Source organism: Dama dama, chromosome 32 (assembly GCF_033118175.1).
Source record: "Dama dama isolate Ldn47 chromosome 32, ASM3311817v1, whole genome shotgun sequence".
NCBI classification, from domain to species: domain Eukaryota; kingdom Metazoa; phylum Chordata; class Mammalia; order Artiodactyla; family Cervidae; genus Dama; species Dama dama.
This window is the reverse complement of record NC_083712.1, coordinates 11,767,556-11,911,734: the sequence shown is the minus strand read 5'-3', so window position 1 is coordinate 11,911,734 and position 144,179 is coordinate 11,767,556. Positions and strand designations below refer to the sequence as shown.

The 144,179-nt window shown below is 40.6% G+C and overlaps 1 protein-coding gene across 1 annotated transcript; it reads right to left on the bottom strand.

Annotated features, from left to right (window-relative positions):
• Positions 1-37,168: 37,168 nt before the first annotated feature.
• On the bottom strand, positions 37,169-101,971 carry LOC133050384 (basic proline-rich protein-like). The gene is made up of 2 exons (XM_061134534.1): positions 101,904-101,971; positions 37,169-37,952 (listed from the first exon to the last, which is right to left on the bottom strand). The coding sequence occupies exons 1-2, from the start codon at positions 101,969-101,971 to the stop codon at positions 37,169-37,171; spliced, it is 852 nt and encodes a 283-aa protein (XP_060990517.1).
• Between the last annotated feature and the right edge of the window lie 42,208 nt (positions 101,972-144,179).

Sequence of the window (144,179 nt, the reverse complement as noted above, 5' to 3'; positions counted from 1 at the left end):
TCAGTCCTGGGTGTTTTTTGGAAGGACTGATGTTGAAGCTGAAGCTCCAATAGTTTGGCCACCTGATGTGAAGAGCCAACTCACTGAAAAAGACCCTGATGCTGGGGAAGATTGAGGGCAGGAGGAGAAGGGGACGACAGAGAATGAGATGGTTAGATGGCATCACCAACTCGATGGACATGAGTTTGAGTAAACTCTGGGAGTTGGTGATGGACAGGGAGGCCTGGCTTGCTGTGATTCATGGGGTCGCAGAGAGGGACACGACTGAGCGACTGAACACTTGATTTACAATGTTGTGTTAATTACTGCTGTTCAGCAAACTGATTTGGTTACACAAACACACACACACACATTGTTTTCACTGTGGTTTATTTATCACAGGATATTGAATATATTAACAGTTCCCTGTACTATACAGTCGGACCTTGTTGTTTATCCATCCTATATGTTGTAGTTTGCCTCTGCTAATTCCAAACTCCAGTCCATCCCACCCAATCTCCCCTCCACTTTGGCAACTGTTAAGTCTTTTACCTATGTCTCTGAGTCTGTTTCTGTTTCCTTCATAAGGTCATTTGTGTCATATTTTAGATTCCAGATGTCAGGGATGTCACAGACTTGTCCTTCTCCTTCTCACTTACCTCACTTAGTATGATACGTGCCGCATATGCAGCATGCTGCTCAAATCGCACTTTAATTATATTTTTATGACTGAATATTTTTTCAATATTCCACTGCATATATATATATACCCAATCTTATCTATCCATTCATCTGTCAAAGGATACAGGTTGTTTCCATGTCTTGGTTATTGTAAGTAGTATTACTATGAACATAGGGGTACATGTATCTTTTCAATTATAATTTTGCAAGGACCAACATTTTAAAGGTGATCTTTGGTTAAAAGTCATCTTTATGACGTGGATGGACCATGAAAGGAGCTTGTGTTGCTCCTCTGGAGTCGCAATGTGGTATTATAGAAGGGCTTTGGCGGCAGAGAAAGGAAAGAAGGTACTCTTAAATATCTCTTCTTAGTGTTTGCACCACAGCCTTCAAGCCTAAGAAATGGCTTGTAGGCCCAGCAGCGTAATGGGGGAAGATTTGCAGAAACTTGAAGATCTCACTGCCTTATTCAAGGGGTTTTGCTCCATGCCTTGCCAATTTCTTCAATACCAAATACTGAGGGAGTAACTTCTCCATGACAATGACAGTTAGATGTTCCACAAGGAATTCTTTGTAAAAAGCCCCAATCAACGCTGTGGCCCGTGCACTGACGGCCTTCCCTGCACCTTTGCAGAGTGGCCACCAACACTTCGTTCAGGTCATGTGAAGATAAGAAGCAAGCACCCAGGAAACCCATGAGACCTAGCAGTGCATACCACAAAACAACAGAGAACGTGAATAAGAGAAATCAGACTAAACACGGAACCACAGAATGTTTCCCTTCTCTCCACACAGTATCCCATCAGTAAAGCTCCCCAATAAAATGGGTTTGCAGCTGAAATGAATAGCAAGGCTCAGACTGTGCTTACAAAGGCATCTCTAAGTAAAGGACCACAAGGGAGACTTCTAAAAAGAGACACTAGTAGAAACCCTCGCCTCTGACAACTGCGGCTCTAGTAAACAGTAAATGCTGCTCACGGGCACCCAGACACAGGTAACACTTAGTGCTGAAGGGCTGTTCACTTCAGTTCCTTCCCTTTAATACATTATGTGTAAGTTATGTCAAAGAATTGCAAAACACATTAAAAGACAAAAAAAAAAGAGAGAGAGAGAAAATATACAGTCTGATGAGACAAAGCAAGTAGTAATATCAGACCAAGAAAGAACAGAAATTTTGGAATCTTCAGAGGAGGAATTTAATCAACTCTGATTAGTATGCAGAAGGCTCTAGGGGGGAAAGTTGACAAGGTGAGGGGAGCAGGTGGGGCGTGTCAGTGACGAGGTGGAAACTCCAGCCTCCGTGACCTCCTTCAGGGCATCCCAGCCTCATCCCCAGCTGGGGTCCCCTCGGCGACTGGAGAGGCCTGGATGGACGCCCCCCGCCCGCACTCCCTGGCTGCACCGGCGCTGCTGGAACTCAGGTGCATTCAGCGTTTCCTGTGCCCTGGGGCCATGGTTGATAACACCTGGCTTTTGCACAGCCCCCCTCCACTGCTGGGTGAAAGTGAAAGTGAAGTGTCTCAGTCGTGTCCAACTCTTTGAGACCCCGTGGACTGTAGCCTACCAGGCTCCTCCGTCCATGGGATTCTCCAGGCAAGAGTGCTGGAGTGGGTTGCCATTTCCTTCTCTGGGTACATGGAGGCTTTTCTCGCATATTCACCTTGAGAACACAATGGGGTTCCTGGTGGCAGAACTCGTGCAAAAGTGGGCCCAAGGTTTCCACCCCTCCAAGGAGTCCAGCCCCCAGCAGCTGTCTTGCCCCCCTCTAATCATTCCAGGCTGCAGCTGTGACTTCCCTGTGGTTGCCTGCACCCACGGGTCTGCACCTCCAGTTTGCACGGCGGTCGTGCACTCTGTGACCCTATGTCTTTGCTGCATTGTAAAAAGGTTGTTGATGGTCAGTTCCTTCAGCCATTTTTCTTATTGTGAGAATTGAGGTGATGCCTGGCAAGCTCCTTACATTTCAGACCAGAAGCTAGATGAGCAAGACGCAGCTTTTCAAGGTAAGTCTGACATATTTAATTCCCTGTCTTCCTCCTGCTTCCAAACTGGAAAAGATGCGTGATATTCTAAAAATAAAAGTTAAAGGGCAGATTCTTAGCATAGGGGTGTTTAGGCCATTAGCGTCGGGGTTTGTGTCGAGACTTTCTCCGGGGCTTTCCTCTTTCTTCTTCCTGAGATTGGCAGCTGAGCCAAGTATCTGGGGCACAAAGGACCCCTGGGCTTCCTCCTGGAAAAGGGGGCTGACCTCTGAGTGGCTGCCACCCCCATGAGGATCTGCCGTGGGCCTTCTCTGGAACATAGAAGTTCCTGGAGCTATTACACAAATTCTGAGGCCCAAATGACATGCCACTGAATTAAATCAGTAGTTAAACCGATTCTCTGAGGGTGAGGCCAAGGTAACAGTGTACTGTAAAGCCCCTGGGTACAGTTGATACTCAGTCAAACATGACAGCCACCTTTCCTTCCCAGGTATCCCAGGAACAAGCTGAAAACGTGGTGAGTGTCCACTGCGTTTTAGACTTGATTTCTTACCTGGGAGCAGAATGGACATTTACCCTATTCCCAGAAAGAGATTTGTGCTGGAGTGCAAACACAACGCACAGACCCTCCTCTTTGGCACTGACTCAACTATTTTGGGGGTGAAGGATTTGAGTTTTGTTCTCAGCCCCGGGCAGAGCATCCATCCTGCGGACAGTCTGCTGAAGGTGACCCCAAATGAGTAAGTCCATCAGCAGAATTCTCTCCTGAGATGATATACAGTGCAGTGGATCTGTCAAGACATGGATAAATGTAACACAAGTATGCAAAGACCCCTGCATTTGAAGGTAAACTATGAGGTACACAGTTTGATAAAAGGAAAGCCATATTATTCTCACACACCCAATGGAAGTTGAGCTAATATGTGAAGAATAGGAACGTGAGAGGGCATGGGATTATTTGGGGAAATTTCTGCAGATCTGGGACAGGCAGAAGGAAAAAGAAACACACACATAAGATTGATGTCAACTGCTTGAAATTTGAGGGAACACATGGTGGTTTGGGAACTGAGCCTGAGCAGGTTTTAGAAAGAGCCAGGAGACTGAATTGTCCTCCGTGCAAACCACAGTCGACCCCTCCTTCAGGCAGTGCCTGGCAGTGGAAATGTTCAGCGTGGACTGTGTCCGGTAGGGAGGTAAGTGCCCCTTAGGTGCTTGTGAGGGCAGAGACTAAGGAGCGAATGGTCTCAGGACACAAAGGTCGTGTCATCTAGCGATTGTGCTCCACCAGACAGCATGCCTCTGTGAACAGAACCACAGCTGTGAGCTCTATTTCCCTTTATTTCTTTATAATATTTTATCAACTACTATTTCAAGAGTAGATGCTAGTTCTTCTGACTTCTGAAAATAAGTCATAGTGGACACTAGGACTCCCAGAGTTCTCATGATGTCAGATCTGACCTAAATATCCTTGCTGTTCTGTCTGTATTATATGAAAGGGGAGACAAGTGTTATTCAGTCGTGTCTGACTCTGTGACCCCCTGGACTGTAGGCCACCAGGCTCCTCTGTCAATGGAATTCTCCAGGCAAGAATACTTGGAGTGGGTTGCCATTCCCTTCTCCAAGGGATTTTCTCGACCCAGGGATCAAACCCACATCTCCTGCATTGCAGACAGGGATTCTTTTACTGTCTGTGCCATTAGGGAAGTGCTTATTATACTAAAGGCTAATGAAAATGAAATAGTAGATTTTCAAAATGCTTTGACAGCTGTGTTTCACTTTTTATCCACTTTCCATTCAGGTTTGTCTTTGTCAAAACATCTATACTTTGGCAGTGAACACCATTTTTGTCTTATTCTCTGCTCAGTACAATAAAAAGCATGTCTCTAATCTCCCTGTGATATTGGGCACAACATATCAATAAGTATTAATTCAGAAAAGGGGTGTCTGGTTAGTGAATTTGTCCAAGGCTGGGTTAAACAAAGGTATCTTTACTGACCAGACTCCTAAAGCATCCAGGACACTACTATGCATTGTGCATCGCTGAGAGGATTGCATGGTATTAACTATCCCTCAGGGGCATTTAGCCCTGGGATCTGAGGACTGTTTTATAAAATTGACAAAAACTTGAACGCATTTTAAAAATTCAACCTTCACCTTATTTGGAGCCATGAACATTTCCTTTATGAAATATTCAAAGATGAATGAGCTGTCCTGCATTTGCACTGGGAGGAAACCTAAATACACAAGAGTCACCTTGTGTGTGTGTGTGTGTGTCTTTTGAAGATTAGTGGCCATTTATTTGCCATAGTCTTTGGTTGTCCCCACTAGTTTTCCAAACCACTTGTTCTGCAGGTCTGTCTAGCAGAGAATCTCAAGGTAGTGTTTTGTTTGTTTGCTGTCAACACTTTATTTTTTTCCGTTTTTTTTTTTTTTTTCATTTATTTTTATTAGTTGGAGGCTAATTACTTTACAATATTGTAGTGGGTTTTGTCATACATTGACATGAATCAGCCATGGATTTACACGTATTCCCCATCCCGATCCCCCCTCCCACCTCCCTCTCTACCCAATCCCTCTGAGTCTTCCCAGTGCACCAGGCCCGAGCACTTGTCTCATGCATCCAACCTGGGCTGGTGATCTGTTTCACTATAGATAATATACACTGTCAACACTTTATTTTCAGTGAAAGCAACTGAAAATCATGGAGATTCAAAGTGGAGTTAGCAGGACCAGGGAGATTAGACTAAAAGAATTTTAGGGGAGAATGGAGGATGTTCAGAGTGTCATGATTAAGCAGAAATATTACTGGAGGAAGATACTTTTAGGAAGTGGCTAAACACAAGCATTTCTCTGCTTCCTGCTCGTATTCCCAACCAGATTTATGAAGTGGATGGAAACACACAGCAGGTCAAATGAGAAGGTTGGACATTTAACTGTTCTCTATAAATCCTGAAGTTGCACAGAGAAAGGAGAGCTGAGAGGCAGTAACCCAGGGACCAATGATGCTAGGAGAGCGATTCTAGGAGCAGAACGTGTGCCTTCAGAGATCCCCAAGCCCCCTCACACACTGACCACTGCACACACCCAGTACTTAATCAATTGACTCTCCCTTCCTACGAGTGCAGTTTGCTTTCAGCAGTCAACTTACTCAGGACACTGATTAAATGAGTGTAAAACTCTTCTATATCACATATGACTGAGTCATATTCAGAAAGGATTTAATATATTCCAATATCAATCTGAAATCCATTACTAATAGCATCACTTTTGATCACTTATTATCTGTTCACAATTTTTTTTACATTTTACTGCATAAAAACATTGGTACAGCTGAATATATGTATGTGTATTGGACAAATTTCCTAGCATTTATGGACTAAGCTCAAAGCAAATTCCTCAGTAGGTGTTTGGGAAGTTCAGCCACATGCTTAATGAGTCAGGGCGGAATAAGTTCATTTAAAATCACAAAAAGTTATAAGTACCTGTGTAAGTATGTGTAACAAAATGCTGTGGTAATGCATCTTATTTACATATGAAAATTTAAATGGTAAACTGTGCATTTTATCATCAACAGATTAAACCCAGGACATTATTTGATGTGATTAGACTCTCTATAATTTAGTAAGATGAAAATCAGCTAAAAGCAGGTGTACTTTCTGGTGGTAGTTTCTGGAGCGTCTGGAAATTTTGCTGGCTGAATGGGAAAGGACCTTTTCCTCTTTGATTTTAGTCGAGTGTACACATAAGAAATGGGGTAGAGAATGACGTCTGCCACATGGTCAGGACATTTCTTTTCCAGTTGTGTGTGTTGTCTGTTATTCCACAGGCCAGCATGGGCTTTACTTCATTCTGCTTTCTGTCTCTATGAATTTGCCTAGTCTAGGTAATTCACCTATGTGGAATCATACAATATTTGTCTTTTTGTGCCCAGTTTATTTCACTTGGTGTAATGTTTCAAAGATTCATCCATGTGGTAGCATTTTTCAGACCTTGGTCTTTTTATGGCTGAATAACACCCCATTCTCTGTGTAGAGCACACTTTGCTTGCCTATTCATCCGTCTATGGACACTTGGCTCACTTCCACCTCTTGGCTGTTGTGAATAATGGTGCCATGAACGCGGCTGTGCAAACATCTCTTCAGGCCCCTGCTTTCAATTATTTTTTCTGCTTTTTTTGCATGTGAGTAGAAAGAATTATAAACCTAAGAATTGGTTGATAATTAGGGAATGATCATCTCAAATGAACCATGAGATAAGGGAAGCAATTTGTTGTCACTGATGCTTTGTTAGTTTTAAGGGCATATATCTTGTTTATTGTATATTTTCTTTGGCAAGGACAGACTGGTGGATGTTTATGACCCAGTAAATAGTTGGCAATGCTGTTACAAGAAAAATTAATCTCCATTCATCTAAAATCAGATTGACTTGTCTTGTCAGTTATCTGTCATTACTAATGAAATGTATCCCTTATATAATCTTGCCTACTTTTATATAATCAGGATTTCTGGAATATAGTCTTTTCTGTGTTGTGTGTGTGTGCGCGCGTGTGTGTGTGTGTGTGTGTGTGTGTATGAATCCACTGTCTTCTAACAAAGATACCTGTTTCTAATTAATTTTCTTCATCTGAAAAAAATCAGTCCTGCTTTTGATTCGAGGATATATCTAGTAGTAAAATTTCATTCATTTCATTGTTGTTCAGTTGCTCAGTCATATCCAACTCTTTGCGACCCCAGGGATTGCAGCATGTTGGCTCCTCTGTCCTGCAGGATCTCCGGGAGTTTGCTCAGGCTCCTCCACTGAGTTGATGATGCCATCAAAACATCTCATCCTCTGTCGTCCGTTCTCCTCTTGTCTGCTTAAGTTTTTGAGGAACAACCGAACTGTCCCAACTGCTACAGCACATTTTATAGCCCCACCAGCAGTGTACAAGATTCCAGTGTCTCTAGAGCCTCATAAACAGCTAGTCACTTGTCAGTGTTTTTGGCTCTTGCCACCTTAATAAGTATCAAGAGGTATCTTATCCTCCCTTTGATTTACAAAGTTATTTCCCTGGGGAGGAATAATGCTGACTGTCTTTCATGTGTTTATTGACTATTTACATATCTGAGCACTATTTACACTGAATCACAAAGTTTGTATTTTTTGCTTTTTTCACCTCAAGATATTTTCTAATTTTCCTTGTATTTTCTGATTTCACTTTCTTATTTTTTTCTTGTTTGACCCATTGGTTGTTTGTGTATGAATTTCCAAATATTTATGGATCTCCCAGTCTTCCTTCTACCTGCCTAATATAGGAGACATAAGAGATGCAGTTTCCATCCCTGGGTCAGAAAGATCCTCTGGGGGAGAAAATGGCAACCCACTCCAGTATTCTTGCCTGGGAAATCCCATGGACAGAGGAGCCTGGTGGGCTACAGTCCATGGGGTTGCAAAGAGTCAGACACAACTGCAGTGACTTAGCGTGTACTGACTTCTAGTTTCACTCCAAAGTGATTGGAAAAGGTACTTTGTATGATCTCAATCTTGTTTTGTTTTTTTTTAAATCAGGAAGACATGTTTTGTGGTCTAACCCATGGCCTCTTCTGGCAAATGCTGAGCTAAGAAGGATGAGGCTTCTCCTGTAATTAGTTGAATAGCTCTGATTATCTGTGAAGTCTGATTGGTTCGCAGTATGCATGGGTCCAGTCCTGTTTCCCCACTGATTTTCTGTTTGAAGTTTCCGTCGACACTGAAATTGGAGCACTGATATATCTGACTGTTATTGTAGAACTGTCTTTTTCTCTCTTCAGTTCTGTCAGACTTTTGCTTCATGTATGTTGGGATTCTTGTTAGACACATGATTTTATAATTGTTGCATCTTCATGATGTAACAAACTTTTATATAATGTACTTCTTTATCTCTTGAAACTGTTTGCTTGTGTTTTTAGGCAACCTATTTTTTCTGATAATATGATCATTCTAGCTCTCTCTGGGTTATTATTTGAAATATCTTTTACTATCCTTTAATTTTTAACCTTGTTATGTCCTTGTATCTAAAGGCAGTCTCTTGTAGATAGCATATAGATAAATGGTGTTTTTGGTTTTTGTTTTTTTAATTCTGCCAATCTCTCCCTTAGTTGGGGCTTCCCTGTTAGCTCAGTTCATAAAGAATTCACCTGCAATGCAGGAGACCCTGGTTCCATTCCTGGGTCAGGAACATCCCTGGAGAAGGGACAGGCTACCCACTCCAGTATTCTTGGGCTTCCTTTGTGGCTCAGCTGGTAAAGAATCTGCTTGCAATGCAGGAGATCTGGGTTTGATCCCTGGGTTGGGAAGCTCCCCTGTAGAAGGGAAAGGCTACACACTCCAGTATTCTGGCCTGGAGAATTCCATGGACTGTTTAGTCCATGGGGTGGCAAAGAGTCGGACACTACTGAGCAACTTTGACTCCCTTAGTTGGGGAGTCTATTTACATTTAAAGTAATAATTGATAGGGAAGGTTTATTTCTATGATTTAACAACATTTTTTCTGTATATCTTATATATCTATATATATATAGATGTATTCTGTTGTCATCATTATTCTTCAATCTTCCATTATTGCATTTCTTTGTCCATAGTTGGTGTGTGTGTGTGTGATACCATTTTGACTCTCTTTTTCTTTCCTTTTCTGTCTTTTGCTGTTGCTATTTTACTAGTGGTTGGGGATTGCAGTTGATGTTGTCACATTTTGGCATTCTAGTGTGAGTAATGCCAGATGTCGAAATTATATAGACATTGTTTCTATACGTCTCTACCCCTCACCTTTTATATTGGTATTTTCACGGATTACATCTGTCTGCATTGTGGACCCATTAACATAGATATGAACAATATAAATACTGTTTTACACATTTGCCTTTTAAATCATATGGAAAATAAGAATTATAAACCAAGAGTTCTGTAATATTAACTTTTACATTTAACTTTGTAATTACCTTTAATGATGCTGTTTGCTCATATTGTTTGTGCTCACCCTCTGGAGTTCTTTCATTTCCACTTGAGAGACTCCCGTCACACTTGCTGGAGGGTTGCTCTAAACCCCCTCAAGCTTTTGCTTGTGTGTGAATGTCATAGTTTCCTCTCAGTATATATATATATATCTCAGTTCCTTGATCAGGGATTGAACCCCTGCTCCGTATAGTGGAAGCACAGATTCCTAACCACTGGACCATGGGGGAATTCTCTCTCCCATTTTGGAAAGGTAGATTTTTATTTGAAATTCTTGGTTAACAGGTTTGTTTGTTTTTTCTAGCACGTTAATTACATCACTCGCTGCCTTCTTGCCTCATGGTTTATTATGAGAAATAATCTGTTTATATAATTGAAGGTCATTGTCCTGCCGGGGCTCAGATATGCTGGTCCACTTGACAGCCACCCACAGGCCCCTTAGGCTTTGCTCACCTTTCTTCATTCTTTCTTCCTTCTGCTCTTCACACGTGATAATCTCAGTTGCCTTATCTTCACGGTCACTGATCCTCTTCGGCCCAATCAAATCTGCTGTTGAAACTTTCTTATGAATTTTCCACTAACTTTGCAGTTGTAGAATTTCACCTGGTTTTCTTTTTTATAGCTTTTACCTCTTTATTGACATTCCATTTTTTTCACCCATCTTTTTTCTCTTGTTTCCTATACTTCTTTGCTTATGGTTTTATTTAGCTTTTTGAAAGCATTTAAAAGAGTATATTTAAAGTCTTCATCTCACACAGGAAGTCCTCGATACGTGAAACTTCAAGTTGCAAACTTTCAAAGATGCAGACATGCATTCCATCAGTGTCAGGCGCTCCGTCTCCTATTGCTGACAATCCTTCACTCTGTCATCTCCCACCACCGCTCCCTGCCCAGGCAGTAATTGTTCTTGCCTGTTCGCTGGATGCCAGCCCCTGTATACCAGCTGTTTCACTGTGTGCCCTACTGTACTTTTCCAGGTACTGTACTATAAGATGAGGAAACAATGGAAACAGTGACAGACTGTATTTTCTTGGGCTCCAAAATCACTGCAGATGCTGACTGCAGCCATTCAATTAAAAGATGCTTGCTCCTTGGAAGAAAAGCTATGATCAACCTAGACAGCATATTAAAAAGCAGAGACATTACTTTGCCAACAATGGTCCGTCTAGTCAAAGCTATGGTTTTTCCTGTAGTCATGTGTGGATGTGAGAGTTGGATCATAAAGAAAGCTGAGCACCTAACAATTGATGCTTTTGAACTGTGGTGTTGGAGAAGACTCTTGAGAGTCCCTTGGACTGCAAGGAGATCCAACCAGTCCATCCTAAAGATCAGTCCTGAATATACATTTGATGTTGAAGCTGAAACTTCAACACTTTGAAACGTCAATATTTTGGCTACCTGATGTGAAGAACTGACTCATTGGAAAAGATCCTGATGCTGGGAAAGATTGAAGGCGGGAGGAGAAGGGGACGACAGAAGATGAGATGGTTGGATGGTATCACTGACTTGATGAACATGAGTTTGAGCAAGCTCCGGGAGTTGGTGATGGACAGGGAGGCCTGGCGTGCTGCAGTCCATGGGGTTGCAAAGAGTCGGAAGTTACTGAGTGACTGAACTGAACTGTACTATAGGATTTAAAATGTTTATTTTTGCTTTTTTTTTTTTTTTTTTCTGTGTTGCTTGTGTGAAAAGCATTATAAACCTATTACAGAACAATACTATATAGCCCATTGGTTGGTTGGGTAGCTCAGCTAACTCTGTTGGACTCACTAACAAATTGGACTTACAAACAAGCTTTCGGAAAGGAACTCATTCATATGTAGGGGACTTAGTGTATTCTAATGTCTGGGCTTCCTCAAGGGATATTTCATTTCAGTCAATTTATTTATTTATTTTTTCTTTGTACTTATCATATCTTCTTGTTTCATTTTATGCTTTGTGGTTTTGTGTTGTTGTTGAAAATTGGACATTAGAATATTATCCTGTGGTATCTCTGTCAATCAAATTCTCTCCCTGCCTTAGGTTTTACTCTCCTTGATGGCTGAAAGCTGACCTTTTGTTCAACTGGTTAAGACAAAAACTTCCTTCAATACCAAGAGCAGAAAACAAAGCAAAACAAAGCACATGAACAGAAATACTGCCCCACCCACTCTGTATGGATTGACTGTCCTGGGGATTGGTGGCTCAGATGGTAAAGAATCTGCCTGCAATGCAGGAGACACAAGAGACTTGGGTTCAATCCCTGGGTAGGGAAGATCCCCTGGAGGAGGGCATGGCAACCCACTCCAGTATTCTAGCCTGGAGAATTTCAAGGACAGAAGAGCCTGGTGGGCTACAGTCCATGGGGTCGCAAAGAATCGGACATGACTGAGCCACTAACACTTTGACACTTAGCCTGGCCATTTACAACCTTATCTTTCCTCTTGTGTTGAACCTGGAGAGCAGCTTGGGGTCTCCTCAGGCCTTTTCTGAGCAGGCATCCTGTCCTGGGAGTTCTGTGGCTTTCTAAATTACCCCAGGATACTTAGATGCCAGTGAATGCCCTCATTTCTGAAGGGAACTCTCTGCTGACTTTTCCCCCAGGCATCTGTGGTCTATCAGTTGTCTCAGCTGTTCTTTTATTCTTGATGGCTGTGAGTTCTCCTCTTCCATACAATAATTTTAAGTGATGTCATCAAGCCTCTGCCCCGGGTGGGCTCTGAGTTAGGGGAAACAAGTGGAAGGCTTGTGTCAGTCCTGAGGTAGCCTCCAGACAGATCAGGACAGGCAAACGCAGTCATCTGTGGAGGCACTCTGCTCTGCTTCCTCCAAAACCAGAGCCCAGGGCTGCAGACCAGGGATACAGACGTGTGGAGCCTCTCTGCGAGCTAGGGAGGTGGTGGGCAGGGCAAGGAAAAATGGCACAAGACTTTCCTTCTGTTTCCAAATTGCCTTCTTGATTCAGCATTCGCATGGTTGCTGTAAAACTTTGTTTTCTGGAATCATGACAGTTGATTCTTACAGTTTCTGCTTGTTTTTTTTTTTTTTTTCCTGGAGGCGGGGAGAGTTTGGAGCTGTCCTCTCCACCATTTTTAATCAAGTCACTTCCTTTGCTTTTACTATCAACCCCCAAACATCACAGGGTTTCTACTGAATGCAGTGAATTTTGTCTCCTGTCCCACGTACATAATTACATATTGTCAGATTGATCTAATACTCTCACTAACAAAAATGAACATGGTGGACATTGTTTCAAAATGACAGAATAGTCATTGAATTGTTGTACCTAAGCATCATTCATCTTCAAATTTGGTGGAAGACTTCAGGTATTATTGAAATATCAATCAGCTGCTGCTGCTGCTAAGTCGATTCAGTTGTGTCCGACTCTGTGCAACCCCATAGATGGCAGCCCACCAGGCTCCCCCATCCCTGGGATTCTCCAGGCAAGAATACTGGAGTGGGTTGCCATTTCCTTCTCCAATGCATGAAAGTGCAAAGTGAAAGTGAAGTCGCTCAGTCGTGTCCGACTCTTCGCAACGCCATGGACTGCAGCCCACCAGGCTCCTCCATCCATGGGATTTTCCAGGCAAGAGTACTGGAGTGGGGTGCCATTGCCTTCTCCAATCAATCAGCTATTTAGTTGTAAATAAATATTTGGGTGTGTCTTTACAAATTTAACATGGTTTCCAGGGTAGAAAAATCTGAATTTTTTTTTCATTCCTGTGTGCTTGCTTTTTTTATTAAGGTATAATTTCTTATGATATTGGCCATGTGCACAACATAATGGTTTGCTATTTGTCTGAGCTAAGTAGCTTCAGGCGTGTTCAACTCTGTGCTGCCTGGTGGACTGTAACCTGCCAGACTCCTCTGTCCTTGGGGTTCTCCAGGCAAGAGTACTGGAGTGAGTCGCTGTGCCCTCCTCCAGGGGAATCTTCGACACTGGAGGATCAAACCCGCCCGCATCTCTTATGTCTACCTGCATTGGCAAGTGGGTTCTTTACCACTATTGCCACCTGGTAAGCACCCAATATTTGTATATATTATGAAATAACTACCACAGTAAGTCTAGTCAACATTTATATTAACTCGCTTCACTTCAGCACGGAAAGAAAATAAATGGTCTCACTGTGTCTTCCTGCCCAAGCTTTCCACAAGAGAGTGTGTTATCATTACGTTCATAAATAAATCTGCAGATACACATGGAGGACACATGCTCCTACATACATATAACCCAAATGTTTATTGAATTATTTCTGTAACCTATGGGAGTGACTTTTGTGTCATGAAGGATGCTTGTCTTTATAACTTTTCCTCATATGCAGCATTTTAATATTGATGTACAAGTATGGTACCATTTAAAGATAATAGGAAGAGTAAGAAAGAATATACTTTGACAAGTAACTAAGCTTCAACATAATCTGATATCTGAGCTTCCATCTGTCAGATGCAATCACAAGTAAAAGGTAGAAAGAAGCAAGGGATTGCTTTTTAAGGAAATGAAATTACTGTCTTGAGAATATTTCAAAAATGTGACTTGAAAGGGCAGATACATGACATAAGTGTTCTTCAGCTTTCTGTTGATTCCTGAGTGATCCTGGGTGAGATAAATCGTGGTGATGTGCTTGTCTTGTGTCTAAACTCTCATCCAGCTAGCGTCAGGAAATAAACTCCTTTTGAGCGAAGATCCTTGCTCCAAGTCCCAGAGCAGCAGAGGCAGGCTGTGACTCAAAGCTTTTTAAGGTGATTCAGTCCTTCTCTGTACCACCCAGGGGTCTCAGGAGCTGGGTATAATGTTCCCTTTTGTATCTCACGGTTAGTCTGTGTGATAATTAAGACAGCGACGAGTACAACATTTTTAGGCATCTGCCCATACAAATAGCTCCTGATGCGATGACTGTGGATGTCTTGAGGTTTTGTACATTTTCTCAGTGGGCCAAATGTCAAGATGCAGACTATCAAAGTTCAGAATTCATTGGAACAAAGGGAAGAAAAACCTGCCACATTTGCAACTGAGAAATGGAAATTTGATGTACAGGGGGTGTGCTGACAGACACAAGATGTGGAACTGCTGCATTTGTGGAACTGGTTTATAGACATTTTTACCATACCCAAATAGTTAATAAATTTGCATAGACTTCTTACAAAGTCTCTGAATTTAGGTAATTAGACATTAAGATTCTTATCAAGTGGCATTTTGCATTTTGTTTTGTTCCACGCTGTTTATGCAGAAGCCAGAGGATCTTTAACCTTTGGGAAACCTGCATTAAGTCAATATTACATTAGTGTTTTAGTGCCATTAGCTCAATAGCCATATGCCCAGATATTTCCTCCATTCAGAAAGTCAGGACTTGGTAAATAAAAATGAGATAATTAACAATGAATACCTGCCACTCAGATTTTATGTATACAGTGTTACCTCTTTCCCTCCAAAGCTTGACATTATTACCTATAATTCAAGAAGTGTAAGCCCACACCCCATACACTGCATAGCAATGGGGCTCTCCTGGTGACCTCACACGTTTCCATGGCAGCAGATTCATCTGGAAATAGCACAGCACTTTGATTTGTAGGTGGTCAAAGATGGACTCCTGAATTACATATGTTAAAAAAGGCTAATTTCAAACGAAATCCTTAGGTTGAAATTTTTGCAAGGGGCAAGATTATAAATTAAAGTGGTATTCATATTTTTAATGATCATGCATCTCTAGTTCTGAATTTCAAAGAGGGCATTTGTCATTCAAATGCCTCATGGTTAGAATATTTACAAGGAAGTTAGTAGCAATAGAATATGGAAATCTAGTTCTGGCAGCTAGCCACCACCTGCTGGTCATGTTGCTACCTGTCTCCAGGGGCATTGGTCTGCTCGGGCCGCCAGAATAAAATAGCATAGACCAAGAGGCTTCCTTGGTGGCTCAGTCAGTAAAGAATCCGTCTGCAATGCGGGAGACCTGGCTTTGGTTCCTGGGTTGGGAAGATCTCCTGGAGGAGGGAGTGGCAACTCACTCGGTATTCTTGCCTGGAGAATTCCATGGACAGAGGAGCCTGGCGGGCTACAGTCCATGGAGTCGCAAAGAGTCAGACACGACTGAGCTACTAAGACATAGTGAGAGGTTTAAGCAACAACTGATGTTTGCTTTCTCACATTTCTGAAGGCTGCGGGTCCAGGTCAAGATCCGGTTTCAGTTGTGGGCGAGGACTCTCTTCTCGGCTTGCAGACTCAGCGTTTCAGCACTTGCAGAGAAAGAGTGAGCACAAAATCTCTGGTCCTTTTGATAAGGACACTAACCCTATGAGATCAGGGACCCACTCTTGGAAACTCGTTTAAACTTAAGTCACCTTGATCGTTTACTTAGAGGCCTTATGTCCAAGTACAGGCACACTGGGCGTTACACTCCAGCGAATGAGTTCAGGGTTGGGCAAAGGCATTCGGTCCACAGCCCCAGGCCTCGTGTTCATCTCCCCTGGGCCCTGGCACTTCAACTCTAACAGAGGAGAGAATTCATCTCACTGAGATCAGGTGGGATGTCTGGATCGCTGGGCAGTTGGACTCAAGAGAGATCATTTAGTTGGATCACGATCCCTTTTAACTCCAGCAAAGTAATAATGAACTGAAGGTGAATGTTGATTAAAAAAAATAACTCGTAATTTAAACATCATCAACAACAACAACAAAAGCCATCCTCTGTAACATCGGGAGCAAAGCTAAGAAAGAGGCTGTTTTATATGTTGCACGTGTCAAGCTGTCCCATGCCCGGGACCTGGCCGTCTGCAGACTCTGAGAACTCCAGCCTCACTGTGACTGCCGCCCCCCCACTGCCCCCCACCCCCAAACAACTGTCTCCTTACCTGCTTCATTAGTCTGCGAGATCAGGTGAACTGGCTCCAGGCCTGACTGTGTTTTAGGGGCAAAAAAAAAGTGAGCAAACAGACACTCGTAACATAATCTCACAGCATCCCAGAGGGGTCAACGCTTAACTCAGAACTTAGATTGCTAAAACTATTTAAACGTATTTTTATAAACAGAGACAATTGAGAGTTGGGAAAGTGTCTATCTGCAATAACATAAAATAATGCAAACTCTTCCCACTGTAACATCACACAGGCATTCCGAGAAATGTCCTATTCTGCGGAACCACAGACTGAGACTCACCGGGCTTCTGAGGAAGTTAAGGTCAGCAGCAGACTCTTCGTAAGCCCGGGCGGCTCGGTAATGACAACACCGATGGTCACATGGACCCTTGCCCTCTCCACAGGCTCTGCCACCTACAGCCCCCACCTCTGGATCTGCAGCCCCTCAGTCACACAGCTTTGAAGACCTTTGCTTCTGATAGAGACCCTTCCATCAAAAGGAGAAACACAAGTCACAGATAACCTTCTCCATCAGTTAGTGTTTTCACACAGGAAGAAAATTTTTGTGGTTTCTCTGGTTACCCTTGCGGCTTTCCCAGATAGCTTAACACACTGGAAGACAACCACCAAGTCACCAATCTCTTGTCCTGAAGGAAGACATGGCTGTAAGATGTGTGGTGTTTTTCCCCCAGTTTCTCATATATTGCTGATGCTTTTATCTTGAATCCTGATGGACTCTTCAAGTGATTAACATGCTAGTGGAAACTGTCGATGAACCGTTAGGATCTCTACAAATCTGTGCATGCCTGCTGAGCTGTTTCAGTTGTGTCGAGCTCTTTGTGACCCCATGGGCTGTAGCCCGCCAGGCTCCTCTGTCCGTGGAGATTCTCCAGGCAAGAATACTGGAATGGGTTGCCATGGCCTCCTCCAGGGGTTCTTCCCGACCCAGGGAGCAGACCCTGGTCTCCTGCTGCTCCTGCATTGCAGGTGGGTTCTTTACCTCTGAGCCACCAGTAAGTAACTTATTTCCCTGTATGTATGAGCTAACTTGAGTCAAAGAGAAGAACATTGTGTATCAGAATAGACTGTGTTCGGAGGTGTTATAAGAAAGAAAAAAAGGGTTAAAAAAGGCCAAAGGCACCATCTAATAGAAAGACCAGGCATCGCTGTGTTCCTGCTCCATGCCAGCTTCCCCCAAGGAATGAACTTTAGACCCCCGGACAGAGCTTCTCCTTCTGGGGAGGAAATGAGGGTCAGTCTGTGATTGGACCAAGGAGCTTATGGGATTGGAAGGTGGATGTGCAAGTCTGAAGGAAGGCAGCGGGTTCTTGATTAAGGGGTTCTTATACAGTTGGGGCTTCCCTGGTGGCTCAGTCGGTAAAGAATCTGCCTGCAGGGCTGGAGACCCCGGTTTGATCCCTGGGTTGAGAAGATCCACTGGAGAAGGGAAAGGCTACCTGCTTTAGTATTCTGGCCTGGAGAAGTCCATGGATTGTGTTGGCCATGGGGTCACAAAGAGTCTGACACAACTGATCGATTTTCACTTTCATACAGTTGAAGTGGCAAGAAATACTTAAACCTTTTGAATTGCTTAGGGAAGAATTTCCAGAAATAAGAACAATTCCTTTTAATTCAGGCTGCAAGCAAACATGTGAAAGGGTCCGTGAGGGTCTCTGTCAATAGAAGGAGGGTAAGAAAAAACTGCAAGGCTTCCCTGATGGCTCAGTGGTAAAAAAAAAAAAAATCTGCCTGCAATGCAGGAGACACAAGGTACTTGGGTTCAATCCCTGGGTAGGGAAGATCCCCTGGAGAAGGGCATGGCAACCCATTCCACAGACAGAAGAGGGTGGACATCACGAGGGGAGACTGAGGGGAGCCTACTGTGGTCTGAAGGTCTGTGTCTCCCGGGAGGGGCTTAGGTCATAAGGATGGAGTGCCCACGGGTGGGATTAGTGCCCTATAGCAGAGACCCCAGGGCCCCTGCATTTCAGACCAGCTTTTCAATACCTTTCCTGTGGTGATATTCCCCACAAACATAACTCCCTAGCCCTCCAGTTTACCTTATGTTAGCATAAGTCTCTTCAACTTTAGTTCCTTATTCTTCCTCTTCCCTCATGTGTAGGATTTACTGCTTTCCTTTGTAAATAAGAATCATAGGGTCCTCATTTTAGATGACAGACCCACTTTCAAGGTGAGGTTTTAAGACCCTGATCACTGCCTGTAAGCCCCATTTCTTGCTATTGTTTTCTTGTTATTATTGTTCACAGTGGGCCATCACCTGTAAGTCCTCAACCTGAACACACTTAATTCTTTTCTTTATTCTTCATTTTGCCTGCACCCACTCTTAACATCACTGCCACTTCAGTCCACTTGAGGACTTCCACCCCCACAGGAGCAGAAGAGAGATGAAATTCCACATTATCTTCCTTCCTTCCTTTCTTCCTTCCTTATTTTCACAGTACAGGGCATGTTCCATCCCTCCTTCCTCACCACCACCCTTCCTAACTGTGGGCTCTCGTGGACTCCAGAGAGATCATGTGTGGTGTCTAAGTCTTCCATTTTAAAATATTTATTTCACAAAATACTTAGTCCAATGGATGTACATAGTAAATAACCCATAAATAAAAGATTAGCAAATGAATAGTTGAAGCACACAATATAAATAAATAATCTCTTGTGGAATTATTAGCATTAAATATTGACTCATTACTGGAAAAACCCAGAAACTAAATCCCTTTGTGTAGATAACCCTGCTTTTATATAAGCAACACTCTGCATAAGGACAGTTGAAAATAAAATATGGTTTAACGTAAGTAGTAGGGTAGGAAGGGACAGGAGATTTGGGGCCATTTAGATCAATCTTCTAACAACTTTTGAACCTTAAATGTGATGTTATGATATTAATGCCTGGAAACAACCCTGAAGCTATTGGGGATTTGAGTTCACGTAGTGGATACTGGACATTGGGATTTTCTTGCCCAAACCTGTAGGAAGATTAATGGAACTGTTGATGTTTCCTCAAAGGGTACCATGCATCCTATCATTTTGTGAGAGACAGGACAACTCCTGAGATAACAAACAATGACAACTTCTCCTTTGAAACGAACCTCAATTTCAGTTGCAAATTGATGGGACCCTTGTAAAGAACAAAATAGTTGTATCATTTAGTTTTTTTTTTTTTTTTTGCTACACTGTGGAAATTTTCATTTTATAATTTCAAATCTTTAAAGACCTCAGTTATGTTTTTTCTGGATGTATTTCTTCCCACTCATTCTTCTGAATTAAAAGAGACTTCATGTGTTTCCATTAGAAAAAGAGCTAAGTGAGAGTTTAAGGTTTGGAATTAAAATGATGGAATTCAAAGCCCATCTTCACCATACACTGATTGTAAGACCTTTGTCTGCTTAATCTTTAGTTTTCTCAGATTTATATATGTAAGATTAAGGATAAGGCAAGCATATTTCCATGCAATAAAAATACTTACTTCATAGGATTATGATGAGGATTAAAAGACACAAGCAGTGTAGACAGCTCCTGGCACTCAATAAGCACTTGAGAAATGATTGGCATTGCTACTACCTAAAATAAAGCCCTAAGTAGCATCAGGAAAGCAATTACTCATCCTCCGAAACCTAAGGACCAGCTTGACTTGAACAACTGTAGCTAAGTCTATTGTGGGTCAAAGAAAGAACTCCAGCTTCTATTTGGGAAGTGTGAACTGGGGCAAATAAATGTTCACTCTGCCAGGAAAAATCAGGAGACAGATAGGGGAAGCCGTACCCACGTGAATGTATAGAGATGATGCTGGAGGTGGCTGCCCAACCCTCTGCCACAGGCTGGGAGAGCAAATGACCCAAGTCAAAGAAGCAGAAACCCGTTCCCAAGTCTCACATGCATTGAGTAGTATTAAAAATAACTCGATGCTTAAAAAAAAAAAAATACAACTTGTGACACTCACCATGTCTTTTGATTTTCATTGCAAACCTGTGGACAGGGTATTATTCAGTCATCAAGAGGGGAAACTCAGGGTCCAGGGTTGCTGAGCACGTCATTGCTGGGATAGGACCACGTCTCCATGATGACCTGTACTGTCTGCCACTTCTGAGCTGTCTGTGGAGGACAGCTCCAGCACCACGTCTCAGGAGGGGCTGATGCTCAACCTTGTCGGTTTCTAGGAAACGTGATTTATTATATAAGAAATTTGTGGAAACATGTGAGAAGGAGACATTGGTGTTTCCACTGAGGCTGTTGATCTGTGGTCACTGCTTTCTCTGCATCCATCTCCTCATCTTTACTGGATTCTACTTTTCTCTGGCAGTTCCCCTCACTTAATTGTGTCTTTATCACTACTTTTCTTTTGCTGCTGCTTCTTTCAGAGACTCTGCAAGCTCTGGATTAATTCCTGTTCTTGCTAACTTACCTTCAATTTTCAACTCTTGAAATGAATGGGAAAAAAAAAAGAAAATATCAGCAAAAACATAGGATTTAGTTTTTAAAAATCAAATAAAAATACAAACATGAAAAACACAATAGTATTAAATATATATGTATATATACATCTAAGAGATGGATCCAGTAGTAGAGAAGGACGGACAGAGAATGAAATCCATAAATGTGAAATCAGTAGAAATTGCCCAACCTGAACAACAAAGAATTAGACCGGGAAAAAAGTAAGCAGAGTTTTGGGGGCTTTTGGGACAAAACATTCAACATTCGTCTTCTTGAAGTCTCGGAAGGAGATAAAGCAAGTAGGGCTATAAGTTATTGGAAGAAATAATGGGTGAAACTTCCCAAATTTGGCAAAAGATATGAACCTACAGTACAGTCAAGAAGCTGAATGAACTTCAGAGAGCATTCACGCCCCCACAAAAATGCAGAAAGATACATCACGATAAAACTTTTGAAAGCAAATATTTAGAAAAATTCCTGAAGACGGTGTGAGAAAAGACAAAAGATTTCTTATTTGGAACCGTGGAACCCAGAGGCAAGTAGCACATGTTTTTCAAGTGCTGAAAGAAAAAACTGTCTATTGCAAGTTGAGTATCTAGTGAAACTATCCCACAGAAAGGAAAGGGGAGTGGAATTATACTCATATAAGGGAAAACTAAAAGAAATTGTCATTGGCAGACACCATTACAGAGTTTGGCTAAAGGAAGTCCTACAGACAGAAATAAACTGACAAGAGTAGGCACCCTGGAACATTAGGAAGGGAGAAGAAAGAGCAGAAATACAGGTGTGTGCAAAAGAACATGCTTCTGATGGCTTTTATAAAACATATTTGTTCATTCAAACAATGATTGCTCCATCTGATCCTCAAGACCAACCTTTGCTGAGATTTTGATGAGAATTTTATTAAACCTATAGATAAATCTCAGAATTCACCTGGGATATATGAACCAGACAAATGAGAGCTATGTTCACACAAAGACCTGTGCATGAATATCCACAGCAACTTTCTTTGTCATAAGCAAAACCTGGAGTCAGCCCAGATGTCCTGTAACAGGTGAATGGTTCAGCAAACTGAGAAATAGCTACTTAGCAATAGAGATAAATGCACTGTTGATGCACATGACGACTTGGATGAATCTACAGAGAAATGCTGAGTGAGAAGAGCCAGTCCCAAAGAGGACGCACTGTGGGGTTCCATTTATGTAACATTTTTCAAAGACAACATTTTAGAAAAGCATGATAGCTTAGTGGGTGCAAGCATTGGAGATAGAGGAAAGGAGGTGTTTCAACTATGCCTGTTGTATTTTCTCTACTTTCTGATGTTTTGCTCTCTGGGGGCCTTACTGATCTTGGGGAGATTGCCCGTCCCAGGAATTGCTAATTCCTAGAGGTTGCAAACCCCTTGGTGCACACCCTTCATGTGAAGAACAGTCAACCCAGATTCTACACCCCTGCTACTTAGTCGCTCAGTCGAGTCCTACTCTTTGCGACCCCATGGAGTGTAGCCCTGCAGGCTCCTCTGTCTATGGGATTCTCCAGGCATGAATACTGGAGTGGGTCACCCTGCCCTTCTCCGTGAGGTCTTCCCGACCCAGGGATCAGATTCACCTCTCCTGTGGTTCCTACGTTGTAGGCAGATTCTTTACCACTGAGCCACCAGGGAAGCCCATAAAAGTGTATTCCTTTGTTTAAATTATTTTGTCTAAATGTAGTTTCATGACTTGAAAATTCCCTGAAACAATCATAAAAACATTGAGAGATGGCAGTTAAGTCTAGCAGTATTTTGTTTAGGTAGCTATCTGGAAGTTGTATCATTTGCTGACTGTCTCATCATGAGTTGTCTGTGAAGGAGCAGCCTATTGGGGAACATCTGGCACAATACTTAATATCCAGGCAAAAGGTGGACAAGCCCAGAGGCAAGCACACATTCCTGCAAGTGTAGAAGGGCACAGCCCACCTCTCTATTAACAGGGAAGAGGGAATCTAAACAGGAATTAGAGGAGCCCCCTGCAGAGAACAGGTGATGGAAGCTCACGTTTCCAAAAATAAAGTAAATCTGGGGAAAGAGCAGTGGTTCTCCAAAGAGAGACTGTTCAGTATCTTCCTCAGATGGAATCTGATATCACAACGCTTGTGAGCAAGGACTCAACCCCAGGGGAGTCCTGCCACACACAGGCAAATCCAGGCTTAGTGTAGAGACGCCTCATTGAAGAAGTGTTTGCGGCAGGGAGAACTCTCAGACCACGCGATCTGCCAGGGTTGCGAGGATCAGGTAGAGATGGCTGCCCTTTTGTAGGGAGGAGTGAACAGGCCAGACATTATGGGAGTAGGCGGGCGGCAGGGCTTGTGGAATATGAGATGGTTTGTCCACACGTGGTGTTCTCCCCTGAGGACGGCAGTTCTGGGGAGGTGCTTTTGGTGCAGTGTTGGGGGCACTGCTCCATCTTCTGATGCTTGGGGTGAGCCCAAGTTGTTCAGTCACTCAGTCACGTCCAATTCTTTGCAATCCCCTGGGCTGCAGCACGCCAGGCTTCCCTGTCCTTCACTGTCTCCCGGAGTGTGTTCAAACTCATGTCCACTGAGCCAGTGATGCCATCCAACCATCTCATTCTTGGTCACCCCTTCTCCTTCTGCCCTGAATCTTTTCCAGAATCAGGGTCTTTTCCAATGAGTCAGCTCTTCACATGAGGTGGCCCAAGTGCTAGAGCCCACGTCCAAGGGTAAATAGAAGACTCCTGGCTACAGGTTACCGATTCAAGTTAGCAGGCATTTTGTTCATGTTGTTCAGGGGACAAGCAGTTCCCCTAATCGTTTATGAGACCAACAGTGGGAGTTTGGAAGGTCCCTGCCTGGCCTTGTCATGAAAGAAAGAAAGTGAAAGTGAAGTTGCTCAGTCATGTCTGACTCTTTGCGACCCCATAGACTGTAACCTACCAGGCTCCTCCATCCATGGGATCCTCCAGGCCAGAATATTGGAGTGGGTTGCCATTTCCTTCTCCAGGGGATTTTCCTGACCCAGGGATCGAACCTGGGTCTTCTTCATTGCAGGCAGATTCTTTAGCGTCTGATCCACCAGACCTTGTCATAGGCCGTGTCTATCTGCATCGCCCGGGGAAGGCAGTTATCTGCAGTGAGTCATGTCCAGAAAGGCCAAAGGGCCGGGGCTTCTTCACGGGGGCACAGGGCTCAGGGAAGGTCAGCCTCATGTCTCCTCAGCTGGTCCGCAGTTTCTGCTCGGGGTCTGCCTCCAAACACAGCATCCTGCATTCAGCGATGGGCTTTGTCTCACAGAGGAAGTGGAGACAGCAAGGCCTGATGGCTGAGAGATGGAGCTGGGGACAGACATCAAAGCCTGCTACACCTTGCAGGGAGCGGAGAAAGGATTACACCGAAAGAGCAAAAGAATATGACTTGTTTTAAGTGGGCTTTGGGACCAAAGATGCTGCTGTTGATTGTTTTGCTGCTTTGCTTTCTCCGTGACGGGCCTCTTGTTCTTCCCTGGGCGTGATGATTTTTACAGTGGTTTCTATAGACCGGATGTTTGAGCACCCCCTCCTCAAATTCTGATGTTGAAGCACATTCCCCTAATGTGAGGGGATGAGGAGATGTGGTCTCTGGGAGGTGATTGTGTCATGAGGGTGGGGCCTTGCCTCCTCCACCAGAGAAGGACACAAGCCAGTGGGGGGGGGGGGTGGGCTCAGCAGCCCCCAAATCTGCCAACACCTTGAGCCTGGACTTCCAGCCTCCACAGCTGTGAGGAGTACCTTCTGTTGTTTCCAAGCCAGCCAGATTATGGTATTTTTGTTATCACAGCCCAAGCAGACTGAGACAGTGGTGCTATTTCTGTGTATCAGCCATGGGGTACCCCCCAACACACACACACGCGTGTGCGCACACACACACCTCTGTCCCAGTGGTGCAGACATCCAACACAGATCAAGGCCAGAAGGCCAGAGCAGCACCCGTGACAGTTTACCCAGGGCGTCTCCGTGCCCCTGGTAAAACCCAGGAAAGCAGACCTCAGACGACGTGGTCTGTGCTTCGACCATGTGATATTCCAGGCGGGAAAACCATTTCCTAATAAAAGTGATGGAAACTCAGTCACTCTGACACTTAAAGCTAGACTGTACCAAGCTCTAGAACTGTGATAAAGAAAATTCTTGTCCTGGCAGGCAAGAGGGATTAAATCAACACACTCTAACGGTCCAAGAGAGAAGCAGTAATTCTCCTTGATGTTTTCTGACGCTGTTCCCTTACCAACAGAGCCTATGTTATTTGTGAAAGTTCTGGTTGTTTCATTTTTTCAGCACAAGTTGAGCATTTTTTAGGATGATGTAATATACTTCATTACAGCTTTATTTCTAAACTAAGGAATTATTTATATCAGGGTTGGATATTTTGGGGAGAATGGACTGTCTCTTCAGAAAAATGAACACACACACACATAACACAAACTTGCATGCCCTTCGAATAATCATTCAGTCACCTGAAAGCAGAGTGCCTGGACTCAGGTTGACATCCTTTTCTGTGTAACATTTAAAATCTAGAGTTTACTTGCGCATCTGGAAGATTCCCTTAAATTATTAAGATTTTTAGATTTGGAAGAAAGATACTTGATGATGGTATTTACCAGTCTTTGCTTTCAGTGAGGCATTTTTGCAGAGCCATTTGAAATCTGTGAAAGTTCAAAGTTTAAGAAAAGTCGCCAACAGCCTGACCCAGACTGTGGCTTTGGGCAGGATGATTCCACCCCAAACCCCACTTCCTTATGTGGAAGCTGCCGTATCTGTAAGCGGGGCCACTGTGGGGGCGGTGAGGTGACCGTGAAAATGCAAACTCAGGGGCAGGGCTGGGCCCTGTAATCTGCTGCGGGGCAAAATGCGTGCTGTGTCCTAAGACCTCAGGAGAGGTTTACTGAGTAAACTTGGGAGTATCTCTCATATTTTTCTCGTCTGTAGAATGAAGGGGATTATACTATCTGATGTCTAGTGATCCCTTCTAATTGGGCTTTTTCTCATTTAAGATAGTGACAGCTTGTAGCATTCTACTGTTTATAGACAGTTTTAGACCCTCTACCTCCTGGGGCCCTCAGGATCCTGGTCCCACCCATCATGTTCACTCACACCTCAGTGTTTCCAGGGACAGAGGGACATGAGCAACTGCCAAGTCTCTTTGTCAACACACCTGGGTCTAATTCATAATAACAGCACGTGTGTATAAAGATCTTTTAAGTTTCAACAGTGTTTTCCCGTATAATGTTTATGGCAGCCTCAAAATTACATGGGTCAGACAAGTGTGAGTGGCGTAGTTATTTTCAGATGAAAAGAATTCAGACCGAATGAGGCCAAGCGTCCTGGATCCTCACAGCCAGCCGGTGTGGACCCGGGACCCGGCCCCAGGCCTCCTCACTCCAGTCCATCCGTTCTCACTCTCCCCGCCTCCAACACCAGCTCTTCCCAACCAGGCTGAGCCCCATTTCTTCCCCCAGGGCCTCTGCTCAGAGCGAGGCGGGCCAGGCTCCCACTCAGCCACTGCAGTGTCTCCTCAGCCAGAACCTACCCTCCCTTCCCACGTCAATCTCCAAACCTCAAAACTCAAAAGAGCGTTCACCTAATAGATGCAGTCTGCAAAGGACTTTCTCCCCCACTAACCGAAGGAGCAGTTGGGGATTTGTAACTCAGCGTCCTGGGGGACTGAATAGGGATGTGTGTGTGTGTGTGTCTGTGTGTGTGTCTGAATGTGTGTGTGTGACTGTATCTGTGTCCCTGTGTGGGTGTTTGTGGGTCCACTTATATTTTCTCCCTGAATCTACCCCATAAGAATTAGGCTCTGTTATCTAGATAGTTGGACTTTGCAGGTGGTTCTAGTGGTAAAGAAACTGCCTGCCAGTGAAGGAGATGTAAGAGATGTTTGATTCCAGGGTCAGGAAGATTCCCTTGAGGAGGGCATGGCCACGCACTCCAGTATTCTTGCCTGGAGGGCTGCAGTAATAGGTTCACACAGATTGGACACGTCTGAAGTGACTGAGCACCCACGTGGCACAGAGCATCCACTCAGAGATGGGAGATGTTAATACCTGCAGCCAGTACAGTGGCCCTCTGCTGCCTTGGATGGGTGAGGTGTGATCAGTTCCCTTCACAAACCAGGGCCTTCTTTTCTGTAGAGACAGAAAACCACAGTCCTCACTGGTCATCTTTCCACTGAGTGTTCAAGGGCTTAACATTCGTCACAGGAGCACACTGACTGAATAGGTTTTTGTTACCTTAACCTTGAAAAATTTTGTACAGTTTTAAAGATTACTTTCCATTTATAGTTATTTCAAAATATTGACTATATTTCTCATGCTGTACATTACATTCTTTTCTTTTCCATTTATTTTTATTAGTTGGAGGCTAATTACTTTACAATATTGTAGTGGTTTTTGTCATACATTAACATGAATCAGCCATAGATTTACATGTATTCCCCATCCCGATCCCCCCTCCCACTTCCCTCCCCACCCCGTCCCTCTGGGTCTTCCCAGTGCACCAGCCCCGAGCACTTGTCTCATGCATCCAACCTGGGCTGGTGATCTGTTTCATCCTTGATAATATACATGTTTCGATGCTGTTCTCTCGAAACATCCCACCCTCGCCTTCTCCCACAGAGTCCCAAAGTCTGTTCTTGTACCCTACATTCTTGAGCCCATCTTATATCTAACAATTTAGACTCCCCATGTTACCCTTATATATACCCCCTTCCTTTCCTCACTAGTCACCACTAGTTGGTTCTCTGAATCTGTGAGTCTTCTGCATTTATGTTATATTCACTAGCTTGTTGTATTTTTTAGATTCCACATTTAAGTGGTAACGTACAGTATTTATCTTTCTCTGTCTGACTTATATATAGCAGTATAATGCCTTCCATGTTGCTGGAAATGGCAAATTTTTGTTCTTTCTTATGACTGTGTGACATTACTTTGTCTGTTGATGTACGTTGTCTTAGGTTGCTCCCATGTCTTAGGTACGGTAAATAATGCAGCTATGAACATTGCACTGTGTCTATTTTTTCGAGTTAGTAATTTTGGTTTTGTTTTTGGATATACACCCAAGTAAAGTTGCTGGATCATGAGGTAGTTCTATTTGTAGGTTTTTGAGAACCCTCCACGCTGTTTTCTGCAGTGACTGCACCAATTCACCCCCCACCTCCCCAGTGTAGGAACATTCTGTCTTCACTGAGTATATTATGGACAAGGTCTGGGATCTAGGGAGGTGGGTCACTGTGGCATCAGGGGAGGGGTGCTGGTGGAGATATCACGGGCAGGCCCCTTTCATCCCCGTGCCATTGACCATATCTCATGTCACATTTTGGGCTTCCCAAGTGGTCCAGTGGTGAGGAACCCATCTGCCAATGCAGGAGACTTGGGTTCAATCTCTGGGTCGGGAAGATCTCCTAGAGAAGAAAATGGCAACCCACTCCAGTATTCTTGCCTGGGGAATCCATGGGCTGCAGTCCATGGGGTTGCAAAGAGTCGGACACAACTGAGCGACTGAGCATGCACAGACACCTCCCCATCTGACCCAGCACGAACTAGGTGACCCTCCTGATAATCAAATGGTGCATATTCAGCAAACACAAACTCATGTTAGGATAAGCAAACCTGGGTCCATGATAAAAAATAAAAAGTCTTCCAACAAAACATAAATGTGTTTGAGAATTCTTTATGTATATATCCCTCCAAACATGTTCATGTATTTTTTATTCTCACCTACAATGGTTTTCATCCTTTAAGCCTATATGTGATTCTCATCTGTCCTTCGGAATCAACTGAGGATCTTGACATAGCAGAGAATCTTCAATAGCAGCTGCAGAGACAGGATGTCATGAGAAAAGCTGACACCTTTTACTTGAGTTCCACCCTATTTCTTATAATTACTTATGTGGCCCAGGACACGTTAATTCATCTTTCAGAACCTGTGTTTGCGTGTGATCACATACTTTGCACTTAATAGCTCTGTTAGTAGGGTATTTCTCTCTTCTAACGGTGCAGAAAGGAGCCATGTCTCAAGCCTCTGTATCGTGGCACTAACTGCAAAGTCCTACACATGTCAGAAGCTCCATGTAAGTTATGTTGCTGCTATTTCTTTTCTTTGCTTTTTCTGGTTACTGCTATTTCTGTTAATAACGTGCACAGTCACTTCCTCTTTGGAATCTGACTGCAGCATGGATCAGGTTTAAAAGCAATAACCCAAGAATTGACTATTTTGCAGTCATTCCAAGGATGATGATGATTGGTTTTTAAACAAACTTTCCCAATAGGAAAGATTTTTGTATATACAGTTTCAGCAAGTATTTTCCAGGATCTTTTTTCAATCAATAAGAAAGAAAGGACAGTCCTTCAGGGAAAGGGCTATCAAAGTGTATTTAAACTTAGAGGCAAAGCTAAAAGCAATGAGAGCCTGGACTCTGTAACAGGATGAAAAATGCAATGATTTGTATCTAAAGCTGCTGTCGAGATGGTGTGTGTCTCTGCGTGTGAGGGGGTGAGGGCCACGTATATGGCGGGTGTGTCTATTGTGTCCATTTTTTTGCAGGTCATTCTGGTCAACATTTTTTTTAATATTATGATTTTGAATGCTTTTCCCAGAAACTACTCACTGAACCTAAACAGAAACATAAAAACACATGTCATCTTACAGTAAACTGAACAGGAAAATACTGAGCATAAGGAATACCAAGAAAGAACCAAAGAACTTTAGAAACAGCACACACATCAGCCCCCACTCTGTGTTTCATAGATAAGAAAGTGGTCTCAGAAGTGATGTGGCTTTTCCAAAAGCATAAAGCTCAAGACACATTTGATCTGAATTGGTCCTTCTGAAATTTAGTTTCATTGGAGAATGGTTATCAGCAGAAGTCCTGGGGAAAGCTGTCCGTCAGTCTTGTGTTCTTGCGGTCACTGAAGCTAGATAAGCATTTATTTGTCTTTTCATGATAATATTTAGCCTGGGAGGCACCTTTGAGTCTGTCCTCAAGGATTTAGTGGCCTCAGTGTTAGACGGAGCTGATGGTGATTGAAAGTTCCTCTGCCCTAAGTTTGCCTCAGTGCAGGAGGGAAGCATTCGTTGTTCATGACCTTTAAGAATGTCCCTTCTCCCGCTGCTGGACCCAGCATCTCCAGCCCACTGGTGTTGTACAAGCCAGGAGTGAGGCAGCCTTTCCTTTAAGTGAGGAGTGGGTCTTAAACGTCAGAGTCAATACAACCTGCGGTCTCCCCGACATGGGTTCCTGCTGGGTTCACCTTGCGACAACCTGGGGGAGTTTGACGAATGTATTTCTTTTCTCCCAACCGAATCCAGTTTGCCACTCCTAAAATACGGATCCGAACAGATGGAGAGCCTTTCTCCATCTGGGTGCCTTCTCTCCTCCTTCAGGGACTGAAGGGAGAGAAAAGGAAACGATAATTTTAAGAATTTTGTATACATCAGCCACTGTGCTTATACTGTTGCTTTTTCCAAGTCTATTGGGTAAATAGCACTTTACATATTTTCTGAGAAGCAAACAAATGCAAATTAATTTTTTTTTTAACGATCCCTTGCTCAGAAAGTCAGATACAGGATACAAAGCCAGTATTTTAACCCAAAGTCCGCCCTGTTCCCCGTATCAGTGGTTTTCAGAAAACAGTCCTGGCATGCATGCATCACCTAGAGACTGGGTAGAAAGGTAATTCTTGGGCCCCATCCTAGACAGGCTGAATCAGAAACTCTGGGGCTGGGGGTCTGCACCCCAACAGGTCTTCCACTTCATTCCCAATCATGACGAAACCCACAGTCTGCACCCTTTTAGTCAGCTTCCCGCTTGTGAAAGGAGACAGTGTCTAATTCTCTCCTTTCCCAATGGATCATTTATAGCATGGTTCATCTCTAGACTCAGACTTACTTGACACTTCTTAATTTCCTACATCTTAATGCTGCTGTTCTAAGCCATTAACAAAAGGGGAAGTACTCCCCATGTGTGTGTGTGTATGTGTGTATATGTATGTTGGCGTACACACACATATATACACACAGTTAAAGGTATTACTCTTTTAGAAAAACAGGGGAAAGTGCTCATCTTATTTAAGCCAGTCAATGAGAATAGTTTTAAAAATTAAAATTTACATGAATAAATAGTCACACAGGGTCATGGAATCTTTTTTTAGTGCAAATGATCTGTCCTGGAGGATGCTCCCATCACGACTGTTCCGCTGTTTCTGGGAGCAGTGCTCTGTCCATGCCTGGCTCAGTTTCTTTATAAACCGCCGCAAAGTTTCTTTATAAGCCAAGGCAGAGGTGTCAGGAGTGTGGAGACCAGTGTAGGGAAGTGTAAGCTCCTTCGTGGGGGAGGGCAGTGAGGAGGGTTTTAAATGTTGATACGGCAAAGCAAGACAGCAACAGCCTCAATGGTGCCTTCTGGTCCTTAGTGAGATGTGACCTCCTACAAATTACTTCATTTCTTAGAGCTTTGTTTCCTCCTCATTGTATGGGGAAGGGGGGCAGTGATAATCTTATGACAAAAATAAGATTCAGTGTAAAGAGTTGTGCAAACAGTAAGTGAAGTTCTTACCCTTCGCCCTTCTCCCTCCCTCCCTTCTTGGACTGGCATTGCCTTTAGGAAACCTGAATCATGTGATGCCATCCCCACCCCTCTATGAAGGAGAGAATTTCCCCAGCGCCCTGGTCATCATCAGGTTTTGGAACAATCCATTAACAAAGTCAAAAGATGTCCCATTTAGCAATCACAGCAACACTGCATTCTCAGAGAGAGACATCCATCCACGCAACACAGGCATTTCTGGCTAATAAGCATTCTCATGTGAGCAAAGATTTTCATTTATAATTTTGTCTCAAGTACCCTACTCATATATTCTGTCCCCTTCTCAGGCATGGTTCACCTGGAGAAAAAAAGGAAAAGAAAACCCTCTCCCTCTTCTGTTACAGCACCTTTCAGATGTCTGTGTTGTCCACTCGTCACCTGACTCATTACACAAGGTTAGGGGTGTCTTTATCGATCCCAGTATGTCAGACCCTCTTTGCCTTTATTGATTCCACTACTCAGCTCTCATCCTTGGTGCCACTGATGTTTCTCGTGCTGCTCAGCCTGAATCCCAAGGCCATGGAAAGCAGGATGCCTAGGATGGAAAATGGAGGAAAAAAAATCAGCAAATTGTAAAACCTCAGTGCCCAAGGGCTCCTGGCCCCACAGGCCAACACAGACATGTGGCCACAAAACTGCCTGGTGTGAGTTCCCTAGGGTAACTCACTCCCTCTAATCCCATTTGGTTAATACTGCTCTAAATATCTGGCATTTGAGTTAGATATAAATCAAGGCTTTCACAGTCATTTAAAAATCACAAGGGGAAAAAGCCTCTAGGAACCTAAGAATAGGCTTCATCTATAGCCTGATTACTTGATGGATGCGAGAATGTTCTGGAGGGGCTTTCAGAACCCAGGCAGGGAACCTCAGATGAGATAAGAGACCTGGGGACTGTGGCTTTCTCTGCAAAAACCCAACAAGAAAACCTTGACACCAGGTGGCAGCAATGCCCCATGATTGCGTTCCAGACCAACCCAGCCTGGAGATCCTGGGGGGAAAATATCACATTAACACAGGGACAACCGTATTGAAAAATCAGCCTGTCTTATTGGACAGCCACCCCATACCCTCTGCACACTTAGGACCGGAAACTCAGCAGAGACCATTGCAACTCTCTTATGTGTGATCCGGCCAAATACCATGGGTAAATTACAGCAGAAGTGGGTAAAGTTACTGGTTATGGGGATCACTGTTTTCTCAAAGAATGGGAATTGGATAGATGTTTCCCACTCCAGAGAAAGGGGATGGCATTACAGACTTCAAGCAGAACCCAAGGGAGGTGGTGCTCAGCCTGCGTTCGGTCACAGTAAGTGTGAGGGTGTTCAGTTACACAAGTGACGTTGAACATTACTAATAAAGTCAGAATCATCCTGAGTCCTAGACCAGGATGGTTAGAATTCGGAAACGGTTTTTAATGGCAGAAATCCTTCTTGGGGACACAAGTCATTAGGAAGAGCAGCACAAAGACCAGATACTGTTTCTCAAGAAGTCAGCTCTTTAGTTCCCCAGAGATCTTTTTTTTGTTTTTTTTTTTTTCCTGATGAGGAGCTTGAAATGAACTATTTGGAGCACCTGATGGGTCTTAAAAAAGTGTTTTTGTTCACTTGCTGAGTTATAGGTAGCACCTGCGATCTGATTTAAGATCTCAGAAGGGGTGACATGCCTGTTTCAGCCTGAAGAATTTGAATTCCACTGAATTCCCCAAAGACTGAGCCATTCAGTCTTCTGTTCCCCCACCCCCACCTAGGGGTGACCTGCAGAACAGGACCCAGGAAGTAGGAAACCCAAGTCATATCTGGGACTGCAGCTTTCAGAGAAGCAAACGTGCTCATCCTCTTGAGATGCTCATCTCTGTACCAGAGGGGAGCTCTGATGCAGGTCCAGGCGCTCCTGGTGCTGTGGGGAGACGGAGCCAACCACGCTTTGAGGCTGAAACGTCAAGATTTAGCCCTTCGTTTCCTGGATCACCATGGTGTTCGTATGTAGCCCAGTGACCGCTGGGTCAAGGGGCCACTAAGAACAGCAGACAGGGGTCTAAAGCATTATGAACTTGTCAACCTATTTAATCTTGAAGACGAACCGATAGAATACAGGTGGACTGAAGCTCATGACCCATTGCCAACAGTGGGCTCTTCACCAAATCGCCCAGGAATGTGGGCGATACAGCATTTAGCACTGCTGGTGTTCAGACCCTTCTGGGCACAGGATATAATCCTCTCTTACCAAGGTGTGGGGTTTCCATGTTCTGGTTCCTCCAATCCCGTAAAGGAATTATTTAACCCATTTTGGTGGCGAATGGGGAATCCTTGAAATGCCCCTTTGAAGGAGGACTAGCATTCACCCATGGCTTCTATTTTTCTATGAACTTTCCCCTAAAATGCCTTGTCTTGTCCCTCCAGATTGTATGGACACACCTCCTCGCTGGGGAATTGGATGAAAACGGGTTCATTCTGTCAACCACCGGGTTCCAGACTCTGCTGTCTGTCCGCTGGGTTCATCCCTTTGCAGATTCAGAAAAGAAGCTCTCCTTTCTCCGCAAGTCCTTCCCCAACCCATTCCATTTCATATAGGGTTTCACCTGTAGGTGTGAACACGGCGCCACCTCTCATCATCAGACCCACTATCAGTCCTCGACAAACACCCTTCCTCATTTTGACTTTATGCCCAACCTCGGTTTGTGCGTGGTTGACCTAAGTCAGGACATCAGAATATCTCCTTGCCGTTTCGTCATCTTGCCATACACGATCTCGAAATCAAATAAACCAAGGCTGATCTCTTCCCTTGGAGCTAGAGCCTCGGCGGTTCTCTTTGCCACTGCGTTTCTTTCCCAAGTTACGCCGGGGGGCTTCTCCCCGGCCAGGCACCAAGAGAGACCGGCGGATGGCAGCCAGCCTCTGCCCTCGCAGGACCCCTCCAGGTCGCCGAGCTGCCCGCCGGCTTGGCCTCGCCCGGGTGGGGGGCGCGGGCGGCCCCCGCCCGACGCCCAACAAGTCTCCCTCCCCAGGCTGCGCGCGGCGGCGCGCGGGAGAGCGCGGGAGAGCGCGGCGCGGCGCGGCGCGGGGAGCCGGGCGCCCGAGGCCGGGCCGGGTCTGGGATGGCGCCGTCCCAGCTCCATCCCCTCTCGGTGGGAAGGGATGGTTGAGTCCAGCCGCCACGGCAGCGGCTCCTTGTGCCGCGAGCAGCCTGTCTTCCGCGCTCCCCGCCTTCCCTCTCGAGCCTGCCTCTCCTCCCTCCCCCCGCGCCCCCTCCCTGCCTCCTGCCCCCCCTCCCGCGGCTCCCACTCGCTGGCTGCCTTTCCAGCTGCCTCCGCTCCGGGTCTCTCCGGCGGCGCGCGCTCCTCTCTCCGCCTCGCCCCCTCCCGCAGCCTCGCAGCCTCGGTGCCTTCCTTCCCGGCTGGGCGGGCGCTCGTCCCCGGCCCCGGCCCGGCAGCCCGGTGTCGGCGCTCGGAGCAGCTCAGCCCTGCCTGCAGTGGGTTCGGGACCCGATGCTATGAGAGCGAAGCGAGTCGGGCGCCCAGACCTGCGGGAGGCGTCGGATGCGCGGCCGGTCCGGGGACCGGGATCTCTCCCCAGCTCGCCTCGCCCTCGGGTGATTCTCTGGCTCCGTCCGTAGCCCTGCTGTGCCTCGGAGGAGCCGGGCGCGTCCGAGAAGAGCCATCGCTGTGGTGCGCGTGTGGAATATCTGCAGACATGACTGCGTGGGGGAAATTCGAGTCGCTGCTTCTGGCGCTGCTGGTGCTGTGCGCGGGGCTCCTCACTGCAGCCCAAGGTAAGGCGGGCTCGCCGGCTGCCCGGGCGATGCGCGAGCCCTCCGAGGCCCGGCTTGCGAGCCCGGGGTCGGTTCGGAGGCGGGCAGCGTGCCGAGGGGCCGGCCTCCGCCGGTGGCTCTCCACCGCGGACGCCCCGCGATCGCGATGCCGGCAGGCAGCTTGCATCGCCCTCTGCCCACCCTCATCTCCCGCGCCCCACCCCCGCCCTCCTTCCCCCTCACTCGGGCTGAAACGAAATGCCTCTCTTCTCGGCGCCGGCCGGGGACTGTTGGGGGAGAAAGGAGCCACCCCGAGTTGGTGAAGCTGCCTGGTGCCGGGCGGCGATGCCTCCTCCGAGATGCCGGAGCAGCGGGTCTTGGTGGCCCGGGTGGTTGCGGGACTTTCTCCCCGGACCCAGAACGCCTGGGAAAGTGGGCCGGGCCAAGTTCTAGCTCTCTAGGGGTTTGGGTGCCACGGGCGAATCTGCCTGCTGCTGGGCCGCGCATAACACCCCCACCCCACGACCTCGGGGAGTGATGGGGAGCTCCTTGGCCAGGCCGCCCCCACCTGCCTCTCCCCGGACTTTGTTCCCTGCAAGTTGGAAGGAGCTGGAGAGGTGCGTGGAGAGACCAGGGAGCCCGGGACCGGATTCAGCCTCAGAGATGGTCGCCAGGTCACAGCGCTCTCTCGCCCTGCCACCCCCTGGTCAGGGGAAGGAGTGTCCCCGGGTCGCTCCTCGGCTTGGAGCTCGAGAACTTGGTGTTCGCCTTGAAGCGACTTAGGGGATGTTTTCCCGGAACTAGCCTACAGGCTGAAACCCCGGGGCTGGCACCAGCTCCTACACTTGTCTATTCTCTGGGAAAGAAAACAAGGTCCCTCTTGATTCAGAGGTGGGGGGGGGGGGGGGGTGTTGATTGTCACATTGCAAACTATCTGCCCCCAATTCCTTATTTTAGCCTCCTGGTATACCCTCCGCATCAATCAACACGCGTCGTCCCACTCCCGAAAACGTCCTTCTATATTTTTCTTTCTTTTCCTTTGAAAAGGATGAAGTCAAATTATGTGGGTATTTTTTTGTTGTTGTTGTTGTTGTTGGCTGTTTGCTCTTTCCACATATAAAAGTCCCCTTTCCTCTAGATGCTTCCATCTTCTTTTCCGCCCATTTTCTATTCCTTCAGCGTTCCAGATTCAGGGCTGATTGACAAGGCGAAGGAGGACCCTCTCTGGTTCCGCAGGGAACTCCAGATGGGCCCGGCCTGGGGAGAGACGGCAGATTGGCGTCCCCGCGCCGTGCCTCCCTTCCGCCCGCGCCCGGGGCTTCTTAAGAGCCCACCGCTCGGCACCAGCTCCGCCGCCCTAGCACCGGGATGTTTCAGAAGGGTGTCCGTGGGAATGAGCCCCGGGGTCCCAGGGAGCGCAAACGCTCGCTTAATTGCTGGAGTCAGGCTTGTTGGGGATTGGGGAGCTTCCTAAAGACACCGACCTGCCCCCCTGCCCGGCTGGGTCCAGCCGACCCACCTAGGGAGCCTCAGGTGGGGCCTCCAGGGAGGACAGGCTGGCCGAGGTGGGCGAGCTGCGGCCATCGGGCGCGCTGGGCTGGCTGGGGACCGAGCGCGAAGCCAGAACAGACGAGGGCAAACCGGACTGGCCCCGGAAGGTGTGCACCTATGGGTCCAGGGTCCGGGCAGGACCCGGCTTTGCCCACTAAGCCCCTGCGCGAAGAGGAAACACCTGCTACGCAACTCTGCACAACTTCCCGCCCCTCACCCCCGCGCTCCGAGCGCAGCGGGGCCTCCCCAGGCAGCTCAGCCTCCGAGCGCACTCTCGCTTCCCCGCGGTTCCGCGCGCTCCGCGCGCCCTTCCCCCGCAATTAGCAGGGGTTGCTGCGCCGAGACGCCGGCCGCCCTGCCCCGGCTGCTTAATAATCCGCACACGTGTGCGCCGGGCGGATGCCGCCCCCGCGCGGGTGGGCCGAGCTGCTGGGCGCGGGCGGGGGCCGGGGCTGCTCCGGCGGATCCTGGTCCGCCCGGCTCGGGGCGCGAAGTCCTGGGCGCCCTGGAGGGGCCGCCGCAGGGAGCACAGCGCCTCTTGTGTCCTGGGGGTCCCAAGTCCCGCCTGTAGAAGCCAAGAAGTGGAATACAGGGTCCCAGGCCCCTGGCGTGCGCGGTGCGAGTGTGTGTGCGTGTGTGTGTGTGTGTGATTGCGCGTGGAGGGGCCGGGCGGCCGGTCTCACTGCGCTTCCGCCTGATGGAGGCAGCAGACGGTGCGCGCGGCTCCCCGTCGTCCCCGCGGGGGCCGGGGCCGCGTCCCCTCTGCGCCGCCGGGTCGAGTGGAAGCGCGATGCGGGCGGGAGGTTGTGACGCCAGCGCTGGCGCGGCCCTGTGTGCCCGGGTGGCTGGGGCGGGGGCGCAGTCCCCTCGGAGAGGGCGCCCGGGGGGCCCAGGTCGGACCTCTGCCGGGGGCGCCCGGGCCCCGGAGCGCAGGCGGGCTTCCCCGAGGAGTCGCCAGGGATGCGGGGGCAGCGCCGCGCGCGCCCAGGGGGCTGCTCCCGCGGCGGCGAAGGCGGGCGGGCAGTTCTGATTTGTGGGGCGGGATTCGTGACCTGTTTGCGAGTCGTGAGAGGCTGGAGGCGGCCGCGGTTGCGGTCTTTAGGACGCGGTACCTTCTGTACCGCGGTCAACGGCTGGAGTTGATTGTGGAGGCTGAAGGGACCGGGAATCCCCTGTGATACTCTTTTTTTCCTTTGGATTATTAACGCGATTGTGAAGGTTGGGTCTCATGTGTGCATACCTCCTTAAAAGCCCCGCAATTGCAGGGACCCCAGGAAAGGGAAGAAAGCTTGAAAGCCTCTCCCATCTTCATCTAATAAGTAGGTGGAATAATTCATTCCGTGAACACAGATTGCGCTCTTTATCCGGGGCTGATCTACGGGGCTGTTTGGAGAAAGTTTGCTTCTCCGTTGCGTCTTGCCAGTTTGTGCAGCAAGGAGAATGCAGCTATTTGCAGGCATTATTCAGAAAGGTCCTAAAAAGAGTTACATACTTAGCTCTCTGGGTCTCACCATGGGAAGCCTGGGAGAGAAAGGTGATGTTTCTCAGAATCTGTGATTCTGAAATTCACGGACACTTGCAGCAAAGATTTAAGCGATCCTTGCCAAATTTCCACAAAAACCTCTACAAGAAGAGGAAGGGAGGGAGAGAGGGAGGGAAAGAGAGAGAGACAGACGGACAAGGTTTCCCAGACCTTCATACTTCTATGAGTTGCCTCTATCATCACCAGGATAGATGCGAAGACCTTTCATTTGTTGGCTGGGATCCTCATGGCTAGGCAACTGCAGGGATGTGTCTGTATGCACTGTCTCCTGGGGAACACAGGAAATTCTGTGAATAAGAGGCTTCCAGGGACAAACCCTGATCCAGCATACACTAAAAAGGCAGGCCATCTAAGAGGAAGTTAGTATTTCTACATCCGTGATTTGCTTAGCAAATCACATTTATTTTTTATTGAGTTGTCAAGGGGATTTTTTTTTTCCTCCAATTGATAACTCTTCAGCCCATAGCTCTAGTGCTTCTGGAGCACCTATATAATTCTTCTCTGGGGATTTTTAAGTCCTTAAGAAGGTAAGCAGAGGGGGCGCCTTCTTCCTAAATGACACATTTTATAAACTTGAACTCGTAGGACAGTGAGGTCTCATTAAACAAGTTCCAAGGAGCAGTAGCAGGTAGTAACTGATGGTAGAATTCCCTCAGGTGTCAGAATCTGCACGAACACAGGCCTGGAGACGACAGGGGTCACTGTTTTGATTCTGGCTTTCAGCTGGCCAGTCTTGCTTGATGGGCAGAGAGCCAGGAATGCAGTGGAAGTTCCTCCAGGCACAAACAGCTCCTCCTGGGGGCAAGGCTTCCTCAGTCTCCAGTTGACTGTCTGAAGCAAATACCGATAGGGCTTTGAAAATGTCAAGAAAATGGTTCTGCTTCCTTTAAGAAATAGATAAACAAAGGCTCTGGTGTCCAGTTAGCACTCATTGCAGACGAAACAGCAAATCCAGTGTAGACATTTCTAAGCTGTCAAAATGCAAATGGCATATTAAGTACTCTGTGCTCTACTGAATTCTAAATGGGCCTCTGGTAAGTTTTCTGCTGAGCTCATAGTGAAAATAAGCCACCAGAACTTGCATATATGTAACTTAAACTGCACATTCCCTTTAGCCTTTTATATGTCTCTGGCGAGGTTCATCTCTCTCTAGAATTAAGAACTTGCTTCAGGACTTCTTGCAGAGTAGATGACAAAGCTATATTGTCTTTTAGTTGTATTTGTTTAGCTAACACATCAGAAGAAGACATCTGAGTTAAAGGGATAGGTACTCCGCAGCCTATAGCATTTGCATCCGTGGGTTGCCTGGGCGCCGGTGCTACTGGAATAGGAAGCTGGGTTTCTGGACCAGTGGTGGTAACTGATAGAATCAAACCAGCCCATTGTGCAGTCAGGCCACTATGGAAACCAGAAAAAGCTAATGTTTGTAATAAGAGAATTGGCTTGGATTTGCCATCTGGGGCACAGAAAAAAAATTCGTGGTCCTGAAATAATTGGTCCTGAAAGAAAGCAACCCCTTGATCTTGCCTTCAGCTTGCACAGCCACTGGGCTTAGAGAACAACCTCTGAGTATGAAAATCAGATAATCGTATTTAGGTATTTGCCTAAGTGCAAGGAAATAAGTCTCTTCTACGGTGATGTTAAGATGATCTTAAATGTTCTTTGACAAAATTAATCTGTCTATATGTAGGGTGGAATTTAGACCCAAGTGGATAAATACCAGAATTAAAATCCCCATTGTAGAAAAAAAGAATAGGAGAAAATTGTTTCACTGAACTGGTTAAAACTGACCGATTGTAACAGCTTTATGGAAATAATGTTCAGTGTATACTCTCCCCTCCCCCCACATCAACCTCTTTGAAACACATTTTTTCTTTTCCTTTTTTTTTTTTTAACATTTTTGAATTTAGCTGCAATTTCCTTAAACCACTTCTACCATGCCCTAGTTTGGGGGAAAGAAAGGGCCCTCGGCACTGTAGGGAGGCTGTAGGCTTTTCTTGGACACCTTTGTTCCAGATGGAGGAGATGTCACCCATCCCATTGAACAAAACCTCCTGCATATGTGGGAAGCGTTCTACTTAGGAATAATACTTCAACAAATTAACTTGATTTAGAATCACTGTGATTTTGACCCACTATGTATCTCTTACCACATGTGTCTCTTGCTAAAACTTCTTTGATGAATGAAAAAAAAACATGCAGGCATGGACAAGTATTAAAAATAACTACTTTATCTTTAATGCTTCTGGTGCATTTTGCAGTTTACTGGTTGAAATCCTCCTGCTTTATCCTGCACTAGTTTTAGCTTTGGGAAAGCTATAAAAGGGATATTTCACTGTTGTCATTCTCTCCAAATATAAGTAGAATAAAAGAGATGCTTCCATCTTAATACATATAATCTTAATGTGATTTTGCCCCCATTGTCTGTAAAGCCAGATGTGATGAATAATGCTTTGTAATTTAAAAATTATCCTTGTTACTACCATGAGATAAGGGAAACAGAGGCATGAAAGAATCAAGCTGGTATTACTTTCCAGGTTTTCACCAGTGAATCACTTTTAGGATATTGTTGCAACCTGAGACTTAAAAGGCATAAAACATTAGCGTGATTCTAAGCACCTTTATTCAGTTATTTTGGGGGTTGTATTTATTTTTGGAGGCCCTGCACCTTGGTAAGATTCAAGAAACCTCATATAACATGTTGATATTGTAAATGCAAATCCAAGGTAATGGATTTATTATCTGGGATTTATCATCATAATGGATAATTATGGAATTATCCAGATAACTTTAAGCCATGTGAATCTCAAAGAAAGCAGAGCAGCTTTTGAGGACATCAAGCATTTCTCCAGTGTATGTTTTGGGTACTAAACAGGTTCCTTTTGTTGTTGAAGATGTTGGCATTGTGGTCTTGATGTTGAGTTTTTGAGTAATCTTTTGCAAAATGTGTATGCATAATGATCACTTGAGGTCTTCTTTAAATGCAACTTTCAAGGCTTCTCCCCACAAGTGATTCTCAATAGTAGTTCTGAGTGGTGTCAGAGATCTATCTGTCTGTGTATCTATCTATCTACATATCTATCTCAACTACCCTTTCAGTTAGAGGCCTCAAAACCTAATAACCTCTTCACAGAGTGTTCACAGGCTAATTAGCCCACCCTGATTTCATTTTGAAACTACATAATATGCTATGTAATGAAACTGTGCAATTATTTCAGAAGATTTCTTCTTTATCTTTAGTGTCTTCATTATCAGAGTTCATCATTCTATGCTGTTTAATCCTTTTTTTAAATGATTTTACAAGTAAGCTGAGATTCAAGTTCCTTGTCTGTAGTGTTTATATTATGGAATGACTTCAAGGGATTATTGTAGTCTTTCATATAAAAATATTGTAAGATAAATTATTTTACATTTTTTCTTTTTACTCTTTAGTATACTCTGATAAGGTTAGTGTTGTAGAAGAAGGAGCTAAGTGTTAGATTAAAATTGGAATTATTCAGGAAGTGTTCTCTAATGAATTAAAAACCTTTGAAATTAATTGTGAATTCTAAGCAGTTCTTTTCCAGATGCCTGGTGAATCTCTATGCCTTTCTTCACAGAAACTTCCTTATGTTTCCTCTTGTTGTTAATAGAAAATGCCTTTATTAGTCTTTTAAAAGTGAATAATTGTCAACATGAAGTTTATAGCATGCAAAATATGGGGTGGTCTCTCACTATTCCTGTTCGTATAAAATTCTGCACCCTTGACCTGCTTCTGGTTCTTAAAACCCCAGAACTCTCTGAGTGAATTTTCACCTCCTTTTTCTATCGGTAAATAGAAAATCAACATTAGAGACCTTTGACTTTTACGCAGATGGATAATCTTCAGAGATACAGAAAGTTAAACACAGCTCCTTCTGAGGAATATGGGTTCTCCTGGGCTTAAGAATATTCACTTTTCTTTCAAAGAATGAACCACAGACTGTGTTCAAAGGCTGTCAATAGCTTCTGTCTTCTATTTCAGACTTTTTTGTGTGTGGTTAGGAAAGTGATGTACTTTGATGTGAATACAGCTGTGGATAGTTAAGACTTGAGGGTGTGATTGACACTTCATACATAATAGAGGAGGAACCCTGACAACATAAGAAGGGTCACATTTTTACAAGAAATTAACAAAATGGAGCAGATACTTCCCTTCCTGCACTGGAAATGTAAATTTATCCAGCATCAATCTTGCCTTCCTTGTTCTATCTCATTCTTGTTCTCCTTTCTTTACAAAATATGATTATTGTGAACAACTTAAATCCAGCCATTAGAGTTTTCCTTTGTTTATGGCTCTAGAAATGAGGTTGCAGGGCATCTGTGGACTACCTGCTCGACATGCATGCACTGTTTTAAATGGAAACAATATGACATTTTCACAATGTAAATCCTTATACTTAAAAAAAATTGTAGATAATATCAAGGGAAATTCAAGTGAGAAAAATCATCTCAGTATTAGGTAGAATTATGTTTATTATGTTTATTAAATCATGTTTATACATTTAAGCATCTGGGAGGAGTTGCTGTCATTGGAGGGAAATGTATGCATGTGTGCTCAGTCACTTCAGTCATGTCTAACTCTTTGCAGCCCCATGAACTCCTTCCCAGGAGCCTGCCAGACTCCTCTGTCCTTGGGATGCTGCAGGCAAGAATGCTGAAGTGGGTTGCCATGTCCTTCTCCAGGGGATCTTCCCAACACAGTGATGGAACCCACATCTCTTACATCTCCTGCATTGGCAAGTGGGTTCTTTACCACTAGCGGCCCCTGGGAAGCCCAGGTGAATGTGTGTTTCTAGTCAGTTACCATACTTAGCAATGAAGCCCCTGGGGCCAGAGAAGAGACTTGGGATGTCTAGACTGTCAGTAGGATTATGGTTATCCTTCTGCTCAGTTGAAGAGTTAGGGCAGGCGCCCACCCAAATCACTCCGTTCAGTGTCCCTGGAGTTGACAAGCACCCGGTGTTTACCTACACTCTTTAACAAAGGAGACTCTGAATGACGGGTGCCCCTCACGAAACTTGCACTCTTCAAAACAAAATGAAAACTGAAGCAACTTGACTTTGATGAGTGATTATACAAACTGTCAGAGACATTGAGGGTCATGCAGATGTGGGAGGGGGGTTCCTATAAGAGCTGGGGTCTTGATACAGCCTTGCAAAGAACGGAGGAGAAGGAACAGGGACAGAACTGGCCCAACGACAGGCAGCAGGGTGCCGAGGACAAGGTGAAGATACACCCATACGTACTGATGCTTAGAGGACTCCTCAGAAATTCTTCTGTGCGTCTTGAAGGCTAAACGAGGCAAGCACACTACTGCTCTGAGACTCTTTCCTGAAATATGAAGATGCATGTCTTTTTCAGGCTTCCCTCTTCTTTTCTTCACATGCCCAGTGGGTCAGACTGTACCCCACTTGGGCTGGGAATCTTACAGCTGTCAAACTATCCTCCTGCTTCCTTGCACATGCAATTTCATCTGTGAATAATCATTGTTCTCCAGGACCTGATTCTGTTTTTTGTGTGTGTGAGTCAAACTCATGTGTCAAAACTGTTTTGTGAAAAGACTCATAGGGGAGAGATGACCTGTGGAAGGTATCAGTCATGGTTTTTTCTGGTGAGTCTGGGTAAACTCCGGGAGTTGGTGATGGACAGAGAGGCCTGGCGTGCTGCAGTCCATGGGGTCGCAAAGAGTCAGACACGACTGAGCCACTGAACTCAACTGATGCATGATTTATTTTTTCACATATCTGAGCTAGAACATGTCAGAATAATTAGCTTTGAAATCCTATACCCAGGTTATTACTTTGCCAAGCTTATTTGATTCATCTGTGCTTCTTCCTCATAACTGTTACTCTTTGTATACAAAGTAAGGTATCTGGGGTGTTTGTAATTTTTTCCTCTTCTAGTGATAATAATTTAATGATATTAGAGCGTGTTTAGATATGTCAACCTACAGTTGTCATTTTGATCTTCATGGCTATTTTCTCACTGCTTTTTAATTTGAAAGAATTTTATAAGAGGATTACAGAACAAAAAGGAAGTAATCAGTCTCTTTCTTTAACCACTGCAATTACACAATTACCTTCCCATTGTTCTCTAGTGGCAACAAAACATGTAGACGTGACAAGGCATCGGGGGTTTAGAAAATAAGAGGTCTTCTGACCCAAAATTACGAAAACTGTAGCCATGCCAAGCTGGGGGGTATGATTTATAGCTCCTAGCAAATATGTTTTTCTTTCAGTTTTATGATGGATGGACAATAAGAGACCTTTTTTAAAAAAAAAATATTTATTTTAATTAGAGGCTAATTACTTTACAATATTGTAGTGGTTTTTGCCATACATTGACATGAATAAGCGACCTTTTTAAAAAAGAGTGTGTATAAAACTGTGAAGTGTTATGACAGTGTGAAGTGATGGTGGGTTTTCTTACTTTTGTATGTAAAACCAAAAATCTGTGAGAAGGGAAAAAGTTTCATAAATGGGAGATCTTATGTCATTTATTGAAGCCTTAAAATCAGAGAAAATATATTTGGGCCACATTTTTATGCCTCTTAGCGAGAGTTTATTCTTTGTCCCAATTTAGGAAAGATTGAAGTCAAAATTGAAGACGTTCATAGTAAGATCATGTCACGTAGTCCTCAGGTCCATGTGTTTATCCACCCTGCAGTTCTACACACCACAGGGAGCAGATGAGAGCCAGAAAACTGTGTCGTGGACAGCTGGAGGGGCGTCTTCCTTCTCAACCCTGTCAGCCAGCTATCGCTGTCCCAAGTTACTGCCACAAACTCAGCGCTTTGACAGCACACAGGATTTCGATTCCTGTGGGTCGGGGTCTGTGCACAGTTTAGCTGGGTCACATGCCCTCTGCACGTGGTCTGACAAGACTGAATCAAGGCAATGCCTGGGGCTGTAGTCTCATCTGAAGTTCAGCTGGGGAAGGACCCAGTCCTGAGACAACTCAGGCGGCTGGCAGAATGCTGCTCCTTGGGATTGTAGGACCAAGAGCTTAATTTTGCCACTAGCCATTGGTCAGACCACACTCTTAGTTCCTTGAGAGGCCATCTGTGGCTCCTTGCCACCTGGGGCTTCCCAACGTGGCTCAAAGCCAGGAAAGGAGAGAGATCCCAGCAGGTAGGGTGCCATGGTGTTATACATTATTGGATGATCATGGGCACACAGACATACGCAGCACATCACTGTTACATTATTCCATGGGTTAGAAGTGACACCCGGGTCCTGCCCACCTCAAGGGGCAGAGAACTGTACAACATAAACACCAGGAGGCAGGGGTTGTGGAGACACCCTGAGAGTCAGCCCACCGTGGTGTCCTAGAAATATGCCAGCGTAGAAAGAGCAACATGCAGTCAATAAGTAAGTGGCCCAGGACTCGATTAAACATGGGCAACAGATACAAATATTTTACAGGAAGAACAAGCATAAATAATAAATGTAGGAAGAAGATCCCTACACTTACTATTGATTAATTCTTTTCCCCAATGCATTTGTAACACTACAACTGATATGTCACATGTTAGCACATGCTTAGAGAAATCATTTCCTTACATTTTGGTTGAATATCTAGAAAAATTCACGGAGGAGATGCCTTGGCTCTACCAATCACAATTCTGAATTATCAGATATTTCAGCCCAGAAATGTGATACACCCTGAAGCAATAGATGCTTATTCATTTTAGCCTTCTCATAGTGAAAAATTAGAACTTAAATGTCCATCATCTTAAAATACCTAAATAAATTGTTGTATAGCACACTGTTGTCTTTATGAAAGTGTGTCCATGATAAAAGATTCAGTTGAAAATTCAAAATAATATGCATTCTTTCCCCGTTTTCATGTAAAGGAAAAGTCAAGTTACTTCTATACATATGTAAACATATTTGAAAAGATGCACACATAGCTTTGACATTTAAGTGTCCTTTGATTTTTTTTTTGGTAACTATGTCAAACTTCTCTAAATAAGAGTTTTTGAATTGAAAAAAAAAAAACCTGGAAAAAAAAAAAGTAGCTTTTATCAGATCATGCTGATGAGCAAAGATAGATTATATGACTTTTTGAACTTGAAGTGACTTTCAGGTTCATAAGTCCACTCTCTTTTCCTTGTGGTCAGAGGCCTGTGTCTTGCAAAATTCACAGTGAAACGGAGTTAGAACTCAGCCTAAGCACACGTTCTTCCCGTGGAGCCCGCATGCCTCTTGCTGACCCCACTTTCCCTCTCAGCCCAGAGGAGGTCTAACTGGCCATCTGCACCCACTTACCTCCCTGTCCCCTGGGGTGAGAACATTGACAACACTGAGTGTAATCTCCTGACATGATCTTCTGGGAACACAGTATGGCTTAGAATATTCTAGGCTTAAATTAAAAACCTGCTATTATCCTGGCAGCTGGAGAAGCACATTCAAGTTTCATACTAGTGAGATGGTTCAGAATCACTGGAGGTTGGGGTTAGCACTGTAGAACCCTCAGTAGGATGGAAATGTGTTAAAGGATTTTGCCACTTGTTAAATGCTTAACTGCTGCTAATTTTTTAGGTCAATAAAATCACTGCTGCAATGTTACCTAGCTTGTGCCTCCTTTGTGTTAATAGCTAATACATTTTCTATCAATGGCCATTTGAAGGACATCTTTGTCATTGCAGGATATTTAATTCTGAAGAACTCAACACTTGAAATTCTGCCCTGTGAAATGTTTTACTTGTTGGGACTGCTCCAATTAGTATAGTGAGCCAGTTGCCTTTTTTGCATTTCTTAGTGATCAAAAGCACTTGAATTATGAAATCACTCCATGAAAGTGAAAACCAGCTTATTTTTTCGATTGACCATGAATGTCAGAGAATGGAGATACTTTCCTTAAGTTTTTGTGTGCTCAGGGGTACTACTTTGGAGAGGATACATGGAAATGCTGTGTTTTATGTGTCTGACAGCATCCTCCAGGCTGCAAAACAGTCAAGTTCGGTTTCCGTATCTGTCTTCAGTAGTGTGTGCCTTAAAGGACATAAAACTCTATCATACACTGTTTCCTCATTTTTCCAAAAGAATATTGAAGTGAAAGTTACTCAGTCATGTCTGACTCTTTGTGACCCCTTACAGTCCATGGAATTCTCCAGGCCAGAATACTGGAGTGGGTAGCCTTTCCCTTCTCCAGGGAATCTTCCCAACCCAGGGATTGAACCCTGGTCTCCCACATCGCAGGCAGATTCTTTACCAGCTGAGCCACAAGGGAAGCCCAAGAATACTGGAGTGGGTAGCCTATCCCTTCTCCAGGGGATCTTCCTGACCCAGGAATTGAACCGAGGTCTCCTGCATTGCAGGCAGATTCTTTACCAACTGAGCTATCAGGGAAGCCCAAAAGAATATTAACTGGACTCAATATTCCATGAGTTTCATAAATGAGCACAGGTAAAAAGGCTTAGAAAGGTGTCTGGCAGTTACTTAAGTAAATGTTCACAACTGCTTTATTATGACAACTAAAATATTAGACTGTCAATTCTAGTTATGGCTACAGAAGTAACATTGGGGAAAGACTTGTTTTTCTGGAGAGAAATTATTTATAAGTGGAGATTAATAATTTAATAATAGTATTCTGATGCAAATGAGTGTCTTGTATTTTATAAGAATCATTCTGCTACTAGTTTCTTTAGTTCTTTGGGATGTTCAAAATACTTTTACATTCCCTACTTCATTGACGGATTTAAGAAAAAATATATATAAATTTCTAAGTGAGGTCAGGTGATAACTGGATCCCTGTCATGATTTGGCCTCATGCATTATGTTTGTGTTAAATAGCATTAAATGCTCAGTACAGTCACTCTGATGAGACATGTTTTATGGTCATTTATGATCAGGAAGCCTTGAGCATATGAAGTGACCATTAGAGACACAATTAAAGAGAAGACAAGAAAACTTTCCAAAACAGGATTGTCTGAAGGGTCATGGGCTGTGAGTATTCTTGACACCGTGCCATTCCTTTGTGTTCTGCAAGAGTTTATGCATTTTTCTAACTGCTTAGCTTTGTTCCCCCCGAGTAAACTATCTGGGGCTTGTTTTACAGAGAACATTTGAAATGGTATGCCTTGCCAAGTGAGCCTTGTGCAGAGCAAGGCAGAAGAGGTCTTTGCCAGGCGGTGTCATGAACCTTACCTTTCTGGACATGAAAAACTGTCAGTGAAATTGGACACTCTGGGTGATTAGAGTCTGTAAGAGTGTTAGGGCCCTATTTGCTGACTTAGATTTGAAACCCCTCTCTGGAGATGGAGCCATGCCATCAATAGTGCCAGGAGGTTCAGGATGCCCTGGCCATTTCTTGTGGTCCAGACTTCTCAGTTTAGAGTCTCATCACTCAAGTACAATTGACCATCAGATTGAAAAGCTGCTCAGACCTCCTAGTCCAGCTCTAGATCTGAATACTTGTGTTGGATATTCAAAGGCAGAGTCTGTCGACAAAAATAATCAATAAGCAATCAATAATAAGAGTGAAAGTGAAAGTCACTCAGTCGTGTCCAACTCTTTGTGACCTCATGGACTATATGTAGCCCGCCAGGCTCCTCTGTCCATGGGATTCTCCAGGCGAGAATATTGGAGTGGGTTGCCATGCCCTCCTCCAGGGGATCTTCTCAAGCCAGGGTTTGAACCCAGGTCTCCTACATTGCTGGCAGATTCTTTACTGTCTGAGCCATCAGGGAAGCAAGAATAGAAAAGTGTTTTATTGGAGCCAAACTGAGAACTATAGCTTAGAAGTCAACTTCCCAGAGAACTTTGAGAAACTGCCCTGGGTATTCAGCACAATTTCATGTCTTGTCGGAACAAAGACCATGAAACTAGTCAAGGATACATTCTTTCAAGGTTTCAAAAATAAAAGACAAGGATGAATACAGCAAGTCAGTGTGGCCTTGGCACCTGGAAGGAAGGAGTCTCAGCATTGGTATCCCAGGAAGGGAGGCATTTAATCTTTACTTTTAACATGGACATTCTTTGCTTTTGGTCAGTGTGACCATTTCTTTAATAATTAAAGCAGGTGTACAATGTATAGTCAGTAGGCCACAAACAGGCTGTCCTAGTTAGCATGAAATTCAGAGTAGTTCATCTGTAAGCCAGAATGACTTCCCCAGGCCCCGATATCTGAGCACTTCTCTTGTGAAGCCGCACGTGTGGAAGCCACAGTTAGTGTGACATAGACGCGTCCCGCACGGCGGTCTGTCCAGGGTCATGCGATCAGACTTTCAGAGCCGGCCGCCCAGGACCCTTGTGGCCTTCAGCCAAACACAAACCCTTCGAAGTCGGGTGAGCCTGCTCGGTCTTCCAAGGGAAAGTATCTCTCTCCAGCGCGGCCACGCTTAGCAGAGTGAGCTTAGTGAGATCCACCGGACGTGGCCTTGAGTGAGGTGCGTGCTGTTTGCGGGGGGCTCTTCTCGGGAGTTCTGGGAATTCCATCTTTCCTGTCACTTTAATGGCCCAGAAAAGGGAAGTCACTGCTCCCCAGTGTGTACGAGACCAAGGTTACGTCCTCATTGCTCACACACACCAGTCTCCCCTTGCTGGAAATGCTTCGGCCTTGGCCACAGGAATAGCTGCTGAGTGAGCTTATGCTGTGTGATGCTGTGGTGAAGCTTCTTGCCTTGTTTCAGAGTGGAAGTCTAAGTACCCATTTGACTTTCACAGAATAACTCATATTCCATTTGGCTATTCCTGAAGGAGCTTCCCAGGTGGCTCCATGGGTAAAGAATCCGCCAGCAATGCAGGAGATGTGGGTTCGATTCCTGGGTCAGGAAGATCCCCTGGAGGGGAGGGCATGGACCAGGAATACCTGCTGCAGTATTCTTGCCTGGAATATCCTTGGCGGGCTCCAGTCTGTAAGGTCCCAAAAAGTCGGACGCGATTGAAGTGACTAAGCACACACGCACGAAGGAGCTATGTCATCAATGAGCTTATTTAGAGACAGAGGCAGTTAACAAAAGTATAAAACTAGTGATCAACATTATATAGAAAGATTAAGAACCAGTGGTGATGAACCCATGGTCCATCTAGAGAAGAGCACCAACATGAGTGTTGGTGGTAAAGTTCGTATAAAAACGAGCACTTCGCAGGCACTCACCATGGCCAGATCTCATGCATTTGAGACACATCTGACAGGTTTCAATCCCTGAAGCAAAGACAACAGCAAAAGCCCCGATTCCACCGCTTCAGAAAACACTTGATTCCCCTCTGGGTTTTCTTTGCTAATCACGGACGAGTGATGCATCTCGGCATTTCTTTCATATTTTTGCACTAAAGTGGCACTTGACTTTAATAAATATTTGATAAAGAAGGAGGCCCGTGGAAGGAGTAGATGTGCAATATACCTACCGTGTTCAGTTTGTTTCTGAAATGACACATTTCCAACAAGTCTGTGCTGGGCTGGGCATGGGGGTGGGGTTGGTCAACAGATAGTTCTGAGGCAAAATACCATCTTAGCTTGTGTAGGTTGGAGGCAGCCAGTCATAGATCAATGTCAGCACATGAGGCATTTATTTTAAAGCTATTTTTGTTTGAAGTACAGTTGACTTACAATGTTGTGTTAATTTCTGCTGTGAAATTTACAAGGCAAACTGAGTCAGTTTTATAAATGTGTATGTATGTATATATATATATATATATATATATATATGTATATATACTTTTAAAAATAGTCCTTTCCATTATGACTTATCATAGGATAATGAATATAGTTTTCTGTGCAAAGCTATTTTTAGATTATTGGATTCTTTTGTACATGGTAAAAATATCAGTTCAAAGAAATTTATACATATTGAACTTTATATAGGCAAGGCTGAAAACAATATGCCACGCTAGAGGGGCAACATAAAATCAGTCTGTATATTTTTAATAAAATTATATTCAAGAACAAATTGCTTTTTTCATTTTAAGATGCCTTCACTAATTTAGTGCAGTAGGTAAGTAGAATACTTATTTTAAGACACTTGAAAGTATCAATAAGACAAAGAATAACCGACTTTTGAAGTTGTTACCCCATATACTTGTATATAGTATAGATTTGCAATAGCCCCATAATAATTATAAACCAATTATTGACCTTTATTTCTAGAGTGCCATTACCTGCAGATGAACAGAAGCTCAATTCCAATCCAGAAAAGGCTACCTGTCCACTGTACAAGGCTTCTTTGTTCAATCAGATTTTCTCATAGTAAATAAAATTGGTTTATTTGGAGGTAACAATCTAGGAAACAGTATTGATCCTTCCCGATCAGCTTATCACATGCCCTTCTGGGCTATAGTAGCAGTGTCCATTGTCTTTCTTCCCTTACTGTTACTGCCAATAGAATATACACGGTGGTAACTGTCCCTCGCTGTTGGGGCCTTTGCTGTCCCAACACTCGGGTGAGGTCTGTGCTCACGGGACTTCATGGAGGCCCCGAGGAGCTCATTGGTGGACAGATGACAAGTGATCCCCTCAGACCAACGCCTGTTTCCTTCAGAGGCTGTGTCTGTGCCTGGTACCTGCAGGATGGGGTCTCTGGTCCACGACCTCTTAGCTTGGGGACCTCCTAGGCTTCAGTTTCTCCATCCGAAAAACACGTAGGCTAGTCCTTTCCCTTCTGCCCTGACATGCTTGACTTCTATTCCAAGTGTAGTAATAATCAGCTAATCAATACATAATTAGAGGGCAAGAGCAGAGCCTTCTACATTCAATAAGACCACTTGCTGCCCGGAGGTAGAAGGAATTCATGGTGTGTGTATGTGTATGTGTGTGTGTTTAATTTTTCCTGTTCCTTTCTTATGTCTAATGCACTGACCTGGGTCATCTGTGGTTTCCTCAAATGACATAGAGCAGACATTTCCTTTAATTAGTATAAGATGAAATTAATTACTCTCTGAGCCTATTTCTCCTGGTATTTTCAGAACCCCTTTGAAAAATAGGAGTCACCTTGGTGTATTAAAAGCACCAGATTCTTGGTATCATTTTAATGCACTGGGAGCGGGATGGCCACTGCTTATCTTTATCACTTGGACCTCACCCTTCTGGAAAGAAACTGTTTGTTGCAGCTTTGGGATAGAAGCTTCCTTTCCCAGATTTATCACCAAATGTGAATGCCTTCCGGTAGAGCTGAAGGAAAATATCCATTTTCCCAAAGTGTTTGCCCTTTGTCAGTTTCGGAGTGAAATCTATTAATACTGTCTAATAACTTTCTCTTTTTCTAACCCAGGTATCAGCATTAATGATCAGCTATTTATGTGGGTGCTTCTGTAGTTGCAAACTTCTTATAATACTTATTAGCTTACAGTATCTTTGGGAGAGAACTCAGTACTGTCCTTGATCACCTCCTGTTTTCCTGACAAGGCATCTGAGGCTTAAAATGTCGCCTGCTCCCAGCCACACAAGAAAGACTGCAGACATTTTCCTTCCAACCTTTGTCCTAATCAGAGGTCTCTCAGTCTAATCATTGTTTCCCCTTACCTTCCAACAGCCCCATCCTGCTACCATATAAAGAGTGAAAGAAAATCTATGTTGCAGTTTGTGATACTGTGAAGGTCTACAGTATTGACTAGGGTGTTTTCCTGAAGAATCATACATAGCAGATTGCCTTTCTAGTGATTTTTCTTGAAATCATTTTCATGAGGTGAGCATTCTCCTTCAGCACCTAATCGTGAAGACCCTGTATTTGTAAGATTCTTCTGAAGTTCTGTCAGACATTTTAAATGTGTCCAGAATCCAAATATGCAGCTTGGCAATAATCAAGGGACCCCTTTTTGTACTCAGCCACATGTTAATTGCTGATCACTGAGGCTCCGCTCTGGGAAATAAAACCCTGCCCATAGAGGACAAGCTGAAATTTCTCCTGGTAGCATATTACTTTATTTTAAATCACTTTCCTTTTGAAAAGCTACTTTCTCTTCTACTTTTGGAAACAGGCAGACTTTGGAGGAAAGGATTTTCAGCTGGGTTGATTGTGTTGGATTTCTTATATGGAAGGAGCAATTACGGGGCAGGTACAGAAGTGATGTTCTTCTTGGGTAGGGTGGACTTAATAGAATTTGAAGATCTGTGGAGATACAAAATTAGACTTTGTCAACCTTAAGTTTTTTCCTTATTGAAGTGTAGTTGATTTACAATGCCATATTAGTTTCAGGTATACAGCATAGGTTCAAAATTTTTATAGATGATAGTCCATTTAAAGTTATTATAAAATATTGGCTATACTTCATGTATGGTATATCCCAGAGCTTACTGATTTTATGCTTGGTAGTTTGTGCGCCTCCGTGTTCTGCCCCTGCCCTCTCTCTCCTCACCGCCCACTCCCCACTGGTGCGCTGCTTTCTTCTCCATGCCTGTGTCTGTTTCTACTTGGTTATAGTCATTCTTATATTCATTCATCTCGTAGATTCCACATAGACATGAAAGTATACAGTATTTGTCTTTGTCTGACTTACTTCATTAACCATAATATCCTCTAGGTCCATCCACGTTGTTCAGTTCAGTTCAGTCGCTCAGTCGTGTCCGACTCTCTGCAACCCCATGAATCGCAGCACGCCAGGACTCCCTGTCCATCACCAACTCCCGGAGTTCACTCAAACTCATGTCCATCGAGTCGGTGATGCCATCCAGCCATCTCATCCTCTGTTGTCCCCTTCTCCTCCTGCCCCTAATTCCTCCCAGCATCAGGGTCTTTTCCAGTGAGTCAACTCTTCGCATGAGGTGGCCAAAGTACTGGAGTTTCAGCTTCAGCATCAGTCCTTCCAATGAACACCCAGGACTGATCTCCTTTAAGATGGACTGGTTGGATCTCCTTGCAGTCCAAGGGACTCTCAAGAGTTTTCTCCAACACCACAGTTCATAATCATCAATTCTTCGGTGCTCAGCTTTCTTCACAGTCCAACTCTCACATGCATACATGACCACTGGAAAAACCATAGCCTTGACCAGATGGACCTTTGATGGCAAAGTAATGTCTCTGCTTTTTAATACACAGGTACAGTAAGCGTCTTTTAATTTCATGGCTGCAGTCGCCATCTGCAGTGATTTTGGAGCCCAGAAAAATAAAGTCTGACGTTGTTTCCACTGTTTGTTGCAAATGGAAAATTTTCATTCTTTGTAGAGCTGAGTAATATTCCATTGTATATATCTACCAAACTGTCTTTATTCATTCATTGGTTGATGGACATATGTATTGCTTCCATATCTTGGCTCTTGTAAATAAGGAAGCATTATTTTGTAAATAATGCTTCATTATTTATAAGTGAACATTGGGATCCATATATCTTTTTAAAATTAGTGTTTTAGATTTATTCCTATATATGTAGGAGTGGAATTGCTGGATTTTATGGTATGGAATTCTATTTTCAGTTCTTTTGAGGAACCCTCATACTCTTTTCCATAGTGCTTGCATTAATTCCTCTAAGGAAAAAGAAACAGAAGCACAAATAAACAAATGGGACATAATTAAATTTAAAAGCTTGTGCATAGTATAGGGAACATCTGCAAAATAAAAAGATAATCTACTGAATGGGAGAAAATATTTGCAAATGGTATGCTAGGTGAGTGATTAATATTTAAAATATATAAACAGCTCATAAAACTCAATAGTAAAAAAAAAACAAAACAAATGACCCGATTGAAAAATGAGCAGAAGACATAAATATGTGTTTTTCCAAAGAAAACGTAGAGATGGGCAGTAGGCATAGAATATGTGCTCAACATCGCTACTCATCAAAAATCAGAATTTCAATGAGGTATCCCCTCGTATCTGTCAGGACAGATATTATCAAAAAGAAAACTCGTCGTCAGTATCAGTCATGTTTGATCACAGAGACTGTTTGTTTTCTCCCTACACTGGGTAGGAGTGAACTCTGCAGGCTTCAGTGGAAGTCAACAAGGCTTCTATGTCTTTATGTTGGTTTGTGAAGTTACATATATCATTTAAGTGCTAAAGGAGTCCTGGAGACCACACTGGGAAAAGTAGTGCTTCAGTACAAGCAGATCTTATTTTCAGTGCAAGTAACTTTCACTTATACTATTGACATTGATGCAAATATTTATTCAATTACCTTTATTGAACACCCCCTGAAAGACAAGTCCTGTGCTAGTTGCCATGGATCCAAGGTAAATGAAATGAAGTCCTTGCTCTAAATTATTGTACATTCCAATAAAGATGATTTTCCTCAATAATGTGATCAGATTACTCAAAAGAAAAAAGACACTACAAAATTATGAAACATGCCGCAAGATATTGGATCTTCATAACAGGATCCATGCTTCTCAATATACTATTACATTTAATAAACATAATATAGTCTGAGTGTCTATTGATTGCCCAAGAATTTTGAATCATTTAGATTTTATGTGCTGTTTTTCCTACTCTGTAATATCCTTAAAAGGATGAAACTTATGAAATAATAGAATCAAATTCCACAGAAAGTCTAATGATTTTTTAAAAATTGGTATAGTACTAGTTTACAATGCTATGTTAGTTTCAAGTATGTAGCAGTGTGATTCAGTTATACACATATATCTATTCTTTAGCAGATTCTTTTTCCTTAAAAGTTATTAGAAAATGCTACACAAAAGGTCCTTGTTAATTGTCTGTTTTATATATACACTACTGTGTATATGTTAATGCCAAATTAACATAGCAAATTATTTTCAATTCATAAAAAATGACAGCTGAACCACACAATATTTATAAAGCTATTCTCCAAAAATAATGTCGGTACTTTCACTCATCCAATGCAAACATTCATGTGAGTTCATTTTGTTTCAGACATTAGGAAGAAAAATTCAGGAGGTAAAGTAATTAAGAAGACAACATAAAACTCCTGACTTCCTGGTGCCTATAATTTAGACTTTATAAATCTTAAGTTTTTTTTTTTAATTGAGATATAGTTGGTTTAAATATTATATAAGTTTCAGGTATACAGCGTATACCTGTGATATACCTGTGATATACATATATCACAGCGTGGTGATACTTTATAGATTATAGCCCATTTGAAGTTCTTATAAATATTGACTATATTCCCTTCCCTGGGCAGTACATCCTTGTAGCTTTCAACTTATTTATCATCGCCAGAAAATGTGTTTATACTTATGCAGTCTCAAGGATGAATTCCCTAACTAACACAGAACTTCTTTCTTTGAGATCCTTGAAAGAAAGACAATGATTTCTCTTTGAAGATCATTTAGCATCCTATTCCAGAGCTCTGTGATTCCCATAGTAGGAAAAATTTATACCTCTATATACTGAACCCAAGTCTCCATTCCTATAACTTCTCCATGTGTGGTCTTATTTCTGCCTACCGGAGCAGCATGTAATAATATCACTCTTTCTTTCACCAGACAGATCCGAAAATACAGGGAAACAGATTTTTATGGTTCTTACCTTCCTCTCCTCAGTATTTTTTTTTTCTCCCTTACATTCCTCCCACCCCCTGCAAGTTCCTTGAAACTTCTGTTTTTGGCTGTTGCTTTTGAGATAAATATGAATCCATAATAACTATTTATTACACCTAAAATGTATGATGTCTGTTCCCAGTGAATAGGTTTTATGGAAAATATCTTATAAATAATCAAGTACTATTAAATAGTATGCCTGAGATAACAGAGATTGAAAGGCTTTTTTCCCCTTTTAGAAATTATTTGGTCAAATCAATTTATCTTTGAATTCTGTTTTTCAAATATAATAGTGGGAGTTTTATTCATTTTCAAAGAAATGTAACTTGCAAAAGTTGATAACATTTGTACAAGGAAGGTGAGAATGGAAGATAATTTATTTCAAAATACCTTTCTTCTGTTTATGTGCAAAGAAATAAGAAAAAGCTATACATATTTGTGCGTGCCTTTGCAATTAGAAATTACAGTTTGAATGTGTAATAAACATAGCCTACTGTTAAACACATTTCTGACTTAAAACTCTAGAAATTACGTCAGATAAATATAACTCTTCCTCATTTTCCTTCTTTAATTTCACAGTAATTATAACAAATAGCACCTGTGTTCCAGCTTTCACCCCCCCCCCCCAAAAAAAAAAAAGACTAGAATTAAAGAAATTTGAGTTACTATAATGTTAGAAGAATGTCTTCTAAGTATCCCTTTACGAAATGGTATCTATTTTACCATAGTGACTGTTATGTAGTATCAGAGTTAATTCATGTTTCAAGAATAGATGTGGAGGAAATTCTACTGAAATCATGTTGAAGAGCTTTTATGCAAAAATTGGTTTTAAGCACTTTATCAACTTTTAATATAGGTATTTGATAGCATTAAATCTCATTTTTCAAAGATGCCATCTTTATGGCACTTGGGTTTTGTGCTTAAAAACTACAGATTGTAAGAATTGGAAGAGACCTTAGATTTCATTTTTTTCAGTCTTAATTTGGTGTGTGAAAGAAATACAATTCGGGTGGGAAAATATAGAAAGTGAAGAGCAAGTGAAGACTGAAGCCTAGAGCTGTCACTTCTTACTGAGCACAACCTGATGTTCCCCTCCTTGAAACTACGAAGTTCATGAAGGCTCTTCTGAATATACAGATGTCACAGGCGAACACAGGATTTAAAGTAAATCCAATCTTTGTTGCATAATCATGCATTTTGTCACTTTCCTTTTCAGTGAAATATTGAAATAACTTTCTGAAATGTATCATACTTTTTTTTGGTGATTTAAACTGGGAAGTTATCTTGGTTTTTGAGCTTCCATAGATGGTAAATTCTTTTCTTTGGTTTTATAAAAAAAACAAAGAATGACATTTGCTTTATTACAGAGTCCAAGTTGTAAATTAAAATGGCATTTGCCAGGCTATTTATTCATAAGGTTTTATTTAAATCTTTTTATGATATATTTAAATGACACAGTCACAAACACTTTCTGTTATTTCAAGGAGTAGATGTTTCCGGTAACAAAATGAAAAATGGTTAGTGTTTAGTCATTTGTGTCTTACGCTGCCCAAAGTTATCAAGATGAATCTTAACATTTTTAAAATACCTTTTTTATTACATGAGAAGAGAATTATAGCAGAGGTCATAAATGACTTGCTACATTTTATCCAAATAGAGTATCTTTCAAGAATTTTGTAAAGTTGGTGAAGATAAAAGCCGTGATAACACTAGCAATAAGACCGATATCACTTTTTGCATCTTTTGTTCTGGATTCTTGAATACTTAGTTCTTTGCATAATTTGGTTTTCCTCATCTTACAGACCAGGACACTGAGGGTCAGAAAGAGAAGTGTCACAAGTCTTTTTGTTTCCAAAGTGGCTCAGTGGCAAGTTTCAGATCTGAAGTCCATCCTGCTTCAAATAATAAATCAGGAACGTCCTTTTCAACTTTGACAGCATTTTTACAAGGAATTGCTTTCTATATTAGCTTTATGTGAAACTGAACAATAACTTATTTTATGTTCTATTATTGAAAATTAAATTGATTTTAGATTTTTAGGTCTTGAAGGAGTAATTAATGTATGCACCATGTGAAACATAATAAATATTTAAAACATGCAAATGTTGTATTTCAATCCAATTTGACCATAATGTAGTTAAAATTGAGTACCTCAATTTTAACCCTCAATTGAGTAGCTGTTTCAGCCATCTCTCTTTTGGCTTATATGGAGTAACACAATGTCCTACTTATTTAAGAGAGACAAAAATTGACTACTATCTTAAAGCTATTTTTTAATTAGAATACATTAAAACTCTAGACAGAACTCTCACTTTCTTCTGCTCTACTCAGAAATTAAAATAGTACATTATACATGTACATCATGTAAGAGAATGAACCACTCTAGATTGTAATCTCCCCCACGGGTCCCAGTGTTAGAGGCACTCCTATAGGTTCAGGTTGAAAAGCATGACCGATAGTATAATCCTTTGGATAGTTTAATAAAGGCTAGATTTTTGAGAGGCGAAGGCAATGGCACCCCACTCCAGTATTCTTGCCTGGACAATCCCATGGACAGAGGAGCCTGGTAGGCTGCAGTTCATGGGGTCGCTAAGAGTTGGACATGACTGAGCGACTTCACTTTGACTTTTCACTTTCATGCACTGGAGACAGAAATGGCAACCCATTCCAGTGTTCTTGCCTGGAGAATCCCAGGGATGGGGCAGCCTGGTGGGCTGCCGTCTGTGGGATCGCACAGAGTCGGACATGACTGAAGCGACTTAGCAGCAGCAGCAGCTTTTTGAGACGATAGTTGAACTGGGCTGTTTTGAGATAAAAAGAGCATCATTTTCTAGAGGTTTGCTTTCTCTCTGTCTGGGTACAGAGGTAGATAGATGGATAGAGAGATATGTGATAGATAAATAGATAAATTAATACATAGGTAATTGGAGGAAGAGATTTGCTTTCCTTCTACCTCACTGGAAGCATAGAGAGATAGATGGATACATAGGTCGATAAAAATGTCAAACTGGCTTCCAAATATAGCATGTGCTAAACTATTCACATTGGATCTAGGTGTGATCATCCCCCATTTCATCTTATTTGGGGTACAGTGGAGAAGGAAAATGTTATATAAAGAAAGAACAGTATTCTGATATTTAGTAATTCCTTGAGTAAAATATTTCACTAGTGAATTGAGAATTCCTAAGTATCTTCTATAAGAACAATAACCTTTGATCATTATTTTTTTTTGCAGAAGCCACTGGTATAGGTATGACTAGAAAGACCAACACGAACACAAAATCACATGATGAAGGATATGATAAGGGATGGACAAAAAGCCTTTGAATAGGAGCTAGCAGGTCACTGAGTTGAGCTAACCTTTATATACATAGTGGTATTAAGGATGAATTTTAAAGAATAAATAATGGTTTTCCAGGAGAAACCTATCCTTGGCTTCAGGGGAAAAAAACAAACAAACAAACAACAAAGCACTGTATAAAATGCCCAGAAGCACAAAGGTTCTTGGAAGTGATGGGGAGACTGTCAAGGTGCTTGGACTGAGTGGGGGATCAGGAGATAGTTTTAAAACAGGCCCCCAAATACCTGCTGCATCTGCATAGGTGTTTGTAAGCCAAGCCGTCTAATGCATTAGGCCCAATTGTTGAGAAAACGTTTGAAATCAACTTGGAGATAGGCGGTGAAGTGAATTTGATTAAGGAGGGGCAGCATGGGTTCAGGCAAAGGAGATTATGCTTCACTAGCCTTTGAAAATCTCTGCAACTATTTCTGGCATGATAGATAACAGAAATTCAGGTGATGTCGTTTACTCACAAGCTTTTGACAAGATACCACATCAGAGATTAATGGGCCGGGGAAAGACTTGTGGAGGCAAGAAAGAAAATGGACTTCTGGGGAAAATGAACAGTAAAGTTAATCGTTTATCCTAATAAGGATAAAGAATTGGGTCATTTTGGACCACATTCATATTAATCATTTTGTAGGAGTTCTTGTGAAAGTTAATTTTTGAATTTTGTAGTTCTTCTGTCACATTCTATGCAATACAGAAATTTGCACTTATGTAATCTTATTTCAGAAGTATGGCATTTGTATTTTCCTGCTTTATAAGAATCGCTTCTCCTTTTTCATATGTGAATAGAAATTCATCATGAAACAAATTACATTCCTCAGCTAAACTAGGAACTCTAATTTGGCTGGTTTGGTTTATTTGTCAGATTCAATTATAAAAACTAAGCTATTTTGAAGCTCTGGTCATGTTTTATCTCCCTATGATCTTTGTGTGAGAAAAAATGCAACGTTTTCCATTATTTTGGAAAGTTTAGAATGTTCTACTTTCACATCTGCAGTGAAGTACTGAAGGCATACAGTCTCTTCTGAGGTGTGCTATTGTTATGTCAGCAGTTAGATCTTCCTTTTATACTTTCAGCCTGACTACTTTCTTACTTATTCTGACACTTCTTTAGCTATGTGACTCCTGTAACAGAAGCCTCATTGTTCATGGAGTAATGAAATACAGACAACGGTATTAACATTTGAGTAAGAAAAGCATCCAAGGTTTGTGCCCAATGAAACTGGAGAGTAAAATAAGAGCTTTGTATATAGATCTGAAATATAGATATTATAATATATTAGGCTCTGTCAAAACTAGAAATATTTAATAGAATTTTCAAAATTGCTATGGGGAAAAACGTCTTAAGATTTAGATATTATGATGGAATTGTAATTTCATGAGACTGTATATATAAAGTACCTAGTGTATTTCCTGGCATGATACAAGCATACAATTAGACATCAAATAATAAAATATTAGTAGAATTTATTTGTCAATATGTGCTATAGCTGCAGTGGCTTTATCATGATTGGGATTATTATTTTGGTCTCAGAATAGTTGAATGAGCTTATGAAAAATTGTTCAGTGGAGGAAAATTTAAAAATAATTAAAAAGGCTAAAGAAAACAGAATTGATATAAACTCAATCTAAGTATACTTTAGCCTTGATTTTTTCCCCTTACTGCTGTGCAGTCTTGCTGCAAACAAATGAGAAAGAACAGTTCTTTGTCTTTAAAAGTATTCCCTGAATACAAGGAGTATGTTTCTTTGATTGACTCCTGGAATTTTTTTGAAGACAAGTTTATCTGCTCAATCATTTCCAATCAATGACTAATTGAACTAGCAATTACTCTCTATAGAACACAGTGATGTCTGGTCAGCTTCTCTCCAGGTAATAATATCACAAGTGCAAAATGAATAAAATAAAACAGTGATTTGTAAAAGGCAACAATTCTCAAAGGAATTTGCAACATTAGATTGCCAATGCTGTCATTTGGGTTGGTATTTTTAACTGTGCTTGTGAATAAGGAAGAGAAAGATGCTCTTATATAATCAGCCTCAGTCATCTGAAGGGTATGTTGACAGTGTAACATAAATTCCTTGGATTTTTTGGAGTTTAGGTATATCTGAGTTATTTATAATCAAGGCTCATGTTAAATCCAATGCTATCCTTTCAGATTTTTTCCCATGTAAAACTCATTAGAAGGATAATTTGTGGGATTTTAATTATAAATTTTTTGCTCAGAATATATTTGCTTTTCCACAGTTTATATGTTTCTGCGAGGTGAATATAAGATTACATTTTTCAATTGCAAATGTAATTAACTCATTAAGTTGGCACCTACATATTACCTAGTCTAGGGTGAACAATGAGAGTTGGGGTCAGATGTCCCTAGTCCCCATGGGAGCCTTGGGGTAGGTCTCATTGGGGTCTGGAAATGAGACATAAATGTCATTAGTTTAATAGTTGAACTTGGTCCAAATACCAGAAACATAGTTTGGAAGTCTTCAATACTAATTTTGGTAAAGATCATCATTCTCTAGTAAGAAATATTTAAATTATCATGAAGGGTCCTTTAGTCCTATTTGCATTCCAGATATAATGATCATGAAAAGATATATTCACAAGTGCTTAGGGATCATTGTCAAATTACATGTTGATCTGCTTCAGATTCCCTTGAGGAACCTACTGGGCTACAGTATTTAGGGTCGCACAGGGTTGGACACGATTGAAGTAATTTAAAATACACCCATAAGCATATATATGTTTATTTCCTCTTTTAATGTGTTTGTCCTGTGAATGAGATAGTACATTTATTTTGTCCTAAATGTCCATGAAATCCCATAAACGTACATGCAAATCCAGGCATTTTCTTTCTTTCCTAAAATGCATTATTATTTCACTATTAAAATTAAACAGTGAATTCACTTCTTGTGTATTGTTTGAACACACAAACAACCATATGAGAGAATTTAAGGTCTGTGTTTTCATTCCATTTGTACAGATACAAGATTGGAAATTTACTAAACTTGAGGGATTAAACCCAATTTTCTCATTCATAAAGGATAAACAAGCAAACAAAAGTCTCTAGGAAAAGAGACTTTCTATGAGAAAGCCCATACATGTGAGCTCTGCTTTTTCCTTCAGAGGTCATGTCTATGCAGACATTAAAAAATTGAGTGAATGACCAAAATGATGAGATAGGTGGGTCACATTTGAATGTCTTTAGACAAGGAGATTTGTTTTGATGGAAGTAGTATGTGTAAAGCATTTGTAGCTTTGCCCGACATGTAAGTGCAGTAAATGTCAGCTAATTATTATCAATGGTGGCATCACTTAAGTTGAAGAGTTTAGAAATCCTTAATTCATAACCCTTTATATGTTTTTTCCTAAGTCACTCTCATACTCATGATTTCCTATGTGTTATAGAAAATATTTGCTTGTACCTCAAGACAGGGATATATATTTACTTGATTATCTAGTTGCTTAAACACTTGATATTTTGGAGGCCATTGAAATATACTGGATTGCTTTCTATAAAGTGAATAAAAATGCATATTGTGGAAAACAGTTTTTGAGTTCAAATATTCCAAAGCAAAGTGACTCAGTAGATAACAAGTGGCGTAGTGTAAAGAGGGACACAGATTATTTTGTCAAGGGTTAATGTGCTAAAAATTCTTGGTTCCAAAATTCTATTCCATAACAATAATATACGATTGGGGCTATCAAGTCAGACCATACTGGTGTTAAACTAAAGTCGGTGGTGTAAGGACATGATAAAGAACAATTTCATGCACTGAAAGCTTTCTTGTCTGATCAAAGGACAGAGACATTTTCATTTGTGTTAACCTTGGCTTAGGGATCACAGTGGAATTTCTAGAACCTAGAGGATGAAGTATCTCTGAGAAGATTTTAAAGCATCAGGAAGACCTCTTTCTGGAAAACCCTACAGACATTGGAGCAATTGATTTTTGAATGCTGGTCCTCTGGGTTCTGCCATTTGCTCTGTTGATTCATTTTGTTCTGAATTTATTTTTCCCATTTCTTGAATCTGCACCTTGGCTCTCAAATCTTTGGAAGGAATGAGAAGACAGGAGAAGACTATTCCAATTGAGGAAATGAAGAACAAAACTAAATAACAAACCCAGAAACCAAGAGATGGGTTGTCAGATACACCTAGCTGTGTACATAATAATCCCATGCTCTTCCTATATGCTGGGACTGGGTGACTGATAAATTATAAAACATTCAATGTGAACTCACTCATCCTTTAGTTCTAGAGTTTAGAGTATAAGCCACTTAGTAGGAATTTAAATGTTGAGATAAGTCTGTAGTCTCCTGATGGGTAGGTCTACTTGGTGACCACTCCTGTGACTAGTGGCAAATTCAGTCATTAGATCACTTGTCATTTGGTGATTGTCCTGCAAATCATGGTGTTTGTTGCTTAACCAAAGAAGTTTAGATGGGTGCTAAAATTGTGTGGTCAAAGAATTGTTTTAGATACGACCACAAAAAGCAGTTTTAACACAAATACACAGTATGTCTATTAATGCCTTCCCTACTCCCTTAAATTACAGTAAATAAATGTATAAACTCAGAAAGACAAATAGAATAGGTTAGATAAAACAGGCGATAAGGAAAGTAGACATATTTCTGGGGTGTGGAAAGGAAAGGAAGGGAATGCAGCTGATTTAGGAAAATGCATACAGGGTGATGGAGCTCTGCAGGAGGGGACAGCAAGGGGACCAGCCTGAGCCCTTCAGAGGCTGGGGAGGCTGGGGAGCTGGGGCCCGGGTGGGTGCTGGTGATTGCAGGGGTGAGGTAGGAGGCTGGAGATGGCGTATGGTTGAACGTCTGTTTATGGAGTAGCTAGACCCTCAGGGCAAACGTCCTGCCTTGCGTCCCTCAGCCTACCCTGCATCACTGGAAAGTGAAGATTTGTTTTCTAGAGGAATTACAGGGCAGTGCCTCTGGATTGAGGGACACTGAGAATAGTGAATGACTAAGGACTGAGACGATCAAGTGAAGTTTTGTTTATGCAGAATAGAGAATCCTCGGTCCTTTTTGTCTCCCCTACCTCAAGAATACTGTCAGCGAGACTTGCATCTCTCACTATTATGGACCACTCATCATTTTCCCTCCTGGCCCTGCACCCCTCTTCCAGCCCCCACCCCCAGGCATGAGACTGAAGGACTTCTCTCTGGTTAAACTGGAATGATGACAACAAAACGACTTACAAATGCTGGCATTTGGGGGGTGCTTTGTCAAAATCCCGTCTCTTGATCTGCAGTAAGCTCATTGGAATCAGACTCAATCGTCAGTAAGCTGAAAAAGAACTTGACGTTTTTTATTGTTTTGTGTTTCACTGGATATTTGTAAAGTCCATAACACAGAAGACAAAAACTAAAACACACATAACTAAGAAAAATATATACAATGGAATAAACAGAAGATAGTCCTCCAAAATTTCTGATTAAATAAAAAGAGATAAGAGAACTCTTATAGCCATGAAATGATAAATATGAACGATGCAATAAAAAATGCATGCTCAGAGACAAGAACTGGCTATTGGCAATTAAAATACTGTAGATAAATAACATATCAATGGATAGACTGGAAAACAAAAGTCAAAGAAATCTCCCAGATGGTAAATAGATAGTGACAATTTTAAATGAAATAAAGAGATGGAAAACAGGAAATGACAAGAAATTAGTAGTTTAGTAGTATTTATCAAATAAATAATACAGGAAAATCCTAAGAAATCATGACCAGATTGAAATGTTATCTAAATTAAGGAAAAAAAAAAAATCCCAGCCAGAGGTTTCTCCAGTAGTCATGTATGAATGTGAGAGTTGGACCATTAAGATGGCTGAACACCAGAGGATTGATGCTTTTGAGCCATGGTGCTAGTGAAGACTCTTGAGAGTCCCTTGGACTGCAAGGAGATCTAATCCTAAAAGAAATCAACCCTGAATATTCATTGGAAGGACTGAAGCTGAAGCTCTAAAACTTTGGCCACCTGATGAGAAGAGCCAACTCATTGGAAAAGACCCTGGTGCTGGGGAAGATTGAAGCGGGAGGTGAAAGGGGTGACAGAGGATGAGATGGTTGGATGGCATCACCGACTCGATGGACATGAGTTTGAGCAAACTGCAAGAGACAGTGAAGGACAGAGAAGTCTGGCGTGTTGCAGTCCATGGGGTCGCAAAGAGTTGGTCACTCTACTGAGCGACTGAACAACAACAGTAATTAAAAAAAAAGAAAAAAAGAAAGAAAGCAAGAAAGATTCCAGATACAATTTTTGTTGTTGATGTTTTAAATAAGGCAGATTAAGTTGTGGGGAATCAAAGTGGGACTGGGTTGCTCGCAGCAAATATGAGCACTGGACAACTATTAGCAAAGTCTTCAAAACTGTAGGGGTGATGACATTCCAATCAGCTACACTGGCTGAGGCCAAATATATTTCCTGGGAGATTATGTTCCTTCCTTGTGTTGAGGGGATAAGCTGGAAGAAGATATTTCAAGAAACTGAAGAACCTTTGAGAATGGTGAGGTGCCAGCGTACTTTCTGCAGAACACCTAGGGAGCAATCAATCAAGGTTGGAAGAATCTTTCAGTCTTTGAGAGTGACGTCTTCAGCAGAAAAATAGAACAGATTAATGACTAGAGGCATTTGATGACATAACAATTAATATTTTAAAGATCTTACAGAACTGCAGAGTTGTTAGGGGAAAATTATCCCTTTGTACACAGAAGAATGTGTGCTCAAAATGCAAGACATTTATTAATTCAGGAAATTTAAAATTTTGTGCAAGGAAGTAATCAAAGAAAGCTTCTTGGCTTTTATAGTCACATTAATATGGTTGACATAGAATGTAGTTTTATTGAAAGTATTGCTACTATTTTGGATGATGAGAATTGGGGAAAACATCTATAGGAGAGTGAAACCTTTATCTGTTGTTTTAGGAAGTTGGCACATAGATATATAAAGTAGACTAAGTGTGTTATCTAATAATGCATAGTTAAATCAGAATAAACAGTCAAATGAGTGATAAATAGTTGTATTTTGGAATTTGAGGTGTCCTTTTTCAATAAGTTTTATTACATAACATGTAGATTGATGTGAATATATTCATTTGATAAGATGATTTTATCATTTTGCAGTGGATGATCACCCATTCTTGTTTGTATATGAAAAGCTTGTGTACACTGAGACAAATAAGGAAACCTATCATTTTATTTTTAGGAAACTAATGGGCTAAGCCAATCGAGCAGTAATTTGTGTGTGCATGTATACTTTTCTAATTTTTTGTGTGAAGATTGAAGGGTATCCTCTAACAAACCAATCCTTAGCTGTTCACACTCCTGTCTTGTTCCTTGAAGAACTGTAAATAGGAAGTTCAGGTAGGATCGGCCCTTCAGTTTATCCCCAGCTCACACCAGTTGGAAGCAGTTTTCAACAGTGGGAAGCAAAGAGTGGAATAGATAGACTGCTAGCTCCCTCAAATTTACGTTTCCACAGTGAGATCACTTTATTCTGTGCTAAGTAAAATGCCAGCATGTTAAACACCCCTGCCAATGAGTTAGGGATGTACAGAATCAGGTCAGTGTTCTGGTCAAGCTCATCCATAATTTGGTGCCCTGCATGTATAGTGGTTGATATTCTATCCTTTGAGTGTGCTACATCCAGATTTCCCAAGCAAGACAGTGATCTCTAGAAAAAAAATGAAATGGAGTTTTGGGGACCTAATAAATTTTAGAAATGCTGAATAAATATATCCCTTCTAAAAATATATCCATTATTCAGAAGATATTTTTAGAGACCCAACTGTGGCCAGGCACCATTTTGGATAATTCAACTGGATACATCTAACTTGAGCTCTCATTCCAGTGCGGAGACAGAAGTAGTAAACTGGTAACATCACACATAACACAAGTATGCTTTAGTATTCTACAGGATCAGAAGTGTTATTTTTTTAAGGGGAAACTGTAGAGCAGGATGAGGGAAAGGTTGTTGACATTCTAATAAGAGAGGTGATCACTTAGAGAAATTGATGTTTAAAAGAGACTTAAAAGGTCTCTTTAGCTCTGGGGATATCTGAAAAAAAAAAAAAAAAAGCATCCTAGGTGGAAGCAAGCTAAAACCAAGGCTACGTGCAGATGTCTGGCGCAAGTTAGGATTCTGATGGTTCGCACATTGAGAAGCCACTGTAGGGTTTGTTTGTTTTTTTTTTTTCATTTATTTTTATTAGTTGGAGGCTAATTACTTTACAATATTGTAGTGGTTTTTGTCATACATTGACATGAATCAGCCATGAATTTACATGTATTCCCCATCCCGATCCTCCCTCCCACCTGCCTCTCCACCGATTCCTCTGGGTCTTCCCAGTGCACCAGGCCCGAGCACTTGTCTCATGCAAAACAGAAAAAGAGACACAGATGTACAGAACAGAATTTTGGACACTGTAGGGTTTTGAACAAAGGTGGGCAAGATGGCTGTGGAATTGAAAACAGAGTGTAACTAGTGAGACAAGGGTGAAGGCAGGAGAGCCAGCCAGAAGCCTATTGCTGCCCTTAGGTGAGCGATTACAGGGGCTTGGACCCGGGTGGTCAGGGCAGGGAAGGTGAACATTGGTTAAATCTTGAATATGTTTGAAGATGAGACAAAAAGGGAATCCTGAGGTCATTGCATCAAAGTGTATGTTGACTAACAGGGTCCTAAGAAGTCCTGCAGTCAACAATCGAATTTCACTTAGTTTTTCCAAGTATGTGACCTCAGAGTCCTGTTTAAAGATACATGACAGCCATTATTTTGTGACACTGATGTCGCACAGAACATATTTGGAAATGCTGTCATAGAAACCAAGACAGTTTATAAAACTGAGCAAAGTCCAAACTGTTCTCCTCCAGATGTAACCATGTTCCATTTGATTGGGTGTATGCCATATAATATAACTTGAGAGTCTCACCTAGAACATGCAGTTAGGTTTTTGCAACTTTCTTATTTTTAATTGTGTAATTCTCACAAGACCTATGGAAGCAGAGGGCAGCTCTTTATTTTATTTTATTTTTTCTAAAAATATTCTTTTCTCTTTATCGAATGAACAAGAAGTCAATAAATTATCTACTTTCTTTGACTAAAGGACATGCATTTTTCAGACACTTGTCAAGAGCATAGGATATATTTTCTGCATGAAAGCACTGCTTTTCTCACTCCTAGTTTAAAACAGGGGAAAATTACTGGTGGCTTATTAAAAAAAGTTTCATTTATTTATTGAGTCACTAAATCTAATTAGGTCTATTATTCTTGAAAACTCCATGGTAACTCACAAAACCAGAAAGACTGATTCACATATATGCCATACTTGAATAGCTTATTATCACTGCAGAATTCAGATCACTGCCTTGCCTAAGAGCTGTCAGAATCTCTATTCATTTCAGGAGTTTATAAATTAACTATGGGAATATTTCTGGATAGGGTGTACTTGGTTCTGAAGCCTTGGTATCTTCAATTTCTATTGCATTTTTCTCTTTTAACTTTTAACCTTCATATACCTTTGCAATAGATTCACATTTAAAAAATTGTCCACTGGTCACAAAATTTATTTATTGTGATTTAAAAGAAGTGGACAAGGACCATCCAGCTAACCTTTAAATTGATATTGACAATTGGAAGCATTTCAGAAAATTAAACATTAGTATCTATGCATCACATATGTGGACTTTTGTTGAACCCAGTTTTCTAATCTCATAGTGAATGTATTGGCTATTTATGCACAAGATGAAGAGCATGCTATGGAAACAGAGTATGTTAAGCACAGTTGATCAAAAAATAATTTTGTGTTTTAGGAACATAGATTCTAAGGCCACAGAAGATCTCACAGAATCCCAGAGGTAAATTTTATGGGTTGAGGAATAAAAAGTACTCACTGCTCCATAATATCAAATGAATGCTAAGATTTTTTCTCTTCTACTTCGTGACTTGTACCATCTGTTGACATCACACAATTATGAAAAAATAACATCTTACTAAGGAGGGAGAAGCAGAAGCTGTACTTCAAGTAAACGACTAAAATACTTCTTACAGACACCAGCTCCATCCATTTACACTTCCATACGTTAAGGGTTGGCACAGTTGTCTGCAAGTATCTTGTAATTGTATGATCTATTCGTTTAGCATACATATATCCAATTCAGTTTGCTTATAAGTTTTAAATTAAGCATAATGAACCCTTGTAGAGAAGAGTAAGGGGAGGAAACCTAGTAAGTAAAGAAATAAAATCCCAATAAAGCAATTACTTTTCCTGTTTTTTTTTTTTTTTTAAATTTCACCTCTAGAAGGTTAAACATAATTCTCTTGGTGCATTTTTTCCTTCATATGAGGATCTTTGATAAGATTATATTTACTGTTTTATAAAGACTCCAACATCACAACCATTTTCTCATACAAAACAGGAGAAAGGCTGACAAAAAGTAGTGATCTCCTCTGAAATATTTTTCCTCCCTGAAATTATTGAAGGAACTCAGGAAAAAGAAAAAAAAAAAAAACCAGACGGTGTCTATTTAATGAGATTCCTGACCATGGTGACGGTGGATTTGTATATCATTACTTTTGAAACATTAGTTTAATTTTTAATAGCCCCCAGTTTCACCCCTTGCTCCAGTGGTATTTTTCCTGTTTAAGATTAGAGCCTTTGAGCCTAGTTTAGGTGGGAATTTCAAGCCTGACCCCAGGTGCCTGGAGGAAGCCGTGATGGGCAGAACGTCTTGCTCCTGCCTGAGGCTGACAGATCCGCATTCCCACGTGTCATGAAGAGGGCTTTTACGTGATTACCAGATGTGTGGGTCTGCATGATTTATTCCAATTTCAAATTCGTGCTTCTAGTTCATTTGGCAACAGTCCTAACATAATATATGATTCTTCTCATCTGCACTAAGGGAATTCTCCCACTGTGCTTCCTGTCAAACTCCCAGTTAGATCTGGGAATCTACTTTGGGCAAGTCAAGAATGAGGAACGTGATAGGGCATCCTGAGCGGCCGTTCTCATCCCTGGAGTGAAATGTGTGGGGTTGTGGAGCAAAGTGAGGGCCCTTGTCATGTTAGGACAGCATTCGCTGTCCCAACTGGAGAGAACACTGCTGATCTTGGTGGCCCCCACACGGGGCCGACTGACGGAGAGGAACCGGTAGGGAAGAGTATTTGGGGAGAGATCTGTATACCTGTCAAGTCTCCCCCACCCCAAACATGTTAAAAGTGAAGGTGTCAATTGCTCAGTCGTGTCCTTCTCTTTGCGACCCCATGGACTCCTCTGTCCACGGGATTCTCCAGGCAAGGATACTGGGGTGAGTTGCCATTTCCTTCTCCATGGGGATTGTCCCTGACCCAGAGATCAAATCCATTTTTTGCAGGTGGATTTTTTACTGTCTGAGCCACCGGGGAAGTCCAATATGTTACTCCTCGTGTTTGCATGATCTTTTTGGGACTTTGGACTGACCCATTATGCTGTAGGTAACTGAATACACACTTAACAGTTCGTTTTGTTTGGGTCTCATTTTCACTCCTGTAATTTTCTGCATGCATTCTATAACTGAGTTAATGTATACATATTTTATGTTTTTGGATCTTATGATAAGCAACTACACATTTACACTTGAATTTAATTAGATTTAGATTTTTTTTTTATTATTAGTCTTCCTTTAAATTAAGAAAAGGGCATTTTATGAGAGGTAATGAGGGCTGTAAGTCTTGAGCAACTTAATGAAATAGCTCTAGGAAACATGTTCTTCATGATGTAGGGAGAAAGAGCTTTATTTGGACTGATACACATACCACTCTCTCCAGGTTGGGAAGAAGTCAGCCCAGGGCTTATATCCCTCCATGACAGGGCACAGAGCAAGCAGTGTATGAACACACAGTCGTGATCTAGAGCCCTTTGTGTTCTGCAAAGGAATGGGAGGAAAATGGAAAAAGGAGCCAGGATCATTCTGAACCTTAGGAATTTGAAAGACAAGGAAAATCCATGGTTCAGGGATCATTTCTATCAGGTATTTTGAAATATTTTCTGTATTTACAATGTGATTGGTTAGTGTGTACAAGCTTGTCAACACCAAAAGCAAACGTGAGAAAATATAATTTTCTCCCTAACATCAAATATGAAAATCTAGGATTCTGTCTAGCAGTAATTATTCTTATCATTGTTACCCACTTGCTTCTATTTCTACTTCCATAATGTTTGTAGAGTTCACTATAATGTATAAAGAACACTCATTACATTAATTCATGAGTACAAATTGTTTGTATGTCACAGGATTTTGTTCTATAGTGTATCCTTTTAAAGGTATAAAACTTCTAAATAGATAAAATGTGCTTATCATTTTGAAAAATTATTTTTTATAAAAAGTAAGAGCAACTGTGGCTAAACTGCTTTGTAATCTGTTACAAGAGGTGGTTGAATGTAATTATTCAGATCATCAAATCCTATCAGCTAGCCAAATTGCTTACAATGAATGAAGTGATAACCTAGAATCCAACAGCTTCAGTCAGAAAAAAAAAAAATAATAGTCACACCTTTAGTTACAGATGGAAAATCACTCTTTAGGGGGTCTTCCCAACCCAGGGATTGAACCATGGTCTCCCACATTACAGGCAGATTTTTTACCATCTTCAGCCACCAGAGAACAAGCTTCCTTTGTTTAAAACCTGTTATTAGTACTTCTATTAAAACATTTATTATACTATGCTATAATTGGTAATTGTTGTTAAAAAAGTACCTGAAGCCATGGACTCCTTGAGGCTAGGGAACACATAGTGTGTTTTCTGTTTATTTAATTTTCTAATACAAAATAGTAGATTCTTAGGTGATGTTTGTTTGAACTCACACATGCAAGAGTACATGGAGGAAACACATTTATGAAATTAGCAAAAGAAACAGAAAACCTTGATGCTTCAATTATTTTTGGTTGAGGGACTGGAAGGATCAAGTCTGTTTTTATGCCATATACCTCTCAGTCTTGGCAGTGAGTTTTAAGTGTGCTTTACATTCAGCAGGGGAGCTCCTTAAATATCAAAATTATTGGTCCTTGTCCCTGGGCAGCTTAATTGCTTTAAGCTTAGGGTTGAGTCCTGGAGTCTTGAGTTTTAATAAGAATCCCAGATCATTCTTCCTGATTCAGATCATTCATAAACCACACTTTGGGAATATTATTGAAAACAGAAATGCAATGATAGGCCAGCAGCAAACAGGTATTGATTTCCATACACGTCTGGATATTGATATTGACAAATTTAGCATCCTGTGAAAATGTATGTTGGTAATTCTTTTTTTCAAAGAGATTAATTCTATGTATTTCTATGAGCATTGCCATTTTTCTTTACTATATTTTATGACTAGTTATCAATTATTTGTCACTAGTCACCCACAAATGGAGATAAAACTTTAAAAGGCCACACTTCAATTACATAACTTATCACTATGAATAAATTGGGGTCTTCAAGTACTGTTCATTGTAAGATAACCATTTTGTATATAAAGTAATAGTATTAATCATAAAATTTTCATTTGTCATCATATTGATGATGCAGACACTTTCATAAAAGGTGCTTCATGATTTAGTAGTTGTGAATGGATTCCTATAGCAAGTCCAGGTTTCAATAGGTGTTGTATTGTCTGAAAGATGGATTTAGTCAGGCTGTTTAGAAATATATGTTCAAAACATAGGCCTGGAAATTATTCAGCAAAACTCCATACGAAATAAAAGATTTTCCTTTAACTGTGCTGTCTTATTCCTAGAGAATATTGGTATCTCAAGAATTGTATCTGAGCAATTTGAGTTGATACTCTCTCTCAATTCTGTTTGAGTGGCTCTTTCTTTTAGGAAATATAATTTTTGTAGCCCTAACAGATGCCTACATATTAATGGTCACTTATTTTACTTGTGGGAACTTAACAATGAGTGTGGATGTGGAGTGCAAAGCCCCTCTGGTCTTGCATTATAGACTATAATGTCTGGAAGTATATATCAGTGTATATATATTGAGGCTCAGTTTACATTTCACTGTGACATTTTTTTGTTACAACATCACAACCTGCTTCAAACAAGCCTGACAGCTTACACTCAGTTATTAAAAGCATTGATTACTGTAAAGATGTTTTATACTTGATTTAGCATGAAAACTATACATTTAAGATAGATGAAATTTCAAAGAGAAATATAGACATCTCTCACTATTTGGTTTGCACACCATGAATATTCATTTGAACTTATCCTTTTGATTTCACTTCTGATAGATTTTAAATTCACATTCAAACTTCTACTGCAACTCCCATGTTTACCATGTTCAGGTGTAACTGAATACAAGTCCACAATATAGAATATTTAAAATAAAGATTTCAAAATCATAGTAAAGAAAATACTGAAGAAAAATAGAATTTTAGTAATTCAGGGAAAATAATATACTTTTTGACGTTCTTTAATATATATTCTTTTAGATATAGGTAATTAAAATCCAGGAAATATGACTCAGTGATAGAATTCTTCTATTTTATAATTATTGGGTATGAAAATATTTGGACATTTGAATCAGTGTTATTCAGTTATTCAGCCCTCATGTTCCAATAAGTGGGTTTGCTTTCATTCCCCCAAAGCTTAGCTAGTTAACTTGCTTGGAAAATAAGTGATTATTGCCTCAGTATGATAGTTTTCTATAACCTATATTCCATTTTATTATATATAATGACTTAATTGTATCTCATATAAAAATACTAATGCCCCACAGAGCACATTTTAATTCATATTTTGATTACCGTGTCTATATAGTAAAAGTATATATGCTAAACACAAGATACTATTTCTATAACATATAATGAAATTGAGACCATCAAAATCTATTTGAGAAATGTTAATATCACAGCTGTATATTTGCCCATGGTATTGTATATTTGTATGTATATATTTTCTGTAGATTGTGTACAATTAAAATCTTTCAAGATGCACGATTTTAAGGTGTTTGGGGCCTCTCAGGAAGTCTCAGGGGAAAAACTTTTTTTCTAAATCTATAAATAAAAAGGACACTAATATTCTATATTGCATGTTCAGTGGGCTTCAAAAAAGTTTCTTAACTCTGTTGATCATTATCAGTGGTCTGTGAGGATAAGATCTGAAATCCTCTGCACCAGGGGTTGTAAGAAATGGTCAGGGTTTGGGGGAAGAGACTGAAAAAAAAGCCTTATTAATAATAAAGGGAGGGGCTTGCACGTGACACCATAACCAAGGATTTCTCATTTTCACTAAAAGTAAGAAAACCACATAAAACACCTCACAACCCCAGAAGTTCTTCACAGGCATTCACAGGCATTTTTCAGCAGATATTTTTCTCCCAGAACATGTTGAAGGAGAATTACACCTACGGCACTAGCCTGGCTGGAACAATTAGCAATTAAGGGCAGAAATAGCTCAAGTGACAGAAATATGCCTCATGATGTCTGTTCTTCAAAGACTGAACTTTGAACAATTTTAGACAGAGGCTAAGTGTCATCATCAGTAATGAGACAGAGAGGATCTCATTCTGGATTAACAGGAAACACTGTGGAAACCTGTAGACTACCATGAACCAAGGTTTGGAATGATGAGTAATGTAGACACAGAGAAATCATAGAGAAGGGGGACTCACGTCTGACAGATAGTATTCAAGAGTGATCAATAACTGACCATTGTCTCATAGAGAGAAACAGTGTCCGTTGAAAATCATTCCAACTGGTTGTATCCTTCAACTATTATTTGTGTTTCTTGGAGCTCGATTTCGTCCCATTTTCTATTACTGCTCCTGTTTTATCATAAAGTAAACTCTTTAGTTGCTTATCAAGAGTGGGTGTTTGCTTATCAAGAAATAGGTGTTTGGTTGCCTCCTGGTGCCTCTGCTGAGGTCCGTGTAGAGGAAGTCAGGTCTGATTGAATGGTTCCCCAAGGTACTCTCTGATTGGATATTGATCCCCCTTATGGTTGGTACTATGTTGCATAAAAGTGCATGGTATTGGATGGCTAACTTCGTTGTCATTATGTTTCTGCATTCTGTTTCCTGAAATCCTGAGCCATTTTTTAAAAAAGACAAATGTGACCACAAAAAGTGACACTTTTCCACTTAAATCAAATAATGTGTTTTGTAGTAATGGTAGTTTAATTTTATTTTTTTTATTTATTTTTTTTGGTAGTTTAATTTTAAAAAGGCACATTTTATAAGAAAAATAGTGTATATTTAAGAGATTGAGGATGATTAACTTCTTAGTCCTACTGTTGAGCTGTTATATTTTTCATTCAATTTGAACTCATGTATCTGTAATGATAGAATCATCATACTTATTTCCATACATCTAATTGGTCTTTAATTCACTCTTTTTGCTTTATTCTTAATATTTTTTAAATACAAGCTGTAAATGTTTCACAGTTCAACCATTCACTCACTAGTCAAAATGAATAAACAATTGAAATATTTAGTGTAAGCTACCAATTTTTTGTTTTTAATTGATTCAGAACATCATAAGCTACCTTTCAGAAGACATTTGTATAAAGGACTGTGATGAACTGTCCTATCCCCAAGTGGCTTGCATTCTAGGGTAGATACATGTGAACACATTTTCATGGTGGTAAGTTTTGGATCTTTATCTCTGTTTTGCTCTCTCATTACTTTATTCTTCCATGTGTTTTGCTTTAATCAAGGTAAATCTTCATGATAAATTAAACCAAAAATATTCACCAGTTATTTAAAACAGTATTACAGTGTGAATATAATCTATTTATTCTCCAGGCTTGCTAAATTTTGCTTAAAGTGCAAGTTTAGGGGATTCTATGAAAAAACTTCATTGGAAGCTCTAGCTAAATGGGCATATTACTAGAAGACCATAACATTCCAAAACAATGGAATAAAAATCTTCTAATATTAATTGATGCAGCTTTCTCAACTTTGGCAGTGCATATTTGGGTCAGATACTTGCTGGTTGGTGGGAAATGAGTGACTGGGCATTTTTAGATGTTTATCAGCATAGCTAGAAACCAGTTGTGACACGTAACAACCTAAAATGTCTCTAGACATTATCATGTGTCCTGGGGAGGCAAAACTGTCTCAGGTTGAGAAACATCAAATTAAAGGAATCAGTGGTTGAATATTTTCTTACAAAGATAATGCTGTACTCAATAGTTTTCGAGGTAAATTTCACCAAATATTAAAGTAGTTTTATTGAAACACTTATAAAGAACTGAAAAAGAGAAATATCAATTGTTGAAGCTAATTTTGATACCAAAACAAATAGGGATACTATGGGAAAGGAAAAATCTCAGATCATTACTTCTTATGAAGGTAGGTGCAAAAATCCTGAACAAAATTATTTATAAGTCAAATGAAATGGGTTATAAAATGAGATTAAGACAGAATTGAGTTTATTCTTCCAATACAAGTGAGGTTTAATATCAAACACTGTTACCATTTACCACATTGACAGATTGAATCAGCACACAGAAGTCATGTGATTATCCCAATATAAGAAGCAGGAGAGGTAGTTGGTAAATTTTTTTACTCAGTTATGATGAAGACATCTGGCAAAGTAGGAACAGAAAGAAGCTTCCTTAAAGTGATAAGTTAACCAAACTTGCTATTTAAAGTATATCTAAAAGTATATCTACCAAAAATCTACTGGAGACTTTTATTTTTAATACAAAAGTGTGATATTTTCTTTAAAATTAGAATTAAAAATCTCCACCATCACCCTTTTCTAAACAAATTTATACTTAAGCTCTCTCCTAGGGCAAAAAGGAGAAATAAAATACATTTAACAGTTTCAGGAGCAAGAAGAAGGAAATAAAACTTTTATTATCATTAAATGATGCAATTGCCCATATAGAAAATCCACAATATGTACTAATTATTAGAAATACAAGAGAGTTTAGCAATGTAGCAATAAGTGCATATATATTTGTAATCCTGTACTTTAGCAGTAATTTTTAAAATGTAATTTGCAAAGGCCCCTTTAGAATGACAAGGAAACTGACATTGCTAGGAATTAATCATATAATAGATTTATAAGACTAAGTATTCAAAATATTAAAGAACTTTAGTGGGAAAGATGTTTAAAAATCTAAATACATGGAAATGTCGACAATGGTCTTATGTATGAACACCCAGGATCAAAAATATATCAATGAAAGAATGTGAAAGTGAAAGTCGTTCAGTCGTGTCCAATTCTTTGTGACCCTATAGACTGTAGCCTGCCAGGTTCCTCTGTCCATGGAATTCTCCAGGCAAGAATACTATAGTGGGTAGCTATTCCCTTCTCCAGGGGATCTTCCCAACCCAGGGATAGAACCTAGGTCTCCTGCATTGCAGGCAGATTCTTTTACCATCTGAGCCACCAGGGAAGCCCAAAATATATCAACTACTCTCCCCAAAATGTCTGAATTTAGTGCTTTTCTCACCAAAATACCAACAGGAGATTTTATTTGACCTTGACAAGCTGACTAAAAATTATTTGTGAAAGAGTCAAGTGTCAGCAATATCCCAGGCACCCATGAGGATGTGATAATAGTTAAAAGTATTTCTTATAGAATTATGATAATTAAGAGAGCAATTTACTGAAGCCTGTGTAGTTGATTAGATCAATGGACATATTAGAGGTCACATGGCATAATGAAAGAGGGAGGGATCCTTTAATAAATGGTAGCGGGATGACTGGTTTTTCACAGTTGTTTTAATTTTAGATTTCCATTTCAAAACATTGAGAATTATGATTCCAGCTAAATTAAAGACTTAAACATGAAAAGGAAACTGTAACTTTTAGAATAAAATAAATGATATGTATGCTTCCTTCACATAAGATTTTCTTAAAGCACAATCATCAAGGGTACTAATAATAGCAGAAAAATACAGTCAATAAATGAAAGCTAAGAAGTTCTGTTCATCAAAAGATAACAAAGAAATATAAAGCTGGAACTAAGCAGGAGTAGATATTCCCAAGGAACATAACTGACAAGTGATTGGTACAAAAAAAATAAACAATCATTCCATGAAAAGCAAGCACAAGAAAGCTTAAAGGGAAAATGTGGAAATGTTGGAAGTTCACATATCAAAAAAGAGGACCCCAAACATAGGTGATTAGTGTATCACAAATCATAGAAATATTCAACCTCACTAGTGATCAGGACAGTGCATTTTAAAATCTTAGATACAGCTGGATGCCTGCTAGATTGGAAACCCCTATACCTGCATTTGTTGCTGGCGTTGGAATATGTGCTATTTGGTGGGAAATCCTGTACTATGACAATGGAAGGATATACTGATACTACTATTTGGAAAACAACTTCCTCTTTGAAAAAATTCAATGTCCTTGCAGTTCTGCTAGTAGTGAATATATATATTCCTAGAGGACTCTAACATATGTAATGGCAGAAGACACATACAAGAAAGTTCAGAGTAGCATATTGCTAAACAAATAAATAATGATAAGCTTACTAAAAATCTGGAAATAATCTAAATACCTGACAGAAAAACAAGCACATAAACTGGGATATGTTTATAAAATGGCATTTATATAACACTAAACATTAATGCCACACAGCTTCATGCATCAACATGAACACACGTTAGAAGTATTGATTAAAGAAAAAAGCAAATCCAGGTAGGATACTAATAAAGAGCAAAGTAAAACTTACCCACATATTTTAGATGAAATGTAATTATAATAATGAAAAGAAATTTAAAAGCTAAAGATGATAAACACAAAATTTGGAATAGTAGTTATAAACCATGGAAGGAAACAGAAGGGTGGCATAATTTTAATATTAGCAGAAGGGGAAAACCCATAAAATTTATTTTTTACAGATTAATTTGCATTCAGACAGTTGTCATGTCACCTATTTGACCTTGTGTGTGATTGATATTGTTAGCACAGCTTTTTTATTCTCCCAGGGTCTGTGGTGTGGATAGATGCACAGTCAACACTGAGCTATTTTATTTTATGGAAATAATTGTTAACTTTAAGTGTCTTCCATTATTTCTAGGTAATTCCCCATTAAATAACATTGAAAGTTGCTTTTATGCTTGTACATTAACTGGGAATAGAAGAGATCTCTGTCCAAATTACTGTTGCCTTACAGATTTTTAAAATAAAGTCTTACAAAAATGATTAGTATAATTTAAAGCATTTCATTGTTTGAACTGTATATTGTCACCTTGCTTGTTTAACTTATATGCAGAGTACATCATGTGAAATGCCAGACTGGATGAAGCACAAGCCGGAATCAAGAGTGCAGGAAGAAATATCAATAACCTGAGATATGCAGATGACATCACACTTATGGCAGAAAGCAAGGAGGAACTAAAGAGCCTTTTGATGAAAGTGAAAGAGTAGAGTTAAAAAAAAAAAAAACTGGCTTAAAGCTCAACATTCAAAAAACGAAGGTCATGGCATCTGGTCCCATCACTTCATGGCAAATAGTTGGGGAAACAATGGAAACAGTGAGAGACTATTTTCTTGGGCTCCAAAATCACTGCTGATGGTGATTGCAGCCATGAAATTCAAAGATGCTTGCTCCTTGAAATAAAAGCTATGACAAAGTGAGACAGCATATTAAAAAGCAGAGACATTACTTTACTGACAAATGTCCGTCTAGTCAAAGCTATGGTTTTTCCACTAGTCATGTATGGATGTGAGAGTTGGACCATAAAGAAGGCTGAGTGCTGAAGAATTGATGCTTTTGAACTGTGGTGTTGGGGAAGACTCTTGAGAGTCCCTTGGACTGCAAGGAGATCCAACCAGTCCATCCTAAAGGAAATCAGTCCTGAATATTCATTGGAAGGACTGAAGCTGAAGCTCCAATACTTTGGCCATTTGATGTGAAGAACTGTCTCATTGAAAAAGACCATGATGCTGGGAAAGATTGAAGGCAGGAGGAGAAAGGAATGACAGAGAATGAGATGGTTGGATGGCATCCTGACTCGATGGGTGTGAGTTTGAGCAAACTCCAGGAGTTTATGATGGACAGGGAAGCCTGGTGTGCTGCAGTCCATGGGGTCACAAAGACTGAGTGACTGAACTGAACTGAACTGATTGTTTGAATGTAAAAAAACAAAACAAAAATAGATACATTCAGTGAATTTATTCTGTTGAAGTATTTTCTCGCATTTTACTTTGTTCTAGATTTATATGTGAAATAGAGGTGTATGCACAAATGTGTCCGAATGGTCACAGATTACTATAGTTACATGAATAAAATATCCTGTGACAAATGTTATAAGGTTCACAGAAATACAGTTGGTAGAGCAGAGTTCTTCTTTGCTGATTCCTTTATTAGCAGTTAGATTACAGAGGCACTGCTGACTTGCTTCTCAGCCTAATTTATAACGTATGAAGAAAGTAAAATATTAATAGTCATGTGTATAGGATCTGTTTTCTTTAAAGAAACAGTTACACTCCCTGATTACTGAATAACCATGGCTTTAGTTTAAAATGTTATGTCAAAATAAATGTGTAATTGGAGGCATGTTTTCTTTAAATACGATCATTCTCTGATTGATAGCTGTACAATTAACACAATAACATTGGTATGAAAATGACTGAATTTACCAATGTTAAATTGTAATCCCTCTATGCACATTTCACCATTGGGGAGAGGGAGTGATTAGCTACTGCATGTGGCAATCAGAATCTAAACATGGAATGAATTTGGTACACCAATCCTTAGGCATCTGTCTAAAATGTAATATTATATCCAGTGATACAGATTCAGTCATCTCATAAGGACAGACTTTGTTCCTACCCAAGAAAAGCTCAGGACATGTCTGCCATATTGTTTCTGGACAGGACAGACTCAATGGAGACGTCCAGCCTGTTTGATCACCCACCAGCCACAGCCATCCTGAGAGAGTGTCTGATGATCTATCTATGCTTTTGTCATTGAGAAGATATTTTAAAAAGTGATGACCACAGTTTCCCCAGAATCTGTTCCAAGGTTTGGGCAGGTTATGTTATCTGAGGGAGGCTAGCAGTGTGTGGGAGACATTTCATCAGCTCATTGGGCATGCCTTAGAGGAAGCAGTCCCTGAGGACTTCCCAAGATGGGATTAAGTCTAGACATGGACTCCATTGACCAAAACCAACAGAAACGGCTGCCCAGTGCTGTATATCAAAGTGTTGACCAAAAGCAGCTCCTTCTGCCTTTCACTCAATCTGACTCAGAGTTTCCTTGCGAAAGGCAGATGCCCCAGTGTGTATACACTGCCAGAAGCTGTGGGCAAGGATTATGGCAGACAGGAAGAGCCTGATTTGACAGGAATCCACTTGGGCTTTTCACAAAGTTCTACTCATGAAAAAGCTGGCTTAAAACTCAACATTCAAAATACTAAGATCATGGCATCCGATCCCATCACTTCATAGCGAATAGATGGGGAAAAAATGGGAACAGTGACAGATTTTATTTTCTTGGACTCCTAAATCACTGAGATTTAGGAGACTCAGCCTGCATTGAGACTGCAGCCACAAAATTAAAAGACACTTGCTCCCTGGAAGAAAATCTATGACAAACCTAGACATCATGTTAAAAAACAAAGACATCATTTTGCCAACAAAGGTCCATATAGTCAAAGTTATGGTTTTCCCAGTAGTCATGTATGGATGTGAGAGCTGGACCATAAAGAAATCTGAGCACCGCAGAACTGATGCCTTTGAATTGTGGTGCTGGAGAAGACTCTTGAGAGTCCTTTGGACAGCAAGGGCTTGGAATGTAAAGAATCTGCCTGCAATGCAGGAGACCCTTGTTCAATTCCTGGGTTGGGAAGATTCCCTGGAGAAGGGAATGGCTACTCACTGTAGTATTCTTGCCTGGAGAATTCCATGGACAGAGGAGCCTGGTGGACTACAGACCATGGTGTCACGAAGAATTGGACACACCGGAGCGACTAACACTGGATAGCATGGAGATCAAACCAGTCAGTCCTTAAGGAAATCAACCCTGACTACTCATTGGAGCAACTGGTTGTGAAGCTGAAGCTCCAGAACTTTGTCCACATAATGTGAGGAGCTGACTCATTGGAGAAGACCCTGATGCTGGGATAGATTGAGGGAAAGAGAAGGGGGTGACAGAGGGTGAGATGGTTGGATGGCATCACCAATTCAATGGGTATGAATTTGAGCTAACTCCAGGAGATAGTGAAGGACAGGAAATCCTGGCATGCCACAGTCAATGGAGTCACAAGGTGTCAGACACAGCTGTTGAATGACAGGAACTCCATCTCCAGGTCCTTCTATTTCTGTCCCCTTCCTTGTCATGCACATCCCTTCCAGGAGATTTTCCTAACATTGCATTCTTTGTGAAACACACTCTTTTCTTAGGATCCTATAGGATTCCCTGCCAAATATTGCTTCCTTTTTGTGTTTAAATATCTGATCTTAAAATCTTCAAAATTGGGTTCAGCTGTCTGTCAGACCTCATCCATCACCACTCTGCAATACGCCCCTTGTACCCCTGATAACATCATCCATAACTTGTAGCTAGTTTCATCCCTTTGTTTTGGTTAATACCAGTTTACCTTGAACAATCTCCATTCTTCAAATTGTTTCAAATATTCACATTGTGCCAATTTGCATTCATCACATAGAATTTCTTTGCCAGAAGTTTGTTATGGTTACTGTAGTCTTCATTTTAACTTGTATTTTATTCAGTATCGTGTATTTTTTTTTTTCTGTGCATCTCCCTTCACCTTTTATTTTGCTTTTTTAAAATGACACTGGCAATTTTTTTAAAAAAAGTTTTGATTAAATATACATACCATGAGATTTGCAGTCTTTACCATTTTTAATGGCACAATTGAGTTGTGTTAAGTACACTTAATTAGCAGCACAACCATTACCCTTGTCCATCTCCAGAACTTTATCTTTAAAGACAGAACCTCCTTATACATTAGTCACCTCCCTACTTCCCCCTCCCTCCAGACTCTGGCAACCATCTTTCTACTTTCTGTCTCTAAGAATTTACCTGTTCTAGATACTTCATGTAAGTGGAATCATATAATACTTTTCTTTCTATGACTGACTTATTCCACCAGCATAACATCCTTAAGGTTCATCCATGCTGTAACATGCATCAGAATTCCCTGCCTTTTTTAAGATGGGTAATGGTCCATGGTTCTGTTTTTTGTAAGTACCACATTTAGCTTTTCCATTCATCCATCAGGGGACATTTGGGTTGCCTCCACCTCTTAGTGATTGTGAATAATGCTTCAGGAATGTGGGTATACAGACATCTCAGATTCTCCATCTGATTCTTTTGTGTAAATACCCAAAATTGGAATTCCTGGATCTTGTGATAATTCTATTTTTAATTTTTTGAGAGACTGCCATACTATTTTCCATAGCAGCTGCACCGTTTGATGTTCCCGAGGGTGCACAAATGTTCCAATGTCTTCACACCCTTACCAACACTTATTTCCTGTTTATTTTGAATATCCATCCTAACAGGTGTGAGGTGGTGTCTGACTGTGGTTTTGATTGGCATTTCTCCAGTGATTGGTGGTGTTAAGCAGCTTTTTGTATGCTTCTTGGCCAGTTTCACACACATTTTAAAATTAATCTTCTGTTTATTTCTTGTATGCTAGTTTTGTCTTCTCAAGTGGATTGTGAACCCCTTTAAAATAACTGCCTCTAATGCTGAATCTCTTATGTATTCTTTACATGTTCACAAGCTCTATGAGGTATTCAGTTAGTGATTGAGGATGCCAATTAACAGTGAAATTATATTTCATAGATTTGAATAAGAGAATTTTGTAACTATCTAATTAGAGTGTTAGATGATTTTGGAAACCTTTCCATTTACTTTATACTTAAGTTGCAGACGCCCGGCTTTTTCTTGATCTCCTTTGCCAACTTTGCATTTACCTCTAAAATCTTCACAGCACTGAATTTTCAAAGCTCTGTTAGGACCTCTCTTTTTTTTTTTTCTCTATAATTTCTTGGTCTTTAAAATATCCTATCTACTAAAAATTTCCAAATGTAAGTTCCTAGACTTATCTCTTTCATGAGACTTCTTAGTACTTAGGCACCTAAAACTCAACAGAATTAAAAGTAGAATTTATGTCCCCTTCAACTTCAAACTTCTTTGTGACTGTCACACCTTCATTTCTGACTATGGAAGGTTTTTTACTTTATTTTTGACTCCTAATTCTTCTTTACTTTCTAAATAAAATAGCCAACTTTCTTCAATATTCCTTAATGTATTCTCTCTATTTCCACAATCAATATCTCAGCTCAGACCCCCATAATCTCAATTACATGTGCCTTTAAGAGTCTATGATTCTTTCATCTGTTTCTGGTATAACTTGGCTTCAGTTTGCTGCAAATACTGCTGATGCTATATTTCTCTTGGGAAGGGATGTAATTTTCTTGAAGAACAACTTACAGAACTTCTTTTATTTTCTTCTTGTGCCAATGTAGATATCTTCAGATATTTTAAGGGATGACATAGGGACAAGATATGAGACAGTCTTCAAGGTTCTAAACAGGATAACTTGGATAACATTGAAGATGAGCCAATTTTTACTTGCTATGCGGAACATATATTTGTAATTATTATAGGTGTTTATAAATGTAATTGGTTACAGAAAAATGATACTTTTCAAATGAAGGTGGTAATTGGTCTTGCAAAATAGGTACCCAATGAAGACTTTACTAACTGGGTAGAAGTGGAATTAACCTCCAGATTTCCTCCAGATTATGCTGGAGTTGTGTAAGGGCAACACTTACACCGAGCACTTAATCTCGTGTATTATAATGTCTTGATTTGGTCTTGCTCAAGGAAAGTCAGTCTCTTCAGAATCCTAAGAACACTTTACTTCTTCTGGAATTGCCTTCACCAGGCTGTCCTCATCCTGAATCGACCCCCATCTTTGACACTGTTTTCACAGTAAGACCTTTCCAAGGAGCTTTCATAGAATGTGTGTGTGTGTGTGTGCTCAGTCATAACCAACTCTTTCCAACTCCATGGACTGTAGCCCACCAGGCTCCTTTGTTGATGGAACTTTCCAGGCAAGAATTCTGGAATGAGTTGCCATTTCCTACTTCAGGGGACCTTCCTGACCCAGGGATTGAATCTCGAGTCTAATTCTTTGACAGGCAGATTCTTTACCACTGTACCACTTAGGAAGTCCTTTCATAGAATGACTTGAACTTAAATGAACTTTTCACTATCTTGGAATTCTTTAACACATATCAGCACAACTTTATGTTACTGGTTAAAATTCCCTAGCTGTGTCACATGCTCATGGTGTTCCTTCCTAGTTGTGTTTACTAAGGTCAGTAGCAGGAATCTCTGCTGATTTTGTGTCTGCCATATTTTCTGTCCCGATGCGATATGTAGTGACTCAGATGTGCATATTTGATGGATAGATTGCGACATGTAGCAAAATGTATATTGGAACATTAGTTCTTGATGTTCATTTCTGTGGACTCAGACTTTTAAATATGTGAGAATTACTAATCTATGAATTACTTAAATTGTCAGAAGAAAACAATGAGTATTAAAAATGTAAATTAAAATTTCATAACTTAGCACTGTCTATTCTGTCCATTTGATAGGGACTGTATAGAGATACATGAATTAATGTAGTATTCCATGGTAAGAGTAATGCTAGCTCATAAGTAATCAAGGTTCTTGATAAACTGTGAAGGCACAAAGAAAGTTCCAGGTCATTCTATCTGTAGGATCACTCAAGGGGTAAAAGAGAAGTTATGGTAAACCCTAAAGATGTTGATTTACGTGGGGAAGAGAAGTGATTTCAGGGAAAAAAAGAAAGAGTAAAACCTATAGTTGGTGTGAATGTGTTTGTTTGTGTGTATGTGCTGGATGAAAATAAGTGACTTAAAAAAATAAATAGGCATTAGATTATAATTTCCTTGGATTAGAATATTTAGGAAGTTTGTGGCATTAATTGTAAAAGTAGGAAGCAAAGAAAGATTTTTAAAGAAAATGCATGACAGAGTCCTAAAAATGCAGAATAATTTTGAGGAGTATAATGATTTTAATCATTTCATTCATAGGCCCACATGCAGACACACACATACAAGCAGATTATAAACTCTCCTATTTTGCAGAAATAGTGTCGCCAAATTTCTTATGGTTTTCATTGACAAAAGAGAAATGAGAAAACTAACAGAAGCTACAGAAAATATAACTTATGTGTGTTGAAAGCCTATTTTTTAAGAAATCTGTATTCTTTGTTTTTGAAATTGGGACAAACTCATCAGACACCATGGCTTGTGATGTAAGATCATCATTGGTACAAATATCAGAAATATCTTAGGACACAAAGGAAAACACTTTGATTTTCAACATTACATTTTAGTGCTCAAAAGTCAAACATCTATTCTGAATCTTATGCTTTCTGAGGGCCATTTGATTTTCACCAAAAATTTCATTAAAACCACGTAAGAGATGAATAATGCTTATCAATAAATTCTGTATCATTTTAATATTTATTACACAATATAATTTAATAGATTACAATACTCATTAATCAGAAGCAGAGGTCAAGGACATGCCTTAGTAACCCAGAGCTAAGAGACCTCACTCTTCTCTCTTTCCCCCCAACAGCATTTTACTTCTCACACTGCTTCTGCTGTTTTCCTCCACAGATGATATACTCTGAGTGGTTGGCCAAGATCATTTTCCTTAAAAATGAAATTGATCTGTTAGTATCTTGCATTAAGTGGATAAAAAAAAAAAATCCCCAAGGGAGAGTTGCGAGTTAAGGCACAAACGAGGACTATAGCCTGGGAGACAGAATGTCAGCCATCTCTGAGAAACTGCTCAGAAGAGGTGGGGGAAAGGTCAATGTCATACGTGATGTTAGTGCACACATTTTGGCAGAGCCTGGGTTCTGGTCACAAGGGGCAGATAGCACTGTTAATGATTTTAGTGCTTTTCTAGATATGAGGAGATGCAGGAATTGGGCTCATAAAACCCTCTCCTGAAAATATCTGTTTGCAGGCCTGTTGTACCGGTTTTTCTCAGAGCATAGTATACCTCATTCCTGATCTCCACTCTGAACTCCTTTCGAGGATATTGAAGGTCAGCAGCTGCAGCAGCTCATGATTTAATCCTTGTCAAAGTGAAAGTATTAGCCGTTCGGTCATGTCTGACTCTTTGCAGTCCTATGGACTGTAGCCCACCAGGCTCCTCTATACATGGAATCCTCCACAAAAGAATATTGGAGTGGGTAGCCATTCCCTTCTCCAGGGGATCTTCCTGACCCAGGGATCAAACTTGGGACTCCCGTGTTGCAAATTCTTTATTGTCTGAGCCACCAGGGAAGCCCCAGACCTTGTCAAGGTGGATGACAAATGCCAATTTGTAGTTGGCCAAAAGCTCCTACTGGGCTTCCCTTGTGGTTTAACTGTTAAAGAATCTGCCTCCAAAAAAAAAAACAAAAACAAAAAAAGAATCTGCCTGCAATGCAGGAGACCTGGGTTCGATCCCTGGGTTGGGAAGACCCCCTGGAGAAGGGAAAGACTACCCACTCCAGTATTCTGGCCTGGAGAATTCCATGGACTGTATAGTCCATGGGGCCTCAAAGAGACAGACATGACTGAGCGACTTTCACTTAAAGGCTCCTATACTGACCCCACTGCCTGCTGTGCACCCAGCGGGATTCCAGTCTTCCCAGTGGCCAGGGCAGCTTGTGGAGGGTTTCTGCCTGCCTCTCCCCCTCCCCTGTCCTCCATCCTCATCCCTCGAGCTTCAGCCACATGGGGCTTTCAGTTTTCCCAAATTGATTCTCTCTATACACCTGTCTGAGAGTTCCCTAAGTTCCCCCCTCTCCCTGACACTTATCTCCCTTCCCACACTTGTATTTCACCCCAAATACCATGAACAGATCCTCTGAGCCCACCCACACATCCTTGTTCAGCTCCATGCTGGGAACCCCCATCCCCATCCCACAGATCACAGGATTAGAGCTGGGAGTTTACATGGTTTTGTCTGTTTGTGTATGTGTTTATGTAAACATGTCTATTTCCCCATAAAGACTGAGAACCCCATGAGGGCAGGGACTGTCTCAGTCCTTTTCAACATGGTACCAGGGCATGCTCACCAAATGTCTGTGTGAGGAGTTATTTTCTGCGAAGCCTTAGAAAATTTTCATCTATTTTACCGGAAGACAACTCAGTCTGCATGCATCATTTGTTCATGGGGAATAGGCATGGTGTGATGTAAGATTTATTACAATTACAGGACAATTGTATTGAGAAACACTGTGGTAGTTTTTTTTTTTTTTTTTTTTTTTTAACTTCTATTATATGAACCCATCACATTTAAATTTTCTTTTCCCAAATGCCTAACACTTCAAAGTCCAATGAAAATGGTCTTGAAAATCATTGAAAAGTCTTTTCTGCTCTGTGATTCCCCCCAGATCTTTGTTAAGTAGCCAAAGGTACACAGTTCTGCCAACTTCGATATTTCTCCAACACTCTGTTAATTAAGTGTTGAGGTTAGTATGCAAATGGGTATTTTTAGAGATTAACCCAAGAAGCTTTGTCACCAGTGAGGGATAAAAGTTTAAGCATTTGAAAACTCATGCTTTTCTGACCTGCTATCCGTCTGTTTTTCAATAGCAAAAATTATTTCGTGGGGGATGCGTCACAAATGCCAATGGAACAACTTTCCAATCACAATGCAATAGATGGAAACAAACTTTAGAAAAGTAGGCAGCCAGCACTAGGGAGAGAGGAGAGGAGACGAAGAGGCAGAGGTGGTATTCGTATTTTCTCCCAGCTGTGCATGTGGATCTGTTCTGTTAGTCACATTCTGTATTCTGGAGTGTGTGTGTGTGGTGTGTCCTTCTAGGTCAGATCACACTTATCTTACTCTGCCCAGCCTAAACTGTCAAGACATCATTCACACACCCAAAGAAAGCACTGTTCTATTTTAAATGGGATGAAATAATTCATGCACTTTTATTTTATGTTTCCTTCAGATGCTCTGACACTGCTGAGGTATTTAGAGGACTTCCCTTCTCTTTGTTCTCTATCATGCTGACAGAACAAGAAATTTGGTGCAGTAGGTTGCTAACCATCATTTTTGTCATCATCCTGTGCTTTGTAAATCTCTTTTTATCCAACACATCAGTTCATAGCTTTCTTCAGTGTTACTCATCACAGAAAAAAATAAAATTTTTTAACATTTCGACCTGTAAAAGTGCGCTGTAAGAAAGAATTCACTGCATCAAATAGAATGTGTATCATTTTTGCTCTTTTACAAAAATAAAGAGTAGAAAGTCATGTTGATTCATGAGTACATCTAATACAGAAACCAAACTAAGCCATCTGGTTTAATTTTAATTTTTTAAAGTGCTTTTCATTATACATACATATATATATATATATATATATATATATATATATATATATATATATATATAGTAAAGGGCTTCCCAGGTGGTGCTAGTGGTAAAGAAACTGCCTGCCAATGCAGGAGATGTAAAAGATGCAGGTTCGATCTCTGGGTGTGGAAGATCCCCTGGAGGAGGGCATGGCAACCCACTCCAGTATTCTTACCTGGAGAAGCTCATGGACAGAGAAGCCTGGCGGGCTACAGTCCATACGATTGCAAGGAGTCAAATGTGACTGAAGCGACTTAACACATGTTAGTAAAACTATAAAGGGGGAAGAAGAATTTTATACCAAAAGCAGTAAAAATTCATATCTATTTTGTATTTACTTGGTAGAAATGTTCTTTTGAGAAAGAAATTTTTTTTTTTTTTTTTTTAATGTTAGGGGCCATACATACAGATGATTGCAACACGGGGTTTATCTAGTTCTATTAACAATGCTGTTAAAGAATTGCAATGGAAATTTTAATAGATGATGTTTAATAATGTCAATAGCCTGCTCTTGGATTAAAATCCAGCCTCTAGGCCTATGAGTAATTTACAGTGTTGACATATATATATATATATACACACACACACACACATATATATATATATGTGAGGTGTTCCACAGTTAGTTCTACTTAAGCTGCTTAAAATATTCCACCTCCAAATACTTGTTTGGAAAGGCACAGTCTATAAAGCAGAAGTATAGCTGCTAAAGGGGAGCATGGCTTAAAATTCTTGTAATGATCATGAATTCTGGATAAAATTCCTCCTCCTTTATTTTTTTCTATTTATAACCATTTCATCATATCTTCCATTTTTAAAGATTATATTTCTGCCCACTCTAAAAACCTCGAACAGGCTGATTTATTATCCCAATTTCCCTCTGGCCCTTGTTCATTTATTCACATTGCTGGACACACACTTGAAAACTAAAATTCTAAAGATAAAGCAGTGTGTTCTCTGAAGATACACTATCTATGGACATATGTTACCTAATCTTTATCATATGGAAATACAGGGAGTTCCTGCCGCCCAGCCCACCATGATTTTTCAGGATCTGGATGTAGCCAGGAAGATTATGTAGAACAGGACATAACAGAAACCATTTTGATAATAGTAATTACCTGTACTGCCTGCCTGAGATTATTTCAATTTCCCTCTGCTGTGTCTTTGATTAAGTCTTCATTCCCTAATGCATTGCACTTGGAGTTCCTATTATTCTTGGCTGTTTTGCTGATTCTTCTGTGAAACTGCTGAAAAGGTAGTGTAAGTACTAGTTGTTCTAAGAGACACTGTGACATCTGTGAACATCCTTCTGAAATCAGAAGGTGGGACATGAGTCAGGAGCACTGCTCCCCATTGGGTGAGGGTTGACTCTGCACTTGGTACACAGTGAACCAAGTCTTCACTCAGCATGCCGTTCCAATTCTGTAGCCTTCTTCTTTATTCCAAATCAAAAAGAACTTCTTGGATTTTTTTTTTCCCATCAAATTAACCCTCAGTTCATTTCTCAACCTCATTTTACCAAGGTAGGAAAACCTGTAGGACTTTCTTCTGAAATTTTAATGGTGACACCAGCCAGAGAGTTAGAATCTAAATATTTGAATATCAAGGTTAGAAGAGCTTACAGACTTACTGCTTAAAATATTGAAACTAAGAAAAAATTATGTGTAGTAGTATCCATTCATTCATTCAGACATCAGTCCATCAAACACATATTTGACTGCCTAATATAAAACAGATGCTGCCTAGCACCACAGACTCAGTGCCATATTTCATATTTCTAATCTCTTTTCAACTATGATATGAACCAGCAATTGCAGTGCAGAGTGATAGGGCATGCAACTCTAAAGAGTTGCATGAACAGGGGTGGAGTACAGACAGGAGCACCTCTAACTGCAGGATACAGGGCAATTCCCAGTGAAACCTCTGCCTCCCCTAAGCCTTGGAAAAACACTTATGACTTGGTGACACTTAAGAAAGAAGGGAAGTGTGGGACAAGGATCTTTCTAGGTCCTCAGAACTCATATTGGAAAGCAGAGGAGTGAGGCGCAGGGCATACTGAGGGAGGGGGGAGTTCACATCCTTTCAGGGGGACTGCAGCCTGCTAACAAAGGCATGGCCTGACATGAAGCATGAACACCCTGCCTCCACACATGTGTGCTGACAGCCGTACATTCCAGATGCATAGATGAGAGATGGATAGACAGTCAGATTATAGATTATAAAGGTATGGTCATAGATGATAAAGGTGATAGAGAGATAATAGGTAGAAGATGATAGATGATAGATGGATAGTAAGCTTGCATAGAGATGATAGATATATGGATAGATAGGTGATAGGTAGGTGGAAAGCTAGCTGATATGTGGATAGGCAGATGATGGATGGATAGATAGACAGACAGCCGTATAGACTGTTTTTGGAAAGAGGGGTTTTATGCCCTGTCCTGGTCCACAGCTATCTGCGAGTAGCGATTCAGATCAGTTCTCCACCAGCCCACTCTTGCATCCCTTTCTCGTTTACCTGACTCAGTGGGGAGTTTCTGTGAACACAGGAGGTGTGGGGCGGGGTGGGTGGGGGGTAGTGTTTTAAGACCATGTGAAAACACAGACCATCTTCATAGATTATTTATTTTATTTGACGGTGCCATAAAGCTACATTTCACATTAAGACAAATAATTGTAAATTGAAAACACTAGGCTGCAGGGTAACATTGTCATTGATGTGGGTGGCTGTGTACTGGAAGAGCACCCCACAGGGGCGCATTTGTTCTTCTCTGGTCTGGGGGTGTTTGGATGAAAATGCTGGCCGAGTACTGAGCAGGAGCCTAGGGCAGCCTCTTTGCTTTCTTACTCCCGAGGCTTCCGGGTAACTTGCCTTAGACTCCTTCCCAAACATCTTTGCTGAGTCCCCAGCGTGTCTCTCCCAAACCTTCCTAGAGCCTGTTCCTCTCTCCACTCACAGCAGTGCACACCTGCCCTTTCCTCTACTTCTGCATTTATCCTGAAAATAATGCAAACCAAATAAAAATAAATAGCCATGGAGGTGAGAGTTGCTGAGGGGAAGCAAGGCAGAACTTGAAACACTTCTGGCCCTGATGAAGCTGAAAGACACAACAAATGAAGCCTCTAAACTAATGCTGCTCTGTCCCAATCACTCTCTTTTTTTTAACTTAAAAAAAAATGTATATATTAAAGTGCACGACATGGTGATTTTTATATATATGCCTATGTGAAATGACTATGTCAAGCTAATAATCATCATTTCCTCACAGAGTTGCTTGTCATGTGTAAGGGGACACCTGAAATCTGCTCTCTTAGCATATTTCCAGTGTTCAGTACATTATTGTTACTATTTTATTGAAGTATAGTTGATTTACAATGTTGTGTTAGTTTCAGGTGTAGAACAAATTGATTTGGTTATACATATATATATATATATACATATATATATATATTCTTTGTTTTTTCCCGACTTTTTTCCTTACAGCTTACCACAGGTTATTGAATACAGTTCTCTATACTATGCAGTGATTCTTTGTTGCACTTCTGTTTTATATATGGTAGTGTGCATCTGTTAATGTCATACTTCCAATTTGTCGCCACTACCCCCCCTTCCCTTTGGGAGCCATAAGTTTGTTTTCTATGTATGTGAGTCTGTTATGAAAGTAAGTTCATTTGTACTATTTTTTATATTCTGCATAAAAGTAACATCATGAAATATTTGTTTTTCTCTTTCTGACTTAGTTCACTCAGTATGATAATCTATAGGCCCACTCGTGTTGCTGCATTGGCATTATTTCATTCATTTTCATGGCTGAGTAATAGTCCATTGTGATTATTTACTGTATCTTCTTTATTCATCTGTTTATGGACATTTAGGTTGTGCCCGTCTTGGCTGTTGTGAATAGTGCCACTATGAACATAGGGATGCATCTATCTTTTCAAATTATAACTTTGGCATTTTCTGAATCTATGCCCAGCAGTGTGATTGCTGAATCATATGGTAATTCTGTTGTTAGTTTTTTGAGGAACCTCCGTACTCTTTTCTACAGTGGCTGCACCAATTTACATTCCCATCAATGGTGTAGGAGGGCTCCCTTCTCTCCACACCTTCTCCAGCATTTGTTGTTTGTGGATATTTTAGTGATGGCCATTCTGACTGGTGTGAGGTGATATCTCATGGTAGTTTTGATTTGCATTTCTCTGATAATGAGTGATGTTGAGCATCTTTTTATGTGCCTGTTGGCCATCGATGGGCATGTCTTCTATGGAGAAAAGTCTATTTAGGTCTTCTACCTATATATTGATTGTCTTTTTTTGTTGTTGTTATACAGTATTATTCACTATGATCTCATGCTGTATGTTCAATTTCTAGCTGCAGTTATCCTATACAAATGTATCTTTTTTGCAATTTGTATCAAATAATTTGTATTTGACCTAAATGTGTGAGTCCTCAAGGAAATCAACCATGTATATTCACTGGAAGAACTGATGCCGAAGCTGAAGCTCCAATACTTTGGCCACCTGATGCAAAGAACTGACTCATTAGAAAAGACCCTGATTCTGGGAAAGATTGAGGGCAGAGGGGAAGCGGACGACAGAGGATGAGATGGTTGGATGGCGTCATCGACTCAATGGAAATGAGTTTCTGTGGGATGGTGAGGGACAGGGAAGCCTGGTGTGCTGCAGTTCATGGGGTCACAGAGTCAGACATGACTGAGCAACTGAACAGCAGCAGCAAATATATGGAGCTCACTTCCAGGTCACTTTAGAAGACAGAGAGGAGGGTGCACCTGTGAATGTTTGGAGGTTTAGACGTCTTTCCATCACTGACCATCATCCATCACCACCTATCCATCCATCACTGTCCACCCATCCATCCATGCATTTATTTCCCACATAGTCCGGGAGGATCTCATGGATGCAGGGCTGAGGCTAGTTGCTGGGGAAATGTTCCATTTGCTGCAAAAGCTCCCGTATTATTTCTGTCAAAGTGCAGTTTTTGAAAAGTACTCTTTCTTTCCGTCTTGAAGTCACAGAGCAACTGCTGGCATTTACTCACCTTCTGCACTAGCAGTTCTCTCCTTGTTGGATTTGAAATTAATTTTCTTTATCTTGACACAAAGACCCAAAATATGACTTTCTTCCCATAGGAACAGACGGTGAGGAGGCAGCAGAACTTACAATTTACCAAAAGGGGGATACTATATTTAAACAGCATATTAATACACGATCATACAGCTGGACAGATTCTGTTCCTCTGAGAGTGTTGCGTTTGCTTTTCTAAAATTCACTAGTGCTGGCGTAACATGCTTGGTGGGAAAACATGGATAAGGAAGGAAGGAAGGAACAAAGGAAGAAAGTAGGAAGGATAGAAAGAGGGAAGGAAAGAAAGTAAGCAAAATTGATAGAGATAGAGAACAAATCAAGGCAAGGAATAAAGTGATTAAATACATCATGCTGCTAAAGAGAGCGCTATACATTACCTGATGCCTTAGAGTGAAAAAGAAAAAAAAACTCATGAGCAATTAAATATATTTGCAGTCTTTTTAAAAATACTGTCTTTAATTTGGGCTAGATACATATAATGTATCTATAATAATGTCCTTCAATATCAGGCAGCAGTTTTGAACCATAGCAAAATTCATATTCCTATGCTTTGGGGAGATGGAAATGACCTGCAATTGAAAATTTGAACTACTGAGCATAGAAGGAGGATTAAGAGACCCTGTTAAGTGTATAGAATTTCATGTTTAATCAATTTAAATGCGTTGTTTTAAGGGCAGCCCTTAAAATAGCTTTTTTCTGGGTTAGTCCATTGTGTACTGTTGGTATTTCCTGTCTCAGAATCAGTCCTAACCACCAATTTCTTCTAAAAATGCACAGAGACATGTTCATTTGCAAAAGTAGTGGTGCTGTTTGCTCACATGCTAGAATATCAGGTTTCCAAGACAAGACCATGGGTGACAAACTGAGACTTTTATTTTCAATTAGCTTTGAGCTAAATATTTTCATTTATATTTCATTTTAATTGAAATAGGCTTAATAAGGTCGTAGATTATTTCTGTTTAAGACAAAGTGCCAGAGAGATTTGGTAAGTCTTGAAATCTTCAGCTCCCAGAAGGAACAGATTCAACATATGGATATTCTAGTCTCTGAAATCAGACATTGGATGTTTTATTTTTTTCCTTCTAGAAACATGTCAAGTGTGTGGTTACTTGATACCAAATGTTACTTTTTAAAACAATTTAAGGAAAAGTCACTTTTCTAACAGGAGGCAAGTTATATTTAAAGGTTTCCCAAAACTGAAATGAAGGGAACAAATTCAAAGTTTACAATTTTAATTATAGCAAAGCCTCTCTCTATAGATTTAATGAATCTATCTAGATGGCAAGGGAGATGTGATTGAAAGTTGAAAATTGCTTTAGTAAATGTAATCATGCTTTTGTTTATATACCAAATGGCAATATGCATTAATAGCTATATTAAATAATTCCTCAAATTTGCAGTAATTTAAAATTTCTCTGGCTTTGAAAAACTAAAGCACATTGGGTAAGGATTTGCTTTTTAAGTATTCCAGGGTCCAGAGAAAATTTATAGAACACATATTCTTTTATAATGATCAAGAGACTTAGGACTTCTGAAATATTATACCCTAAAAATGTGCTGCATTTTAAAACATTTAACAAGCTAAGATATTTACAGATGGTTTTTCTGAGTCTCATCAGGCCTTTGCAGGATAATCATACTCTACAAATTGTTTATATGGTTGGAGTGCATTGGGGACAACTCAAAAAATTAGTTTTGGGTTACTTCTCTTTTATATCATCTTTATATATATATATATATATATATATATAATTTCTTTCTTGAGGGGAGGTGGATCATAGACCTGTTTGTTCGTGGTTTCATGAGAAAGCTAGTTTACTGTGTGTCTGCGTGGGAGGCGGCAGTCAGCTGTGGTCTGGGCGTTTCTCTTGGGCAGCTCCTACGTGAAGGCTCAGCTTTGCACACCTTTCTGAGATGCCCTTCTGTGGTGCTAGTGTAGAAGGAAAACGGGCTGGGAGTCAGGCATGGGCAGCAGAGGGCACCTAGACAGCAGTGAATCATGTTAGTGTCACCCATGTCTTATTGGCTAAAACGGGACATGTGGCTGTTTCTTATTGGCTAAAACGGAACACGTGGCCGTTCCAGCCATCAGGGCCGCTGGTTTGTTGCTCATATGTCCCAAAGGGAAAAGGAATTGTTTATCTGTGACCAGCAGTAACGGCCACCACAGAAATGTTTAAAATTGAAGGGGACACCAACCAATGGGTGGGAAGTAGGCTATTCTTTTATCTAAATCTGCCCGAATGATTTTATGGAGGACATACATTCAGGTAAAATAATACAATGAATTATACTAAGCCAATGGAAAATAAAGACTTTGTATAGTTACCTCAATCTGAAAGTGCATTTCTATGGGCCAGTTCAGTCAAGGAAATGTAATGGCAGATTTTCTTTTTCTCAAGCTGCCTATTGATAATCCACTTTTCACTGAATGTGTTTTTATTGTTGACTCGAAGTTCAATAAACATGTATAAATTTGGGGCTCTGCAGGATGCTGAGCCCTGTGCTGGCTGGGGGCGGTGCGTGAAAGCATAAGACGCAGAATCTAGGAAACTGGGAAAACTTTATTAAGACATTTAAGATACAGCCTGGATATATGATGGTAGCACATCAAAGAAATGGGAATTTTGCAGTTGGAATCTCTCTCTCTACATATATATGTATACACACACACACACACACACACACACACACACACACACACACACACACCACACTTTCTAAATCCTGTAAGTGTCCTGTCTCCAAAACTAGCAATTAGCTAGTATTATCCCCAATATGAGTGACCTAAAAATCGGTACCTGGGGTAGGAAATATTAATGTTGCTTGATTTGGCAGGAAATAGTCTTTGGAGAGCCAGGTGATAAATGTCATTTTATTCTTATCCTTGCCAGTCACAGCAGGGGACGTTAGACTAGAAAGAAAATGTGCCAGGGTACAGAGCTGGCTTGCCCAGCTGTACACTCGGCTCTGTCTTTAAGTCTTCAGCACAGCTGTGCTGAGTAAACTAATAAACTAACAGTATGCCAAATCTCTCTTTGTTTATTTCTCAAAGTTGTGTGTGTGCATGGAATGTGCATATATATATACACACACATGCAGATGTATAAAAATCAAGATTATGGCTCAGTTGGTAAAGAATCCATCTGCAATGAGGGAGACCTGGGTTCGATCCCTTAGGTTGGGAAGAATCCTTGGAGAAGGGAACGGCTACCCACTTCAGTATTCTGGCCTGGAGAATTCCATGGACTGTATAGTCCATGGGGTGGCCAAGAGTAGGGTACAACTGAGTGACTTTCACTTTCACTATTGCAGTTCCATCATGAGACTATAGTGGTCAGAATTGGTGTTCTTATTATGCATGATAATTTTGCATGAAATCACTCATTTCAGTATTTGTTATGATTAATTAGCACAATACATCTAAGGTTTGAAAGGGGACCAATCACGTGTTGGAACTGGGACTCATCCTGTAGATTCCTATGTTCTTTATGGCCTGAAGGAGGACCTGAAGCACTCGCATGCCGTGGACTCTCCACATCCACAGGTTTCTGAATCCAAAGGTTCCGAATCCACAGGCCGCATATTCCCAGGGAATTGGTTGCAATCACGGTTATGGAGCGTTGACTGTAAACTGCACAAAAGGTCACAAAAAGACAGAATCCGAAATAAGACTCAAGACGAGGTCTCCTCTTGGTTAGCCTGGTGGCTTTGCTTGCTGCCATGTTCTTGGATCCCTTTCTTCATCCTACTCGCTTCTTAACATTAATGAAATATCAGTATTTCTTAACAGTGAGACATATAATTTCTTAGCAATGAACTGCGGCTTTAGCTAGGAGCTGAAGGAACTCTTGAAGTAACACCTTCACGTCAGTAGCTGGAGAATTTGCTGATGCTCTGATGCTGAACGCCTTTGTTTAACTTTCAAACTGCCAAGGGCATCTTCTCGGCAGTGAGGAGTGATGGGGCTGTGGGGGTGGCTGGCGTCTCCTAGGCTGTCTCCTCTGACTTATGAGGAACCCTGACTTGCGGTGTAACATGATCTCACTTGTGAAGTATCCGAAGCAGAAAAACTGAAACAAGCTGAAGATCTCTGGGAGAGAAGAAATGCTGTGTTGGTTAAGTGAAGAAGATGAAAGATGTGGCAGAGGATTAAGTCATCTGTAGACCGGTGGCCTGAACACACTGAAGGAGGTTTTCCCTCATCTACACACAGGTCGGCATTACCCAGCGCTTCTGAAATAACAAAACAGGGTTTTCCTGTAGTATCTGAATGATCTTATTTCACAGTCCTATATAGTTTAGAAATATCTTTGTGAATACAACTCTTTGATTAAAAATACCTATTTCTTGTGGATCTCTTCTTTGAAGAAGTCCTTTAGTCACTGCTATAGTTTGCTAGGGTTATTATCACAAAATGCCACAGACAGGGGGGCTTGCTTAGCAGAAACATATTCCTCACACACCTGGAGGCTGTAATTCCAAGATCAAGGTGCCTTCAGGGCTGATTTCTCCTGAGGCCTCTCCTCGCAGCTTGCAGATGGCCACCTTCTTCCCATGTCCTTACGTGGCCGCTCCTCTGTATTCCTGGCCCTTTGCTGTCTCCTCCTCTGATAAGGACACCAGCCCCATTGGAGGAGGGCCAACCCCAATGACCTCATATAAACTTAATCATCTCTGCAAAGTCTTTGTGTCCAAATACTTTCACGTTCTGAAATGCTGGAGGTTGAAGCTTCAACGAACGAATTTTGAGGGAACACAAGTCACTCCAACCAAAACCTTTAGAAGTTATGGACACTAGCCAAGTCCTTAGACTATGCTGTGTGCCACATCCTTTAAAGTGCTTTTATGAATAGCCTGATGAGTGATCACACACCTGTGAAATAGGCATTGTCTCGCCACAGACCAGAAGATCAGAAAAACTAATACATTGCTTGAGGTCATACATTCATTTAACAAATATTTCTCTTTTATTGAGATAGATTTAACATATAACCTTGCATAAGGAGGAGGTGCACAGTGTGTTGATTTGGGGTACTTGCAGACTGATATGGCCATTCCTGACCCCATGCTAGCTCACACCTCAATCAAGTCACATAATTATCATTTCTTTTTTTGTGGTAAGAGCATTTAGGATCTATTCTCTGCAGCTTCTGGTAAATGATGCTTGCTACTGTTAACAATTGTAGTGCCATTTTAATAGTTAATATGCTTGACTGTAATCAGGATACCATGCATTAGATCCCAGAACTTTCCATCTTCTGACTGCAGGTTTTATGCCCTTTAACTGACCTCTCCCCTCTTCCCACCCACCTCAGCCCCTACTAATCAATGCTCTGCTCTCGGTTCCTACAAGTCTGGCTTTTCAGATTACACACACCGGCACTGTTATACAGTTTGTGTCTTTCTCTGACATCTCACATCCCGTGATGCCCGCAAGTATCTCTGTGCCCCTACTGTGGATGAGGAGTGAGCCTAGCAGTGGTAGATGTGTCACTAACAAAGCATGTCAGGCATCTACTCTAGTGGTGTCGGAGTAAATAACTAACTGGATAAATCCATATCAGATGGTGAGAAATACTCTGAAGAAAAAATAAAGAAGCAGTGTGTTGATGGGGGGGGGGGTCACATTTGTTGAGGGGAGGCCTGCGGGAAAGCAGAAGAGTGAGCTCAGATGATTAGCATCTTGCTGAAGATGGGTCCAGGCAGCGCCCAGGCATGGGAGCCCTGGGCTGGGGCGTGCTCAGCGCGCTTGGGGGAGTGCGGAGAAGTCAGGGTGAGGAAGCAGAGCAGGCTTAGGAGAGAGTCCAGGGGAGCAGCTCAGAGACAGACCACAGCCCGGACTGGGGAACCTCCAAGGTCAGGGGAGAGGCTTTTATGTTTGCTCACACAGACTTGGGATGTGACCGGGAAGCTTTGAGCAGACTTCTGTTTGAGAGGATCACTCCAGATGGGTGATCTTGAGTGGAGAAAACTTAAAATACTCCTTTCAGTCCAGTGGAGAGATGGGTGGATTAGACAGGGGTAGGTGAATATCTGGTGAATCTTGGTCAGATTCTGGGTGGTCAACTTCTGACAATATATTGAAAGACATATTGATGAGTCTCAGCAAGAGAGGAATTGAGTTTGACTCCAGGGTTTTGAGTCTGAGCAAATGGACAGGTGAGTTTGTATACACCTGTTAATTTTATCTTCCAAATGTGTCACATCTGACAGTGTCTTGCCATTGTATTCCCATGACCCTGACTCATCACCGCTTGCCTGAAAAATGATACAAGTGAAGGCATCTCTGCCTACCGCACTTCCTGCTCCAGTTTAACTCGATCTGGGTGTTTCCTAGAGCCCAGCTCCGCCGTGCTGGTCATTACATCTGCCCAGTCCTGTCGCTCTCTGAGAGAAGGGCTGCAGCCACAAACATGCTGGGTAGAGCAAGCCCTGGACCAGGGCCCCAGCTCTGGAGCCTGATGTACAACTCCCACGTTACTCTCCCTGCCGGTTACTGGGCCTGTCTTTGAGGGATTTAAGTAAAGACTAAATTAAATAAGAGTGCTGGGAAAATAGTAGTCGGTTCTTTGTTGCTGTTTAGTTGCTAAGTCCTGGCTGACTTTGCAACCCCATGAACTGCAGCATGCTAAGGTTCCCTGTCCTTCACTCTCTCCCCGAGTTTGCTGAAACTCATGTCCATTGAGTCGGTCATGCCATCCACCATCTCATCCTCTGTCACCTCCTTCTCCTCCTGCGCTCAATCTTTCCCAGCATTAGGGTCTTTTCCAATGAGTCAGCTCTTTGCATCAGGTGGCCAAAGTACTGGAGCTTCAGCTTCAGCATCAGTCCTTCCAACGACTATTCAGAGTTGATTTCCTTTAGGATTGACTGGTTTGATCTCCTTGCTGTCCAAGAGACTCTCAGGAGTCTTCTCCAGTACCACATTTCGAAAGCTTAGATATCGTCTAAATAAACGTTCTTGTTCCAACCCAAGGTGGACCTGCCTTAGACTGAACTGCACCCTTGCAGATTCCTGCTCTGGTGGGTTCTAGTGCAACATTTCAGGCCCAGAAAATATTTCAGCATCTCTATCTTACTGCCTCTTGTATCACTCAGCCCTTTCAGCAAAAGGCATGATGAAGAATGTCTTTTAGACACACAGTATCTATTGCCCTGTAGCTTCTAAGGAAGAAAATAGCATGCCATGGTTGAATGCTTCTTTTTTATTCTTAAACTTGAGTTCAAGCAAAGGTATTGCATTCCCCTAAACAAAAATATCTTTGTTCATTATACCAAAAAACTGGAAACCACTGAAGGACCACTGAGAGTAGACTTTTAAAGTAAAGTTGGAAACATATATAAAGAGGAACACCATGCAACCATCTGAAACCATGGAGTGGTAGTAAGTGAACAAATACAGACAGAGGTTGTAAAAGCATTAGCCAATAAAATGTAAGTTGCAGTATAGATTGTAAAGTCCTGTCAAGCCTGTTTGTATTAACTAGGACAAGATAAAAACAGAGACAGAAAAATGTCTGTCACCATTGTTTTGCAAGATCAAGGGGTTATGCACTTTAAAAAAAGTATTGTAAATTTTATGCACATTAATTTACAATGTTGTGTTAGTTTCAGGTGTACAACAAAGTGAATCAGCTATATATATACATATATCTACTCTCTTTTAGATTATTTTCCCAAATAGTCCATTATAGGGTATTGAATAGAGTTCCCTGTGTGTACTAATTTTTAATTCTATATTTCCTTCACTTTTTTATGTTTGATTTTCTCTCTGAGCCTATAAACTTCTGTACCTAAACAGAATGGCTAATTATAAACACAAAGATAACACATTTCCATATTTGCATGAAAAAATTACATTCAGTTTTGAGTTGCCAGTGCTCTAAGAAGGTGCGGTCCCTGGCATTCAGTTTGAGAGAATTACACAGTCAAAAATGCAGCTCTTAGGAATAGGAGATGCTGGAAGGTAAGGGCTCATGGCCGAGTCAGAGGAAAGGCTATTACACAAAATGATGGGTGTTTTATTACTTCCTTTAGTCAGAACCATAAAAAAAATTCATGTTTACATCTGATATATCCATTTATTCATTTTTTCCACAAGAAAAATAAATGTAATAGCAGCCTCCTTCCTTACCCTGCAATTTGAATATTTCAAAGTTGATAGGCTTGGCTGTCTTTTGGATTTATGATGCGGCAGGCTCATGAATATCAGCATGGACATAATAAAACATGACTTTTCAAAAACTCAAAACCAAGTCCATTTTTAAAAGCATTTGTTTGTTTACCCACTTAACTTGGTTTATGAGCTTTCACTTCCATACTCATTAAGAATTTATTTATACAATTTATAAATAAATTGCTGAAACTATAGTAGAGAAACAAAATATAAACCTATGACTGAGAATGTTTGAAATACATAGATTTTATACATATGTGTTACATTATATATACATATATATTATATATGAAATTTTATAAAATACTTATACAAAAAATTGTATATGGGGCAAAATTGGATACTGTTCACATTTGTGGTTATTTGTTATTTTGTTTGCTATTAACCCTCTTATTGAAAATATCATAGGGCTGTTTCCTAGCACAAAAAAGTAGAATGGGAAAAGTTGGAATTCTTGAGGGGAAGACTCATGGTGCGTGAAATACTTAAGATGTTTTGGTGATGCTATTTTAATAAATTTATATATCATTATCTTTGCCACAGTCTTACCATGAGCACATGGATACAAATGCAGCTTAATCATCAGACCTCAAAGTCAGGCATTCATTTGTGTTTAATGAGCTGTCAGTTCCCTACTCAATGTAGAGAGTGTCTATAGATTCTTTGTGTACTTGCATTGTCAGAATCAGGAGGCATCACTGTCCCTCACTCCCCAACTTTCATTGGGATTTCAAGTGAGCAGAGATGTAGCAAAGGACAGTGAATCCTATTCCAATACTTTCATGAAATAAGAAGATAGTAGTTATACTAGCACGAAATAGGGTAAGCATTCTTGGTATACTGAGTTTGCCAAAACGTTTATTCAGGTTTTTCTGTAAGCTGCTAGGGGAAAACCTGAATAAACTTTTGGGCCAACCCAATATTATACAATGAATTTGTTTGACTTTGGATGCTAGCATAGCTGATATTCTCTTATTTCAGATCTTATTCAAGAGTGTTCTCCCAAGATTTAAAATTTTAGAGTAATGCTGAAGGAGAGCATGCCTTTTAACTTGGGTGAATGCTAAGGGCTTTGCTATGTACAGAGGAATGTCTCTCTGTATCAGAAAGTACTTATTGTGGACAGTTTCCAGATTGGGGTTTAGAGTGATTTGAGGAGTGTGAGGCCTTGTGTGAGGTCGGGAAGACTCCAGTTAGGACTACAGCTTAGGAACCAGTGGAGTCCTTGCTGTGGCTGGAAGGGAATCTAGGGTCCTTTGGTAGCCTCCTTATAGACTCTGTAATAATGTAGCACCATGGAAACAATGAATGCATGTAATGTACAATGAGAGGACTGATAATTTAAGCTGCTTCAGGACAGTTATTCAAATTTTAAATCTGGACAAGATAAGACTCTTCCTATATTTCCTGATCATCTCTTTACATTACTACTATAGAAAACAAATATGCTCTGGGCCCTTACAGAACAAGAGAGTATAAATTGAATTGAATTGAAAACAAGTGAAAATTTAAGATTCTATGCTATGCTTAGTTGCCTCAATTCTTTGAGAACCCTGGTCTGTAGCCCACCAGGATCCTCTGTCCATGGGATTCTCCAGGCAGGAATACTGGGGTAGATTGCCATGCCCTCCATCAGAGGATCTTCCCAACCCAGGGATCAAACCTTCATCTCCTGCATCTCCTGCGTTGGCAAGCAGATACTTTCCCACTGGCCCACCTGGAAAGCCCATTTTTCAACCATATAATTACACATAATCAGAAATGTTGGGTGAGATGAGAGGGGCAGGGATGGGTAATACAACAAAGATGAATGATACCTATTCATATACTCATTTATGCTTGTATGTATTTATTATGCATATAATATGTAGATATACAGATCATATGTATTTATTACACATATACTATGCCATCAGAACTGAGGATACAACAAAACATACCTATATGCAGTGTATAGACTTTCCTATTGAAAGCTGATCTTGGATAACATATACCCCCATATATTCACATGATACATATATAGTGTAAAACAACAAAAAAAAATGATTTAGGGGGATAGCTTTGGGAGATGAAAAAAGTATTTTCACCAGAATTTGAATGATCCTGAGTACACTCTGTTCAGATGAAAATGTGACCAGTCTCCCGCTCAGAAGAGTTGACTCTAGATGTTGCCTCTGGTGGTGGCAAAGGTGTCTGAATGGAGGATGGGAAAGGCAATGAAAACTTGCTTGAGAATTGGATATTTCTGACCCTCAATCATAGTGACTGTTTTTGAGAAGAGGTTTAAGTAGCCTTCATCCATGAGCCTTAACAAAAACAATATTTTTGCTGACAGTTTTTTTGAAAACAGAATTTTTCTATTGAACTTGGGTCTTAAGCTATGACTACATTTTCAAAATTCATCATATCAGCCTTTACAGTGAGCCTTTTCTCTTTAAAAACATTGCTATTAATTTTCTAATTTTCCCCAGTGTGGACTCAGTCACTTAAGTTACTTAATTCCAAAAATTATGAAAATGTTATTCACAGCAAATATGAATACGGTTGGGAGCAAATTCTGTGACCTGGTGAAAGGTTGTACTTAATTAGCATCAGATTCTTAGGACAGGCAGTGACTCAGCATTATAAATATTACAGATATGAGGTGGGAATTTACCTAATAAACTATTTCTTTTTATCTGGACTTCACTTTCTTTTTGTCATTTCCTGTCATTTCTGCGCCCCCCCCCCCACTGGGTTGTTGATACAAAAATTAAGAATATTGATGTTGAATCATTTAATATTATGACAGTATTTTAGGAATTTTATGAAGCTAATATAAAAGCTTTCACTGCTTCTAGCAAAGTAAATGATGCCATGCTTGAAATGCTGTAGAATGGCTCAAGATGATTCAAGTTGAGTCTCAGTGAGTTTTTATTGTCCTAAAAATTATGGCCACATTGATACCATTCCAAAATTAGTAGTACATTTATTTGTGCTAAAACCCAAGAACCAACAAAGTTTTTATAGCAAGAAGAGGAATGTGGCATTTACATTTAAATTTTGGTTCATATACATAAGATGGCAGAACTATTATTATTGGGTCAGGTGATTATTTCTGAATTATAGCTATGACTAAATTATAATGTGTTTGAATTTCAAGTATATTTCAACTGTACATGATTTTAATATTACACATAAGAGACTTTCAGTCAGTTAATTCATTTATGTGCTAATCTTTTATAAGTGAGCTATAAAATATTACTTAAATGCATAAATCATTATTTTCTTTATTAAACTATCACCATGTCGAAAGCAGTAGCTTTGTTATATTCATCCGTGTCTACAGGACTAAGCTTATGGTTCATATATTTTTGGTGCCCACATGATAGCTTCAAGTCATAAGAAGCAAAAACATTCACATCAGCCAACCAAACACACACATGTCAGAATCTCACTCAGTTATGTCTGGTAATTATTTGGTCAACTTCAATACACTTTTAAAAACTCATTTATATTGAGTGATAGAAGGTTAAATTTCTTAGGTTTGCTTCTTTGTAACGGTCTTATGAGTTTATATATGTGTGAGTATATATATATATATATGTATATATATATATACACACATATACATATGTATGTATATATGCATACATGTTAAGCATACAAAATACATGCATGTATATACATAAATTTTGAAATATACATAGGTACATAAATTTACATGTATATCAGTCTAATGAATAAACAGTTTTGATGAATTCATGACACAATTCAAACAATGAATTTATTTCAGTGAAATCATGAGTTTGGCTCAAGAAATAACGCATATGCCAATTTTCGAGTTTACCTCTGCCATGAGTCTTTACCTTTTTATTTATTTATTTTTTTTTGGTTGATGTTTCTTGTCTCTTTTATTTATTTATTTATTTTTTCTTTCTTTTTTTTTTTTTCTTTTTTTTTTTATTATTTTTGTTTTTTTTTTTCCAGTGGGTTTTGTCATATATTGATATGAATCAGCCATGGATTTACATTTATTCCCAATCCCGATCCCCCCTCCCACCTCCCTCTCCACCTGATTCCTCTGGGTCTTCCCAGTGCACCAGGCCGGAGCACTTGTCTCGTGCATCCCACCTGGGCTGGTGATCTGTTTCACCATAGATGGCATACATGCTGTTCTTTTGAAATATCCCACCCTCACATTCTCCCACAAAGTTCAAAAGTCTGTTCTGTATTTCTGTGTCTCTTTTTCTGTTCTGCATATAGGGTTATCGTTATCACCTTTCTAAATTCCATATACATGTGTCAGTATGCTGTAATGTTCCAGAAAATTAAATGACCCAATCAAAAAATGGGCCAAAGAACTAAACAGACATTTCTCCAAAGAAGACATACAGATGGCTAACAAACACATGAAAAGATGCTCAACATCACTCATTATTAGAGAAATGCAAATCAAAACCACAATGAGGTACCATTACACGCCAGTCAGGATGGCTGCTATCCAAAAGTCTACAAGCAATAAATGCTGGAGAGGGTGTGGAGAAAAGGGAACCCTCTTACACTGTTGGTGGGAATGCAAACTAGTACAGCCGCTATGGAAAACAGTGTGGAGATTTCTTAAAAAACTGGAAATCGAACTGCCATATGACCCAGCAATCCCACTTCTGGGCATACACACTGAGGAAACCAGATCTGAAAGAGACACCTGCACCCCAATGTTCATCGCAGCACTGTTTATAATAGCCAGGACATGGAAGCAACCTAGATGCCCATCAGCAGATGAATGGATAAGGAAGCTGTGGTACATATACACCATGGAATATTACTCAGCCATTAAAAAGAATTCATTTGAACCAGTCCTAATGAGATGGATGAAGCTGGAGCCCCTTATACAGAGTGAAGTAAGCCAGAAAGATAAAGAACATTACAGCATACTGACACATGTATTTATTTTTTTTTAATCTTTTTTTTTTTTTATTAGTTGGAGGCCAATCACTTCACAACATTTCAGTGGGTTTTGTCATACATTGATATGAATCAGCCATGGATTTACACATATTCCCCATCCCGATTCCCGCTCCCACCTCCCTCTCCACCCGATTCCCCCGGGTCCTCCCAGTGCACCAGGCTGGAGCACTTGTCTCATGCATCCCACCTGGGCTGGTGATCTGTTTCACCATAGATAGTATACATGCTGTTCTTTTGAAATATCCCACCCTCACATTCTCCCACAGAGTTCAAAAGTCTGTTCTGTATTTCTGTGTCTCTTTTTCTGTTTTGCATATAGGGTTATCATTACCATCTTTCTAAATTCCATATATATGTGATAGTATGCTGTAATGTTCTTTATCTTTCTGGCTTACTTCACTCTGTATAAGGGGCTCCAGCTTCATCCACCTCATTAGGATTGGTTCAAATGAATTCTTTTTAACGGCTGAGTAATATTCCATGGTGTATATGTACCACAGCTTCCTTATCCATTCATCTGCTGATGGGCATCTAGGTTGCTTCCATGTCCTGGCTATTATAAACAGTGCTGTGATGAACATTGGGGTGCACGTGTCTCTTTCAGATCTGGTTTCCTCAGTGTGTATGCCCAGAAGTGGGATTGCTGGGTCATATGGCAGTTCTATGTCCAGTTTTTTAAGAAATCTCCACACTGTTTTCCATAGCGGCTGTACTAGTTTGCATTCCCACCAACAGTGTAAGAGGGTTCCCTTTTCTCCACACCCTCTCCAGCACTTATTGCTTGTAGACTTTTGGATAGCAGCCATCCTGACTGGCGTGTAATGGTACCTCATTGTGGTTTTGATTTGCATTTCTCTAATAATGAGTGATGTTGAGCATCTTTTCATGTGTTTGTTAGCCATCTGTATGTCTTCTTTGGAGAAATGTCTGTTTAGTTCTTTGGCCCATTTTTTGATTGGGTCATTTATTTTTCTGGAATTGAGCTGCAGGAGTTGCTTGTATATTTTTGAGATTAATCCTTTGTCTGTTTCTTCATTTGCTATTATTTTCTCCCAATCTGAGGGCTGTCTTTTCACCTTACTTCTAGTTTCCTTTGTAGTGCAAAAGCTTTTAAGTTTCATTAGGTCCCATTTGTTTAGTTTTGCTTTTATTTCCAATATTCTGGGAGGTGGGTCATAGAGGATCTTGCTGTGGTTTATGTTGGAGAGTGTTTTGCCTATGTTCTCCTCTAGGAGTTTTATAGTTTCTGGTCTTACATTTAGATCTTTAATCCATTTTGAGTTTATTTTTGTGTATGGTGTTAGAAAGTGTTCTAGTTTCATTCTTTTACAAGTGGTTGACCAGTTTTCCCAGCACCACTTGTTAAAGAGGTTGTCTTTTTTCCATTGTATATCCTTGCCTCCTTTGTCAAAGATAAGGTGTCCATAGGTTCGTGGATTTATCTCTGGGCTTTCTATTCTGTTCCATTGATCTATATTTCTGTCTTTGTGCCAGTACCATACTGTCTTGATGACTGTGGCTTTGTAGTAGAGTCTGAAGTCAGGCAGGTTGATTCCTCCAGTTCCATTCTTCTTTCTCAAGATTACTTTGGCTATTCGAGGTTTTTTGTATTTCCATACAAATTGTGAAATTCTTTGGTCTAGTTCTGTGAAAAATATCGTTGGTAGCTTGATAGGGATTGCATTGAATCTATAGACAGCTTTGGGTAGAATAGCCATTTTGACAATATTGATTCTTCCAATCCATGAACACGGTATGTTTCTCCATCTGTTTGTGTCCTCTTTGATTTCTTTCATCAGTGTTTTATAGTTTTCTATGTATAGGTCTTTTGTTTCTTTAGGTAGATATACTCCTAAGTATTTTATTCTTTTTGTTGCAATGGTGAATGGTATTGTTTCCTTAGTTTCTCTTTCTGTTTTTTCATTGTTAGTATATAGGAATGCAAGGGATTTCTGTGTGTTAATTTTATATCCTGCAACTTTACTATATTCATTGATTAGCTCTAGTAATTTTCTGGTAGAGTCTTTAGGGTTTTCTATGTAGAGGATCATGTCATCTGCAAACAGTGAGAGTTTCACTTCTTCTTTTCCAATCTGGATTCCTTTTACTTCTTTTTCTGCTCTGATTGCTGTGGCCAGAACTTCCAACACTATGTTGAATAGTAGTCGTGAGAGTGGGCACCCTTGTCTTGTTCCTGATTTCAGGGGAAATGCTTTCAATTTTTCACCATTGAGGGTGATGCTTGCTGTGGGTTTGTCATATATAGCTTTTATTATGTTGAGGTATGTTCCTTCTATTCCTGCTTTTTGGAGAGTTTTAATCATAAATGAGTGTTGAATTTTGTCAAAGGCTTTCTCTGCATCTATTGAGATAATCATATGGTTTTTATCTTTCAATTTGTTAATGTGGTGTATTACATTGATTGATTTGCAGATATTAAAGAATCCCTGCATTCCTGGGATAAAGCCCACTTGGTCATGGTGTATGATTTTTTTAATATGTTGTTGGATTCTGTTTGCTAGAATTTTGTTAAGGATTTTTGCATCTATGTTCATCAGTGATATTGGCCTGTAGTTTTCTTTTTTTGTGGCATCTTTGTCTGGTTTTGGAATTAGGGTGATGGTGGCCTCATAGAATGAGTTTGGAAGCTTACCTTCATCTGCAATTTTCTGGAAGAGTTTGAGTAAGATAGGTGTTAGCTCTTCTCTAAATTTTTGGTAGAATTCAGCTGTGAAGCCATCTGGCCCTGGGCTTTTGTTTGCTGGAAGATTTTTGATTACAGTTTCGATTTCCTTGCTTGTGATGGTTCTGTTAAGATCTTCTATTTCTTCCTGATTCAGTTTTGGAAAGTTGTACTTTTCTAAGAATTTGTCCATTTCATCCAAGTTGTCCATTTTATTGGCATAGAGCTGCTGGTAGTAGTCTCTTATGATCCTTTGTATTTCAGTGTTGTCTGTTGTGATCTCTCCATTTTCATTTCTAATTTTGTTAATTTGGTTCTTCTCTCTTTGTTTCTTAATGAGTCTTGCTAATGGTTTGTCAATTTTGTTTATTTTTTAAAAAAACCAGCTTTTAGCTTTGTTGATTTTTGCTATGGTCTCTTTAGTTTCTTTTGCATTTATTCCTGCCCTAATTTTTAAGATTTCTTTCCTTCTGCTAACCCTGGGGTTCTTCATTTCTTCCTTCTCTAATTGCTTTAGGTGTAGAGTTAGGTTATTTATTTGGTTTTTTTCTTGTTTCTTGATGTAAGCCTGTAATGCTATGAACCTTCCCCTTAGCACTGCTTTTACAGTGTCCCATAGGTTTTGGGTTGTTGTGTTTTCATTTTCATTCATTTCTGTACATATTTTGATTTCTTTTTTGATTTCTTTTATGATTTGTTGGTTATTCAGAAGCGTGTTATTTAGCCTCCATATGTTTGAAGTTTTAACAATTTTTTTCCTGTAATTGAGATCTAATCTTACTGCACTGTGGTCAGAAAAGATGACTGGAATGATTTCAATTTTTTTGAATTTTCCAAGACCAGATTTATGGCCCAGGATGTGATCTATTCTGGAGAATGTTCCGTGTGCACTTGAGAAAAAGGTGAAGTTGATTGTTTTGGGGTGAAATGTCCTATAGATATCAATTAGGTCTAGGTGGTCCATTGTGTCATTTAAGGTTTGTGTTTCCTTGTTAATTTTCTGTTTAGTTGATCTATCCATAGTTGTGAGTGGGGTATTAAAGTCTCCCACTATTATTGTGTTACTATTAATTTCCTCTTTCATACTCGTTAGTGTTTGCCGCACATATTGTGGTGCTCCTATGTTGGGTGCATATATATTTATAATTGTTATATCTTCTTCTTTGATTGATCCTTTGATCATTATGTAGTGTCCTTCTTTGTCTCTTTTCACATCCTTTATTTGAAAGTCTATTTTATCTGATATGAGTATTGCAACTCCTGCTTTCTTTTGGTCTCCGTTTGCATGAAATATTTTTTTCCAGCCCTTCACTTTTAGTCTGTATGTGCCTCTTGTTTTGAGGTGGGTCTCTTGTAGACAGCATATATAGGGGTCTTGTTTTTGTATCCATTCAGCCAATCTTTGTCTTTTGGTTGGGGCATTCAACCCATTTACATTTAGGGTAATTATTGATAAGTGTGGTCCCATTGCCATTTACTTTGTTGTTTTGGGTTCACGTTTATACAACCTTTCTGCATTTCCTGTCTAGAGAAGATCCTTTAGCATTTGTTGAAGAGCTGGCTTGGTGGTGCTGAATTCTCTCAGCTTTTGCTTATCTGTAAAGCTTTTGAATTCTCCTTCATATCTGAATGAGATCCTTGCTGGATACAATAATCTAGGTTGTAGGTTATTCTCTTTCATTACTTTCAGTACGTCCTGCCATTCCCTTCTGGCCTGGAGGGTTTCTATTGATAGATCAGCTGTTATCCTTATGGGAATCCCTTTGTGTGTTATTTGTTGTTTTTCCTTTGCTGCTTTTAATATTTGTTCTTTGTGTTTGATCTTTGTTAATTTGATTAATATGTGTCTTGGGGTGTTTCTCCTTGGGTTTATCCTGTTTGGGACTCTCTGGGTTTCTTGGACTTGGGTGGCTATTTCCTTCCCCATTTTAGGGAAGTTTTCAGCTATTATCTCCTCGAGTATTTTCTCATGGCCTTTCTTTTTGTCTTCTTCTTCTGGGACTCCTATGATTCGAATGTTGGGGCGTTTCACAGTGTCCCAGAGGTCCCTGAGGTTGTCCTCATTTCTTTTGATCCTTTTTTCTTTTTTCCTCTCTGCTTCATTTATTTCCATCATTTTATCTTCTACCTCATTTATCCTATCTTCTGCCTCCGTTATTCTACTCTTGGTTCCCTCCAAAGTGTTTTTGATCTCATTCATTGCATTATTCATTTTTAATTGCCTTTTTTATTTCTTCTAGGTCTTTATTAAACATTTCTTGAATCTTTTCAATCTTTGTCTCCAGGCTATTTATCTGTAACTCCATTTTGCTTTCAAGATTTTGGATAATTTTTATTATCATTATTCTAAATTCTTTTTCAGGTAGATTCCCTATCTCCTCCTCTTTTGTTTGACTTGGTGGGCATTTTTCATGTTCTTTTACCTGTTGGGTATTTCTTTGCCTTTTCATCTTGTTTAGATTGCTGTATCTGGAGTGGGCTTTCTGTATTCTGGAGGTCTGTGGTTCCTTTTTATTGTGGAGGATTAACCCAGTGGGTGGGGTTAGACGATTGGCTTGTCAAGGTTTCCTGGTTAGGGAAGCTTGCGTCAGTGTTCTGTTGCATGGAACTTGATTTCTTCTCTTTGGAGAGCAATGGAGTGCCCAGAAATGAGTTTTGAGATGGGTCTATGTGTTAGGTGTGACCTTGGGCAGCCTGTATGTTGATGTTCAGGGCTATGTTTCTGCGTTGCTGGAGAATTTGCGTGGTATGTCTTGCTCTAAAACTTATTGGCTCTTGGGTGGTGGTTGGTTTCAGTGTAGGTATCAAGGCTTTTGGACAGTCACTTATTACTTAAAGTTCCATGTAGTCAGGAGTTTTCTGGTGTTTTCAGGTTTTGGGCTTAAGTCTCCTGCCTCTGGATTTCAGTTTTATTCTTCCTGTAGTCTCAGGACTTCTCCAACTATACAGCCCTGATAAGAAAACTTCTAGGTTAATGGCTAAAAGATTCTCCCCCGTTAGGGACACCCAGAGAGGTTCACAGAGTTACATGAAGAAGAGGAGAGGGAGGAGGGAGACAGAGATGAGCAGGAGGAGAAAAAAGGGGACTCAAGAGGAGAGAGACAGATCTACGCAGCTGTCTGTTCCCAGAGTGTTCTCCGTAGCCCAGTCACCTACAAAGATTCACAGAATCGGATTGAGAAGAGAAGGGGAAAGGAGGAAATAGAGGTGTTCTGAGGTAGAAAACGGAGAGTCAAGATTGGGAGAGAATAATCTTCGATGTAAAAATAGGGCTTCTCTTCTGTTTTTTTTTTGTAAGGTTATAGTGTATTGAAAATGAAAATTAAGGAGTAGTAGAGGAGTACTAGAGGACTTTAAAAGAAATAAGAGAAAAAGAAAAATAGAAAATAGAAGAGAAAAAGGAAAGAAAAAAAAAGAAAAAGAAAAAAAAAAAGAAAAAAAATTTTTTTTTCCCCTAATTAAAAAAAATCATAAAAATCTATGGAAATGAAAGTTAAGGAGTAATGGGGGAGTAATAGGGGATTTTAAAGGAAAATAAAAGAGAAAAAATAAACAATAAAAAAAAGAGAAAGAAAAAAGAGAAAAAAGTAAAATTATATCTAGGAGTTTCTCTGGAGCTGTTATGGTGAGTGTGGGTTTGGCTCAGTTTCAGATAGCTCCTCGTTCCAGCTTACACTTCTCGATATCTACAGGCCCTTTCCGGTGTAGTCAGTGTTTTCTAGAGGGATTTTAATCTGCTGCACCAGTCCCTTCTGAAGCGGTTCCCTTTGTTTATTTGGCTTCTGTTTGCCGGTCTCTTCAGAGCCTCATTTCCGCCCTGACACAGGCGGGCGGAGGTGGACTCTTATTCAGGTAGCTAGTTCCGTCGCTCCGCGGGGAGGGGCTTGCGCTGCCGGGAGGGGCTTGCGCTGCCGGGAGGGGCTGACGCTGCTCTCTCCGTCTGCGCTGCTCAGGCTCCCGGCCGCTCTATATGGAGCGCGCCCCGCGCTGCGCGAGGTTTCAGCCCTCGGGTGTTCCACAAAAGCGCGGAACGAAAAGCTGCGCCTGCTCTCTGTGCCTTCCCCGTCAGAGCGGTCCAGGCAGCCAGGGGCTCGGTGGGCGCACTCTCCCCAGGTGTGGCGCGCCCACTCCCTTCCACGGACCCAGTCTCAGTTTCCGCTGGCGCCAGTCGGATGCGCGCGCCTTCTGCCCTCCGTGGCCCCAGCCCCAGTCCCCGCCCGCGCCGGTCGGGTGCCTGCGCCCTGTGTCTCGCCGCGACCTTCCCCTCCCCCCTGCCTCCTGCCTCCAGCGGGGCTTGGCCGGTCCGCAGACTGCATGCTCTTCTCTGGACTTTCTCGGTCTCTTTGTTCTGCGAACAGCCGGCAGTGTGTTCGGGCCGGTTAATTTACTCTCTCTCTTTTGGTCTCCCACAGTTCAAGTTGGCAACTCACAGAAGCTCCCTCCGATTGTCCTCAGGGCACTCAGGCCCGGACCCTACCCCAAGCAATGCGGCCTAAGACTTCCCGGGACGGATCTCCGTCCTTAGCTCTTTTGTCTCACTTTTTATCTTTTATATTTTGTCCTACCTCCTTTCGAAGACAATGGGCTGCTTTTCTGGGCGCCTGATGACCTCAGCTAGCGATCAGAAGTTGTTTTGCGAAGTTTGCTCTGCGTTCAGTTATTCTTTTGATGAATTTGTAGGAGAGAAAGTGGTCTCCCCGTCCTACTCCTCCACCATCTCGAGTCTTTACCTTTTTAATCTTTTAAATCACAACTTTAGTTCTCATCTAGGTGTTGTAAATTGGCGTTTTATGTTTGTGTCCCCACCCTTTTCCTAGGAAAGATGTGAGTGGATATACGTCCTATGTGGGGAGTTTGGGAATGGATGATGAATCGAGGTGGATAGGGAGAAGGATGGGGCAGGAGGGGGTCTCACATAAGAATGAACCCCACACATCGTAACACCTGAAGTGAAAGGGAACACCTGCATTTGGTGCTGAGACTGCCAGGAAGGAGAGAGAGAGACAGGGAGGGGAGGAGGGAGGCAGGGAGGGACCACAGCTGTATGGCCCACACAGGTCACACATGCAAGTGCTGCGGGCACACAGCATGATGCGCTCGCCCCCCTGCACCTCCATGCCTGGCATCCCTCTGTAAGAAACCTGCTGTGGGGATCACAGGATGCCCAAGACAGCTTCAATCAACGGAAGAACCCTCAAAGGGACACTCTTCAATATAACACATCTGGGAGTTGTTTCCACTTTTTCTTAATAGTAGTAATTTACTTACAATAGTAGAAATGGAAAAGATTTTAAATGCCACTGACTCCAGTATTGAAAGACAAAGTTGCTCAGTCATGTCCAACTCTTTGCAACCCCATGGACTATACAGTCCATGGAATTCTCAAGGCCAGGATGCTGGAGTGGGTAGCCTTTTGCTTCTCCAGGGGATCTTCCTAACCTAGGGATCGAACCCAAGTCTCCCGCATTGCAGGAGGATTCTTTACAAGCTGAGACACAAGGGAAGACTCTCGTATTAGAAACAAATGAATCTCTGTGTCTCACATTCTTTTTTTTTTTTTTTTTTTGGTCATTTCAGCTTTATAGCACACATGCAGCAATACTCACTTTCTTAAACATATATTTTAATACATTTCCTATTTCACTTTTCTGACGATAAACGCCTTAATTCTGCTGCTGCTGCTGCTAAGTCGTGTCAGTCGTGTCCAACTCTGTGCGACTCCATAGATGGCAGCCCACCAGGCTCCCCCATCCCTGGGATTCTCCAGGCAAGAACACTGGAGTGGGTTGCCATTTCCTTCTCCAACGCATGAAAGTGAAAAGCGAAAGTGAAGTTGCTCAGTCATGTCCGACTCTTCGTGACCCCAAGGACTGCAGCTCACCAAGTTCCTCCATCCATGGGATTTCCCAGGCAAGAGTACTGGAGTGGGCTGCCATTGCCTTCTCCCAATGCCTTAATAGCAATGGCCTATCCTGAATTCTACCTAATTTTCAAAGTCTGTCTGAAATGCTATACTCTTTAGAAAGCCTTTCCTCCATGGGAGCTACCCTTGAACTCTGATTCGTCTTGCAGCCCTTTTCTTATTCTGATTTGTGTTGCTAGGATTTGTGGTATGACATCTGCATTTTGAGGGTCTTGACATCGCCACAACTCTACTGGAACCTGCACACACGGGGAGGCCCAGCTAAAAGGTCTTACTCTGTCAGTGCTCGGTAGGCAGTCACTGGTCAAGGTGTAATGTTGATGAAAGACAGCTGTGTATTTCTTCCAAAAGAAAGTATCGTCACAGTCTTCCTGTTTAATGCATTTTCCACTTTTAATATTAGTGTAGCCCTCAGTTATGATTCCATTTCCCAGGAGTAGGTTCACATTGTGGAAATATGAAAGTTTGATCCTTTTTTTTGGTTTACAAAATTCACAAAAGCCATGTTACTTTAGGAGACTTGCTTACATTAAATTGTATAGAAAAAGGAATGTTAGATTTGTTCTGTAAAATATTTTCATGAGAGGTTATTACTTCAGGGATTCCAAGAGAGGATACTCTGATATTTAAAATTCTGGCTTCTTATCTTCCCAAGGTTTTCTATTGAGTAGGAGCTCCTTTGAATATCACACACACTTGCTCTTTCTAGACAACTGCCTTTAGGCTTCATGTCTCAGCGAGTAAGAAAGCAAACGGACCTTACAAATTGCAAAATAACCTTCACTGACAAACAATTGACTCAAGCAAATGAATACGCCATTAGATGCCCCAGTGCTGGTTGGCTCTCTCACTGTGATCCTTTGTTCAAAGGGCTGTGCCATGGCTGTGAGTCACCCATGAATGCTCTCATCTCTGTCAAGTTCTCCTTTTGATACTAGCCCATGTTCTTCTGATCCTACTGAGTGAACATTCTACTGAGTTTCATAGTTGTGGTCACATATGGGGCTGCTTCAAAGCGTTCCCATGGAGAATACTCTATATTCTTTTATAAAAACATTTTTATGCCCTGAGTTATCTTCCTGACTTCATCAGACACCCGCTGAAGAACCACCTGTCTTCTTGGCATCAGGACATGTTTTGAAGGGCTGGCTTTGCCTTTCGAGGGCAAATCCAGTCTGTTTCTATGAACAACTGTCAACAGGTGTGGCGATGACAAGGAACCAGGCCAGAAAAGGACTGGCAGAAGTGAAGAGCTTCCTGTAGAATCGATGACACTTGCAGTTTTATACATGCCCCCTGTGATGATCCACTCCTGCCTGGCACCTCGGGTTTACTGGAAAGATCCAACCCGTTCGGAATAGGCAGGCTGCCACTCTGACAGATGGGTCTCAGCACGGCCAGGATGCCCAGTACTCTGGGCATCAAGTGCGTCTGCTAAAGGCTGAGTCCCCGCCAGGATCATACGAATGGATGTCTGTCTCCCAGCCGGGGCATGATATGTATGGCCTGGCACTCTCACTAACTCCACCGCTGCCAGGCATTAGCTTCCACTTGTTTAGAAGTCCGAGTGTGGGGGCTCAGGGATTGAGATCCCAGACTTGGACTGGCCACGTTGGTCATTCAGGTGCTTTTGTGTCTTGCCCACTCATGGGACTACGTGTCCATGAAACATCAGAGCAGTGCTCCTGGATGTGGGTTCTCTTCCTTGAAAACTCAGGCAGGAAGTGCTTGCTGCTATAAGGAAAGGAAGATAATATGAAGGTGTATTGTTTCTTCTTTATGTTTGACAGCTGAATCTAAAAACTGTGATGCATGAAATATGGATAGTCACTGACTCTTAGACCATATGGAATACAATTCATCAATAAATAGCCTCTCACCATGACATTAAATCCATGTAGAGACATCTGCTTTTGTGGGGAGTGAGGTGGGGTGGGCTTAATTATATTGACAAATAGGAGAGTTTGCGCTAGATTTTTCTTTCTAAGAATGTGAATATATGCATATACACATATGCACTTACAGATTCCTTTGATGGTAACTATACACACACAAACACACACATATATGTACCTGTATACTCATCTATATATACACACATGTATCTGTATAGTCATCACTATATATAGTGATGCATATATATATATATATACAAATATATAATTCATTCAGCAAACACATCTCTAAGAACTGACTTCGTCCAACCTTATTAGGTATGAAGGACTGAATGTGCCTTCAGGGTATTTACCAAACTGAAGAACAACAGCTCTTGCCTGGTAAGATGAAATGAAGCAGAAAAGAACTGTCTTCTTTGGATAAAATGTTCTTCTCATGTTTTGTTTGACTTGGGATCCTGGTGATGTGGCTCTTCCTTGTTCTTCTAGTGACCTCAGTAGGAGTATTTGAAACAGCGACGAGTCAGACTTCCAGAATGTCCACAGGCTTCTCCCAGCTCCTGCATTCCCCATAGTTTGTTGTGAGAGAACTCACTCACATAAAGAAAGTATATCATGGTCTCGAGCATGAGGGTATCTAACTTGTATTACTTCTTGCCTCTTGGAGTTCATTGTTTTGAATTCATGTCGAAACAGAGAATCTGCTAGAAAAGTCACAAAAGGAAAAAGAAGACAGTTCCATCTACATTTTCCAATTTTTTAAATGAAATGTTTCCCTTCCCTCCCCCTTCATAAATTCATACTAACATTCTATAGATTTTTAAAACAAATGATGTGAGATGAAATCTATATGAAATCACATTTAATTCTGTGATACTGGAGGAGGCTTTGATGTCGTTTAGTAGAAGAAACTATTCAGGAAGTCAACTCAAATAATTATTGATAGGTTTGCAGTCTTCTCTCTGCCTAATTTAGGTACCCTCTCACCATCTGTCTCTTCAGGAAATGCTTTTAAGAAAATAAGAGCATCCCACCTAATCTGTGAAATAATAATTGCTGAATTTCTACTTTAAAATCTTAATTGGAAACAATTAATTAGCGCCCAATTTTAAGATTCCTTTGATAATCACTTTAATTAAGAAGGATTCACAATAATTGGGTTCTATCCAGATTATGATATATCCCACCAGCTGCTGGCTAGGGAAACTCTTCTTGTTAGGAAGCCCCAAAGAATATGGTGGAAAGACCGACGTGCCATTTGGCAGCATGTCCACAATTCCGGGGAACACGTGCACTAACCCTGAGCTCATGGATTTGTCAGTGGCTCTTCCCAAGATTAATGGCAGTCAGGAGAAGCAGGAAGCTGGAACTCTGATCTGCAAAAGGCCTGTGGTAGACCTGAGACACGGTCTTGGCCAGCAATAACCAGTGCCAAGCCTGTGGGGCCGGAAACAGATTAAATGAGCTGTAGGGGCGTGTGTGGCGAGGCCTCCCCATGAGGTTCAGTGGGGTTCAGGGCCTGGCTGCACATAGGTCCCGGGAACAGAGTCCGTCTCTTCCTCATGCTGGTAGACAGCTAGTCCTTGCTGACGTTTAGTGAAGAAGTGTCTGTGCAGCGTCTGCCCGGTCTCTGTTCTAGGCATCGGGAAGACGGTCAAGGCAGGAAACGGCCCCACCAACCTGTAGAAACCTTCCTAGGAAGGGAAGCCCGGCTGTCAGCGAACAGCGGCAGTGACTGCAATACAGCGTGACCAGGGCCAAGGGGAAATGTGGGCACCTGCACGATGAAAGAGGAAGAAAGGACTGAGGTGCCCAGAAGCGGGCGCACCTCAGGGTGGGGTCAGCCCTGGACCCTTACCGGCCCCTCCCTCTGCTTTTAAAAAGCAGCGGGTGTCTTAAGTCACGGGGCCTGTGAGCCTTTCACGCTAACTGAAATTCAGTGGTAGTTTTCCTGTTTCTCACAGACCAAAAAAAAAACAAAAACAAAAACAAAAAAGCCAAAATAAATAACATAAAAACAGTGCTAAACTCCTGGGTGCTTCACCTAAGTGTAGCGAGTATTTTACCTAAGTATAGCAGATACTTAGCAAGGAAACGAAACCAGGAAGTTCCGGAAAGTAGGAAGGAGGGTGTTGCGGGTGTGGATCCGAGGCGCCGCGTGAAGTCTCTCAACACCGGAAGGAGTCACGGGACGAAGGCGGAAAGGCTCTAAACACCGGAAGGAGTCACGGGACGAAGGCGGAAAGGCTGTAAACACCGGAAGGAGTCACGGGAAGAAGGCGGAAAGGCTTCTCTCCAGATCCGCTACAGTTCTTACCTCTGCAGCGAAGCCTTCGCTGGTTTGGCCTTGGTCCCACGGTGCCCCATGCTTGCTTGTAAAAGCAGTGAGTAGATAGTTTCCTTTTTTATTCATTTTCAAATTTTTATTGAAGTAGAGCTGATTTGGGCTTCCCTTGTGGCTCAGCTGGTAAAGAATCCGCCTGCAATGCAGGAGACCTGGGTTCGATCCCTGGGCTGGGAAGATCCCTTGGAGAAGTGAAAGGCTACCCACTCCAGTAATCTGGCCTGGAGAATTCCATTGACTGTATATAGTCCATGGGGTCACAAAGAGTCGGACACGACTGAGTGGCTTTCACTTGACTTAATAGCTGATTTGCAGTGTTGTGTTATTTACTGATGTACAGAAAAGTAATTCAGTTATATACATTCTTTTTCAGTATTCTTTTCCATTATGTTTTATCATATGATATTGAATATAGTTCTTTGTGCTATACAGCCGGTCCTTGTTGTCTATCTGATATTTTTATATTCAATGGATTCTTCCCGAGTTAGTCTGAAAGCAGACTTCACTGTGCTCAGCGAGAGAGGTTTTCAAATTTTAAGCAATGATTTTGTTCCTTTTAAGCTATGTTAAGTACTCAAAAAGAACAGCTTATGACATTCAAAAGCACTGGAATCCAGACTTTTTCTCTAACTATCGACAGAGTACTGTGGACTCTGTATCCGGGCTGAGAATTAGTGATTTCAGACAGGAATGCTCCCAGAGAACAGGCACATTGTAGGTGCTCAAGAAAGGTGAAAATCATTCCTTTCTGTGGTTGCCTAAATAGCACGTTCTTTCCCTTCTCTTGTTTTATAGTCAAAAAGCGTGTTCCATTTCCCTAGGTACCACTTGTAGAATCAGGGCAAAGCAAATCCTCACATGTCTTTAGGAATTAACTGACTTAAAATACAATACAGCCCTTCAGTCTGTAAAATGTATTTGTATGAGTCTTCTCAACAGTAGTACCATCTCCCTAAAAGTGATGAGTGGTGTGTCTGATAGCATGTGTGTTTTTATAAATCCAGGGTTGCTTCAATCACCACAGCAGTCCTGCCCAGTCCGAGTTATCGTCACGTGTCTTCACTGAATGTCCTTCTATGCCCTGTCTGCAACACAGCACTGAATGTGTTTATAATGAAAGAGCAAAACCCAAGAAACTTAAGATTCCTGATCTTTCTAACTGGAGTTGGGTGACAGTATGATAACCTAGGAAACTGTACAGGCATCAATTTGGTAATCCCAAGTGCTTTCAAAATAGCTCCAACTGTGATGTCAGATAAGCATGATCCCTCAAAGTTAGTTAATATATTATGTGTATACATGCATATATGTGTTAGATTGTATATTTATAGCTTTATAGAATGCTCGATTAAGAATTTTCTAAACACCCCAAGTCTATGATCATAGTTATTTTTCAGTGAAAGCCATGTGTCTGCATATGAATAGAGGGCTTCCCAGATGTGCTATTGGTAAAGAACCCACCTGCCAATGCAGGAGACCTAAGAGACATGGGTGTGATCCCTGGGTTGGGAAGATCCCCTGGAGAAGGGAAAGGCTACCCACTCCAGTTTTCTGGCCTGGAGAATTCCGTGGACTGTATAGTCCATGGGGTTGCAAAGAGTTGGACATGACTAAGCGACTTGCACTCCACTTCACTTCTTCAAGATGATCATGAAATACATTGTATACTTTTTAAAATTTTTAATTGGAATATGATTGCTTTACAATGTTCGGTTGGGTTCTGCTGTACAGAAAAGTGAATCAGCTGTTTATATACATATATCTTCTCCTCTTTGAGCCTCCCTCTCATCCCCCATCTCACCCCTCTAGGTCACTACAGAGCACCATGTTGTAAAAATTTTTATGAATATATATAGCACTGTATTATATTGTACTACATGAGTCCAAGTTAGTATACATGCCATGTGTATTTATAATATATACTCCATTATATAATTTATATAATATATGTTATGTATAAAATGGGACTTCCCCAGTGATTCACAGAGTGAAGAATCGCCTGCAGTGCAGGAGACTCAGATTTGATCCCTGGGTCAAGAAGATGCCCTGGAGAAGGGAATGGCTACCCACTCCAGTATTCTTGCCTGGAGAGTTCCATGGGCAGAGGAGCCTGCCAGGCCATAGTCCAAGGAGTCACAAAGAGGCAGGCTACAGTCCATGGGGTTGCAGACATTCAGACATGACTGACTAACACATATAAAATACATATATATTTATGTGTGTACTATTTAGTAATATATGTATATATATATTATATCATGCTCAGTCGTTCAGTCATATCTGTCTCTGCTATCCCATGGACTGTATGTAGCTAGCCAGGCTCCTCTGTGCATGGAATTTTTCAGGAAAGAATACTGGAGTGGGTTGCCATTTCCTCCTCCTGGGGATCTTCCCAACCCAGGGATAAAACACCCCATCTCCTGTGTCTCTTGCACTTCAGGAGATTCTTTACCACTGAGCCACCTCAGTGGTATATACAGGGAAGCCCCTATAATATATATAATCATGTATAATTAATATTATATAGCATATGCATTATTATATATATTTATTTTATGCATAGTATTTAATAATTAAATGTTGAAATTCAATACATGCATGCATATTTTTTGACTTCATATTCCACCGCCTTTCGGTCAATTTGGAATTTGGAAAATACTATGAATAGGATATACACATACACGTAAAAGATAGGGTAATGAGAAGAAATTAAAGCCCTTATAAGGATTTCATTTTTAACTTCTGAAGAGCTTTCCTAGGTCAGCTGGCCTCAAAGCGTGACTCACTTGAGAAGATGGAAGGCTAGACAGCTTTGGGGGTTTTCCAGTGTAAGGCAGTGACCGCTTCAGTCACGTGTCCCTTGATGGGGGAGCAGCAGGGGTCATCTGTTACAGTCTGGAAACCCTGCCCTTCAGCAGATGACCAAAATTGATTGGATGATGCCTTACTTCTGATGAAATAACACCTGAATCAAAATCACAGATGAGATATCAAACAGAAGTTTTTTTTTTTTTTTCTTTCTTTTTGCCCCCAGAGATGTATCCGAATAGTACTGCCAGGATTTCATTGCTTATGACATTTAAAAGTGGAGTGTATGGAGCACTAAAAATACACTGTAGGGAACTACCCTGGGCTGGCAGAGAAATGTTCGAGAGCTTCAAAAGGTCCTTGCTATTTTTAATTTCTACTCTCACACTACCTTAGTGTGAGTAATACCTTTGCAGAGTCTACTATGTAGGCTGTTGCTGTGGCAAAGCTCCTTGGCCCCAAGAAACATCAAACAGGCTTCTAGAAAATTGCTGGTATGTTCTTTCCAGGGGCAGAGCAAATATCTCTGGTCAGAAGAGGTGGTGATTTAAAAATAACCATGGATGTGTAGCTTTATGCCAGACTCACTGTAATATGTTACCGGAACCGTCCAAAATAACTGTTGAAAGTACCCACAACATTTAAATTTGTCCTGGAACTGTAGCTATAAGCCGGACCACGTGGACTAGTGCTACTGGCTTCCAAGGAGAAGACAGTGCTTTTGAACTGCCATCCTGTAAGTTCAGTCCCGTGTCTGTGCTCCGGTTCTCTGTCCTTCCCCCCATGCCCACAAGGAGGCAATGTGGTGCGTTCACTGGGCTCCAGGCTCCTAGTCAGGACTTCGCCTGCTTCTCCAAATAATCAGCTTGTTTACCTGGACAATGCAGGTTATTAAACCAGCTTTGCCACAGTGTTGTGACAGAGAAAAAAATAAAACTAATTTAAAAATTAGTAGCCTCAATGAAAGGTATCCCTGTTGGCGGATTTCAATGAAGGGGTGGTGATGCTTCTCAACCACTCATGAAGGGGCTCTTGGACTGGATCCTCCCACAGAGAGGATGCAAATTCCTTCTCTCTCTCTCTTTTGTGTGTGTGTGTGTGTGTGTGTGTGTGTGTGTGTGTATAATAAAGTTTTATTAAAGTAAAAAGGAGATAGAGAAAGTTTCTAACATAGACATCAGAAGGGGGTAGAAAGAGTACCCACTTGCTAGTGTTAGCAATGGAGTTATATACTCTCCAACGAAATTCCTTCTCTTTTTAAGCTCTCCACCCCAGATCACTAACTTCTTCGCGTGAACTGTTCCTTAGGGCACCCTTAGTTCCTTTCCTTACTAATATTTAGTCCTGCTTTAAAGATCAAAGTTTCTAATAAAATTAAAAATCTATTCTGTGACTTCAAAATAAATGCTCATGTAACAAGCTGATGTTTGCAGGTATTTTCCATTACAGCTAGATAGACTGAGAGCTGCTAACCATGTCTTCTGTTTGCGTCTTTAAACTATTTTAAACAAGATTAAAGATGGGTATCTCTAAATTCATATATGCTTTAGCGTAGGATCCTTCTCAAGGGGAAAAATAAATTCCCTGGAGATAAATTTAAAAATCTAGAGCTTCAGGAATGGAGACCACAGATGTCCATTTAAGAGCTAAGTGTTAACATAAAAATGGTCTATTTAAAAAAAAAAAAAAGGTCTATTTTAACCATAAAGTCATAGCTAAGTGGAAATCAAGATGGCCAGTTTGTACCTCACTCCAAGGAATCAAGACTCATACTCTTAAGTGAGGCTGCAGGCTGGGTTAGTCATGGAAACATGATGTTTTTTAATTAAATCGCACATCTTCCTGAGGCAATAGTGCATTAAAATCCAAGAAAATGAGAAATAATAGCCGGATCTCCATCCTTGTCTTTCGTGAAGTCATTACCATCGTCGGCTGATGATAAGGAGGGAGGCGTTTCAAATTATGGCAGCACTTTCACAGGGTAAATTATGGCGAGTTATGAATGACAGAAATTACTGCAGCTACAGTTTTCTTTTTTGGTCTTTGCTGGCTGTTTTGCATCCATTATAGTTTCTTTTTATAGCTCCCTTAGTTATCTGCAGTTAATTAACATCAATAAATGGCTGAAAATGTTATATACTACTTTGATTGCACTTTTATCTTTTTTGTTTCCTTCTTAAGGAAACTGTCACTTCTGTTGTCTTAAGGACCATCATTAACACTAAGCTTATAATGATCCTGGATGTTATTTTTTAATATAGCTTAAATGTTGACTCTTTTGTTTCAAATTAACATGCTTTAGACTTTAAATTTTTAAAGATACCCATAAATGTTATCAAAACACTACCTGGATAGCTATAGAATTATATTATCACTTCATTTGCATTAGTTTTCTGTGATGTAAACAAAATTATAGATTATAGTATTTCTGTAAGATATTAGGATAGGATTTATAGAAACCTATCTTTGGTAGATGAGTTGGTTGTTGGCTTTTTTATAAGTGGGAACAATTATGACATGATTTCTGAAATTTAGATGCCAGCTCATATTTTTCTTACTGAGAGGAATTTTTGTTTGTTTAGTCTGAGTCATAACTTAACCTTTAAAAATGTTTCCTGGTTTCATTGGGATATAATTGACATATAACATGGTATCAAGTTAAGATGAATAGCATACTTAAGGAGATAAGAGGTAAGCTTATTTTCCCCTTTCATTTTTTGGTACATGTTGGATTTTGTTCCTTGTCCATGTATTACATATTCGAAAGTAATCTGGCTAAATATGTGAACATCATAAAGTATATAAAGAAATAAAAAAGTGAAGTGGAATGTTGCAGTGCTCAAGTACCAGTACTGACATGTCAGCATTTATTGACTCAAAGAAGGAGTTAACTTGTGTCTCATAGAAACGTCCCATTAAGCTGTTATTTGCTTCAGAAACGACAGTCCATTTTTACTTATCACAGAAAAGTTAACAGAACGCATTCATTTCTAATGAACTTCATCAATGCATACATACATTTTTCCATGCAGAAAAAGTGAAAACCCTGCCATCACGATAGAATTACATCAGATTGTCACATCGGTATTTCCTTATATAAACCTCTTTAGTGGTGCTCATATTTGACACCCTGGCTTTGTCGTGACTTTTGACGATAAAGATCAATATGTGACCTGCAATCCTTTTAATATCTTTAGGTAAAGCAGAAGTGACCCCTGGCCCCTGTGAAGTTTGTATCTCAGAGATATGATGCCATTTAGACAGATTTATCTGATTTATTTGAGGTGTCCACAGCATTGTACAACGTCTCTACAAAGGATCTCTTTTTATCATTTAACCACTATCCTCTATACAATACGAACGCTAGTGTGGACAGTGTTGGTTGCATTTTAAAAAGCTACAGAAGGAGAGGGCATATGTATAACTGTGACTGATTCGTGTTGATGTATGACAGAAACCAACACAACATTATAAAGCAACTATTCCTCAATTAAAAATAAGTAAGTGAAAAAAAAAGCTGCAAAGAGATTTGAGAACATGCTAGTTTTAAATCACAAATATAATATGAGGGGAGAGCTAATAATATACAGGGAATGTACAAAAATAATTGACTTTTTCTTTCCTCTTTTTTTTTTCTTTCTTGGTGAGATCATATGCTTACAGAGGATCATTTTAAACTACTCAGTATGAAATAATTTAATTGTTTGAATTATTTGGAAGTAATTCTTTTTTTAACTCTCAGCTAAATTTTATGGAAATGTGAATAATGGAAGATTCAATGACTGATTTCATTTATAGAAAACTATACTACTATAGTCCTATATAGATTGCTTCACTTGTAAAACCACTCTCCTTTTTCAGAGTATGTGAGCAAGGATAAAGTAAAATGTCAAAAACTTAGATGCACTTTTGTTTTCTAGAAAAAAGATAACCTTGAAGAAGATTCAGAAATATAATTGTTCTTATAAATTAACGGAGTTGATCTGTATCACCCTTTGGTTAAAAAAAAATATTTATTAACCCAAGTGATACTCTGAAAAGTACAATTTCTAGAGAATAGATGAGTGCATATTTCTGCCCTAAACAAGTATTTGGATTGCTGCAACAGTGCATGAACCATATTTGTATAGTTTTGTATGTTATACATCAGTGTCTTCTTTATATACTACCTTTCTACCTTTTATTTTTGCTTTATTGAAGTATAGCTCATTCACAATGATGTGTTAGTTTCAGGTATGCAGCAGAGTGATTCAGTTATATCTAAACCTATATTAATTCTTTTTCAGATTCAGCATCCTTTATTTTTCAATAATATGGTAAATCATTCATTCATTATTTCATTCGTTCATGTCTGTTTATTGAGGGGTTCCTATGTGGCAGGTTTTGTACTAGGTGTTCAGATACAATAGTGACCACTAACAGATATCACACCTGCCCTTATGGTGACTGTGTTCTGGTGAAGGGGGTGCGCATTAACCAAACAGTGATATAAACAAGGCAGAAATATCCTAATGTGTTACACTTTGGCTTCAGCAGAAAAGCCAGTGAATTCTTTGCAGAGGAGGTGATCCCTGCGCTAAATGGGGAAGATGACTTGGGTATAAGAGAGAATCAGATTCTCTGAGCATCAAACATGTGCAGAACCCCTTTGATAAATGTGAGCGTGGCAGCAACAGGAGGCCAGGAAATAATAGCTCAGTGGCCTCAGCGTGGAACCAGGGGGGCAGGCCGGGGAGTGAGGCTGGGGAGGTGGCATGGGAAACGCACCCTGGTCTCTGTCTGTAGAGTGGGGATAGGCCAGGGGCAGGCCAGCTCGAGGGCGTGCAAGAAGGGAGGTAAGTGAACATTACGTAGGAGGCAAAGTCTACAGGCTGTGAAGTGGAAGAGCTTTGTCCGAGTGGACCAGACATTTTGTCATGCAAGCTGACAGACAGTGTGGCTCCTCACAGAGATGTAACACGTGGGAAGTGGTGAGTGACACACGTCGGTTTTAAAGTGCCAAAATGGGGTAGCAGGCTGGTGGCAGATTGACAGGAGAAGCTCATAGATTAGTCAGAGACGAGAGGACCATCTCTGAGTCATCTTCACATCTGGACAGGGAGCACGTTGAACAAGGTGAGGTGTTTCTGTAAGAAAGTTTTGGTGTGAAGCCGTCGCAGTGGCCAGGTATAGAAGGATGAGTCTGCAAAGGAGCAAAGATGTAGAAGGTAAAGCAGAAAATGACTGTCACCTGAGGAAGTCAGAAGAGGATATTTAAAGGAGAGAGAAAGAGACCAATAAAGTCAGCAACTATTCTTTGGGGACCTACTCTGAACAAGACCCTGGGTATGGATGAAGGTCAAGATCGATCAGGGCTGCCGAAATACTGGTCTACAGAATGTCTATTCCAGAAAAAAATCATCTCAAAGATGTACTCGTGTACTTATTTTGGCCATTACAGGAAGCTATATTCTTGTACCACAGATGATGAAATCACAATATGTGCAAGCTGGTTTGGTTTTTTTTTTTTTTTTCCTTCTCAAAAGGGAAAGTTCCTCTAAGATGTGATCAGAAATTGTTAACTGGTTGACTTTAAACTGCATGCAAGACATGATTACCTTCCGTTTTCAACAAAACTACGAAGGAGAGTCAATGTGTTATGTAACTAGAGGTAATTCAAATAAGCAGAACACTTGGTGCTCAGACAGTCATAACTGGAAGAGGTGATTGAAATACACTCATTTATGTTATTTTAATCAGGTAATGAGAACTACCATATCATGGTTTTTTCTTTTCAGTTGCCTCTGGAGGCTGCCTATCTAAAGTTAATTCGCAATTACATAAAATACTTATTGGGATAGGTATTTTCATATCCTCCTAAATAATTTATCAGTAATTTTTCAACTTGATTTTGATGGGTGCACTCTTTGTGTGACTTCCCAGGTGGCACTCCTGGTTACATAATCTGCCTGCCAGTGCAGGTGACATAAGAGACACAGGTTGGATCCCTGAGTCGGGAAGATGGTCTGGAGGAGGGCATGGCAACCCACTCCAGTATTCTTGCTTGGGGTATCCCATGGACAGAGGATCCTGGTGGCCTACAATTCATAGGGTCGCAAAGGGTCGGACACTACTGGAGTGACTTAGCTTGCATGAACGCACTCCATGTTAGTGTAAGCCCCTTCAATTTTAGAAGAAAAATAATATGTTGCTGATCTATTCATGTTTGCGGAGTTATGCATGACTGGCAACGTCTTACTCTCTCAATCAGAGTTTACCTGAAATATTTGCTTCAAAAGCTGTTTCTCCGTGGCCCTCGCCTGCGTCCCTCTGGGCGCAGCGTGGCGCACCCGCCGCGCCTCTGGACCGGGATCCGTGAGCAGAGCCCTTCATCCTGGGACACGGGGCGCAACCAGAAAGGCGGCCGCCCCCTCGCCTGTCACGCGCCGCAAGCTCATGGGGAAGCTGGTGCTACACCATTCCTAGATGACCTGCTTCTGGGTCGGGGTTTGGTATGTAGCAGTGCAGCTCCCTCGCTGCGATCTATTGGAAGTCAGCCCTCGATACAAGGGTTTGTAAGAGAATAAATAACAGCAGCAACAACAAAAAGATACAAAAGAAAAATACACATAACAAAAATGAGAGGGAAAAAAAAAAGCTGATTTTTCCGAAGGTGCATACACCCCCAACACACGTGTATTTGCAACTTAGAGAAAGATTTTTAGACCAGTGTTGCTTCTTGTTATTACGGATTTGAGCAAATTACCAAGTCAGAGTTACAGTGACTAATCATACCTAAATCAGAGGCAAGATATACCACTTCTGGGTGTTTATCTAAGGAAACTGAACTGATGTGAGGGTTGAAAGTAGACATCTGTGTTACCATGTTGGTTGCAGTGTTATCTACAGAAGCCAAAGTATGGAAGGCACCTGAATGTTGTCAGCCAGAGAAGACTCATGAGAGTCCCTTGGATTGCAAGTGGATCAAACCAGTCCATCCTAAAGGAAATCAACCCTGAATATTCATTGGAAGGACTCATGTTGAAGCTGAAGTGCCAATACTTTGGCCACCTGATGTGAAGAGCCTACTCATTAGAAAAGACTGTGATGCTGGGAAAGATTGAAGGCAGGAGGAGAAGGGGCAGACAGAAGATGAGATGGTTGGATGTTCTCACCATCTCAATGGATGTGAGTTTGAGCAAGCTCCGGGAGATGGTGAAGGACAGGGAAGCCTGGCTGCTGCAGTCCATGGGGTGGCAAAGAGTTTGATGTGACTTAGTGACTGAACAACAACAGCAGATGAACATATAAAGAAAATGTTAGGTATACATACAATGAAGTATTATTCAACCTTAAAAACTAAAGGAATCTTGCCACAGGTGACAACATGAATGGACCATGAGGGCATTATGCTAAGTAAAATTAGCTAGATATGGAAAGACAAATACTGCATAATCTCACTTATATGTGGGATGTAAAAGAATTTACTGTGTAAATTCATAGTAAACAAAATAGAATGGTGGTTGCCAGGCGCTGGGGGTGGGGGAAATGGGGAAGTGCTGTTCAAAGCTGACAAACTTTTGATTGTAATATGAATTGAGTTCTGGGAACTTAATGTAGAGAGTAATAACTATAGTGAACAGTCCTGAGTTGTATGCTTGAGATTTACTAAGAGGGTAGATCAAAAGTGTTCTCATCCCCAAAACAACAAGGTAGAAGAGAGGGAGAGAGGGAGGAGAAAGAAGGAGGGAAGGGAAGGGAAGAGAAGAAGGAGTGGCTGCGATGATGTATGTGTTAATTGTCTTGATTGCAGTGATCATTTCACAGTGTCCAAACATCAGGTTGTCCCCCTTAAATATATACACTTACTATGTGCCATACACTTACCATGTTTTTTAAAAACATACCAAGTTTTCCCATAAAGTTGGGAAATAAAGTATCAATAGGTTGCAGGATGGGGCCAAGTGTTATATAATCAAGATGTTCCAAAATGAGGCAGTTGTTTTTAGTGTGGAATTCTTAGTTTTCTGTTTTTAAGTAGACATGGTTATCCCAGTGGTTAAAACAATTTAATAACTGCATTCCAAGAATAATATATATTAGATCTAATTTTCTCATAAATAAAACATGCTTACTATTCAGCCAAAGATTTTAATAGTGTTGATGTAAAATATAAATATTTATTATTCAGTTTTCATTTGGTGACCTTCTACATCCCTTCCAACAATGAACTGAATTAACATTGCTCAGAGAGCAGTTTTGAAGGACTATAATAAAATCTATCCTGTTTCATTTTTCTCCAACTTTCCTGCTGGTATATTTTGACAATTTTCATAAAATATTTTCATAAATATCTTCATTTGGGTGACTGTCTCTCTTAGCCTTTGAAAGCACTATGGGGTGCGTTGTGCGAAGGACTCCACCTTGCCTGTAGGAGCATGCAGGAGAAGAGGCGAGCTTTACTGTCCTGCTGAAAGTGGGGAACGGTCAGCGCTGGTCTCTTCTCCCCCGTCTCTGCACCCACATGGTCCCTGTGTGTCGATCACACAGGCTCCATGGGCCCTGGACGGCTTCACTTGAACTCAAAAGTCATGACACGTGAATTACAAATTATGACACAGTTATAAATCATGGACACTGTCACTGGTGACACATGTCTTGATGAAATACAATTTGGGCATTTTATTTCTGGCTGAGACTGACAGGCAATCTAAGGACCCTGACTCTCTGTGCATGGGTGTGCTTTAGTGCTTCGGTCTGCACTACTGAGAGGCAGGTTGGGTCCCTCCACCAAATTTCAGAAGGAAAATATAAATAAATAAATGTATGGAGAATGTTTTACTTATGTGTCTATTTATTTTACAAATAAGCCATGCCTATATATTCCCAATTAAGAAAATTTCCTTGATGTTTCCTTCTTGTTTTACAACTTGGGACCTGTGCTTCCAATAGAGAGCAAAAATAACATGTTCTGAAATAATTTGAAACTGGATATATCATGAAAAAATAGATTTATGCAAAGAAATATAATGATGTCACTGAACAAAAGTCATGCCGATCATTGTTTCTCCAAGGGGTTGGTGATGATTCCATAGAGTTCTTATAAAGTAAGCTAAAAATATTAAGTTGGTATGTACAGACTCCAAAATTTGGATTCTTGTTTTCATCTCATTAGTACAACAAAAACTTACGTAAGTCACTATTTGTCTGTCTGTCTATCTATCTATCCATCTATCCATCCATTTATCTATCCATTTATCCATCTTTCCATCCATTGATCTATCCACGTACCCATATATCTATGTAGTCATCCATCCATCCATCCATCCACCTATGTGTCCACATGCCTATATATCTATCCATTTATCAATGTAATTACCTATCTATCCATCTACCTATCTGTGATTTTAATTCTCAAAGTAAACTGAATAATGTAATGCAGTACAAGTCTTGAGTGGCAATTTCTTATTCTTCTATGAAAGTTCTGTGTAGGCAGTGCCATATTATTAAGCACTAACTTAATTGCAAAGAATGGACTTAAACTGTACTTGTGAGGAAGGATTTTGCAAACTGAGTAACAAATTATGCTCTATTGAACACCACCAAATACACTCTTTAATTTGTAAGTTAAGATGAAATGAGAGGTTAGAGCCAGTGTCTACAGTGTCATTTAAAGATGTCCCCAGGGACTCATAGTAGCTAAGATTTAGCATTCTCAATGCAGGGGGGACAGGTTCAATCCCTGGTTGGGAAACATTTTGCACAGCCAAATAAACAAACAAACAAACAAAAAAGCTCCTATCAGGAGGCAGAGAAGAGTTATTTATTTTCTTGGTTCCTAAGTAAGTCATACTCATTTTAACTTTAACCTTATCCTGTTGAGGTGGATTCAGTAAGTACCTCCCTTGGCAATGGTGTAAACAAAGTATGTCATGCTTGGTAAAAGTCTGTATATTCCAACTTCTTTGCTACCCTTTTGTTTTTTTCCCATTCTAAATGAACAGTTAAAGTTTTTGTTTGACAGTATCAAAGGATTTTGACACAGTAGAAATTAGATAGACCCAATGTGGCTTTTATTCTACCGCCTCTGACCCTATACAGTGTTATCATCTGCACCCTGGAGGTGAGAGTCCATACCTGTCTTGATCATAAACACATTTACGTAAAAGACCCAAAGTCAAGCATGAAATTCCGGGCACCCAGCACTCTCTTTTGTGTCTTGTCGTTCAGTCACTAAGCTGTGTCCAGCTCTTTGCGACCCCACGGACTGCAGCATGCCAGGCTTCACTGTCCATCACCAACTCCTGGAGTTCACCCAAATCCATGTCCATCGAGTCGGTGATGACATCCAACCATCTCATTCTCTGTTGTCCCCTTTACCTCCTGCCCTCAATATTTCCCAGCATCAGAGTCTTTTCCAGTGAGTCAGTTCTTCACATCAGGTGGCCAAATTATTGGAGCTTCAGATTCAGCATCAGTCCTTCCAATGAATATTCAGGACTGAATTTCCTTTAGGATGGACTGGTTGGATCTCCTTGCAGTCCAAGAAGGTTCACAAATGTCTTCTGCAACACCTCAGTTCAAAAGCATCAATTCTTCAGTGTTCAGCCTTCTTTCTGGTCCAACTCTTCCATCCAACATGACTACTGGAAAAAGCGTAACTTTTATATGTACCTTTGTTGGTAAAGTAACGTCTCTGCTTTTTAATATGCTGTCTAGGTTTGTCATAGCTTTACTTCTAAGGACCAAGTGTCCTTTAGTTTCATGGCTGCAGTCACCATCTGCAGTGATTTTGGAGCCCAAGAAAATACAGTCTCTCACTGTTTCCATTGTTTCCCCATCTATTTACTATGAAGTGATGGAACCAGATGCCATGATCTTAGGTTTTTGAATGTTGAGTTTAAGCCAGCTTTTTTACTCTCCTCTTTCACCTTCCTCAAGAGGCTCTTTAGTTCCTTTGCTTTCTGCCATAAGGGTGGTGTTATCTGCATATCTGAGATTATTGATATTTTTTTCCAGCAATCTTGATTCTGGCTTGTGCTTCATCCAGCCAGCATTTTGTACATTTGCACTCGTTTCATACACTAGCAAAGTAATTTTCAAAATTCTCCAAGCCAGGCTTCAACAGGACCTGAACTGAGAACTTCCAGATGTTCAAGCAAGATTTAGAAAAGGCAGAGGAACCAGAGATCAAATTGCCAACATTCGTTGGATCATAGAAAAAGCAAGAGAATTCCAGAAAAACATCTACTTCTGCTTCATTGACTATGCTAAAGTCTTTGGCTGTGTGGATCACAACAAACTGTGGGAAATTCTGAAAGAGATGGCAATACCAGAACACCTGTCCTGCCTCCTGAGAAACCTGTATGCAGGCCAAGAAGCCACACTTAGAACCGGACATGGAACAACCGACTGGCTCAAAATCAGGAAAGGAATACATAGAGGCTGTATGTTGTCAGCCTGTAACTGTCTCCTCCCTTTATTCCTCCACTCTCAGAGTGGAAAGTTTACTGACACTTAAACTAGGATGGCTGCTCACCGTTGCAGGCTTGGTGGTTTGCTTCTTCTGTGACTATGTGATCTATCCCCTGGAGACAATTCCTACTGTTTAAATTCTTAGTTTCCATTCTCCCACTGGGACTCAGCTTGAACAGTGAAAAGACATGGCTGATTACTGAGACAGTGATAAGGAAGACTAGGTGAAGGAAGTCTCCAAGTCACAGGGCAAAGGACAGAAGGATGTACAGCGTGAGACTGACATTCAGAGACGGTTTCAGATCAGGGGTTTCAATACTTGCCTAATACTATCTCCATATGGAAAGAGTACAAACAGCCTAAGCGAATAAACAAGGAAGAAACACAGAACAAAAACTCCCTGGACCAAAGACAAATCCAAATCTCCAGATTAGAGGTAATTAAATATTGGAAAGTATGAATGAAAAGAGACCCACAGTTAGCAATATACTAGTGAAATTTCAGAATGACAAGCACAGAGAATCATCCTAAAAGCCTACTGAGGAGGAAAAAGACCTGTCTACCAATTTGACAATAAAAACATAAAATATGTGTTAAAAACTTGGTAAACAAAGTTAAAAACGAATGATGGGGGAGAAGTATTTAAATATATGTAAACTTGATCACGACACAGAATATATAAGGCATTTCTATTGTTCAAGCGAAAAAGGCTAATCAGTTGAAACCATAAATCTAAATATAGCCAGGAAATTTGAAAGAAGAAATTCAGATACCAATACACCTATTTTATTGAGGTAATAAACCTGATCAAAAAAAAAAAAAAACCTGACCAAAAATATAAATTATCATTTCCAGCCATCACACTGATAAAAATTAAAAAGAGAAATAATACCCAGTGTGACAGCAGATGGAAAGGATGATTGAGAGCATTCATTCCTGGATGGGTCTTGACAGCAACGATGCACATGTAAAACGCACACGTATAATATTACACCAAGCAATTTTACTCCTGAAAAAAGCTTACACAGTGTTGCTTTATATATGTAAAAGGAAACATGTAATATATATTAATATCTCATAAATCAAAAGGGAGAGCTGTCTTAATGCCTTTCAACAGAAGACTTATTAAATACAGGTACTCTCATGCCATAGAAGAGCACACAGCAGTTCATCCTATGAGGAGGCCCATACACTATGGAAAAGAATAAAGGGAACAGAATCAGGTAGTAGTAAGACAGGACATAATGAAAGACTTTTACTTTTTTCTTTATATATTGCTGTTTTTTTTTTTTTTTTTTTTTTGCAATGAGACAATACCTGTTGGTTCTGTAAACAGTTTTTAAATGCTGCCATAGTAAGATCATCTCTGTATAACTGCTCATCCTTCCTGACTAAGAATTAGAGTTCTGTTTTGTTAGAGGAAGGGATAGAGAACAAGGTGAGTTGAGTTTAGGGTAGTCAGGGTGTCTTGGCAAGTAGTTATGGTGTTTATCAGTTAGGAAACATGAATTTCATCACATAAGAGAAAAATAATACATGTATCAAAATCAGTGTATAGATTTGATCCTTTATCATTAAAATAAAGGGACACCTGACCTGTACAAGCACTGTCATGAAATTGGGAGAGCAGTATTTTATTGACAGTGCATTTTTAAAATTTCTTTTATTGAGGTATAATGATTTAGAGTGTTGTGTGTGTTTACAGTGTGTGGTTCTGCTATATATACACACACATTCTTTTTCATGGTCTTTTCCATTATGGTTTATCCCTGGATCTGAATGGAATTCCCTGTCCTTGTCATTTATCCACCTCTGTATAATAGTTGGCATCTGTCTGTCCCAAACTCCCCTTTCATCCCCTCGCCTCCCCTCCCATTGGCAACCACAAGTGTGTTCTCTGTTGATAGTGTATTTTAATGCCTCAAAAGGATCTCACAAAGGTGTTCCAGTTATGTCTAAATGAAACTACTTTGTTCAAATTGTAGGCGAGGAGTGAAAAACAAATGTTCACATGTGATGGGGAAAAAGAAAATAGCAAGTTCTATTTCTTCATACCTCCTTCACTTTCTACTGACTCAGAGAATGTTTATTTCTACATATGGTGGTGTTTAAACCCTGTCATCACAGTGTTTCAAACCTCTTTTGGTTCTACCTCTTTTGGAATTTAAGTCTCAGAAGGCTATCTTTTGTTTTCCCCTCTTTGATAACCTACCATCTGCTTATTTGCTAAAATAGAATATAAAGAGTGTATGTCAACTGTTGCAATCAAAGGACAATACAAGATTGTATTGTGTCTACACAAATACTGTAACTGCATTTAATTAATTTGGATTTCATGGATCACTAATTAATTGCTTGACTCAAATAACTTGTAGGGTGGGGGCAGGATTTGGAAATAACTTGGTCTTTTCCCTGAAAATTGTTCAAGTGATTTGTGTGCATTGACAGGAGCCCTAAAGGAAAGACATATTCAGTTTACAATTTTAAGAAATTTAAATTCAGCATCTTGCAATAAGACAAGTGATTATGAGGTTGAGACATTTCCTAAGAAAGATGATGATTAAATTGTATAATGCTATGATTTTCAAGGCAAGCTTCATAGAGAAATATAGTTAAGTAACTTATATTTATTTTAATTGTAAACTATTTCTATTTATTTTAATTGTAAACTTTTTTATAATGAAAACACTGTTATCTTCACATGCAGTAGGATAAATTATAATATTGAAAACAAGCTACAAACTGGAACAAATGTTTTTATTCAATAAATAAAATGAATAAAATGCTCTATACTAAAAAAATGCTCTGATAAACCTGCCTTTTAAGTGAAGTTATATTGTTAGACTAGTGTCTTAGCTTAAAAGATTCTTCTTCTTTTCCATAAGGCAAATGATTGTACTTTTAACCGCTCTTGATAGTGAAACAGAATTGTCACATTTACAGATATGTTCTCAGAAAAGTCATCAACTTGGAGATAGCAAGCCTAAAATGGGATAAGTGACAGCTTGGGGAGAAGGTTTTGCTGAGTTCTCAAGATAGAAGCATTTCATTCACAGCGTTTAATTTTCTTATTATGGATATTTAATGAATAGAATTGCTCCCACCAACATATTCATTTGTAGGTTTCTTAATTTAAAACATGTTTTCTTGATGTAAAAATCAAACAAAACACTAAGACCTTCCCTTCGATTGTTTGCCTTTGCAGGTCCTCTTACCCATAGGGCTTTCTCCTTGTGACCAGGACTGAGGAATGTGTTGGAGGGTGGGGCAGAAAGTGTATTTCTTAGAGCTCAGAAAATGTGATTAACTGCTAAAACCAAAACACATACTGGTGTTGTCCAAGTGTTTATCAACAGAAGTTTGCCAGGCATGAAAGTGGCAGCGGAGGCGGGGAGAAGTCCATTCTCCTCTGCACGGCTCACCCAGGGGCCACCTCTTCCACGCAGTCTTCCTTGCTTCAGTCCACTGGATCTGAATCTTCTCTCTCCCTTCTCTTCTACCTTTCTGATGTGAATTTGTATTTCTTGTCATACCAGATTCACTCCACTTCATCCTGACTAAACCATAAGCTACCTGAGCATGGGCACACTTCTTCTGGTGTGAGCAGGGACCAAGCGTATTTATGACACTTTAGCTCAAATGTCTAGAAATGCTTTCTTTAAAATGAATTTAAGGGAAAATGAGATTTTATGTAGGCCATCCAGCTAATTTGCATTTTTAGAACTAGTTACCATTTTATGAGATAGTTGAAAACGATTTAGCAGTTATTCTGGGGGACTCTGTGCCATGTGATGTATTTGTTGGTTCAGATACCAGTATACAATGTGTGTGTGTACTTGCTCTGTAGGTGTGTGTCATGGATTTTGTCAGTAAAGAGGACTCTTCTAGAACTGACTGAACCAATCACTACACGTAGTGATTCTCTGTGCATCATCTGTAAATACGAGGTAACAACAGCAGCTTTGATTGCTGAGGTTCTAGCCTCCAGTCTAAATGCCACAAACACTCAGAAGTGTTCCTGTGTTCCTTATTAGGGTTATGGAACAAATACATGAAATACAAGATGTCTAAACATCCAAGGACTTAGTTAAGATGAATTTCCTTTCATCGCTTTTACTTACTTTTCTCTCCTGTTTTAAAAGCAACCTCATATTTATAGTTCCTTCTTTCTACTGGTAGCCTTAAGCAATTTTTTTTTTTTTTTGCTATTTTTAACTTTGTAGACTCATAAGCTTTTGCAAAATACAATTAATCACTGTACTACCCTTTGTCCAAATTCTCTTAATGGTGACACCTTATATAATCAATAATAGAATTACCAGAACTAGAAAAATAACACTGATACTACACTATTACATAATCTACAGGGCTTCTTCAAATGTTGGCAATTTTTCTAGCCAGGATAAAACTCGTTTTGTTGTCCTGACTCTTCAGGGTTCTTTAATCTGGAAAAGTCCCTCAGCCTTTCCTTACCTTTTGAGAAGTTGATATGAAATTATTGCAGGCAGTTTTCCTACCTTTTAATGCATTCTTTCAATTGCAAGGATCACTGTTCTGATTGGGATCATTCCATGAGTAAATACATGTGAATCACTTACAAGTGATCCTGCTGCATAATAAATATGATTTAAAGAAAGAAAAGAAGGTGGAGTCGCTCAGTCATGTCTGACTCTTTGTGACCTCATGGACTGTAGCCTACCAGGTTCTTCCATCCATGGAATTTTCCAAGCAAGAGTACTTGAGTGGGTTGCCATTTCCTTCTCCAGAGGATCTTCCCGACCCAGGGATCGAACCCAGGTCCCCCACATTGCAGGCAGGCGCTTTACCATCTGAGCCACCAGGGAAGCTCTAATGATTTAAATGTACGTTAAAAAAAGTAGTTAACACACTGGAATGATACTTATCTTGTAGAGTGCCCCTCAACTTGAATTCATCTACTGTTTCCTCATGATTACATTTAGGCTCTGCATTTATAGCAGTGACACTGCTGGTTACTAGGCCCTTCTTACTGTACTGTTTAACAGGGTTTGTGATGCTGGGATGTTTCATTACTGGTGGTGTTAGTTTTGATCGCTTGGTTAAAGTGTGTCTGTGAGACGTCTACACTCTAAAATCAATACCATTTCTCTTTGCAATTGATGAAAATACTGTACTTTTCCAATACTTTGGCCACCTGATGCGAAGAGCTGACTCATTTGAAAAGACCCTGATGCTGGGAAAGATTGAAGGCAGGAGGAGAAGGGGACAACAGAGGATGAGATGCTTGGATGGCATCACCAACTCAATGGACATGAGTCTGAGCAAGCTCTGGGAGGTAGTGATGGACAGGGAGGCCTGGTGTGCTGCAGTCCATGGGGTTGCAAAAAGTCAGACACAACTGAGAAACTGAACTGAACTTTTAGATTTTGCAAATACATTATTTTATATTAAACTTTAATCTATTGGCTTTGACATTGATGCTTCTTATCTGAAAACATCAGTACCATTGTGTTTGCCAAATGGTGATTTTTTTGTTTGTTTGTTTCCATCATTTCTTTGGAATATATTTATTGGAATTCTACTTTAAGGTTTTCACTTCACTTCTCATGGAATCAGTCACTTCCCCAAGGAAGTGGTTTTTTGTTTGTTTGTTTGCTTTTTGTCTTTTTTTAGTGAAGAAAGATGTTTATAATCAAGATCTGGGTGCTAATGTGCTCGTTGCTACCAGGATGTCAGTGCTTCTAGACTCACTTAGCAGATAGCATTAGGCTCTAGTATATATAACCAAAAAAATAATCACTGCATATTTTTAATCTATCTGTCTACCCTTCTATCTATCCACACATCTCTCTACAACCTTGAGTTCATACTGATACCTCTGACAGCAAACCAACACCATGGGGCTCACCCTACTCTTCCTTCTTTCCTTATTTTAATTCCTTTTTCTTCATCCAGAGCATAGCAATCACTTTCTAACAGAATGTGCATAAAGAAGTTTAAGAATTGCTCATCCATACCCTGGTGGAAAACAAATGTACTGATGAGAGTACAAATATTTGTCTCTAGGACTTCATTTTTAGCCTTAGCGTCTATAATTAAAATAGTGTTTTCAAGTTAGTTTGGTTACTTTATTTCCTTTTTTTTTAACTCTCCATCCCTCCTCTTTGTAACTGTGCTATACATTTGTGATACAGTAAGTTTCATTTGTTAAGCTTTGTATTCCAATCTGGGCTATCCTTGAATATTTTTTGGTTTTATTATTTTTACTTATGTGAAATATTACTGTAACAGTAAAAGTTACAGCTATTGAAGAAATGATAGTCAGAGAAATGTATCTTTCTGCTCATCCCTTTTTCTACTCCAGTCCTTTCAGACATTCTTTCTGACTTTTCCCAACAAGTCTGTATAGATAACCGTTCTCATTAGCTATTGTTTTATCATTTTTATATTTTTTCTTTTCACTAATTTTCTATTATTTGTTTTCCATAAACAGCAACCATGTACAGTTGACCCTCAAACAACATGGGGTTGAAATGCATGTCCACTTATGTGCAGACTTTTTTCAATAGCACATAGTAAATACTATGCAGTGTGTGGTTGGTTGGATCTGTGGTCGTGGAGCTACAGCTGGGGGCCTGAATGCAAATGGTTTTTGCGTGTGCCGTGGGTCGATGTCCCTAACTTTGCCCCTAGCTTACCATTGTCCGAGGATAATATATAGACAAGTAGCTGTGTATCTCCAATATATAGTATTTACGGGTGCCAGGCCATGCTGCCATGCCTAGTCACTTGTGTTGTCGCCAACTCTGTGCAACCCCATAAGACTGTAGCCCGCCAGGCTCCTCTGTCCATGGGATTCTCCAGGCAAGAATAGTGGAGTGAGTTGCCATGCCCTCCTCCAGGGCATCTTCCTGACCCAGGGATCAAACCCATGTCTCTGAAGTCTCCTGCATTGGCAGGCAGGTTCTTTGCCGTTAGTGCCACCTGGAAAGCATATTTAGGCATATTGTTTATCTTGAGAGTAATTTCTAGAAGTGGAATTTATGGGTCAAAAAGGAGCTGCACATGATTTTGTTGGCTATTTTAATCTAGCCATTTAAAAAGGATTTTGAATTATATCTTCCCTTAGAGATGTAATCACACCAGAAGCATGATAGTTTCTTCACAAATTTGCAACATCCTGAGGTTCTTTTTTTTTCCCCCAGAGATCTCACATCTGTGATTTAACAGAATAATATAATGATTATGTTTACATAACTCTGTCACTTACATAACGATGCTTATTTATGTAAGTGAAACATAGATGTCTTCTCAACCATAAAAATTTTATTTCCTCTCCTAAGCCCATTATGGAAAAAAGTCACTTTTTTATTGCCAGATTTGTTTTCAATAATGTTCCTTGTGTATTTTTTCAAATACTGAAACTCCTGCCACATTTTAAATATATCACTTTTAATTCTAAATTTTCTCATCTCAATGTCTTCATTGTATAATGAAAAATTCATAGATCATACATTTAATTATCAGTGCCATATCACTTTTTTCTTTAAATATATTTACATACTAAAAGATTATTGGTAGTTAGCCAAAACTGAACATGATTTAAAAATGGGCAAAAGACCTGAATAGTCACTTCATCAAAGAAGACATTCAGGTGGCAAATAAGCATATAGGAAGTTGCTCCTCAGCATGTGCATCCTCAGGGAAATGCAAATTAAAACAATGGGCTGTCACTGCACACCAACTAGAATGACCAGTTCAGAACATTGACCACACAGGATGCTGGTTGGATGTAGGAGAATTGGGATTCTCATTCATTGCTGGTGAGGATGCAAAGAAGTACAGACACTTTAGGATAAAGTAAAACTAAAGATACTTTTACTGTATGCTCCTGCATTTGCACTCCTTGGTATTTACTCAAAGGAGCTGAAAACCGGTTCACACAGAAACCCTCACATGAGTGTTTATAGGAGCTCTATTCATAATTAGCAAAACTTAGAAGCAGCCAAAATGTCTACAGCAGGTAAATGGATAAGTAAGCTGCAGTATGTCCATAAAATGGAATGTTGCTTAGCACTAAAAGGAAATGAGCTATCAAGACATGAAAAGACATGAAAGAAACGTAAATGCGTATTACCAAGTGAAAGGAGCCAATCTAAGAAGATTATACTGTGTGATTCCAACTGTACGATATTCTGGCAAAGGCAAAACTGTGGAAGCAATAAAAAGATCAGTGATTGCCTGGGGTCAAGTGGGAGGGAGGGATGAATAGGTCGAGCTTAGGGTACGCCTAGGGAAGGAAAACTATTTTTTATGATACTGTGATGGTGGATACATATCATTATATAGTCCCCCAAA

Coding starts and splice junctions, on each gene's coding strand:
- LOC133050384 (XM_061134534.1), bottom strand. CDS start 101,971: ATGACCAGCACGGCGGAGCTGGGCTCTAGGAAACACCCAGATCGAGTT. Junction 37,953..101,903: donor AAACTGGAGCAGGAAGTGCG/GTAGGCAGAGAT, acceptor CGGTCCCTTCAG/CCTCCACAATCAACTCCAGC.